Below are 144179 nucleotides of genomic sequence, written 5' to 3' on the forward strand. Positions count from 1 at the left end.
TAATAAAATAAATAAAAGTTTTATATGCATTAAATGTACAAAAAAAATATCTATTTTTTATAAAGAAAATAAAATGCATAACTAGAATGAGTATAAAAATAATAATGAAAAAATAAATATATTATATAGATAAAATAGCTTTGGTTTGTTATAAGTGGACACACCTCAATACCATAAACATTCCATTACCACATCATACTATTACTTATCATACTACACTTTTATCTTTTTCTCTTCCTAGATGTCAAATATCATAATGATATTCATACATAATTTTTTAATAATTTTTATACAAATTTAAAGAGGTTCAAAAACTTATGTTTATAGTATTTTAAATAAACTTAAAATGACGATGGGCCCTCCATTATTTTGAAACTAAAAGAATTTATATGGATTTAAATTAGTAAAAATATATATAAAAAAAGAAAGTGTTAAAGAAACGTGTTACTCACAAAGTATAAAATATATATATATATATATATATATATATATATATATATATATATATATCATATTTTTAAATAGTAATGTTAATTTTGACTCCAGAAACAGAGTTATGATCAACTCCATTCAGAGAATGTTCGAGTGTTGCTTCATTCATTTGAGTACAAAATAACAAAAACATGGGAAATATTCTTGGCCTGCTTAAGTGGTTGGGTTTATGTCATTCTCCGACACATTTATGATTCATTGAGAATATGAGATGTTATATAATATGGAAATTGGACCACACTCACACGGTCACCACAGGGACTCACCTACCTAGCTACTAAATTACAAATAATTAGGGCAGAATACATGAAAAGTCTATATATATATGAAGTACTAGTGCTAGTACTTCACTGCCCCTATATAAACCTAATTAAAAGACTAAAAGTTCCTTATTGGAAAATAAAAATTGGCTTGATTCAATGTTCTGAAGCAACTTGAAACTAGCTAGGAAATTAACATGTGTATGTGTATATATATAAGGAAGGGTCCGTTTATTCTAAGAGTAAGTTTACCTGGACTTACTTCATTCAATGACTTGTGTTCTACATCAAATTTCAACGATCTAACCGTTGAATTTAAAGTTCTTAATGCATAGATCAAGTCTGTAAATTTTTAGAAAATTTAAAAATTATTTGATACTTCATTTCATTAATTTAAGTTGACAGATAATAACAAAATCATTTTATACATTGATTTGAATTAATAAAATGAAGTATCAAATGATTTTCAAATTTTTTAAAAATTTACGGGTTTGATCTATGCATTAAGAACTTTAAATTCAACGGTTGGATCGTTAAAATTTGATGTAGAACATAAGTTATTCAACAGAGTAAGATTAGGTAAACTTACTCCTAGAATAAACGGATCCCTCCTCTAAATATATAAGAAAAGATTATGTACTAGCAATAAAAAAAGATAAGTATTTAAATAACTAAATTTACTAATAAATCTAGTTTAGTTAGGTGAATAAAATATGTGAGTTGTAGTAAATTTCTTAGTATCGAGTTTGATTATGATAAATGCGTAGTTATTTTATAGTATTTAATTTTGATTTAAGAATGTAAGAATTGATTGAAAAGTTTTATAACTGCAAATTTTGCTTATTTGGATAACTTATTTAGAAAAAAAAATATTAAATTGATTTGATATATTTAAATTTCATAGATGAGTATAATTAAATAGAATAACAATATAATAGTAATATATACTTTTTACGGTATATCTGTGATTTTATGAGTACTAACAAATTTAATTAAACTATAGAAAAATGTGTTGGAAAATGTTAGTACTCCTTTGTTAAATGAGCAAGATACTTGACTACACAAGAAAGGAAGTATGCATAGAGATTATCTGAGTTTTTTTTTACAACTAACATATTTACATATTTGATGTGTGGAGTTAGGAATGACAAAAATATCTAAACCAATGGATATTCATGAATAAAATCTGTCATACATAATAAATGGATAGCGTAAATGGATATTTAATGAGTAAGGATACTTTTTTATCCATTTATAAACACGGAGCAAGCGGATATGGTAGTATCCATACCTGTAGATACATGCTAAATAATATTATTTAAATATTCATATTTTTATCTTATATTTTTATATTATTTTAATATTTCAAAAAAATTATCAATTATAAGTTCAAAAATTAATATCAATTGTTTATCTTTAATATTTTAATATACTTAATATTAAATATAAGCTTAAAGTCATTTATAATATATTTTTTAATTTTTAAAATAATTCACAAATATCTATAGATACTCGCAAGTATTTATAAAATTCACGGATACCCATCAAATGGATACCTGTACAGGTATGAGATGGGTACGAGATGAATTTTTATCTGATAGAACAAGTACGGATATCCTATTACGCACTCCCATGGAACCTCATTATCATTCTATGTGGAGTATTTGATTTAAAATACATTTTTTATATTAAGAGAATTAATAAAAAAATTAATTTTGTTAATTTTATGTTTTGAAGTGTATTTTATTTACATTTTGAAATTATTGTTATGTTTATTTAATAATAGTGAAAAAAGTTAATTATATAATATTTACAAATTAATGTATACAATAATGAGTTTAGTATATTTAACTTTATTATAATTAATGTATATAATATTAATTGAAATAATTATTGAATAATGTTAATAATAATGTTGTGTTTACACCGAACATTTAATAATGAGTATTCTATTAGGAGAATAAAAAAAAAATTGGTTAATTCAAATACATCTTCTCTTAATATATGTTAATTCATACATTGCAGCATTAATGTGGATGTTTTATTCTTTAATACTCTATCATGTGATAATGGAAATACCATTTTGAGGTTATACAAAATTGATGAATTGTATCATTTAAAACATTAAACCAAAAAAAATTATATATTTTTATGATTAATACACCATCTAACTCGTCCCAGGATTTATAAGAGGCTGTGTATACACCGGAAGAAGAAAACAATAATTCTCATAAATCTAATTTATTAGAGCAAAAGAACTTGTTCTCATGCTATTCTAAGAAATTTTATAAATTAATTATTCTGAGTGATATATGATGTAAACAAAATAAAGTACGATGCAAATTCTGTTTAAAAATAAAGAGATATTATGATGCAAATTCTCCAATTTAAAAATATTTAAAATTCAAATTCGAGAAAAATAATTAAATTAAAATAATTTCATTAGTTGATCCAGACATTTGGTGGTTAAAAACTAGTAAATTAAAATTATTTATAGACATTAAATACTTATAATCATATGTGTTTGCATTTTAAAAAATATTACAGATGTAACTTGTTAATAAATAATTCTAAAAAAGAAATAGGTATATATTAACAAATTTTACAAGTATTTGTTAACTTACATGGCTTGTTTCTTAGAAAGAATAAGTTAACAAGTTACATTTTGATGTATTTTAAATAAAATTGTAGTTATAGTCTTCTAAATTCTTTTGAAAAATAAGTGAGTGTAATTTAACAATTTATACATATATCCAATAAGAGTTTGTCTTAATATGTGAAATGAGATGAGTGAATTATAACCTTCAAATTAAATATAAATATAATTAATGATTAAATTAAAACTTAATTATAAACTCTTTCATTCAAAAATATTATTATTATCGCTTTCACAATTATCATTACCACCACCACAGTTGTTATCATTATTATTATCATTATCATCATCGTTGCTTTCATGTGATAGGAAAATAGTAACAATATTGACAACATCACCTTCACTGTCATAATTTTTGTTATCACATGATCATTATCATCGTTGTCGTCACGTGGTAATGACAATGATGATGATAACAACAATGATGATAACAATAGTAACATTATTGTTACCACCATTATCACCATTGTTGTTATTATCTATCACCACAAGTGACGGGAATAATGGTAACAACAATAACAATAATAATAACTACAGTAATAATGATGATGATAATTGTGATAGTGGATGATGGTAATAATTGTGGAAGGGATAATAGTAATATATTTTAACAAAGCCAGATGCCTTTAAAATCATTTTAAGTAATAACTTCATTAGATAGCAAGATGAAAGTGGGAATGTTTACAAAATTAAGTTGCGGACAAGTTACAACCGAATGACACAGACTGGCCTATATTACCCAAGGATAAGGGTGTTCATGACCCGACATATAACCCAAAGAAATTTTTTGGCGAATTTGATTTTAACAAATTGAATCTTATGTATTTTAAGGACAGGTTTGGGAAGGGTCGTCTCAACGGTCCAACATCATATATTATATATTTAATAATTCTCAAATAACTATGTATTAATTATATAACTACCTACCAAAGGATATGTCTAAAACTACCTAGGTTGCGAAAGAGGCTAAAATATTCTCAAATTCTGACAGAATTAGTGTCATTTAGAGTTTGTGCTGGGCCCTGAACCTTGTTATTCTGATCCATTCTGGGAGTGCAGGAACCATGGATTAAATGAACAGACCAACCAAAATTGCATATCCCGAGAACTTCTTAAGTTCAAAAATATGATTTAGAAATTTAACTTGAAAAAATATCATTGTATCATCTGAAATACATTCTACTAATAATATTAGTATTACAATACAATATTGTGGGAGACACTATAAAAAACAACACTTGTTTGGCATATTCTCAGTTCCATTTGTGTTTTGAATGATTGAAATGGGCATAGTAGAAATTGATAATACTTGATACTTTAAAAAATAGTACCTTTTAGGGTGTCGCATACAAAATCGAAGCTATTAGGCGTGCAACGCAAATTTATTTAAAAGAACATTCATCCTGTGCTCCATTCTCAAATTTATATGCTAGAAACAATATACCCTTTTGTTTATACTTTTTAAGAGTAAAAGCACTTTCATTTAATAAAATAAAGTTTTTTTTATTCATTTGAATAAACTTATCTTAAAATACAATTTCAACAATCTGCCTTAAAAAAGAGTTTAAAAAAAAAACTTTTTGCAGTCACTTTTTGCAAACTAGCCCAATACTAAAACACTTGTCACACGATAAACTATATCTAAAATAAAAACAAAAATAAAATAAAAATAAAATAAAAGTTCACGTATTTAGAAATATGAACAAATTTATGTAACCAAAGGTGTATGGGCCATGAAATCATCAAGAGTTATAGAAGCGTACTGCATTCAGAGTTTGCACTCAGAATAGCATACATGCTAGAGTTCACGACGAGAACTCATTGAATCTCTATTGATGCCAAACTCATCATCGGTCTAAAACTGCCACACTAATAACAACTAATATATTCCTCCAATGAAATAAATTTAATTTGAGAATATATTTTGAAGGATTACCCCAAAAAAGCTAAGAACTAATAGTACAGGAAGCATGCAACTGAGATCTACAAACATTATTGCACACCTTGTACCAAAAAAGCATTTAACTTTCATATACTAAACATTACAGCAAAAATATAAACTTTGAAATCTGCCAAGTACTGTAAACTAAATAAAATTACCGGACAAAACCTAAAGGTAAATTATCACGCAGTTATAACTGCATTATGCAAACAAAAGATAACCATGCAGAAATTATAGAACCTCTACCATAACCTGCACTACTGTTGAGCACATTGAACTCGAGGACCAGATGGCTCATCATCCTCTTCATCATATGCCTCACGATACTGTTGCTGCTGCTTTCGTTTCATCTCCTCCTTAATGTTAACATCATGCAAAGTGGTCTCCTCACAATCATCCAGCTCCATATCTGACATTTGCTTGCTGACCTTCTGAGGTAATACCTTTTCCAATAACTGGCATTGCTCGGGGGAAAGGGACCCCGAGTCAGGGAAATCAACATTGAACTGGATGTAAAGGCGACCCTTCATGAATGGCCTGTTGTGTTGGGGCATTCCTTCATCATTTATAGCTTTGTATTGACCTACATACAAAAATTAAATCATGAATCAGTAAATGGAATATGATGGTGGAATAAAATTCCAGTTGGAAGTAGAATCACGATACAATTTGTGTATAGAAAGCCTATTTCCCGAATCATGAATTGAATGGTAAATCATAAGATTCATAATCAATAAAAACATAGTATATATATATAAAAGACATATAAAAGCAGTTTAGATATATTTTAATATTAAAAAAACATGAAAATGAAATTCATACACGGATGTATAGTAGCATATAAGCTTCAGTACAAATAATAACAGCCACAAGGCCAAAAGAAGTAGCTGTCTCCAAAGATCAGCAACAGTGCCTCCCAGAAAAACCAGTGTTGTTCATTCAATTCCTTTTCATTTAACAATTTAAACTTATACGACTTTTCAATTTTTCATGAGAATTAATAAAAACTAAGGTAAAAATTAAATAAATCTTATGATTCTTATATCGGTGGTACGAAATTGTATAAATTCATTTGCGTAAATTGTACAAATTCATTTATGTATCGCTAGATACAAAAACATTTTAGATTCAACCTAGGATTTGTATCGGTATGTTGCCAAATTGTATCAAATATGGAATTGTAAGATTATGATAACTATGTGTACTCCCAAAAGTTGTATACATTACCTGGCTTGATGACTTCTCCAGGGTTTGATTTGATCAATAGCTGCCTACCATCAAGATGTGTGACAGCAAACTGGAAGCCACAGAGTGCCTCAGTTAAGTTGAGAGTGTGATCAATAAAGAGGTCATCATGCTCCCTCCTGAACTTTGGGTGATCTTTAACTTGTAACACAAAAACAATGTCTCCTGTAATTGTGTCAGGCTGCAACAAGTATACACATGCATTAAATTTAAGAAACCATCATTGGCCAAAATTATCAACTTTAAAAGGTATCAAGACCATTAGAGCATACAAACTAGAAACCACTTACAGCTTCATCAGCTTGTCCTTCAAAAACAATTTTCTGACCCTGCTGCATCCCCTTATCAACATGCACCTCCAGAACCTTCCTTTCCTGGCTAACCTTGTTTCCTTTGCACTGAGGACATCTATCCCTCTCGCTAATGACCTCACCTGCATCAATGAAAGATGAGCTAGAGGAAACAAGTTCATAAAGAAACCTAACAAATATGGAATATGAAGTTTGCATTACCAGTTCCTCTGCAGTCAGGACAGACATGTTGCATTTGTTGAATCATGCCTAGTCCAATCTGCCTTCTTGTAACCTTCATACCAGTCCCTTGGCACCCAAAACACCTTCCAGCTGTTCCACTTTTTGAACCTTTCCTGATTTATCAAAATTTGCATGTAAACCATGGCTATAGCTGATTAATTGTGAAATTTTGACAATAAATAATCTTAAAGAAGCATCTGTCATATTCAAATAATAAATAAATTCTACAAACACAAACTAATATATTTGAACAAGACTGACATGATTTAACATGCCTCAGCACAAGACAATGGTATTATGCAAATTGTATTTCACAAACTTCTGATATTCCAAAAGTATTAATTCTATGATGAATTGATGACTCAATATTAAAGTTTATCTTAATGTAAGATGCAGCTACATTGAAACTTGGGGCTCAAACAAAACTGACTAGGATTAGACAAACAATTGGAAGCTGTCATCTGAGCTGCATATATTATGACAGGAAACCCTTTGAAAAGAGACATATATTCAGAAAATAAGGTAGAGCCACTTTTCTGTAAAAAAACATAACTGAGTAAAAATTCCTATAGTTTTAGCCTCTGCATATTTCAACAGTATATTCATGCACTATATTTATCAATCCCAAATAATGGAAGACAGGCAACCACAAAAGCACTATAGCAGGTAGTGAGATGGCTTCTATTGTTAAATTGAGATGAAAATTGAACAATTCATATTATAAACAAAAATGTTTTAGCTTCTTTGACATAAGCCCTATTTTCTGTTGGAATTCAAAATCCTAAAAATACAATCTTGAATGTTAATCATCAAACAAACTGGGTTAAAGTGATGGCCATGATTTTATGAGATAGTAGTCACAGTTTGCACTGAAAGACAACTACTCCACAACAGGACACACAAGTAACCAGACAGCAAAGTATGATGCCACAATAGCAACAAAATCATGCGCTATTGACAACTAAGATATGCACAAGTACAATTTTTTTTTGACAGTCACATGTACACTTAATACATGTGAATGTCCACATTCCCTTTTTTTTAGTGAAATCACATCCTTAAAATCACTTATGGGACACAAATATTGAATATTGTGAATTCTATAAAAATAGCACCAACCCAATACAACATTTTTTAAAAGATATAAACAATTAAACATAAATGAGTCCATACCCTTTACATTTTGAGCATAACACGTTTCTAGAAAGAGATAGTTTCTTCATTGTGCCATTATAGACATCCTCCAAAGAAACCTTTAAAGAATGCACCACATCTTCACCATGCTTCTGTCTTCTACCTCGAGAACTACTACCACCTAAACGTTGACAGTAATAGTGAGTTGGTCAATATTGCAAGATGATTCACAAATGAAAATGAAATAAAAAGTTTCAAAAGTGAACATCTCACCACCAAAGCTAGGTCCTCCAAAAAATGATTCAAATATATCAAATGGATTATGAAATGAGCTTCCTCCTCCACCCATCCCTTCTTTAAGGGCATCTTCACCATATTGGTCATACAGTTCTTTCTTCTCAGGATCACTTAAAACTTCATAAGCTTGACCTAACTCCTTAAACTGATATATGAATCGGATAATATTTAGTAATCAAACAGAAGAAACAAGGACAGCATGCTAACTTAGCAGCTTTTCAAGAATAAAAGGTTGCCAAGTAAACAACATATTTCATATAAATGAAAAGCTTTAACACAAAAATACAGCATACAATAATTTGTAACACTAAATAGAAAAAGATAGAGAAATTTGAAATGTAATAAAAAAAATAAGGTAGAGAGCCATAAAAAATGATATTGTACAAGTTGTTGTGTTTATCACATCTCTTATTTTTTAAGATATTATTTTTATATTTTAACCCACTACGCTCAGTCTAGTAGCAGAAGATTTAAATAATTTGTATGAGTTCTTAAATTAAAACATTTTAGAGTCATTGTAGAAAGAAAAAAAAATAATACATTCACTATTACCGAGTGGATTTCTTATGAACTTTTAAAATATGATTAACAAGCCTAGTTAAATAGGAATTAATGTTCACATCATCCTTTACTAAAATTTAAATGAATGCATGCAAGATTGATATCAAATATCTTTACAGTTTACAATATATATATATATTCACTCTATTAAGAGATAACTACAGAATTACTAATATAAAAACTTTATAATTAAATTATATGGTCAACTCACAAACACCGACCCTAATAGAAGGGCAAGGCATTTGCCTAGGATAATTAAAATACAATGCATGGGGCTTACTTTTTCAGGATCTCCACCCTTATCTGGATGATTCTTCATAGCTGCCTTCCTGTAAGCCTTCTTGATTTCATCTTCACTGGCATTTTTTGAAACCCCAAGAATATCATAATATTTGGAGTTATCACTCCTCCTCGGTCCACCACGCCCAAACATGACTGCAGCACCTAAAAAACCACTACACAAAAAATAAAAAGAATTATAAAGTATAAAAAAACAAGTGAAAATATTTATATTGCATAATAGAAGACAGAACACTTCGAACTCATTCACTTCACATAATTTAACCTTTACATCCATCACAACCAGTAAACATATCCCACCACCTCAAATAACAACACTAATACACTGAAAGCACTACCACCCCACAATCCAAAACCATAAATTCGTCACCTTTAAATTAAAAAAAAAAAAAAAAACCAATCGCAGGTTCTTACCCAGAAACTTTTTTTTTAAAAAAAAAAACAAAAATCTCAAAGTCGCCTTCCCTATAAAGGAACAACAGAAATTTCATTTTCAAAATAATTATTTATTTTCAATTTTTCGTACCCAATAACAAAACCTCAAAATTAAATCATACATGAACAAAAAAGAAAAAGAAATATATATATATATACAATAAAAATATAAAAAATAAAAATAAAAGATCATGCAACACAAACTGAAAAGTGCGTCATAAACACAATCAAAGCCACGAGAAAAATATAGAAAGAAAACAACACAGTTAAAAATGGACGATCAAATTTCCGATCTAATAAACTGAGGAATCAAAAACCCTAACGCAATTGAAACAACGGATGGAACAGATCTGAACCCTAGAAATCAAAGCGAGAAAGAAAGGGCATACCAAACGGTGTCGTTGATGTAGTCGCTCTTCCTTTTCTTCAAGGGGAGAAGAGAAACCCTCGAAGAGAAAGAAAGAGAGTAAGAGAGAGAAAACAAAAGTGCCGCTTAGTTTTTAATTTATCCTACTTTGGGTTCGTTCAAGAAATAGGAAGAGGCAAAATTAAAAAAGAATAGGAAAAGGTTTTGATATTCCCACAACAAAATGGAATACCAAGAATCTGCAGCCAAACACAAGAATTATTATGTATGCAGGTTACGTGCATGGTTTTTATTTGCTTAGTAGCGAAGTACCTTGTTTGGGTTTAAAATTCTCTGTTTGGAGACTAGGTTTGATTAGAAACTCACTCGTTTGGTAGACGCACAGCTTTGTCACTGTATCTGGCTAAGCTTAGTCTCGCTTGACGGCGCCTCTTACTCACATATTATTTTAAATATAATTTTTTAAATAATTATATAAATAATCATATTCAATATATAATTAGATATTAATGAAAATATATATTATCAATGGATTTTAATTAAAAACTATATAAAAAGATAGCTGTTAAGAATTTAGAATAAAATGTCAATTTCATTATATATATATAATCCTTTTAGGGTTGTCATCACATGTAAATACAATTAGATTCAACTAATGTACCTTGAATATTAATCTTAAATTTAAATTAATAATATATATTTTAAATATAATATTTATGATTTTAATAATTATAAATATATATATATATAATAAATCAAGTTAACCTTTTTTTTTGCCACAAATATTTTGTGCCTATTAAAATAGATACTAATTTTATTTGAAACCCTAATTATTACTAATTTAAAAGGTTTTTACATTGAAATCAAATACAGAATTTTTCACTAATCAATAAAATAAAAAAAATTGACTGAGCCGAGCTGCACAAAAATAAGTTTAGGCTTAAATTCATGATTTCTATCAACAATAAATGCTTAACGTTACATTGGACCTCTTTTTAATTTTGTAATTAATATTTTCAAAAAATTGAATTCGAGTTAATCAATTCATTAAATTTTTTTTACAACTTATGGTTACTTTAGACTAGTTGGTGCTTTTTTAATTTGAAATTAATATTTTTAAAAATTTTAATTTAAATTAATGAATCACACAACTTCAAGTTTATGATCCTATATTTCTCATTCATAATTTATAGGTTAATTGTGTTTTTGATCTCTCAAGTATTGTAATTGTGCAATTTTGATTCTTAAAATTTTAATTAGGTAATTTTAGTCCTTAAAGGATTACAATTGTACAATTTTGGTCCTTCAATTTTTAATTGAACAATTTTAGTGCCTCAAATATCATAATTGTGCAATTTTAATCTCTCACATTAAAAATTTAATAATTTTAATATATATATACAATATTTTAAAATTACACAATTATTTATCTATTAAAGTTACGCATATTATAATTTTCTTCGATGTATCAAATGATATATATATATATATATATATATATATATATTTATTTATTTATTTTTAATAAATAAATAAAATTTATATATTATTACTTTTATAATATTACTGATAAATTAATATCAATAATATTATTAGTATATTTATAGATAAACTAATAATTTGATAAATATAATTTATTATATATTAATATACTTTTACAAAAATATAAGTATATTAATTAGAAATATACATATCTTTTCTTATATATTTATATTTTTGTAAAAATATATTAATATATACTAAGTCATATTTACCAAATTATTAGTTTATCTATAAATATACTAAAAATATTATTGTTATTAATTTATCAATAATATTAAAATACTAATAATATATAAATTTTATTTATTTAGTAATAATAAATATATATCATTTGATATATTAACAAAAATTATAATATACGTTAACTTAAATAAGTAAACAATTGTATAATTTTAAAACATTATATATATATATATATATATATATATATATATATTCTAAAATTACTAAATTTTTAATAGAAAAGACTAAAATCGCACAATTATAATAGTTGAGGGATTAAAACTATTCAATTAAAAATTAAGGGACTAAAATCACACAATTACAATCTTTTAAAGACTAAAATTACTAAATTGAAACCTTGAGGATCAAAATTTCACAATTACGATACTTGAGGGATCAAAAACACAATTAAGCCTAATTTATATTAGTCAGTCCATTTTTCTTTATAACAAAATCACAACTCTTAAAGAAAACTAATAATTATAAATAAATGAATAAAATATTTTTATTATTAATATTTATTAAAATTATACATGCACACACATACACAAAATATATATATATATATATATATATATATATATAAGGAGGGTTATAATAACACTGATGTAATTTTTACTAAATATTACACTACTCATAATTTTATATTAAATATGAATTTTGTAAATCCAACTTTTAGATTGAAAGTTCATATTACTTTATATGTTTATATTAAATTTTGTTAAACTTGAACAACAACTTGAAGGTGATCAAAGTGTTTATATTTTAGTATATTTTAAAATGTATATATTAGGTCAATTTTGTTTTATAAGAATGAAGTATCTAACCATCCTAGATTAATATAAAATTTTGTTTATATAACCTAAGAGTAAATAACTTTTAATCTAACGGTTAGATTTACAAAATTCACAATTAATATAAAGCTATTGAGGGATGTAATACTAAGCAAAAGTTACTCTGCTATTATTATAACTCTCCTCTCTCTCTCTATATATATATATATATATAAATGTAAGTATATTATAAAGATAATATTATTTAAAATAAATATTAATATAAATTAAAATAATAAAATTTAAATATTTAAAATTATTATATAGTATTTTTAAAATAAAAAAGATATATTCAAATATAATTTTTATTTATATATGATTTACTATATATTTTAGTTATACTTAATAATTATTTAGCATGTATAATTTACAAGCTAAAATTATATAAAATTTATAAATCTATAATATATAATTAGATAACAATGCAATATATATATATATATATATATATATATATATATATATATATATATATATAAATAACGTTTGAAAGGGAAAAACACTTTTTATATTTGAAAATTATAATTCTTAAGAATTACAAGTCCTAAAAATTATAATTCTTGAAAATAGTTAAAATTAGTTTAGTTATTTGTAAAAAATTTATGTGAATATTAATATAGATTTCTTGAAAAATAAAAATTATCACATTTGATTATTATATTGTTTTTTTGCTAAATAAAATTTTTTATAAAAATATTCTTTACAAAAAAAAATTGAGTTTCTTCTTATTTTCCTTACAGGGTGTACCTATGTTATAATCTAATATATATAAAAAATATATCATATTTAGCTTAAAATAAAAAAATCAACAATTTACATATAATTAAATTATACACAAAATAACATTAGGTGTTAAATATAATTTTTATGATTTATCATAAAAAGAAGGTTAAATTAACAAGCAAAATAAAATATAAGTAAATTAGAAAGAACATAAGTTATTAAGTTAAATAAATTTATTAAAACTTATTCTTTAAGTAAATGAATCCCTTCTCATATATATGAGGAGAGATCAAATTATACCAATGTAATTTTAACAACTATTACATAATTTAATAATTTTTAATTTGATGATGTTTTCTCAAAACTTATTATTGAATTGAAATTTTGTATTACCTTAAACAAGTATGCAAAATTTTCACTACAAGAATTTTCGAAATTACAAACGATCAAAATTCGTGGATAATCGAAAATCTTCATGAGTAACACTTTATTTTCGACGGATTACAGACGTCCGTGGGTAACTTTCCGACAGAATTACCCATGGATAAAATCCGTGGGTATTGTTGATAATATTTTTAAAAAATCATTTCAAAATTATATTAAACAACACTCTTATTTAGTGTAACCATCCCTCATATATGACCTTTCAGCAACTACACTCCACGACACTTCATACAACTCCTCGTTGGTCAGAACACTTCATGGGTTACCCTTTTTGAGATATTTGTTCATTTTTAAGATCAAAAATTGACCACACAAACCCCACAAATCAACACAAGACTTTTCAAGGTGCCTTATCGTCACTCTCACACTTTTCTAGAATACTTCCCAGAAGGTCATCCATTCTTGAATTACTCTATGTTAAGCACGCATAACAATAAAGTTTTTAAGGAATAAGCTACCAAAGAGTAGATGCATCTCATTAGTATATATAGTACAAATTAATTCTTTTAAGTCATCCTTAATTATAGAATCTCATACTTGTACAATCTTTGGATCCCTCTCATTCCAATATATTTCACAAATTACAATATAATATAATATTATAATTTTTATGTAAATTAAAAAATACTAATATTTTAGTCTATGTATTACACAAGTTACATTTTTATTATATATAATTAAAATTTATAATAAATTATATAAAAAAAATATTATAGTTAAATCAATTAATCATATTTAAAATTTGTATAAATATATATTAAATTAAAATTAGTAACTAATCAAACAATAACTCACTTTTATATATAAAACACAAATGTCTTTTTTGTGTCATAACGTTTTTAGAGACTTTTCTTTAACTAGAAAAATTTTATATATTTAAAAAAAAATATCTAATTTAATTTTTATTTATCATAATTACTTATGAATTAATTTTATTATTTTTAAAATAAATTATTAATAAAAAATAATTATCCATGGATACATTCATCAGTAATAACGTTGGTAATTTCGTGGGTATTGTTAATAATATTTTTAAAAAATCATTTTAAAATTGTATTAAATAACAATCTTGTTTTATTAAAAACAATGTAGTTCAAAATTGGTAAAATTATTATAAATGTTAAGAAATCATCTTTTAATTTTAGACTATCTTGCATTAATATTATTTCACTAATTATATATTTCTCAATTTAAATAAAATAACTATATAATAGTGAAATATATTGATAGTAAATTATTATTTTATACTATCATTTAATTATAAATTTATATATATATATATATAATAGTTGGTATGATAAATTAATTAGCATGAGAAAATTAGTTAAGCATTTAAGAATTTAATTTGTTAATATTTTATCATTAATTTTTTTAAAGTTATTGAAGAACTTTTTTGCATTTTCTACGAACAACATTTTAGATAGATAATTCGTGGGAAATATCTGTCTGAAACATCATAATTTTCCCACGAAAAAAATCCGTGGGTATCATCCATCTGAAATTTCAGACGGAAAAAATTTGTGGGTTATATCCGTCAGAATCGTTTATGTTTCAGACGGACATATATCCGTTGGTAATGTCATTTTTCAAACGGATATTTATCCTAGGGAAAAAGTCTGTCGGTAATGAGTATTTTTTTTAGTGTTCCTTAAAATTGAACAACAATAAAAAAAAGGTAATCAAATTATTCATATGTTAATATATTTTCAAAAGCATGTATCACATCATTGAATTGAAAGTTATTGAAGAGCGTTGTTCCTGTGTTAGGATACACACTTCAATTATCTTAGTCGTAACGGGTCGGGTCTTGGGTCTCGGTCTGCTCGTTCTTGTCCAGGTAGTCCGAAGCGAGGTGGGGGGTGCTTGCAAAGACACTCCGACGCTCAAGTTAGTTCTCGACGTAATAAATGCGGTAGCTGAAAGTTAGTTACATACCTCGTTGGGGCTCTATTTATAGGTGTTCGTATTGGGTCGTGATTAAGGATTGGGCCCCGAAAAATTAGGGGGCTAATCTGATGTGTTACACTAATTAAACTATCCGTAATCAGCCTGGCAGAGGCGCTGAGATTGGCCGACCACACCGACACGTTTCACTCGTTTATACGTGGTCGGTGGGCTTGGGTGATCGGCCTCAGCATCGACGGGCTCGGGTATTCGGCCTGATTATTCGCGGGTTCGGGCGTTCGGCCTAGTCGGCCACCATACGGTATAAGCGTGATAGTTGTTGAAGTTATATTGGAATAATTTGATCCACTCACTTAAAGAGTAAATCTTGATAGACGTAATATATTCAACAACTCGTGTTTTACATCAAATTTCAACGATTAAACTATTAAATTTAAAGTTTTTAATATATAGATTAAGTTTGTGAATTTTTTAAAAAATTTGAAAATCATACGATACTTTTTGTTAATATAGATTCAAATCAATGCATAAAATATTTTTATGATTATCCGCTAATTTAAATTAATCAAATGAAGTATCAAATAATTTTCAATAGTTTTCAATTTGCATAATTTTTTTTAAAAAAATCAAATATATGCATAAAGATCTTTTAATTTAACAATTGGTGTGACACCCTTACTACCCCAACACATATATTGTAATAATGAAAACTTACAAATAAATTTTTCAATTTCAGTAAAAGGGTTCACATGAGAATCTTCAAAATTATTCTTCACTAACCACAATAATAAAAATGAAACGCAAGAGTTTACAAATTATTTTCAAGAATAATATTTACAATTCCAAATCCATATAAAAATCTATGTCCTAAAAATCCTCTGCCCCGATGTCACAATATCATAGCATACTCACAATTCAACTGTTGGCATTTTAGGTGCCACTCAAAGTCGAATCTTCCTCACCTAAAACATCCACAAATCGTACGGTGGGAAAAGAAAACATCTATATATATAGCACATAAGAAAACGCAACATATTATCTCATTATAACTTAATATTCATAAATATTTCAACATATCGTATTTCAATCATTCATGCATCGTCATCACGTCATAATTCTCAATCACACCAATCATCACAAATCTTGCACTTCACACTATGCCAAGGTTACGCTACCCATTTAACAATCCAAGGTGGTGCTCACCCCTGATATAACATCGTGCCAAGGTCACGATTCCCCTGTAGCATATCTAGCCTAGGGTCGTGCTCACCCCCGACATGTTATTCAAGGTCACGATACCCACGTAACAATCCAAGGTCGTGCTCACCCCTGATATAACACTGTGCCAAGGTCACGTTATTCCTAACCCAGGGCCGTGCTCACCCCTGACATGTTAACCAAGGTCACGATACATGTGTATTAATCTCGGGCCGTGCTCACCCCTGGTCATAGGTGTGAAGAACCACAATCACATCTCATTCACATTCGACACAACATCTCATAGTTCAATTCCATACATACATCAGATAAGTCCAAAATAATGGGTTTCATACACCTCAAGCAATTCACATCTAAATCATCAATTTTTATCAAGTAATGTAACAATAACATTCATAAATTAATATAATAATCAATAGAATTATCAAATTTAATACAATTTTAACATAAACAGTAAAATCCCAATTGTTCCAAAACCTAACTCACTCGAGTATTGGCATGGCGCCTTTTGAGGCTTTGTATGGCGGAGGTGTAGGACTCCATTATGTTGGTATCAGGAAGGTGAGTCAGTAGTGGTTGGTCCAGAGTTAGTTCTTTAGACTACTGAGATGGTGAGATAGATTCAGGAAAGGTTGAAGGCTACCCAGAGTTGATGAAAGTCCTATGCTGATAAGAGGAGGAGACCTCTAGAATTTGAAGAGGGAGAGCATGTGTTTCACGTTTCACAGTTGAGGAACTACATCAGAGACCCGAGTCATGTGGTAGAGTTGGATGATGTTCAAGTTAGAGAAAACTTGACCTATGAGAAGAGACCGGTAGTTGTGGTTGATCACAAGTTGAAGAAGCTTTGTGGCAAGTCCATCAGCTTGGTGAGGATTGTTTGGGATGCAACTACTGGTGAGGTTACCTGGGAGGTGGAGAGTCAGTTCAAGAAACAGTATTCATTCCTCTTTTCAGGTAGACCTATTTTCGGGGACGAAAATTCCTGTTTGTTGGGGAGTATTGTAACGTAGAAAAAAAATGAAAAAAATGATCCAGTAGCTAGAACGGGCCGTTCCAAACTACTGATTTGGCCTTACAAAAATGAAGGAGAACGGGCCGTTCCGGAAAGGAGAACGGGCCGTTCCAGAAGGAGAACAGGCCGTTCCAGAGGGAGAACGGGCCGTTCTGGATGAGTCCCGGAACGGGCCGTTCTGATTTCAGAACGGGCCGTTCTGGGCGTGGATTTTGTGCGTGATTTGGGAGTGGTACGGGCCATTCTGGGGCAATCCGAAAGTCTATAAATAGGGGTTGGGGGCCTTCAGGAAAATGTGAGTTTTTAGAGAGAAGTTTTAGAGAGAAGGTCTCTGGGTTAGTGAGCTTCTTTCTCTCCCAAATTTCTTTGTTTGACTCCTTTTCTCCTCTAGATCACTAACTCCTTCTGACTTTTCTTGAAATTCAGATTAGAAAGCTTGCTTTGGGAGGTTTAAAGTTCCGGGTTGAGCTTTGGAAAAGAATTCTATTTCGTCACAGTTGTTGGCTATTCTGAGCCAACCTTCAGGTAAGGGAAGCTAGAATGTTTGTTATTTAAGTTGCATGTGAGTTAGAAACTCAATTGATGCATGAAAGATGAGGATCCATGGCTGGATCGGAGAATTCGCTCATTTTTTGGGGTTTTGGAAAAAATGGGGTTTTTGGGTGGAATTGATGCATCAGATGGGTGCATGTAGATTTGGAGTTTGTTTTTGTGTTGTATAGAGCCTATGCATTGTGTTTTTGTGTTTGCATGTGGCTGGATTTGTTGGGTTGGATGAGAGTTTCTGAACTCTCTGACTGGGATTAGGCTAGGCGCAAGTTGAGCGCGCCAGGCGTGGAAGAGCTTAGGGCTCTCGGGTTGGATGTTGGGCCAGACGTGATTTGGTTGCATCAGGCGTGGATACTTTTAGGAGTCTCTGTTTCAAGGACACCGAGCGTGAGTTGAACGCGCCGGGTGTGGACGAGTTTTAGGACTCTCAGGTTGGGATTAGGCTGGGCGAGCTCAGGCTGCGCCGAGCTCGAATATGTTTATAAATAATTGATGCTTATGCATGTTTAAAGTTAAAGATTTGGATCATGTATGTATGATATATGATGTATGGTGAGGTGTGATTCATATGTATGCATAGTGATGATATATATGAATGTTTGAATATGATATGACATGTGTATATGTTCATATGGTATGTTTATCGATCATAATGGTGGTAGACCATGTATGATGTATGATGCATTATTGCATGTGATGTCTTATGACATGTGTATGATTGTTGATCATTATGGTCGGCAGACCATATATGATGTATGATGCATGATTGCATGTGATGCTTTATGGCATGAGTCTAGCCTAGGACTTGAGGAGAGGAAAAATATTTTCGAACTGGAAGAGCTCACATAGAGTCTCTTGAGAGTGGTGCTTGGATAGGCCACTGATATATGAGAGTGGTGCTCTGGGAGGCCACTGGATTTGGGAGAGTGGTGCTCAGATAGGCCACTGGGTTGGGTAAGTCTCCTCTAAGTCCTTAGCTAGTGTTGGAGCGGGGTATGAGGTCGAGGGTTATTCCCTTAACCAAGTACTCGGGAAGGTGCGTGGATCCTTGCGGATAGTCGGTGGGCGAACTCCACAATTGACTTGGTTAATGCATGCCAAGGTCGTGGTAAGCCCGTACCCAGCTGTGCTATACCTGACGGTGGATCTGGACTTCCAAGTGTGTAAGTGACATCATCCGAGTAAACCCGAGTGAGGATTATATATCCTGTTTAGCTGTGACCGAGCGGGCGCATTGGGCGTGAAAACGGTTGGGGTGGTTTCGGTAGGATGTAATGTCACTTATACAGCTCTATTGTTGTGGAGATCTCCTAGGTGTATGTGTGACGACACATTAGATGATTGATATGCATTGATATCTGTCATGAGATGCATTTATTGCATGATTATTAATATGATAAAGTGTGGTGTTTAACTTCATGAATAGTGAATTGTATTTTATGCATGAGTAGTATTGGATAAAGTGAATGGTGTGACTCTATGAATATGATTGATGGTTGGATGATTGTGTAGTATAGATTATTGTTTTATACTTGTATGGCTGATTTGTGAATTCTAGCTTACCCTTCTGTTTCCATGTGGTAGAATTGCGATGATCATACTTGGTATGGGAGCAGGTCAAGGCTAGCTTGGAGTTGAGGTGACCGCTATGAGACGGGCAGTTTGATCCTCGTGTTAGGGTTACCATTTTAGGTAACGGTTTTGTCCGTGCTTGACCGGCACTAGGAAATATTATTTTTGGGATGACTGTACATATATGACGTTTTATTTTGTATTTAAGAAATTTAGTTATTTTTATTCTTATCTATATCTGTATGTATGAGTTATCCAACTTAATATTTTCTTAGTTCACTAATAATAGTGCAATTCCACTAAGTGTAGAGACCATGGCGGGTCGTTACAAGAACGGCCCGTTCTGGGCTACTAACTCACATAAATTTTGGTAGTTTGGAACGGCCCGTTCCAATTCCGGAACAGCCCGTTCCAAGCTACTAAATCACCCCTAAACATTTATAAAAATTACCAAAATACCCTCAATAAAATAAAATAAAAATGAAATAAAAACTGGGGTGTTACAATTCTCCCCCCCTTTTAAAAATTTCGTCCTCGAAATTACCTGAAGCAAATAAAAATGGATATGACGCTTTCATCTTCTCTTCTAGCTCCCAAGTAGCACTTTCAGGTGTAGCTCCTCCCCAAATAACTTTCACTAAAGGAATTTCTTTACCCCTAAGTTGCTTCACCATTCAATCCTCAACTCTCACTAGGGTAGCTTCCACAGTTAGGTTCTCCTTAACCTCAAGATGATCCGACTCAATCACATGCGAAGGATCATGGATGTATTTTTGAAGTTGGGAAATGTGGAAAACATCATGGAGATTTGACAGATTAGGAGGCAAAGCAATTTGGTAGGCAACACTACGACTCTTTTTAGAATTTGGAAAGGACCAATAAATCTAGGAGTAGGTTTTCTGGATTTCAGTGCCCTGCCAACCCCAGTCCACGGAGTGACTTTCAAGAACACATGGTCACCTTCTTGAAATTCCAAGTCCTTTCTCCTCATGTCAGCATAACTTTTCTGTCTACTTTGAGCTGTCCTCATCCTCTCTTGTATCAATCTAACCTTATCATTGGTTTGTTGCACAATCTCAAGTCCTAAGATAACATTATCACCAGGCTCGCACCAACACAAAGGGGTCCTACATCTCCTACCATACAAAGCTTCATAAGGTGCCATACCTATACTAGAGTGGTTATTATTATAGGTAAACTCTACCAAAGGTAAAAGACTATCCCAACTACCCCCTTGGTCCAACACACAGGCTCTAAGCAAATCCTCTGAATATTGAATAGTCCTCTCAGTCTGACCATCAGTTTGAGGGTGGTAAGCTGAATTAAGTCTAAGTTGGGTCCCCAAAGCTCGTTGTAGGCTCTCCCAAAACCTAGAGGTGAATCTAGGGTCTCTGTCTGACACTATGCTAGATGGTATCCCATGCAATATCACAATCTCATCAATATATAGTCTAGCCAATCTCTCAAGAGAATACCTAATGTTAATAGGTAATAAATGTGCACTCTTAGTCAACCTATCAACTATAACCCAAATGGAATCATGCCCTCTCCTAGTCCTAGGCAAAGCAACTACAAAATCTATAGAAATGCTATCCCACTTCCACTCGGGTATACTTAAAGGCTGAAGTAGTCCTGAAGGTTTCTGATGTTTTATATTAGCCTTCTGACACACTAAACAGACACTCACAAATTTAGCTATATCTTTCTTCATCCTAGGCCACCAAAATATCTTCCTAAGGTGTTGATACATCTTAGTTGCTCCTGGGTGAAAACTAAGCTTGCTCCTATGACCTTCCTCTAGGATCAAACATCTAAGTGTAGGGTCAATAGGCACGCACACTCGGTCTTTAAATCTTAACACTCCATCTACACCCAAGGTAAATTCTCCTCCAATACCTTGTCCTATAGCATCACGTCTAGCCACTAGAAATGAATCCACTAAGTGTGTTTCTCCAATTTCCCTCAATAACTCACTAGTCACCCGAGTCATACCTACTCTCACACTACTAGGGGTCACCTCACAAGTCAAACTTAAGTCTCTAAATTGAGCCAAAAGGTCCATCTCCCTAATCATAAGAGAAGACAAATGCAAAGATTTCCTACTTAAAGCATCAGCCACCACATTGGCTTTGCTCGGATGATAACTAAGATCAAAATCATAGTCCTTAAGGAATTCTAACCATCTCCTTTGCCTCATATTTAATTCCTTTTGGTCAAATAAATACCTAAGACTCTTATGATCACTAAACACCTCAAATTTTGAACCATACAAATAATGTCTCCAAATCTTAAGTGTGAATACCACAGCTGCTAATTCAAGATCATGGGTGGGGTAATTCTTCTCATGTATTTTCAATTGCCTAGATGCATAAGATACGACCTTTTCTTCTTGCATTAACACTCCACCCAAACCCATCTTAGAAGCGTCACAATAAACCACAAAAGTCTTACTAAGGTCAGGAAACACTAAAACAGATGCACTAGTCAACTTCTCCTTAAGGGCTCGGAAACTATTCTCACATTTACTATCCCATACAAACACAACTCCTTTCCTAGTTAAACTTGTCAAGGGTAATGCTAACTTAGAGAATCCCTCTATGAATCTTCTATAGTATCCAACCAATCCAAGGAAGCTCCTAATCTCACTAACTGACTTAGGTGTCTCCCACTTAAGCACCGCCTCAACTTTAGATGGATCTACTGCTATACCCTCACTTGAAATCACATGTCCTAAGAAGTTCACCTCCTCTAGCCAAAAGTCACACTTAGACAACTTGGCATAAAGTTGTCTCTCCCTGAGGGTTTGAAGTACTACCTTTATGTGTTCCTTATGCTCCTCTTTAGTCTTGGAATAAACTAGTATGTCATCTATGAAGACAACTACAAATTTATCCAAATACGGATGAAAAATTCAGTTCATGTAATCCATAAAAATTGCAGGAGCATTCGTCACACCAAAAGGCATTACTAGATACTCATAGTGTCCATAACGAGTCCTAAATTCCATCTTAGGTACATCCTCACCCTTAACTCTAATCTGATGGTACCCCGATCTAAGATCAATTTTACTAAATACACAAGAACCCACCAACTCGTCCAGAAGATCATCTATCCTAGGCAATGGATATTTATTCTTAATGGTCACCTTGTTCAATTGGCGATAATCTACACACAATCTCATGCTACCATCCTTCTTCTTAACTAATAGTACGGGTGCTCCCCAAGGTGATACACTAGGCCTCACAAACCCCTTCTCCAACAAGTCTTCTATTTGTTTCTTAAGCTCCACTAACTCTATGGGTGACATCCTGTAAGGTGCAATAGAAATAGGTCTTGTTCCTAGTACTAAGTCTATGGAAAATTCTACTTTTCTTCTAGGTGGTAAACTAGACATATCATCAGAGAAGACATCCGAAAAGTCACACACAACAAGCAATTCACTCACCAAAACATTACTCTCAGAATTCAAAGAAGCTAACAACATGTACACTTGGGCATCCTTTTGCAAAGATACCTTAACTTGGTTGGTAGTCAAATAATCTTTACTCACTTTTTCGACAGGCTCACCAAAAATAATAGATTTATCAGCACAATTCAAAAGGACATGATCGGAAGATAACCAGTCCATTCCCAGAATAATATCTAGCTGACTTAGAGGCAAACAAATTAAGTCAACCATGAAATCTCTACCATCAATAATCAAAGGACACTTTAAACAGACATCAGAAGTAGACATTGAACCACTAGTTGGTGTCTCTACTATTAATTCAAAAGACAAGGAAGAAACAGGTAATTTTAATTTGGACACACACGCATGTGATATGAAAGAGTGAGTCGCACCAGAATCATACAAAACAATTAGAGGAGTTCCATTGATGAAACACATACCCTGGATTAAGTCTTCAGATTGCGTAGCTTCAGCACCACTCAAGGCAAACACCCTGCCTGTCGCTCTAGATTTGCTAGCACTCCCTCCAACCTCTGTTGTCTTGTTCTTGGGGCAATCACGAGCTCTTGTCCCTTCTCTTGATAGTTGAAGCATGTTATTACTCTGGGCAACGGACACTCATATGCCCTATGACCTGGCTTCCCACAATTGTAGCAGTTGTTGTGTGGAACAGAACCCACACTTCCTCCTCTAGAAGTTTGGCTAGCCATTGGAGCTTGGCTCCTTTGTTGCACAGAACCTTGATTATTCACCTTAGAACTTGAGTCCCCAGTAGACATGGTGTAAGGTTTACTCTTACTAGATGAACCAAAATTATTATTCCTCATGGGTCCTCCACTTTTATAATGAGTTACCCTAGCATGGTTGTCCTCATCATATACTCGACACTTGTTTACCAATTCATGATAGTGAGTGATCCCTTGATAATTGAAAACTTGTTTAATCTCAAGGCGAAGACCACTCACAAACTTTACACATTTGTCCTCCTCATTGCCCACACCATCATACATAAGATAGAATCTAACCAAGTCTTCAAACTTAGTCACATACTCAGCCACAAAATTTTCTCCTTGCTTCAACTTAAGGAATTCCACCTGTTTCTTATGTCTCACATCTCGGGGAAAGTATTTCTCCAAGAATAACTGCTTGAAATTCTCCCAGTTCACTTGGGTACCTGCAGCTATCATTCTTTGCAAAGCACCTTGCCACCAGATGTCAGCCTCTCTAGAAAGCATGAAGGTAGCCAAAGTCACCTTCTGTATCAAAGGACATCCCATAGCTTGGAATATCTTTTCAACTTCAAAAATCCAGTCAGCAGCTCCATCAGGATTATAACCCCCACGAAAACTTGGTGGATTATTTCGCTGGAATCTCTCCAGCCAATCTACCTCTGGTCGTTGGTTCATATTACCAAGAGCTTGAGCCATCGCTTGTAGAGCATCAGCCATTGCACGATCATTCCTACCTCCTGCCATTACTTTTCTGATCTCCAGAAAAGTTAACAATTATACTCTAATTAAAATTAAACAACAAACTTAATCAATCATCATACTAGCATATCAATAAGTACAACAATCAATTCACTACATCATTCATCTACCAAACAAGCATAGTAGGCTCATAACCCACGACCGATTGGATCGACCTGCTCTGATACCACTAAATGTGACATCCTTACTACCCCAACACATATATTGTAATAATGAAAACTTACAAATAAAATTTTCAATTTCGGTAAAAGGGTTCACATGAGAATCTTCAAAATTATTCTTCAATAACCACAATAATAAAAATGAAACGCAAGAGTTTACAAATTATTTTCAAAAATATTATTTACAATTCCAAATCCATATAAAAATCTATGTCCTAAAAATCCTCTGCCCCGATGTCACAATATCAGAGCATACCCACAATTCAACTGTTGGCATTGTAGGTGCCAGTCAAAGTCGGATCTTCCTCACCTAAAACATCCACAAATCGTACGGTGAGAAAAGAAAACATCTATATATATATAGCACATAAGAAAACGCAACATATTATCTCATTATAACTTAATATTCATAAATATTTCAACATATCGTATTTCAATCATTCATGTAGCGTCATCACGTCATAATTCTCAATCACACCAATCATCACAAATCTTGCACTTCACACTATGCCAAGGTCACGCTACCCATTTAACAATCCAAGGTCGTGCTCACCCCTGATATAACATTGTGCCAAGGTCACGATTCCCCTGTAGCATATCTAGCCCAGGGTCGTGCTCACCCTCGACATGTTATTCAAAGTCACGATACCCACGTAACAATCCAAGGCTGTGCTCACCCCTGATATAACACTGTGCCAAGGTCACATTACCCCTAACCCAGGGTCGTGCTCACCCCTGACATGTTAACCAAGGTCATGATACCCGTGTATTAATCTCGGGTTGTGCTTACCCCTGGTCATAGGTGTGAAGAACTACAATCACATCTCATTCACATTCCACACAACATCTCATAGTTCAATTCCACACACACATCAGATAAGTCCAAAATAATGGGTTTCATACACCTCAAGCAATTCACATCTAAATCATCAATTTTTATCAAGTAATGTAACAATAACATTCATATATTAATATAATAATCAATAGAATTATCAATTTAATACAATTTTAACATAAACGGTAAAACTCCCAATTGTTCCAAAACCTAACTCACAGGCACTTTTCTACAATTTCGTTCTCTCTCCCAGATCATCATTCTTACAAATTAAATATATGTTCTTAATCCTCAAAACATACAGAATCTAATGGGATCATTAATTCTTCAAACAGAAATAATCTAATTTTTCCAAACCCTAACTTACAGGCCCTTTTCTATAATTTCGTTCTCTCTCCCAAAGCATCATTTTTACAAATTAATCATATATTCATAGTCCTAAATACATACCGAATTATATAAGATTAATAATTCTCCAAACAAAAATAATTATAAAATTACTCATAATTGTAGACACCCAATTTCGTCCAGGGGGCACACAAACAAAGAAATGGACTTCCGTTATGAAGGGAATGAGCTTTCGAAGAAGGCAAACAACAAGACAGGACATCAGAAGGCCTAAAGGCAAAAAAAAGGTGGTTTTAGTAGCCCGAAACGGGCCGTTCCAAAATCGGAATGGGTCGTTCCCAAGTCCGGAACGGGCCGTTCTGGATTTGGAACAGGCCGTTCCGAGACTCATAAAAAGGCATAAAATTGTAGGTTGGAACGGCCGTTCCAGACAAGAATGGACCGTTCCAAACCCCATCAAAGGCCAAAATTTTGTACCCCAAAACGGCCGTTCTGAAATCAGAACGGCCCGTTCTGGTCCCCCAGAACGGGCCGTTCCGTTTTCAGAACGGGCCGTTCCAGGGTACGAAATTTGCCCATAATGATTGGGCCAGAACGAGCCGTTTCGAATCTAGAACGGGCCTTTCTGGCCCCTTTTGGTTCCTATAAATTGAAGCTTCGGGCACAGTTCTCAGGGCGGCAAAAGAAATTTCGAATAAGACTCCTTTGAGCACGAAAATTCTCTATTTCTCTCCCTTCTATTATATTTTTTGATATTTGTGTCGCATCTCTATATTCTCTCTCCCCCTATTGTATTTCTTGAGATTTGTGAGACATACTGTAGTGTGAAAGGTCGCCACAAAGCACCTTTTTCATATTTGAAGATTCAATAAAGCTTGTTCAAGAGGTATTTCAGCTAATCTTCTTCTCTTCCTTTTATTTCTTATCTTTATCTCTTTTTTGTTATAATAAACGTCATAATGTAGATATTTTAGGGTTAATCGCTTAATTTATATTTTAAGCATGATTTGTATTTTAAGCATGTAAATAAAATATTAATAAAGGGGATTCAATATTTAATTTATTAATTCTTATAATGTTAACTTCATCATAGGGTACCAATTGAGGGCGCTGTAGGGGTGCTTAATACCTTCCCTACACGTAACCAACCCCCGAACCCAATTCTGGTTATCAAGGCCATAGTTGGATCTTTAAAAAACCTTTTCTTTTTCCAATGTTTTGAGTAAAATATTGGTGGCGACTCCATGAACCTATTTTCAAAAACCATTAATTAAGGATTAGTCTGGTGTCCGGACATCCCTTAATTAATGAGACTTTTAAAAGGATGTCTAAACCATACGTCGCGAGATCGGAAATTTTCGGGTTGCGACAATAATCCTAAGGGTTCTTCCTCTACCCAATTCCCTCATGTAACTCTACATATAAATAATCCCCTTTTCTCCCGTACCTAGATATGTAGAAGCTGAACCTACACAAGATCTGGTTGATCTCCCTCGCTGGGTTCCCCTAGGTCTGAAGCAGAAAGTAGAGGGAAAGAAGAGAGCGTAGAAGAAAAGAAATCAGAAAATGAGAGGTGTGCTTTTTGGGAGTGGCAGAGAGCTCAATTTATAGGCATCAGGCTTCACCGGAACGGCCCGTTCCAAATTCGGAACAGCCCGTTCTGGACCCTTAAATCATGGGTAAAAATCACTTCCAGAACGGCCCGTTCTCAAACCAGAATCGCCCGTTCTGGTGTGCATTTATTACTCACAATGACCATATTTTGGAAATGGCCCGTTCCAAGCCCGTTCCCATTTAGGATCATAGGCAGTTTTTAATAGTCCGGAATGACCCGTTCCAACTTGAGAACGACCCATTATGGGCTACTAACTCACATACATTTTGGTAGTTTGGAACGGCCCGTTCCAATTGTGGAACAGCCCGTTCCAAGCTACTAAATCACCCTTATACATTTATAAAAATTACCAAAATACCCTCAATAAAATAAAATAAAAATGAAATAAAAACTGGGGTGTTACAATTGGATCATTAAAATTTGGTGTAAAACATGAGTTATCGAGTGAAATAAATCTTGGAATGAGTGGGTCTCTCTTATAGAGGATAGATCCACTTACTCCAAGAGTAAATCTAAGTCTACCAAGATTTACTCTAGTATTTATAGAGAGATCCATTTACTCTAATAGTAAGTCTTGGTAGACTTACTTCACTTAATAACTTATGGTCTACATCGAATTTCAACAATATAACCATTAAATAAAAAATTTTTAATGCATTGATCAATTCTACAAATTTTTTAAAAAATTAAAAACTATTTGATACTTCACTTCATTAATTCAAATTGACAAATATTTCATTTGTTAATTTGAATTTATATAATGAAGTTGTTGGAGAGAAAAATACACACTAGAAGGGGATGTTGAATAATGTATATCAAAAACTCGCGTTTTTGCAATAAGACAGTGAGAAATGCAAACAGATGAAGTGCTGAAAAATAATCAAATGAAGTAGTAGAAATAGATGAAATGACACAAGTGCTTTTATACTGGTTCATCTCCAACCGAGAGATTATGTCCAGTTCTCAATCCAACCAGATTGAGTTCCACTATCTTCAACAAGACACAAGTATTCTTTAACGAGTCGCTTCTGGCTCAAACCAATATTTTTTTACCAAGCCTCTCCATGCTCAAACCTAAGTATTCTTTCACTAAGCTTCTCCAAGCTTAAACACAAGTATTCTTTCACCAAGCCTCTCTAGGCTCAAACTCAAGTATTCTTTAAACAAGCATTTCCAGGCTCAACAACACAAACCTCTCCAGGCTCAACCCTTATAAATAAATTTGATAAGAGTTATAGAAATAGCTTCGTTTCTTCTATACGTGGTGCTATACAAATTTGGCACAAGTAGTTATGAAGAACTCTATACAAAATTTGCTATGAGGATCTTCTTCGTAAAGTTTTAGCTTTGTATTTCTCATTGTGTGAGTTTTGCTCTTTTATGATGCTTCTTATTTTCAACGCTTTCTTTTTGTTTTGCACACTCTTTTTACTTCATATTATGCTCATCCTTATTCACATTATGCATTCATATTTTTTTGTTGTTTGAGGGGTTGACCCTTAAATAGTAGCTTCAAAGAAGATGATTGTTGTAGCAACGTTCAAAATTTAAACGTTCAAATTTCCTTGAGTTACTTTGCCTATCTTCCTAGTTGTTCTTTAGAGGGTACTGTAGATGCATTTAATGCGAGCATTAAATGCTTATCAGAGATGCATGTATCCCCTATCTAATCTAGGCAACTACTTATCATCTTTTTCTTCTGTTTTGAGTGTGTGGTAGAATGGTGTCAACGTAGAGCAATTTGAGGTTGGTGTAGAGTAGTCCTTTTCAGTGTCTTGTCCGAGATATTCAAGATTTTCTCTTTCTATCCTGACAGAATGATTTGATGTTTCCTTTTTGAAGGCTTTTGTTATCTACGAAGAAGCTTTCCCATTCGATCTACTAAGAAATAAAGTATTAATGCTTCTTCAAAGAATAGTTTGACAATTTAATGAGAAATAAATATCACATTGATTTCAGATCATATGCTTCGTCTAGTGTGCTTCATCTTATAGATGAAATATGTCACTGCTTCATCTTAAAATCTTTCTTTTGAAAAGCTTTTGGCTTCTTGTTTTTTGTTTATAGAAAGCATTTTATGTAATCCTAATTTGTTTAGAAAAATATTTGTTATCATAAAAACTTATAACACTTCAAGGGATTCCAAATGATACTCTAAGCTTCTTTTTGATCTTATAGAGTAACATATTGTTGGAGAGAAGGATACACACTTGAAAGAGGTTGAATAATGTATATCAAAAACTCGCATTTTTTGCAGTGAGGGAGTGAAGAATACAAACAGACGAAGTACTAGAGAGTAATCAAGCGAAGTAATAAAGCAGATGAAATGGCACGAGTATTTTTATACTGGTTCGTCTCCAACCTAGAGACTACGTCCAGTTCTCAATCCAATTATATTGAGTTTCATTATCTTATGCAAGATACAAGTATTCTTTACAAGTCACTTCTGCCTAAAACCCAAGTATTCTTTCAACAAGCTTCTCCAAGCATAAACCTAAGTATTCTTTAGCACAAGTCTTTTCAAGCTCAACAACTAAGTATTCTTTTGAACAAGTCTCTCCAAGCTCAACCCTTATAAATAAGTGTGATAAGAGTTACAAGTATAACTTCGTCTCTTCTAGACATGATACTATAAAAAAAATACAACACAAAAGACTACAAAGATCTAGATACAAAATTTACAAACGTGATCTTCTTCGCAATGCTTCAACTTGATATTTCAATGACTTTTTCATAATTAACTGCTCAAGAAATATTGATACATTATTCGATAACACTTTTTCTTTGTGAATGTATATATAGTATGTGTTCTTTTATTGCTCAAAAAAATTATATCCTCTTATAGTTCAAAGGCTTGATCTTTATATATAGTAGCTTTGGAAAAGATGACGTTGCAACAATATTCAAATTTAAATGTTCAAATTTCTTTACCAGTTGCTTTGACTGTTTTCCTAGCTGATTGTAGAGAGTATTGTTGATGCATTTAATTTGAGCATTAAATGCTTATCAGGATGTGTGTACATCTTATTTGATCTAGACAACTACTTATCATCATTTCCTTCTACTTTTGAGTGCAGCAGAGAGTGTCAACGTAGAGTAGTTGGGGTTGGTGCAAAATAGTCCTTTTTAGTCTTTTTTTGGGGACATCGGGATTATGCTTTTGGCTTCTCACGGAGATTGTCTTTTTCCTCATTAATTCTCTTTGAGACTTTCAAAGTTCCTTTTTGTTTGATCTGTTGTGGACTAATACATTAAAGCAAATGCAATTATTAATCTTATTCATTTAATGTAAGTTAGATGGATTGTATGCTTTGTATGATTTCTTTTATCTTACAGATTATATGTATTATCTTTACGTTTCGTTTGATCTATTATATTTTTAAAGGATGTTGACTTTTGCTTTAAAGAAAATTTTATGTTTGTCAACATTGAAACTTAAGGGATCGTTTATTGCCTTGAAGATAAATTTTTTTATCTAACACATGATTTTCAAACTTTGCAAAAATTTGTAGATTTCATCTATGAATTAAAAACTTTTAGTTTAATGGTTATATTCTTTAAATTTAATGTAGAACATGAGTTATGGAGTAAAGTAAGTCTACGAAAACTTATTTTCAAAGTAAGTGGATCTTTCCTTACATATATTAACTCCTATTTTGTCTCCCTAATATTAGTAATTATTATTATGAAAGATATGTACTAGATATTATAGCCTGATGTATAGTTATTCAATTTATACATGTCACCCAGACTCTTTCATATTATGAATTCATATATATATATATATATATATATATATATATATATATATATATATATAAATATGCTTAACGATTTGTCATTCAATGATTTGTCATACTCAAAATAATTATTAATCATACATACCTGTTACCATATACACAATTTGTCAGCATCATTCCATTTGCAGGATTTGTTTATTATAACATCACAATTTCGTATTCACTAATCATACTCAATCATATCCATCAATTAGCACAAAGATCATTATGAAACCATATAACCACATATGAAAAACTTAGCCACAATCACTAAGAGAGCATCATCAAATTAAACATTTACATTAATAACTTAACTAGTTTAACAATGTTATTAATATCATAAATTAATTCCTTACACATCACTATCATCAAACACCTTAGTCATTAACAATTAACTCATATTTTTAATTTATTCACTCTTTTCTCTTTCATGATTTATGTTTCTTAGACATTAATATAGTCATCTCAAACCATTCATAAGATCAAACACTTAAAAGGCAAAGTTATTTGTCATCGCCATTCACAACTACATTTCCATAACTTAATCTTCTAAGCTATCATGTGGACCAGACACCATATCTAGAGTTATATATATGCTATCAAGTTTATATTAATTTTTTTAGAAAGTTAAGACAATTACCTACAATTTCTATGTTGACATTAAGAGTTAATTCTCTCATCTACTATTTTTAAAAATTATAAATCTATAACATTTCAACCTACACTTGATAACTTGACCTTTGCTCACTAATCTGATCATAACTTGAGTTCTAGATCTCCTTTTTGGGTGATTCTTGTGTCATTGGAAATATAACATCTAAGCCTACAACTCTTGTGAATAAGATGAAACCTAATTCGTCCATATAAGGGCTCTCGCAATGCTTATAAGTGTGAGCTGTTATATCTTGTATATAAAATATGAGACTTATCTTGTGATTAACATAACTCACCCATTTCTCATCATTTTTATGTAATTCTTGTGTCTAAACTACATTCCCAAATTTATACTTTCAAACCCAACAATGAGAACTCAATTTCATTAATCACATATAGAAAATAACATAAATATCAAAGTATATTCATATTAGAATTTTCAAAATCAAGCACAACTGGTAAAAATATAGATCAAAGCCTAATATTAGTCTATTATACAATCAATTACACAAATTCAATCTCAATTTCACATAATTGCATACTCATAATATCTTCTCATACAATGCATTTCCTTAAGGTTCTCATAGGAGTCCACGAGCAACTTAAATCATATAAAAAAATATTGATACATGAAATTAACCATAGATAATTATAATTACAATAATTATAAGGGTAAAAGAATCATAAGGAAGACTACAATTCAACAATAGAAAATATTTAGAAAAACCCCATCCATACCACACATACATTAAACAAACGTCAATATACGAAATTAACCATGAATATATACAATTAATGACAATACAAGATTAGAAGAATCATATAGGAGACAACAAATTGTAAACAAACACGAATTGGAATTCCCCTCATACAACTCATACAACAAACAAGAAGTTGGCAGCCAACCTCACTACCTAACAATTATCTCACGTTTTAGAACGAGATTACTCACTATCTCCTTACCTCTATCAACAAAAAGCGAAGAACGTGGGTCTCCGAAATGATCTCCCCTATCTCCTCTTTTCCTATTCTTTAGAGTGTAAAAGAAAAGATAAGGCATGAGTTGTGCCTCTCTTTTTAAATTTAAACCTAACTCATTCTCCAATTAACATATTCTCAGTTACTTATCCATAACTGATTATCTATTCATTCCTCTTACTTTACAATAATAATAATAATAATAATAATAACAACAATAAAAATAATAAAACATTATAATAAAATATAATTCTCATATAATTTAATCAAAACAAATATATAAAATATAATTTTATCTTTAAAATGTTCTCGAACATCAATCCTTTAAATTTTATAAAAATAAAAATAAAAATTATTGATCTAATTGTAAAAATGTAGAGCACTTTCAGTGCCTTCTTTCTTGTGTATGTGGACGATCTCTTACTCGTTGACAATCATACAAGCTTTCTCAACACATTTCAACAAGCACTTGAAGCGAAGTTTTCTCTCAAGGATCTTGGCATACCGCATCATTTTCTTGGTGTAGAGATCCTTCCCACTTCTAAGGGTATTTTCTTAACCCAACATCACTATATTCATAAAATTCTTGATAAAGCCAACATGTCCAAGCTTTGGAACTTGTTTTATCACTACAAGAAAATTGTCGTATAGTGACACGCATCATACAGTAACATAAAAATTGTCACTAAAAAATATTTTTACCTACACAATAAATACAATATATGATAGTATATTGTTAAAAAGTATGTGTCTAGGTTATAGTGACACACAAAATATATTGTTAAATCTCATTCAAAGTCAATACTAAAAATGTGTATAATTATATGAAGCAATATTTTTATAGTATAATGTTTTATAAGACAGCAACTGAATATTCTGGAATTGAAACGATTATATTCAGAATGAAACAACGAAATAGTCTTAACAACACAGATTTTAAGAAATGAAACAGCAACTATTGAATAATAGAACATTCATCAGCAACCACGACAATGCAGAACCTGATCAAAATGGTGAGAAGAAAGGTCAAAAATAGCCAGAGAATGAATAGAGAGCATTAGAGAGAATTGAGAAATTCATACCACACACATATGTCCCCTCACTGCACAAAGTCCTTCCATAAAACATTCTCTCTCCGTTGCCTCACGCTTTTCCTAAGGCCCTCAACTTGCAGATCACTTGCCATGTGGCTTTTCTGCATAACAACCTTTCCCTCCTTGTCTCTCTCTTCAACATTTCCTGTGCACGTTACAATACTCCCTCCATCGAAAGCAACCTTGTCCTCAAGGTTGAGCTGCAAAAATGACTCACGAATTTCTTTAACATCCTCCTAGGTTGCAGCACAAGGCCCCAAAGAATCCCATTGAATTGACACCTGTGGAATTGATTTGGAATGACGCAAGATGCGGGAATCCAAAACTAAAAAAGGTTGCACTAAAGGACCAAACTCAGTTGTAGAAAGTGGCAAGGGTAAATACTGTTGAGAAGGACTTCCAACAAATTTCTTAAGTAAAGAAATATGGAACACCGGGTGGATACGAGCTGAATCCGATAATTTAAGTTTATAAGCTACCTCTCCCACCTTGGCAATCACCTCAAAAGGTCCAAAGTAACGCATACTTAATTTTTGAACTTTTCTCAAAACCACCGAATGTTTTTTATATGGCTGCAATTTCACAAGTACCCAATCTCTAATCTCAAAATGCAAATCTCTACGTCTGTTATCAGCTTAGGATTTCATGTACTGTTGAGCCTTAAACAAATTCAATTTCAATTGTTGCAACAAAACATCACGTTCATGCAACAGCTCTTGAACTAAAACATGATCTATGACATTGGTTTCATATCGCAAAACTGATGGAGGATCTTTACCATACAAAGCCTTGAAGGGTGACATTCGAATACTCTGATGCAACGAAGAATTATACCAGAATTGTGCCCATGGCAGCATTGAGCACAACCCTTTTGGATTATCAAAGACAAAGCACCAAAGATACATCTCAAGAGTCTTTTTCAAATTTTCTGTTTGGCCGTCTGATTGTGGATGATATGAAGAACTCATGGCTAAGGTAGTTCCCTGAGCCTTGAACAAATGCTTCCAAAAAGAACTGATAAAAATCCAATCACGATCTGAGATAATTGATTTGGGAACCCCATACAACTTAATAATATGATTGATAAAAGTATTAGCAACGACTTTATTGGTATAAGCAACTTTTAATGGAATAAAATGCCCAAACTTAAAGAGTCGATCCACCACCACCATAATAGTAGAAAATCCATTGGAAATTGGAAGATTTGTGATGAAATCTAATGAGATGTCATCCCATACATGTTGCAAAATGGGTAACGACTGTAACAACCCCGCCAGTAATGCCTGCTCCACTTTCGCTTGTTGACATACTTGGCATTCTCGAATGAATTTCTTGACTTGTTGTCTCATGCTTGATCAGAAAAATTGAGAAGCAATGCGAGCCATTGTCTTAGATACTCCAGCATGACCACCAATTTTGGAAGCATGAAATTCACATAGGATTTGATTAATCAATTCAGTATTAGCTGGTAACACCACTCTGCCTTTCCAAAATAATACGCCATCTTTAATTGCATACTCTTGTAGGGGAAGTTTAGCTGCTACACATTGGTCATACAACTTCTTTAACTGAGCATCCTTTTAAGTTAATTCGGCAACCTTGTGTAACCATTGATTACATGGAATGGACAATGCCATTATAAAGCTACGAGACAGAGCATCAACAGGGATATTCTCTTTCCCTAGTTTGTATTGGATTTTAAAATCAAAGCCCAAAAATTTAGGTAACCATTGTTGTTGCTCTGGAGTTTGAAGCCTCTGTTCTAAAAGCTCTTTGAGACTTTGCTAACCAGTTTTAATGAGAAATTTGTGGCCAATTAGGTAGTGACGAAACTTTTCCAAAGCCTTCGTTATAGCATAAAACTCGCGTGTATACGCCGAATTCTTCTGCATGCGCATAGATAACTTCTTTGAGAAGTATGCAGTCGGATGATTTCCTTGACTTAAAACTACTCCAATTCCAATTCCTAAAGCATCAATTTCTAAAATAAATGGCTCTGCAAAGTTAGGAATAGCCAAAACGGGAGTTGTCATAATAACCTACTTCAAATTAGAAAAAGCTTCAGTAGCTGCTTCTGTCCAACAAAAAGCATCCTTTTTCAACAAATCTGTCAAGGGTGCAGCCAACTAAGCATATCCTTTCATGAAACGACGATAATACCCCGATAAACCAAGAAAGCCACGCAACTGCTTCAAATTCATTGGTTGAGGCCAAGCTCGAATGGAATCGATCTTAGATGTATCCATGGCTACCCCACGACTAGAAAGAGTATGGCCTAAGTACTCAATTTCTTTGACCCTGAATGAAAACTTCGAAAAACGCACATACAACTGATGTTGTTGTAAAAGGCACAGTACCACTTCCAAATGATAGAGGTGATCATTCCATGAAGAACTATATATGAGGATGTCATCAAAGAAAATAAGAACAAACTTCCTCAATATATCTTTGAAAATAAAATTTATAAGAGCTTGAAACGTGGCTGGAGCATTCATATAGACGAAGGTCATGACTAACCACTCGAAATGTCCATGATGCGTATGAAAAGTAGTTTTATGTTTGTCTTCAGGTTTTAATAGAACCTGATGGTAACCTGAACATAGATCTAGCTTCGTAAAGAAGGAAGCACCGAATAATTCATCAATTAATTCGTCCACCATGGGTATGGGAAAACTATCTTTGATAGTTATAGCATTAAGAGCACAATAGTTGATACATACACGTCAAGAACCATCGTTCTTTTTAACAAGGATGATTGGAGAAGAAAAAGGACTCTTGCTGGGTTGAATAATTCTTGCTTTGAGCATATCATCGACTAACTTCTCTATTTCTTCTTTTTGGCTGTGAGGATAACGATACGATTTCACCTTGATTGGTCCAGTACCATCCATTAAGGGAATTAAATGATCTTGTGCCCGAGAAGGAGGTAAAGAAGTCAGTGTATCAAAAACACAGTAACATAATTACGCAAGAGCAAGGCCAATTTGATCTCCATATCAATAGGCAACTCTGGTAAAGGCATGTTTGGTGGAGTGGAATCCACCATCTGCATTGTATACACTTCAACTATTGAATGAGTATTAACCATATGACAAATATGATGCAAATGAGCCTGCACAGGAACATGGTCTACTTCACCTTGTAAAGTAACAATTTTAGCATTATATAAAAACTTCAGATTCAACGCAGCATAATCATCCACATGAGGCCCCAAAGTCTTCAACCAATTAGCACCCAATATAAGATCTGCACCTGAAATAGGAAGAAGATAGATGGGTAACTGAAACATATTACCTTGAGCCTGAATAGTCAAGTTCTGAACCAAGCCTTCAGCTGCCATATAATTACCATTGCCCACCATCACCCTGAATGCCGGAGCTGGCTTAACTAGAAGTTTTAAGAACTTTGCAATACGAGGTTGCAAAAAATTGTCCGAACTACCACCATCAATCAACACTGAAATAGGTAATGTATCAACATAAGCTAAGAATCTGATGGTGCCCACACCAGTGCCCCTTTTAGAGCATTAAGTGTCAAATGGTGATTATCAACAATGGTTTCCTCAAATATGATTGACTGACCAGTGTCAAGAGAAGAAGGTTCTTCCTCATTGCTTGTTTCATCTAATTGCAAAAACATGAACTGCCTGTTCGGACATTTATGGTTGAACGTAAACTTGTCATCACAAAAGTAACATAATCCCTTCTCCCTACGAATTTGCATCTTTGCTGCACTTATTTTTTTAACAGTTGAATCTTTTAATGGTGGTGTGTTAGGAGTTGGTAGTAATGGTGGAAGTGAAGATTTGAGTACGGATTTAGGGTTGGGCTGAGAAACATTACTGGAAATGGAAGAAACAAGAGATCCATCAACTTCTTGATATTCGCCGCTTGACCACGAATTTCAGTTTGCAATTCTTTCAAACGAGTGTTCTCAGCCATGGAGTCAATGAAAGCACCAATGAAACAGTAGTTTTATAGTATAATGTTTTATAAGATAGCAACTGAATATTCTGGAATTGAAACGAGTATATTCAGAATGAAACAACGAAATAGTCTCAACAACACATATTTTAAGAAATGAAACATCAACTATTGAATAACAGAACGTTCGTCAGCAGCCACGACAATGTAGAACCTAATCAGAATGGTGAGAAGAAAGATCAGAAATAGTTAGAGAATGAACAGAGAGCATCAGAGAGAATTGAGAAATTCATACTACACACATACGTCCCCTCACTGCACAAAGTCCTTCCATAAAACATTCAAATAGATATATACCTACATATATTACTTATAGTGACACTTTTTGTATGTAATTATATGTAACATTTCTTATAGTGTATTCTATCTCAAAAGAGCGATAGATCATGGACTTCATCTGGATTGTGATGCTGATTAAAGAGTTGACACTTCTAGTTAGAAGTCCAGTATTGCTTACATAGTATACCTTGGTGCTAATGCCATCTCTTAGTCCTGTAAGCAATAATCAATTGTAGCTCGTTCTTCCATTGAAGTGCTACACCTCCAACAATTTTGTCTTATAATATTGGTGCTACATTTGTTTGTGCAAATCGAGTATTTCACTCTAAATGAAGCATGTTGCCATTGATATTCACTTTATTCATGATCTAGTTGCTGGAAAAACACTCCATGTATCACACCTTTCTTTTGGCATGCATCAACTCTCACTAAGCTTCTTTTTGGTAGCAAATTTTTAGTATCGTTTAGGCCTCACTATCTTCCAGGGACGTGTTAGAGTATTAAGTCATGATTTGCTTCCTTAATATTAGGAGTTATTATTGTGAAAGATATATCCAAATATTATAGCCTGTTTATAGTTATTCAATTTATATGTATTTATTTTTTGTATTTTAGATGATTTTAAACTCCTCTATAAGTTTATATATATATATATATATATATATATATAATATTATATATATGTATGTATAAAAATAATTTTTTTTCCATTTCTTTATAGTTTGTTGAATTTTTTGTGATTGATTGATTAATATAACTTATATATGTAGTCAAGTTGTAGTTTTTTTTTATTTACTATTAATAGCAAATAATCGAGAAGTCAATCGAAATAAAAAAAAATCTATTGTGAAAGAAAAAAAAAATAGCATCACATGATACCTGATAAAAAGCATAACCCAGTGTTTGTGACACTACTAGAATTTCTCTTATTACATGTGACTTTTCTTGCAAATTTTTCATAAAAATTCGCAGGAAACGTTGTTCATGCAAATTTTCCTGCGAAATTTTATCTGCAGGTAATACCTTCGTGGATAATATTTTTTTGCGAATTTTAAAATTCGCAGGAAATTTTCCTGTGAAATTTCTTGCGAAAAAAATTCGCAGGAAAGTTTCCTGCGAATTTTTTTGCAAGAAATTTTGCAGGAATATTTTTTATGAAAAAATTAAAGAAATTACTATAAATTCTATCAATAATTTTTCACCTTTCAAATGCTCACAATGAATTCATCCGAAGCATTTGTTTCCATGCCTCCAACATGTGATACATAATCTTTTAAATTCTAAGATTGTAGATTATAAGCCTAACACTCAATCATATAAATCAACTTCTAAGGTAAGTGTTGCCCCAACTTATATACTCTTTAATTGCTTTATTTTCAATCGATGTGGGACTTGAAATTTTTTTAAAATATTAAACTTATAAATTTAAATATATTTTTTTAATTTTTCCTACGGATTAAAATTTGTAGGAAAATCTGCAGGAAAAGTTACCTGCAAAATTTTTCTACCATTTAGTAAACATTACTTGCGAATTTATTTTTGCAAGAAAAATCTTCAAGAAACAAAATAAAATTCTTACAATATTTTCTGCAAATTTTTACCATGGAAAAAAATTTCTATGATTATTAAAATTGTAGCAAAAATTGTAAGAAATATCTGTAAATTATTTTTCGCAAATAAATTCGCAAAAAATTTCTGCGAATATTTTTTTGCAGGAAAATTCGCAAAAAATTTCTACGAATATTTTTTTGCAAGAAAATTCGCAAAAAATTTCTACGAATATTTTTTTGCAAGAAAATGACACTTTTCTCGTAGTGTGATCACATTTATTTTGATATTATTATTGTTATTATAAAAAATTCCAATTTCAACTTACATATCCTTAAAATAGTTGTATATACGTAGATCTTTATCTTTCATTAAAACCTAAATTACTAAAATAAGTTAAATGAACATAGTTATACTTTATTTTTTTTCATACATTTAAGAAAAAAATTCTAATTAACATATTTAAGAGGCCCAAGATACTTAACTGAAGAATTATTTATTTTACATCTTGAAGAATTATGATTTTCAAAAATCATGTTATACATAAATTTCTTTAAAATATTTCTATGTTACTTTACTTGAGAATCAAATAATTTCACTTCACTAAATTAGTAAGTAAAGATATTGTGATATTTTTACTGTAATAATTTTTACTTTATGATTCAAAAAGAGTTATTCTTAGAATAGTGGATTAAACCTAACTCAAACCTACAAAATCGGCTTGTAAGATGAGGGTTACTTTCTACTTATATACTATTTAATTACCTAATCTCTAGTCGATGTAGGACTCGGGTTTTCCCCAATACACCCCCCTCACGTCCAGCACTATTGGGCTTGGTATGTGGATAAATGGTAGGTGGCCCTTTTTTAATGATCTAGAATTGGCGGGACTTGAATACACCCTTTCATGCCCATGGTGCATGTATCAATGAATGGTGAGTGACCCATTTTCAAGAATATCTAGGATAGCTCTGATACCATCTTAGAATAGTGGATTTAAGCCTAACTCAACCTTACAAAACCAGCTTAGAAGGTGAGGGTTGCTTTCCACTTATATACTATTCAATTGCCTAATCTCTAGTCGATGTGAGATTTGGGTTTTTCCCAATACACCCCCTCACATCCAGTATTATTGGGCTTGGTACGTGGATAAATGGTGGGTGACCCTTTTTTAATGATCTAGGATTGGCGAGACTTGAGTTTTTCTCATTACACCCCCTCATGCTTATGGTGCATGTATCAATGGTGGGCGGCCCATTTTTTTAAGAATCTAGGATAGCTCTGATACCATCTTAGAATAGTGGATTAAGCCTAACTCAACCCTACAAAACCAGCTTGTAAGGTGAGGGTTGCTTTCCACTTATATACTATTTAATTGCCTAATCTCTAGTCGATGTGGGACTTGGGTTTTCCCAATACACCCCCCTTACGTCCAGCACTATTGGGCTTGGTACGTGGATAAATGGTAGGTGCCCCTTTTTTAATGATCTAGGATTGACGAGACTTGAATATACCCCCTCATGCCCATGGTGCATGTATCAATGAATGGTAGGTGGTCCTTTTTTAATGGCGGGACTTGAATACGTCCCCTCATGCCCATGGTGCATGTATCAATGAATGGTGGGTGACCCATTTTTAAGAATCTAGGATAGCTATGATAGTTATATTTCCACTTCTCAATAGAAACAACTTTATGTATAACATGATTTTTCTAAAAATATAATATTTATTGATAATATTATTTTTTAAACACTAAATCAAATATTGAAAATTATCATTCCTAACTTTTAAATTCTTTTTACAATTCCTATGCTTAATTTATTAATGTATCCAGGTCAATGTCTTAAAGTTTTTGGTCAATATTGTCTCAATGTAAGCACATGATATCTTAATGAGAAACCGCGTACAGCTACAATGTTATATAGCTTTTGGTCATTAATTCTTTAATCCAAGTCTTTTGGTCATTCTTAATTTACTTTTTTTTGGGCCATATAATTAATTTACTTAATCATTGTTTGCCTCTGTAGTTAATATATTTTAATCAAATGTCAAACAAAGAAAAAATCCAAATGTATCTATATATAATATGGCTTGTCAACCTCTTCCTAATTGCTCAACTTTCACACTTCACTGAGAAAATGGTGTTGTCTGATTTGGAGATCTGCAAGCCAACTTCAAGTTCTCACCATGAAGTTGGTATGCATTTCTTGATCAATACTTGGTTACCCCAACTTTCCTTTATTATATCGTATATTATTATTGATACAGTTAAAGCAATAAATTGACAGTTTACGTAAAATAGTTTTACATGATCAATTCATCATATTTATTTAATCTTTTAGATAATTATTTTAAAAATCAACAAATTTATCATTTATAATAATTTATGATTAGATGATCATGTAAAATTATTTTACACTATCTATGTATCAATATTAAATCATTAATACAACTATATATACACATTAATGATATATTTTCTCTGTCCTCTATTATAAACAAAAAAATATTTATTTATAAATATAAGTAATTTAATTATTTTTGCATCATTTAATTAATGACATTTTCTCTAAAATATCTCTTGTATAATACATGACCTTTCAGTTGTATTATTTCTTTTGACATTTATAATAAAGGTAGTTTAAGAAAAATCTTATAAAAAAATTAATGCTAATAATTTTTTTAAAATATCCATAAAATTAATTATTTTTAATAATAGATAACAGAAAGATTATATGTTAAGTTCACGAAAATATATCAAAAGATTAATTGGTATTTACATATATGCAGGTGTTTCTAGATCTGAGAGAGACCTGCCACCAGCTCATTACTTGTTCAAAATTGAATCATATTCCGAATTAATGAACACAGAAGTGGAGAAGTATGAAACTAATGTTTTCGAAGCTGGGGGATACAAATGGTTTGTTTTCGTATGCTTCTATCTTTTCTGATCCAGTTGAGAAATTAATTCTTCATGTTTTTTAATAAAATTTTTACACCCTTTATATGTTGATTGTTTGTTAAGATGGGTTTTAGAATTATCTTAAATTCGAACAAAAATTGCACGTTTCAAGATCTTAAATTTCATTTCCGACATTCAGAAATTAATTAGTATGGAAGAAATGTTGCTGCATTTTTTCTCATATCTATAACATATAAAGATGATAGTTTGATTGGTATACACTTTTTTTTATAGACAATTTCATCTTTTAAATTTTTAAATAATAAAAAACAATATTAAAAATTAATCATTCTTATAAATATAAGACTTAAACTCAAGATTTAAGATATGAAGATCAAACATAATACTAATTGATATAACAAATATTAATAATTTTTAAACATTTTTATTAAATAAAATAAAAAGACACAAAATACCTTGATCCTACTAATATAGAAGAGTTAAGATATTGACCACAATAAAGTTTGAACTAAATATTATATATATATTACTACAACTTCTCTATTATTAGGATGATCCTTCATGTTGTTACATCTTTTAAAATTAAGCAAAATTAACTATTTATTTTATATGATCCTTCTTTTGTAGCCCAATTCTTTGATATATTTTATTTTATTTCTCGTATTTTTTATTTAGTTTAGTTTCAATTTTTGACTTGTGAAATGTTATTTTGAAAATAAGTTTTTATGTCTTATTGTAATGGACTTCTTTTTTAATGATATTATAATGGATATGCATTATTAAATTTTTATTCATAAAAATTACAATGTGAATAACAATGCTCGAACTCAATAATGTGGATAATTCTCCAATTTTTACCATTAGACCGACTCTCTAAATTATCAGTTGACATTGTAAAAATTGCGCTCTCTTTTTTATTTTAACTTTTATACTTCTGGCACTACACAGTTGTTGGAATTGATAGTTTGATGACAAAATGAGTTGATCTAATCGAATCTGAATTTTAAATTTTAAGTTTTTGGTCTTTTTAACTTAATCTAATGAGTTAAGTATGCAAAAACTTATCAAAATTAAATCCCAGCCCAATAGCCAAATTGGGCCGAATTACCTTTTGCCACTTCTATAATTTAATCAAAATTTGATGGTTCATGATATATACACTTCCTTTTTTTTTAAAACTCCTTTTTTAAAAAAAAAATTAAATATTTAATTTTTTTTTAATTTTTTAATTTTATACCCACAATATTTAATTAAGTACTTTTTCTTCACACATCTTTCCTCCTTTTTTCAATTTTCACATGCACTTCCTTACCTTTCTTTCACTCTACCTATTTTGGTAGGTAGTTTTGATTATTTTAGTTTTACATTACTCTTTTCCCCTCTCTTCTTTCAATTTTCTTACTATTATCTCCTCTTTTACCGCTTTTAGTTTTCACACATGCAAAACGTAAAACTAATTTTCAACAATATTATAGGTGTGTGACTTTCTCGACAATTTTGATTGTGTTTTTTTACATATTATTCCGGAAAGTACTTTTCGGAAGTATTTATAAAAAACAATAGAAAGACCTTTCTAGAACACTAATTTCATTATCCCGCACAGTACTTTTAGAATAATGAAAGTTTCTTTTTTTATAACATTAAGCTTAATATTAAGGTTTTTGGAGGGGTGAAAGGAGAGGAAGTGTTGAAAAAAAAATTATGTGTCTAGTTCGATAAAAACTGTCAAGGAAGTCGAACATATGTGAGACCCCTTCTCTCATCTCTCCCTTTCAACTCTCACTTATTCCCTTCACTATCTCATTTCTCAACTCTCACTCTTTCTCTCTCAAATTCCCACTTGTTGATCCTTCTTGGTGATCTTAGGTGTTGATTCTTAGTGTTGGGTCTAGCTGAGCCGTGCGGAGTTCTCTTCAAGCTTTTTCTTCTTCTTCCCAGAGCTCAGAATTCTTCACCAAGGTAAGGGAAGCTAGGTTTTGCTGATTTTTGGTTGTAAATGAGTTCTAAAAGCTCATTAGAGGCTTGATGATGGATGATTCTTGGCTGAGATTGAAGAAAATTCGTTTTCGGGTTTTCGGGTGAAATTTGGGATTTTCATTGTTTATGGTTTCATGTGGGTAAAGTTGGGCTTTTTGGGTGATTTGATGAAAATGTGATGTTTTGGGCCAATTGCATGTGGATTTTCTGGCTGTTCATGCAGGTTTTTGAAGAAATTTTTGAACTTGGTGGGTTTTTGCTGAGTATCACGCCGGGCCCAGTTCTTGGTGCTGGGCGCGTGACCACCAGAGGGCTCCATTTGGGCAAGCCCGCCGGGCGCAAAGATGTGTGCACCGGGCGAGCTTGCGAATGTGAGCCTCTGGATGGCCCACGCCGGGCGTGGTGGGACCGCGCTGGGCGCGATATCAGTGTGTGACATGTTTGTGGGATTTTTGGTGTGGCGCCGGGCGTGATAAATTCTCGTCGGGCGTGGAGACTCCTGGGGAGTCTTTGCCAGAGGTGGCTCCGGGCGCAATTGATATTGCACCGAGCGTGAGACCTTGGGGAAGTCTCTGCTTACCCTACGCTAAACGTGAGTTTGCACGCCCGGCGTGTGAGACCTTCTGAGGTCTTTGCCTCCTAGACCGCCGGGCGCAATGGGGATTGCGTCGGGCGCGCTTAGCTCTGATGATCTCTGGTTGTGCCACACCGGGCACGACCATGAGCACGCCGGGCGCAGAAATGATATTTGAGGTTAAGCTGATATGTGTTGAATTATGCTGAAATTTGCTGATAGGTGTTGTTATATGCTGAGCTGAGCTGAAAATGTTAAATATTGTTGTGCTGACTAATTGATAATGCTGAATTATGATGTTGAGCTGTAGTTGATGTATATTGTTGTGCTGTAAGTTGTTTAGCTGTGCTGCATGCTGATATAAACTATTGTAGGCCGAAAGGCTGAGCTGTTGTAGGCTGTAAGGCTGAGCTATTGTAGGCCGTAAGGCTGAGCTGTTGTAGGCCGTAAGGCTGAGCTGTTGTAGGCCGTAAGGCTGAGCTGTTGTAGGCCGTAAGGCTGAGCTGTTGTAGGTCGTAAGGTTGAGCTGTTGATCACTAAGACTAGAGGTGATGTTTTCGAAAATTCCTCATCCCATTGTGTGGATTGAGCGGCTATGGTGCTCTTAGAGCCCAATTTGTGGAAAACCCTCCTTGGAAAGCTGACCCTTGGAGTGGTAACTTGTTGTTCTCCTCAAAGTTCTTAGGGGTGCCGTCTGTGGGTAAGGTCGAGGCACACGTGTACAAAGCGACCACAGTATAGTCGAGCTATACCGCTTACAAGCGACCAAAAAAATTCTAGCTGATATGTGTGACGACGCATTTGTGTGTTTATTGCTATTTATGCTGTAGATGTGCTGAGTTGTATGTTGATGATGTGCTGATAGCTGTAGCTGTTTACTATTCATGTATCTTTATATATATATGTTGATTTCTTTCACTAGCTTACCCTTTGTTGTTTCCATGTGGTTTGGACTGCAATGAATCATACTATGTATGGGAGCTGTCGCCACCGGCCCAACAAACGGGCCTCGGCGGTCGCGAAGACGGTCGAGCTCGCTTTTATTTTAGTTTTGAAAATGTATTGGATTATTAGAACGACTTGTTCTCAAACTGAGACCTTGTCGATCTTATCCAATTTATTTATTAAAAGTCTCACCAATCCATATTAATCCCAAGCGGGACCCTCCATGGATTAGTGGTTTTCGCAAAAGGAGGGTTCGTGGAGTCGCCACCAATGTTTTACTCAAAACATTGGAAAAAGGGATAAGGCAATTGATTTTATAAATCAACTTTGGCCATTACAACCAGAGTTGGGTAAGGGAGTCGGTTACGCGTGGGGAAGGTGTTAGCACCCCACAGCGCCCCTTTCGGGTTCCCTATGACAGATTATTTCTAAAATAACAGTGTAAAATTACTAAATTACCCCTATTTATTCTAAGCAATTATAAATTAACTATCTACATGATGACAGTTTAAATATGCACACAGAAAGCAGTAAGAGGAAGGATTTAAGAAGAAACCTTTGAAGCGTGCTTTTATATATTTCGTAAAACTGGGAAGCTTTTTGGCGTTCCCTCGCTCTACAAGCCCGCTCGCTCCCTCCTATAAAATTTTGACTATGGAAATCCGGAGGATTTCCCTTCGACTAGGTTCGAATCTCCAAGCTAAGTGCTCGGAATTCCAGAACTTCGTCGGATCGACTCCCAGAGAGATTTCTAGGGCAGAACACTGCTCAAAAACCCCAGAATACTCAAGGAGGGAGTCAAAACTGAGTGTGAAAGTGTGAAATGACGTCCAATTGACGTCATATTTATAGGGAACAGGCCCAATACGGGCTACGGAATCAATACGGCCGTATTGAAATTTTTGAACTTCAATACGGCCGTATTGAGTTCAATACGGCCGTATTGAAATTCAGAAATTTCAATACGGCCGTATTGAGTTCACTGCGGCTGTATTGAAGATTCAATACGGCCGTATTGATTTCAGTACGGCCGTATTGAAGTTTCAGAAACTTCAATACGGCCGTATTGAGTTCACTGCGGCCGTATTGAAGCTTCAATACGGCCGTATTAAGTTCAGTACGGCCGTATTGGGCTTCATTCCCTCCACTTCCTTATTTTAAGCTATTCTAAGACCTCTAGACCTACAGAGAACCCTCCTAGGGCCTTCCAGGAGTCCTTCTGGCTGATCTTCCTTCAGTCTTCGAGAGTCTTCAAGCTTTATTTCCGACCCGGACAATTTTAGGGGTCTACAGCTGCCCCCCCTTTACTTAGTCAAACGGTCTTTTGGTGTACCGGCTGACAAGTAAAGGAGTTGACCCAATTGTCCGGGTGATGTGCCAACCTTCTGACTTGTAGCGTCTTCCGGTGGAAAATTGTTGAGTAGCCTCTCCAGGTTGAGTATTAGTCGTCGCCTCTCCAGGCTCATGCATACCTCGGTGCTCTCGACAACTGGGTAGCTGAGTACTGCCTCTCCAGGCCTGTGCATACCTCGGTGCTCTCGACAACTGGGTAGCTGAGTATTGCCTCTCCAGGCTTGTGCATACCTCGGTGCTCTCGACAACTGGGTAGCTGAGTATTGCCTCTCAGGCTTGTGCATACCTCGGTGCTCTCGACAACTGGGTAGCTGAGTATTGCCTCTCAGGCTTGTGCATACCTCGGTGCTCTCGACAACTGGGTAGCAGAGTATTGCCTCTCAGGCTTGTGTATACCTCGGTGCTCTCGACAACTGGGTAGCTGGGTATTGCCTCTCAGGCTTGTGCATACCTCGGTGCTCTCGACAACTGGGTAGCTGAGTATTGCCTCTCCAGGCTTGTGCATACATCGGTGCTCTCGACAACTGGGCAGCTGAGTATTGCCTCTCCAGGCTGGTGCATACCTCGGTGCTCTCGACAACTGGGCAGCTGAGTATTGCCTCTCCAGGCTGGTGCATACCTCGGTGCTCTCGACAACTGGGCAGCTGGGTATTGCCTTTTAGGCTTTGATATGATTTTGTCTCCACAGTCCACGATGCTGCTTCGACGGTTTTTCTGATTTTGTGCCACTGAGGGCTGGATAACGCAGGGATCCGTCTAGGGGATGTGCAGTCATTCATAGGTTCCTGTGTCCCAACTTGCATTGCATTGTTGGTACCCATGGGGAATTTCTGTTTCCTTGGGGTGTAGACACAGATGCTCTTCTTGAATTGAGCGATGCCTTATGTTTGGCTGACGTCCTTTGACGTAGGTGGAGTATCCCGGTTATCCTTATGCGGGTGACTCTTTTTGTTCTTCTGGTTTTGTCGCCTCTGTGTAGGCTGTTATCCGCTGGGGGATTTTGTCATTGATTGTGATTAGCCTCTTCTGTTAGGCAGATCATCTTGACGCTTGATGTTTGGCTAAAAGCCGGATTCCGCTTGGGGAATATTTATTGATATTTTTGATTTTTTTCCTTTTTTTGAAAGAGTGCCTCTGAGTAGGCGAATTATCTTGATGTTCAGTGTTCGGCTGAGTGCCGGATTCCTCTTGGGGAATGGTTATTGATCTTTTTGTGATTTTTCTTGAAGGGGTGCCTCTGAGTAGGCGACTGGGGATTTAGGGATCTTATGTATCCCAGAGTATTATTTAGGAAGCCTCTGCAGGCTTAGCCTCACTCAACGCTTGAGCTGGAGAGCTATCTTCACTGAGGAAGTTTAAGTCCTTTGACTTGGATATTCTGCTTGGGAGATCGTACTTCCATTGGGGATTTTGACGATCTTGCTTTGATAGCTCTCGCTGGGAAATTTGGCCCGTGAGCTTGAGTTGAGGTTTCTCTGGGGAGTATTATTTCTGCGAGCCTCTCCAGGCTCATTTATTCTGAGAGAGTATTATTTCTGCAAGCCTCTCCAGGCTTTAGTTATAATGAAAGAGTATTATTTCGGCGAGCCTCTCCAGGCTCAATTATTCTGAAGGAGTATTATTTCGGCAAGCCTCTCCAGGCTCAATTATTCTGCGGGAGTATTATTTAGGCAAGCCTCTCCAGGCTCAATTATTTTGCGGGAGTATTATTTCGGCGAGCCTCTCCAGGCTCAATTATTCTGTACGATTTGTTGGATTTTCTGTATTTTGCCCTTTTTTCGATTTTGGCTTTTTCTGTGTTTTTGCCTTTTTTGTTGATTTTGGCTTTTTCTGTGTTTTTGCCTTTTTTGTTGAGTTCGGCTTTTTCTGTATTTTTGTTGATTTCTGTATTTTTGCCTTTTTTGTTGGTTTTGGCTTTTTCTGTATAGAAATGTCTCAGTTATTCTAAGAGAGTATTATTTCGGCGAGCCTCTCCAGGCTCAGTTATTTTGAGAGAGTATTATTTCGGCGAGCCTCTCCAGGCTCAGTTATTCTGAGAGTATTCTTTCGGCAAGCCTCTCCAGGCTCAGTTATTCTGTATGACGCTGTCGATTTTCTGAATCTTTGCATTTTGTTTGCTGCTGTCATACACAAGCAATTTTCTATTTTTCTATTTTATGCGGTTGCCTCATGATAAGGTCTTTGAATGTGCAACTAATGTGTGTGTGATGCACAAATGCAATACAATTTTTTTTATTTTTGTTCATTTATTTAGAAAAGTGAGTGGCTCTCCCTATCCTCTTCTTCTTGGAGGACTTTCTGTCATTGACGCGAGGGAGTATTTTTGTGAGCCTTTATGCAGGAGATTATGGATTTTATAGGAACCCCTCCAATTTTCTTTATTTGACCGATTATTAAAAGAGTTTCGTACAATTTTTGAAACATCAATTTAGAGGCATAATCACATGGTCAAGTGTCGCCACCGGCCCGAAACGGGCTTTCGGCATTCGCGAAGGATGGTTGGACTCGTTTATTTGTTTAAAAATAGTGGATTGCTAGAATGACTTATTCTCAAACTGAGACCTCGTCAAACGAGCAATTTTATTAAAAGGCTCACTAATCCATATTAATCCCAAGCGGGACCCTCCATGGATTAGAGGTTTTCATAAAAGGAGGGTTCGTGGAGTCGCCACCAATGTTTTACTCAAAACATTGGAAAAAGGGATAAGGCAATTGATTTAAAAATCAACTTTGGCCACTACAACCAGAGTTGGGTAAGGGAGTCGGTTACGCGTGGGGAAGGTGTTAGCACCCCACAGCGCCCCTTTCGGGTTCCCTATGACAGATTATTTTCTAAAATAACAGCGTAAAATTACTAAATTACCCCTATTTATTCTAAACAATTATGAATTGACTATCTACATGATGACAGTTTAAATATGCACACAGAAAGCAGTAAAAAGAAGGATTGAAGGGAAACCTCTTGAAGCGTGCTTTTTATAAAAAATGAACTGGGAAGCGTTTTGGCGTTCCCTCGCTCTACAAGCCCGCTCCTCGCTCTCCTAGAACAAAATTTTAACTAAGGGAATCAAAGAGATTTCCCCTCGACTAGGTTCGATCCTCAAGCAAAATGGCTCGGGGCTCAAGAACTTCGTCGGATCAACTCTCCGAGTGATTTCTAGGGCAGAACACTGCTCAAAAACCCCAGAATACTCAAGGAGAGGGTTCAAACTATGTTGAAAAGTGTGGTAGGACGTCCAAATGACGTCATATTTATAGGGAATAGGCGCAATACGGCCTACAGGGCCAATACGGCCGTATTGAAATTTTTGAACTTCAATACGGTCGTATTGGGGTTCAATACGGTCGTATTGAAAGTCAGAAATTTCAATACGCCCGTATTGAGTTCGCAGCGGTCGTATTGAAGTGTCAATACGGTCGTACTGACTTCAGTATGGCCGTATTGAAGCTTCAATACGGCCGTATTGAGTTCAGTACGGCCGTATTGGGCTTTTTCCCTCCACTTCTTTATTTTAAGCTATTCTAAGACCTCTGGACCTACAGAGAACCCTCCTAGGGCCTTCGAGGAGTCCTTCTGGCTGATTATCCTTCAGTCTTCGAGAGTCTTCAAGCTTTATTTCTGACCCGGACAATTTTAGGGGTCTACAGCTGCCCCCCCTTTACTTAGTCGGACGGCCTCTTGGTGTATCGGCTGACAAGTAAAGGAGTTGACCCAATTGTCCGGGTATTGTGCCGACCTTCTGACTTGTAGCGTCTTCCGGTGGGAAAATGTTGAGTAGCCTCTCCAGGTGGGTGCATACCTCGGTGCTTCTGACATCCTCGGTAGCTGAGTTTACCTTCTCCAAGGCCAACTTCACTCGACGCCCGAGCCGGAAGTTGGACATCAACGCGCCTCTGATGACGCTGATGGTTGAGTACCGCCTCTCTAGGCTTAGCTTCACTCTTTGTTCGAGCCGGAAACCAAGCACCTTTGCGACGACGGTGAGCAGTGTGAGTTTTGCCTCTCCAGGCCTTGCTTTGCTTGTTGCCCAAGCTGGAAGCTGTGAGTACCGTCTCTCCAGGCTTAACTTCACTCTTTGTTCGAGCCGGAAGCTAAGTACCCTTGTGACAACGGTAAGCAGTGTGAGTTTTGCCTCTCCAGGCCTTGCTTTGCTTGTTGCCCAAGCTGGAAGCTGTGAGTACCGTCTCTCCAGGCTTAACTTCACTCTTTGTTCGAGCCGGAAGCTAAGTACCCTTGTGACAACGGTAAGCAGTGTGAGTTTTGCCTCTCCAGGCCTTGCTTTGCTTGTTGCCCAAGCTGGAAGCTGTGAGTACCGTCTCTCCAGGCTTAACTTCACTCTTTGTTCGAGCCGGAAGCTAAGTACCCTTGTGACAACGGTAAGCAGTGTGAGTTTTGCCTCTCCAGGCCTTGCCTTGCTTGTTGCCCAAGCTGGAAGCTGTGAGTACCGTCTCTCCAGGCTTAACTTCACTCTTTGTTCGAGCCGGAAGCTAAGTACCCTTGTGACAACGGTAAGCAGTGTGAGTTTTGCCTCTCCAGGCCTTGCTTTGCTTGTTGCCCAAGCTGGAAGCTGTAAGTACCGTCTCTCCAGGCTTAACTTCACTCTTTGTTCGAGCCGGAAGCTAAGTACCCTTGTGACAACGGTAAGCAGTGTGAGTTTTGCCTCTCCAGGCCTTGCCTTGCTTGTTGCCCAAGCTGGAAGCTGTGAGTACCGTCTCTCCAGGCTTAACTTCACTCTTTGTTCGAGCCGGAAGCTAAGTACCCTTGTGACAACGGTAAGCAGTGTGAGTTTTGCCTCTCCAGGCCTTGCTTTGCTTGTTGCCCAAGCTGGAAGCTGTAAGTACCGTCTCTCCAGGCTTAACTTCACTCTTTGTTCGAGCCGGAAGCTAAGTACCCTTATGACAACGGTAAGCGGTGAGTACCCCTTTTCCAGAGATAGCTTCGCTCATTGTCCGAGCCGGAAGCTGCATACCTCCGTGTTTGTGACGACGGGGTAGCGTGAATATCTCCTTTCCAGGGATTCGTGATGATTTTGTCTCCACAGTCCACGATGCTGCTTCGACGGTTGTTTTTTGATTTTGTGCCACTAAGGGCTGGATAACGCAGGGATCCGTCTAGGGGATGTGCAGTTACTCATAGGTTCTTGTGTCCCAACTTTCCATTGCGTAGTTGGTTCCCACTGGGGAATTTCTGATTCCTTAGGGATGCAGACACAAAAATGCTCTTTCTGATGTGAGCGGTGCCTTATGATTGGCTGACGTCCTTTCGACGTTGGTGGAGTATCCCGGTTATCCTTGTTCGGGTAACTCTTTTTGATTTTCTGATTTTTTGCTGCCTCTGTGTAGGCTGTTATCCGCTGGGGATTCTGGATGTTGATTTTGTCTCCACAGTCCACGATGCTGTTTCGACGATTATTTTTGATTTTTGTGCCACTGAGGGCTGGATAACGCAGGGATCCGTCTAGGGGATGTGCAGTCATTCACAGGTTGCTGTGCCCCAACTTGCATTGCATTGTTGGTACCCTTGGGGAATTTCTGACTCCTTGGGGTATAGACACAGATGCTCTTTCTCTCTGAGTTGAGCGATGCCTTATGTTTGGCTGACGTCCTTTGACGTTGGTGGAGTATCCCGGTTTATCCTTATTCGGGTAACTCTTTTTGATTTTCTGATTTTGCTGCCTCTGTGTAGGCTGTTATCCACTGGGGGATTTTGTCGTTGATTTTGATTAGCCTCTTCTGTTAGGCGTATCAGCTTGACGTTCAATGATTGGCTGAGAGCCAGACTCCACTTGGGGAATGATTATTGATTTTTTTTTATTTTTTCTCCTTCTGCAGGGATGCCTCTTGAGTAGGCGACTGGGGATTTGGGGATCTTATGTATCCCAGAGTATTATTTAGGAAGCCTCTACAGGCTTAGCCTCACTCGATACTTGAGTTGGAGAGCTATCTTCACTGAGGAAGTTTAAGTCCTTTGACTTGGATATACTGTTTGGATGATCGCACTTCCATTGGGGATTGCGTCAATTTTGCTTTGATAGCTCTCGCTGGGGATTTTTCCGTGAGCTTGAGCTGAGGTTCCTCTGGGGAGTATTATTTCTGCGAGCCTCTCCAGGCTCAATTATTCTTTGGTGTGGAGGATGAGGAGTATTTCGGCGAGCCTCTCCAGGCTCAGTTATTCTGAGAGTATTCTTTCGGCAAGCCTCTCCAGGCTCAGTTATTCTGAGAGTATTCTTTCGGCAAGCCTCTCCAGGCTCAGTTATTCTGTATGACGCTGTTGATTTTCTGAATCTTTGCATTTTGTTTGCTGCTGTCATACACAAGCAATTTTTCTATTTTTCTATTTTATGCAATTGCCCCATGATGAGGTCTTTGAATGTGCAATTAATGTGCGCGATGCACAAAATGCAAGTTTAATTATTTTATTTTTAGAAAAAATGAATGGCTCCCCCTATCCTCTTCTTCTTGGAGGAATTTTGTCATTGATGTGAGGGAGGATTTCTGTTGTTGCCAATACGGCCGTTATTCATTTCAGTATGCCCGTATTGAATTGAAAATTTGTTCATAACCCTAATTTTGGTACGGGCGTACTGAACATGATACGGGCGTATTGTTTTTTCTGAAGTTTATATATTTTTTGTTTTTTCAATAAACAGAGAATAAGTGATCTTCCAGTACACCTATCATCTGTATGCATGTATGCAGTATGATGCACCTAATTCTATTTGATTCTTTTTTTTTCAAAAGAATTAACCGATGCGTTTTTGTGTTTGGATTTTGCCATTCCTCCAGACGGACTGTGCTCTGCCGATTTCTGTTACCGAGGAATGATGCATATTTGATTTTGGTGTCATCAACCAAATGATTCTTCCCCTTCTTTTAGAAGATGTGTCAACCCTCCTATTGACCACTATATCTCCATGTTTCCACTAGATTATTCAAAAATCGTTGGGACAAGAGAGAAAAGAAGGAAAGGATATATATTTTCAAAAGTTTGTGTTTTAGAGGGGATTATTTTATTTTTGAAAAATGGATTTTGTAAGAATGGCTGGCCATGGTAGGCTTATGTGTTTAGGCTTGTTCGATTAAACACTTATGAGGTTAAGCACATCTTTGTTATTAATGATTGTGCTTTGACAACTTGGATAGCTTTTCTTGAGCCCTTTTGTTGAATTCAATTGATGGTACCATCATGGATTTATTCTGTTTTTTCCTTTTTTGATGGCTCTTACTTTTGCCTAAAACACCCATTTGTGGTGTCTTAGCGGGTTTTTGTTTTTATTCATTATTTTGTAACCCTAATTTTTGCCTAGGTCACCCTTTTGTGGGATTCCTAGCGGGTCTTTTGGTCTTATTTTGTAACCCTAACTTTTGCCTAGGTCACCCTTTTGTGGGATTCCTAGCGGGTCTTTTGCTCTTTAGGATTTCTTTATCCATGATGGCACTTATTGAGGCCAAGAAAAGGTGCTCCAAGTTGACACACACACTTCCACATAAAAATGATGTGGGTTTATTATTATTAAGATGATTTTAACCTCATTCATGTTTTTTCAAACAGGGTTAAAATAATGTGGTCTAGAATTTTATTGCAAGCGAGAAAAGAAGCAATAAAGAATTAATGAAGAATGATTTTATTATAATCATAATGGAAACATGTGCCCTATCGAGGCTCGGGGGTCGGGCTGTCCCCGAGGAGTGATCTCTAATAGTCACTGAGTCTATACATCCCTATCGGAAGGAGGAAAACATTTGACGACGACGACCGGCCTTGATGCTTGTGAACCGGCCTTCCTAAAGATCTGGCTTAAAGAACGTCGAGAAAGATCTTGATTCCTCTTCGTTCTTTGATCTTTGTTAGGGTTGTATCCTAACCCTTGTTTCCCCGGATTTATCCTTGATAATGGGTAGCTCCGGGATTCCTTGGGAGTCCTTGCCTAATCCTTGTCCTGGCAAGTATCCGTTCTTGGTGAGCATGGAGGCTACCTTCTTCATTTCTCGGGGAAACGTTTCGACATTGGCGATTTCCAATGCTTGGAAGGCGGTTTCTAAAGCTTCCTCTGCTGCATCCACATAAAGTATGTTGGATGGCTTGCTGATGAGTATGTCATCTTTAGCTTGTTCGGTTACCAGTTTGTCACCCATTATGAACTTGACTTTCTGGTGGAGCGTAGAAGGAACAGCTTTCGCATCATGAATCCAAGGTCGGCCGAGGAGACAGCTGTATGTGGGAGTGATGTCCATCCTTTGAAATTCGACGTTGAAGATAGTGGGTCCAATTTGGATTGGAAGATTGATCTCTCCCACCACTTCTCTTTTAGATCCATCGAAGGCTCGAACGATCATGTTGCTCGGGCACATTTGGATTCCCTTGATTGCCGATTACGTTCAAGGAAGATCCATTATCTACCAAGACTTTAGTGATGTGATACTCCTTGCACTTTATAGAGATGTGCAAGGGCTTGTTGTGGTTTGATCCCTCGGCGGGGATTTCTTCATCGATGAAGGTGAGGTGATCATTAGCCTTGATGTGACTAACAATCCCCTCAAACTCGTCTTGGGAGATAGTGTGCGACACGTATGCCTCGTTCAAGACTTTCAACAGAGCTTGCCGATGCGGTTCGTAGCATAGGATCAACGACAACAGCGTAATCTTTGCTGGCGTCCTATGAAGTTGATCCACGATGGAGTACTCGCTCTGTCGGATAAACTTTAACAGCTCGTCTGTCTCCTCCTCGGATTCTTTTTCCTCGGTTTTCTTTTCTTCTTTTTCTTTATTCTTGGGGGCTTTATCATGAAGATCTTCGTGAGTGTAGATCCTGCCACTCCTAGTCATGCCCCCAAGTTCAGCGATGTTGGAGATATCGCTGTCGGCAGAAGAGTGGATGTCGTATATCCACGGCACAACCTTATTTGATTCGTAGGGGAAAGGTCTTGGAGCGGTGATCCTTAATGGTGTCGGACCTTCCCTTTTATTCGTCTTGATTACCAACAACGGAGTTGATGTGCGCTCGCTTGGCGCGGTTGTTGGCTTACACTTGATGACGAACGGCGTGCGATCCATTTTTGAACATACGCATCGATTTAATCCTTTCTTTTTATTTATGTTTATTACTGAATTACTAGGAGGGATGTATGAAATGAATGATTCTTAGATCCCTCCATGATCTATATGCATGAGATGATGATGTTGAATATGCATGCATTGTGTTTATTGAACTAAGCATTATCATGTTTTTAGGATTTTCCTAAAATGATGCATGATATTGCTTGGTTTGGGTAAATACATATTTTTCTTTTGAATATTTTGTATCTTTTTTTGTATTTTTTGGGTGAAAAGGGAAACTACCTATATGAATGCAATGAAGGTAGATGTTAACACCATGTACTAGAAGATCCTTATTTCTATTTATTCTTATTTTAATAGAATAGGAATGTTGTTTGTTTAAAGAATGCAAATGTATGCTCATACAATGTCACATAACGAATGCACAAACAATTCACTCATCCACGAACAGTCACGAGCGAATCACGAGGTAGGGGTCTCCTGCAGAAAAGTGCATATTCAAGGAGGATCTAACTGTTCTCACTTGGTCAAAGGCCCCCAAGGTGCCCCCATTATAGGGACCCAATTCCTCTTGTCGTAGGTCGATGGAAAGCTCCAACGCACCGTCGGACTCGAGTTCATGGTTATCACCTTGAGTGATGCTTTTCGACAACGGTCTCATAGGCTCCTATAAACCCATCAACCGGCCGTACTAACATCCACTCCCTATGGATTACCACTCATGCCCCCGGGTATAGAGGGAACTGTTGTGTGCAAAGGTTTGTGTGCAATTTATTCCAAACAATTTGCGGAACTTTTAAACAAACAACAGTTATTTAAAGCCAAATAGATAAACATATTATAATACAAGCAAGGGGTAATGAAGTAATTTTAACTATTATTTGTTAAAAATAATCTGTCACTAAATGGGACTGACTCTCGAAGCTTCCCCAGTGGAGTCGCCATCTGTCGCCACCGGCCCGAAACGGGCTTTCGGCATTCGCGAAGGATGGTTGGACTCGTTTATTTGTTTAAAAATAGTGGATTGCTAGAATGACTTATTCTCAAACTGAGACCTCGTCAAACGAGCAATTTTATTAAAAGGCTCACTAATCCATATTAATCCCAAGCGGGACCCTCCATGGATTAGAGGTTTTCATAAAAGGAGGGTTCGTGGAGTCGCCACCAATGTTTTACTCAAAACATTGGAAAAAGGGATAAGGCAATTGATTTAAAAATCAACTTTGGCCACTACAACCAGAGTTGGGTAAGGGAGTCGGTTACGCGTGGGGAAGGTGTTAGCACCCCACAGCGCCCCTTTCGGGTTCCCTATGACAGATTATTTTCTAAAATAACAGCGTAAAATTACTAAATTACCCCTATTTATTCTAAACAATTATGAATTGACTATCTACATGATGACAGTTTAAATATGCACACAGAAAGCAGTAAAAGGAAGGATTGAAGGGAAACCTCTTGAAGCGTGCTTTTTATAAAAAATGAACTGGGAAGCGTTTTGGCGTTCCCTCGCTCTACAAGCCCGCTCCTCGCTCTCCTAGAACAAAATTTTAACTAAGGGAATCAAAGAGATTTCCCCTCGACTAGGTTCGATCCTCAAGCAAAATGGCTCGGGGCTCAAGAACTTCGTCGGATCAACTCTCCGAGTGATTTCTAGGGCAGAACACTGCTCAAAAACCCCAGAATACTCAAGGAGAGGGTTCAAACTATGTTGAAAAGTGTGGTAGGACGTCCAAATGACGTCATATTTATAGGGAATAGGCGCAATACGGCCTACAGGGCCAATACGGCCGTATTGAAATTTTTGAACTTCAATACGGTCGTATTGGGGTTCAATACGGTCGTATTGAAAGTCAGAAATTTCAATACGCCCGTATTGAGTTCGCAGCGGTCGTATTGAAGTGTCAATACGGTCGTACTGACTTCAGTATGGCCGTATTGAAGCTTCAATACGGCCGTATTGAGTTCAGTACGGCCGTATTGGGCTTTTTCCCTCCACTTCTTTATTTTAAGCTATTCTAAGACCTCTGGACCTACAGAGAACCCTCCTAGGGCCTTCGAGGAGTCCTTCTGGCTGATTATCCTTCAGTCTTCGAGAGTCTTCAAGCTTTATTTCTGACCCGGACAATTTTAGGGGTCTACATCAAGAGAGAAAAGAAACAAATGGATATTTTATTGATATTCACAAGTGTTTTTACAGAAAGATATACAGAAGGAAATTTCTGAAGAATGGCTGGCCAAGGTAGGCTATATACATTGGGCTTAACAATTATATCTGTAATTGTTGCTCTTTACGTTCCCTTAATTGCTTCGGCCTGAGCCAGGAGTGTAGATGCTGCAAGACGCTTGCTTCTAGAAGATAATCACTTGAACCGCCTTTCGGTTTTCGATTCAAGAGATCGTTGCTTGCTTTGCTTTTACATCTTATTCTTTTGCCCCTAACTTTTGCCTAGGACGTATCCTAGCGGGGATAATTTTGCCTTTGTTTTGCCTAGTACCCTTGTACTGGCGGGCTTTTATTTCTCCCTAATTTTTGCCTAGGACGCCCTTTTCGGGTTTTCATCCTAGCGGGCTTATGCAAGCAACGTCTTCAAGCATAATACTTCTTTACCACGTCAGTGTTGACTGGGTATCGAAGTTCTTCTCCATTCGTGTCTGTGAGGATTAATGCTCCTGCTGAGAAGACTCGTTTTATCACTTATGGTCCTCCGTGATTTGGGGCACACTTTCCGATTTTGTCCTTTTGAGTTGGTAGTAATTTCTTCATTACCAACTCTCCCTCATGGTAGACTCGAGGGTGGACTTTCTTGTCAAGAGCCTTTTTGATCTTCCTTTGATAGGCTTGACCATGGCATATGGCGTTCAGCCGTTTCTCTTGGATAAGGTTCAACTGGTCGTATCGGCTTTGAACCCTTTCTGCCTCGGAAAGTTTTGCTTCCATGATCACCCTTATATAAGGTTTTTCGACTTCGACGGGTAGAACTGCCTCCTGAAGTCCTATAACCATGAAGAGCAAAGGGTAATATCTCGTGTCAGTCTTTAAATGAGACAACCATCTTTTGCTCTATTTTCTTGATGTTCTTTTTGGTTGCCTCGACTGCCCCATTCATCTTTGGCCGATATGGGGAAGAGTTGCGGTGTTGGATCTTGAACTCTTGGCACAGTTCTTCCACCATTTTATTATTCAGATTAGATCCATTTTCAGTGATGATTTATTTCTCCATGCTTCCACTAGATTATTCTAAAATCCTTTGGGACAAGAGAGAAGAGAAAGGAAAGAGTATATTTTTCAAAAGTTTGTGTTTTAGAGGGGATTATTTTATTTTTTGAAAAATGGATTTTGTAAGAATGGATGGCCAAGGTAGGCTTATGTGTTTAGGCTTGTTCGATTAAACACTTATGAGGTTAAGCACATCTTTGTTATTAATGATTGTGCTTTGACAACTTGGATAGCTTTTCTTGAGCCCCTTGTTGAATTCAATTGATGGTACCATCATGAATTTATTTTGTTTTTTGATTGTCCTTATTTTTGCCTAAAACACCCTTTTGTGGCGTTTTAGCGGACCTTTGTTTTTGTTTATTTTTGTAACCCTAACTTTTGCCTAGGTCACCCTTTCGTGGGATTCCTAGCGGGTCTTTTGCTCTTATTTTTGTGCAGCCCCCTTTTTGGGTTTCCTGCCGAGCTTTTTGTTTTTTAAAGGATTTTTATCCTGAATGGATTTCTTTTTATCCATGACGGCACTTATTGAGGCCAAGGAAAGGTGCTCCAAGTTGTCGTGCACACTTCCACACAAAATGATGTGGGTTTATTATTATTAAGATGATTTTAACCTTATTCATGTTTATTCAAACAGGGTTAAAAATGATGCGGTTTAGAATTTTATTATAAGCAAGAAAAGAAGCAATGAAGAATGATTTTATTATAATCATAGTGGAAACATGTGTCCTTATTTCATCACCGATATGGGTCCCAATATTGACCTTTTTTATCTTTCGGCCCTGCCCCAAATTCACGGTCTCCAATTCCTCTTGACATGGTTGGAGTAGACGAGTTTCTTGATCTAGCAATCTTTGCAGATCCGGAGAGATGGTCTCCTCATCACTGTCCAACTCAACCCGTTTATCCTCAACTTTCGGATCCCGGTCAGAGCGAACAATTACAGACATAATTATTTTATTGGTTCTGTTTAGGTTTAGAATTTATTAATGTTAATGGGGAAAGAGAGAAAAGAACAAAAAAGAGAGTAATGTGAAAAAATGCCTCTTTATTGATATTTTAAAAAAACTGTAAAACCCTTATTTACATGAAAAGGTTCTCATGATCTCGGGTACTGATCATGAGTCCCTAAAAGAAAAGAAAAATATGAAGGGGCCCTATTGTGGCTTGCCATTCTCTACTCCTGCTTTGGTAGAGGATTCTTGCTCACGTCGGGCGCTGTCGAATCGAAGGTGACCCACCCAGCATCAATAAGGTCTTGGACCTTATATTTGAGAACTTTACAGTCCTCCGTTGAATGCCCCGATGCCCCCGAATGGTATAGACAATTGTCTTGTGGTTTGTACCAATCGGGGTATGGTGGATCAAATTTCCTCGGTGGAACATAAGCTAGAAGTTGCGCCTCCACTAGCTTCGGCAGGAGGTCGCTATATGTGGTCGGAAGTTTATCAAACTTCCTCACAGGCTTGTATTGCGACTTTCCCGACTTCGAAGTGGAAGAAGATGGAGAAATGGTTACAGCGTTGACTCCTCCTTCTTTCTTCTTCCCGAAGGTCTTCTTGGCTTCAAATGATTGGGAAGGCTTAGCCAGCTTCCCACTTTTAAGTCCTTGTTCCACTCTCTCCCCAATAGTGATGATGTCCGAGAAGAGTGTCGTTGTGTTCCCTATCATTTTATCGTAATAGGGACCAGTCAACGAGTTGATGAATATGGACACCGTCTCCTTATCTGACAGCGGGGGCTCTATCTGTGCCGCCAACTCCCTCCAACGTTGGGCGTACGCCTTGAAAGATTCATCATTATTCTTGCTCAAGGCTTGAAGATCTGACCTATCGGGTGTTAGGTCGATGTTGTATTTGTAGCGCTTGAGAAAGGCGTCAGCCAACTGCCTCCATGTGTGTACTAGATTTCCATCTAGCTGCATATACCAGTTGAGTGCAGTTTCAGCCAAGCTCTCTTGAAAGCAATGAATTAAGAGCTTTTCATTGGTGGCATATGCAGCCATCTTGCGACAGTACATGGTGAGATGACTCTTGGGGCAAGTCGATCCCACATATTTCGGGAAATCTGGCACTTTAAATTTAGGAGGGAATTGAATGTCCCTCACTAAGCACATATCGGCGGCATCTTTGACATCAAAATCATGCCCCTCCATAGCCCTCAACCGATCCTCTAGGGCGTGGAATTGTTCTTTTGAAACCTCGGGCTCTTTGATCATAATTCCAGCCCCAAGAGGTATGGCATGTGGAGGATCTTCTTCATGCTCCTCCTCCTCTCCCTCATGATGGGACCCATGGTCACTGTGATGAGATCCATGAATGTTATGGTGACGCATGAGTTCCAACATTTGCGCCATCTGCTCTTTGAGCTGTGAAAGCTCGGTCGTGAGCTTCTTGTTTTGTTCCTCTAGCGCTTCCATTTTCTTGATTTTCTTTGCGCGTGTGAGGACAGAGAGATGACCAGCCACTTTCTAAAATGAATTTTTTAACCTAATTAGTTTATTCATGAATACGCTCTTGACATGAGCTTGATAACCTTTCATCTTTGAGGCGCTGCCTTTTTAAAATGAAAGTTTATCACCCTCCCTAGACTATTATCTCTCCACAACGGAGAATCTCAATAGTCACGGGTCTCTTTCATTCACATCGAGAGGGTATTAGTGAACCTATAAATGATGATGAGGATGCATGAGGTTTTATTGATAATGATGCCTATGCTCCTTACTTTTATTATATTTTCACACATTGGTTTTTCCTCTCATGTCATGACATTTTCATGCATGGGGATTATTCTTAGACCTTATCACGAGGTTATTTATTAATGCACAAACAATTGCACATAAGCATTTACACAAACAATTCACTCATCCACGAACAGTCACGAGCGAATCACGAGGTAGGGGTCTCCTGCAGAAAAGTGCATATTCAAGGAGGATCTAACTGTTCTCACTTGGTCAAAGGCCCCCAAGGTGCCCCCATTATAGGGACCCAATTCCTCTCGTCGTAAGTCGATGGAAAGCTCCAACGCACTGTCGGACTCAAGTTCATGGTTATCACCTTGAGTGATGTTTTTCCGACAACGGTCTCGTAGGCTCCTATAGACCCATTCAACCGGCCGTACTAACATCCACTCCCTATGGATTACCACTCATGCCCCCGGGTATAGAGGGAACTGTTGTGTGCAAAGGTTTGTGTGCAATTTATTTCAAACAATTGCGGAAATTTAAACAAACAACAGTTATTTAAAGCCAAATATATAAAGCATGTTATCATACAAGCAAAGGGTAATGAAGTAATTTTAACTATTATTTGTTAAAAATAATCTGTCACTAAATGGGACTGACTCTCGAAGCTTCCCTAGTGGAGTCGCCATCTGTCGCCACCGGCCCAACAAACGGGCCTCGGCGGTCGCGAAGACGGTCGAGCTCGCTTTTATTTTAGTTTTGAAAATGTATTGGATTATTAGAACGACTTGTTCTCAAACTGAGACCTTGTCGATCTTATCCAATTTATTTATTAAAAGTCTCACCAATCCATATTAATCCCAAGCGGGACCCTCCATGGATTAGTGGTTTTCGCAAAAGGAGGGTTCGTGGAGTCGCCACCAATGTTTTACTCAAAACATTGGAAAAAGGGATAAGGCAATTGATTTTATAAATCAACTTTGGCCATTACAACCAGAGTTGGGTAAGGGAGTCGGTTACGCGTGGGGAAGGTGTTAGCACCCCACAGCGCCCCTTTCGGGTTCCCTATGACAGATTATTTCTAAAATAACAGTGTAAAATTACTAAATTACCCCTATTTATTCTAAGCAATTATAAATTAACTATCTACATGATGACAGTTTAAATATGCACACAGAAAGCAGTAAGAGGAAGGATTTAAGAAGAAACCTTTGAAGCGTGCTTTTATATATTTCGTAAAACTGGGAAGCTTTTTGGCGTTCCCTCGCTCTACAAGCCCGCTCGCTCCCTCCTATAAAATTTTGACTATGGAAATCCGGAGGATTTCCCTTCGACTAGGTTCGAATCTCCAAGCTAAGTGCTCGGAATTCCAGAACTTCGTCGGATCGACTCCCAGAGAGATTTCTAGGGCAGAACACTGCTCAAAAACCCCAGAATACTCAAGGAGGGAGTCAAAACTGAGTGTGAAAGTGTGAAATGACGTCCAATTGACGTCATATTTATAGGGAACAGGCCCAATACGGGCTACGGAATCAATACGGCCGTATTGAAATTTTTGAACTTCAATACGGCCGTATTGAGTTCAATACGGCCGTATTGAAATTCAGAAATTTCAATACGGCCGTATTGAGTTCACTGCGGCTGTATTGAAGATTCAATACGGCCGTATTGATTTCAGTACGGCCGTATTGAAGTTTCAGAAACTTCAATACGGCCGTATTGAGTTCACTGCGGCCGTATTAAAGCTTCAATACGGCCGTATTAAGTTCAGTACGGCCGTATTGGGCTTCATTCCCTCCACTTCCTTATTTTAAGCTATTCTAAGACCTCTAGACCTACAGAGAACCCTCCTAGGGCCTTCCAGGAGTCCTTCTGGCTGATCTTCCTTCAGTCTTCGAGAGTCTTCAAGCTTTATTTCCGACCCGGACAATTTTAGGGGTCTACAGGAGCAGAGCAGGATTAGGTTGGTGTCCGGAGGTGGGTCTGCAGCTGGCAGGTGGCGTTTGATTATTCTGTTATTTTTAGCTACTTAGTGTAGCATTGCTGGATGTATTTTGTATATTTTGATTTTTAGCCCCAGATTGGACCTTGTGTATATATTATATTTGTTTATATATATACTTGCTCTTTCTGTGTGGTGCTATGGTGTGTTGTGCTGTGTGTAGTGGCCAGTCGGGTCGTTACACTTTAGTGGTATCAGAGCAGTTCGAGTCTAGTGGGCACTCTTTGGGGGTGGTTCCTTTAGGCTTTTGTTGTGCTGAACTCTGTGCTGTGCTGATTTCTTTGTTGATTGTTGTGCTGTTGATTGTTGTTTGGTTTAGTTATTGTATACTGAAGATGCTGTTACTTTTGTAGACAATGACTAGAACCAATGAGCAGATAGCCCGTGCCATGGAGATGATGGATATGGCTATGCATCAGCAAAATGCTTATTTTGCTAGGATGGATGCTGATAGAGCTGCAGCTGGTGCAGCAAGGCCTGTGGGGTCACAGGAGAGCTGGGATCTAGTTGAGTTCTGAAATGCCATCCTCCAAGTTCAAGGGAGATGCAGACCCAGAGGTAACTGACTACTGGATCTGTGAACTGGAGAAGATCTTTACTGTGTTGGGATGTTCTCAGGAGAGGAGGCTGACATATGCTGTATACATGCTGGTTGGGGAGGTTGAGCATTGGTGGAGAGGTACCCATCACATGCTGACTGCTAGAGGAGTGGTTGTTGACTGGGAGTGCTTCAGGAGAGTGTTCTTGGAGAAGTACTTCCCGGAGAGTGTGAGACATGCCAAGGAGTCTGAGTTCATGCGGTTGCACCAGGGTGGGCTGTCTATAGCGGAGTATGCGATGAGATTCGAGCACCTGGCTCGTTTCTATTCGCAAGCTATATCTGAGGCCTGGAAATGCAAGAAATTTGCTGAGGGTTTGAGATAGGAGCTGAAGAGGGTGGTGGTGCCTATGGCCATCATTGAGTTTCCGGCCTTAGTTGAGAAAGCGAAGGTTGTTGAGCAGTTAGAAGGTGGCAACCTTGTGATGAAGACTACTAAGGGACCAGCTGGGTCCAAGAGAGGAGGAAATCAGAGGAAGCCATATGATAGGCCCCAACCACAGCAAGGGGGTCCTGTCATTAGGCAACCTACTGATGCTGCCAGAGGTGGGAGACAGGGTGGAGGTGCCACTCTTAGATGCTACAGGTGTGCTGGACCCTATTTTGTTAGGGATTGTCTGCACACGGAGAGCCAGTGTTTCAGGTGCCATCAGATGGGTCATGAGTCAATCAACTGTCCCGCCAAAAATAAACCGGAGAGGGATACTTAGAGGAGTGGTGCTCAGAGGAGTGGTGCTCAGAGGGGCGATGCTCAGAGGGGTGATAGACCCACTACTGTTGGGAGAGTGTTTGCTTTGACTGGGGCTGAGGCTTCTACTTCCTCAGATCTTGCGAAGGGGAAGGGTAAAGCTGCTGGTAAAGATGTGATGATTCTTTTTGACTCTAGGGCTTCTCACTCTTTTATTTCTTATGCTTGTGCTGCTATGCTGGGTGTGCCAGTGTGTGATTTGGGGTTGAGACTGCTAGTGTCGACGCCCGCTTCTACTTTGGTAGTTGTTTTTGAGCTGTGTGCTGGCCGTCCTATTATTGTGAATGAGAAGAGGTATAAGGTGAACTTGATCTGTTTACCTTTGGTGGATATTGACATAATCTTAGGGATGGATTGGTTGTCTGCCAATCGTATTCTTATAGATTGTGCCAATAGGCGGTTGATCTTTCCTCAGGTGGAGAAGGAGTTGTTGATTTCAGCTATTCAAGCTGAATCATTGTTGAGAGATGGGGCAGAGTGCTGTCTTCTGCTTGCTGCCATGAGTGTGGAGATCGAGAGGGTCATAGCTGAGATTGATGTGGTGCGGGATTTTGCTGAGGTGTTCCCTGATGAGGTGCCTAGGTTGCCTCCTGTTAGGGAGATGGAGTTTAGCATTGACTTGGTTCCAGGTGTGGGGCCAGTGTCGGTGACTCTCTATAGGATGGCCCTTGCTAAGCTGGTTGAGCTGAAAGGTCAGTTGGAAGACCTGTTGGAGAAGCAGTTGGTGCGGCCAAGTGTATCGCCGTGGGGTGCTCCCATGTTGTTAGTGAAGAAAAAGGATGGGGGTAGTCGACTGTGTGTTGATTACTAGCAGTTGAACAAGTTGACCATTAAGAACAAATATCCACTTCCCCGGATAGATGACTTAATGGATCAACTAAGGGGAGCATCCGTTTTCTCAAAGATTGACTTGAGGTCAGGTTATCACCAGATCAGGGTGAAGGAGGGTGACATACCAAAGACTGCTTTCAGGACTAGGTATGGTCACTATGAGTATGTTGTGATGCCGTTTGGTGTGACCAACGCCCCGGCAGTGTTCATGGATTACATGAACATGATCTTCCGACCCTTGTTGGATAAATTTGTGGTGGTGTTTATTGATGACATCCTAATTTATTCAAGGACCCCGGAGGAGCATGGAGAGCACTTGCGATTGGTGCTGGAGATTTTGAAGGCGAAGCAACTGTACGCTAAGCTTTCAAAATGCGAGTTCTGGTTAGATGAGGTGAAGTTCTTGGGACATGTGATCTCGGCTGAGGGGATTGCTATTGATCCGGCTAAGGTGGAGTTAGTATTGCAGTGGGAGCATCCAAGAACTGTCACTCATATTCAGAGTTTTGTGTGTCTAGCGGGTTACTATCGAAGGTTTATTGAAGGATTCTCCAAGATAGTAGCGCCTCTAACCCAGTTGACAAGGAAGGAGCAGTCGTTCATTTGGATTGATGCCTGTGAGCAGAGTTTTGATGAGCTGAAGCGGAGGTTGACTACTTCTCCTGTGCTGGTGTTGCCCGATTTTGGTGAACCTTTTGATGTGTATTGTGATGCTTCTCACCAGGGTCTGGGGTGTGTGCTGATGCAAAACAGGAAAGTGGTAGCATATGCTTCAAGGCAACTGAAGAACCATGAGAGGAATTATCTCACTCATGACTTGGAGTTAGCAGCAGTTGTGTTTTCCTTGAAGATATGGAGACATTATTTGTATGGTGCTCGGTTCAACGTCTTCAGTGATCACAAGAGTTTGAAGTACTTGTTTGATCAGAAGGAGCTGAACATGAGGCAGAGGCGATGGATGGAGTTTCTGAAGGATTATGACTTCCAGTTGATGTATCATCCTAGGAAGGCCAATGTTGTGGCGGATGCGCTGAGTAGGAAATCCATCCACATGTCTAGTATGATGGTAAGAGAGTTGGAGCTGGTTGAGGAGTTCAGAGATCTAAACCTCTGTGTGGAGTTAACTCAGGATCACATTAGTTGTGGGATGATTACCATAACTAGTGAGTTATTGAGGCAGGTTGGACAGAAGCAGTTGTAAGATGTTGAGCTGGTGAAATTTCTTGGTTTGTTGGGTATCGAGAAGGCTGTTGGTTTTGAGCTGGGCAGAGATGGAATCTTGAGGTTTAAGGGCAGAATTTGCCTACCTCATGATGCTGAGCTGAAGAGAGCTGTTATGGAGGAAGGTCACAAGAGCAGACTTAGCATACATCCTGGTATGACTAAGATGTACCAAGACCTTAAGAAGACTTTCTGGTGGTTTGGTATGAAGAAGGAGATAGTTGAATATGTGGCGGCCTGTCTGACCTGTCAGAAGGCGAAGGTGGAGCATCAGAAGCCGAGTGGTTTGATGCAGCAGATGGAGATTCCGGAATGGAAGTGGGATAGTATCACTATGGACTTTATTATGGGGTTGCCTAGGTCGGCTAGGAATAGTGATGCTATTTGGGTGATTATCGATCGGTTGACCAAGTGTGCACATTTCTTGCCTGTCAACATCAAGTGGTCCTTGGAGAAGCTGACGTAGTTGTATGTGAAGGAAATAGTAAGGTTGCATGGGGTGCCTTCTAGTATTATTTCAGACAGAGATCCGAGGTTCACTTCTAGATTTTGGCAGAGTCTACATCAGGCCTTAGGCACGAAGCTGAAGCTGAGTTCTGCTTATCATCCGCAGATGGATGGTCAGTCAGAGAGGACAATCCAGTCCTTAGAGGATTTGTTGAGGGCTTGTGTGTTAGACCACTTGGGAAGCTAGGAGGATATCCTACCGCTAGTTGAGTTCACTTACAATAATAGCTTTCATGCTAGTATTGGGATGGCGCCGTTTGAAGCCTTGTATGGCAGGAGATGTAGGACTCCTCTGTTCTAGTATCAAGATGGTGAGTCAGTGGTTGTGGGATCGGAGCTGATCCTACATACTACTAAGAAGGTGAAGCTGATTCAGGAGAGGATGAAGACTGCTCAGAGTAGGCAGAAATCATATCCTGACAAAAGGCGTAAGCCTTTGGAGTTTGCTGAGGGGGAGCATGTGTTTCTGAAGGTGACCCCGACCTCTGGGGTGAGTAGAGCGCTGAAGGTAAGGAAGTTGACACCTAGGTTTGTTGGTCCCTATAAAATCATACAACGTGTGGGTCCGGTTTCTTATCGGTTGGCCTTGCCACCGTCTCTTTCAAACCTACACGATGTATTTCATATATCCCAACTGAGGAAGTATGTTCATGACTCTGGTCATGTGATGGAGTTGGATGATGTACTGGTGAAGGAGAATCTGACTTTTGAGAAGTTACTGGTAGCTGTGGTAGATCACAAGCTGAAGGAGTTGAGGGGCAAGACCATTGCTCTGGTGAAGGTGTTGTGGGATGCAGCTACTGGTGAGGCTACTTGGGAGGTGGAGCAGCAGTGCAGGGAGCGGTATCCGTTCCTATTACCAAGTAAGTCTGTTTTTGGGGATGAAAATTCCTATTGTTGGGGAGGTTGTGAGACCCCTTCTCTCATCTCTCCCTTTCAACTCTCACTCATTCCCTTCACTCTCTCATTTCTCAACTCTCACTCTTTCTCTCTCAAATTCCCACTTGCTGATCCTTCTTGGTGATCTTAGGTGTTGATTCTTAGTGTTGGGTCTAGATGAGTCGTGCGGAGTTCTCTTCAAGCTTCTTCTTCTTCTTCATTGTCTTCTTCTTCTTCCCGGAGCTCGAAATTCTTCACCGAGGTAAGGGAAGCTAGGTTTCGCTGATTTTTGGTTGTAAATGAGTTCTAAAAGCTCATTAGATGCTTGATGATGGATGATTGTTGGCTGAGATTGAAGAAAATTCATTTTCGGGTTTTCGGGGTTTTGGGTGAAATTTGGGATTTTAATTGTTTATGGTTGCATGCTGGTAAAGTTGGGCTTTTTGGGTGATTTAATGAAAATGTGATGTTTTGGGCCGATTGCATGTGGATTTTCTAGTTGTTCATGCAGGTTTTTGAAGAAATTTTTGAACTTGGTGGGTTGCTGCTGAGTATCATGTCGAGCGCAGTTCTTGGCGCCGGGCGCGTGACCATTAGAGGGCTCCATTTGGGCAAGCCCGCCGGGCGCAAAGATGTGTGTGCCGGGCGAGGTTATGAATGTGAGCCTCTGGATGGCCTACGCCGGGCGTGGTGGGACCGCGCTGGGCATGATATCAGTGTGTGACATGTTTGTGGGATTTCTGGTGTGGCGCCGGGCGTGATAAAGTCTCGTCGGGCGTGGAGACTCCTGGGGAGTCTCTGCCAGAGGTGGCGCCGGGCGCAATTGATATTGCACTGGGCGTGAAACCTTGGGGAAGTCTCTGCTTACCCTACGCCAAGCGCGGGTTTGCACGCCGGGCGTGTGAGACCTTCTGAGGTCTCTACCTCCTAGCCCACCGGGCGCAATGAGGATTACGGCCGGGCGCGCTTAGCCCTGATGCTCTCTAGTTGTGACACACCGGGCGCGACCATGAGCGCGCCGGGCGTAGAGATGATATTTGAGGTTATGCTGATATGTGTTGAATTATGCTGAAATTTGCTGATAGGTGTTGTTATATGCTGAGCTGAGCTGAAAATGTTAAATATTGTTGTGCTGACTAGTTGATAATGCTGAATTATGATGTTGAGATGTAGTTGATGTATATTGTTGTGCTGTAAGTTGTTTAGCTGTGCTGCATGCTGATATAAACTGTTGTAGGCCGAAAGGCTGAGCTGTTGTAAGCCGTAAGGCTGAGCTGTTGTAGGCCGTAAGGCTGAGCTGTTGTAGGCCGTAAGGCTGAGCTGTTGATCACTAAGACTAGAGGAGATGTTTTCGAAAATTCCTCATCCCATTGTGTGGATTGAGCGGCTGTGGTGCTCTTAGAGCCCAATTTGTGGAAAACCCTCCCTGGAAAGCTGACCCTTGGAGTGGTAACTTGCTGTTCTCCTCTAAGTTCTTAGTGGTCCCATGTGTGGGCAAGGTCAAGACACACGTGTACAAAGCGACCACAGTATAGGGGTCAGGTCGAGCTATACCGCTTACAAGCGACCAAAAAAATTCTAGCTGATATGCGTTACGACGCACTTGTGTGTTTATTGCTGTTTATGCTCTAGCTGTGCTGAGTTGTATGTTGATGATGTGCTGATAGCTGTAGCTGTTTACCATTCATGTATCTTTATATATGTATGTTGATTTCTTTCACTAGCTTACCCTTTGTTGTTTCCATGTGGTTTGGACTGCAATGATCATACTATGTATGGGAGCAGAGCAGGATTAGGTTGGTGTCCAGAGGTGGGTCTACAGATGGCAGATGATGTTTGATTATTTTGTTGTTTTTAGCTACTTAGTGTAGCATTGCTGGATGTATTTTGTATATTTTGATTTTTAGCCCCAGATTGGACCTTGTGTATATATTATATTTGTTTATATATATACTTGCTCTTTCTATGTGGTGCTGTGGTGTGTTGTGCTGTGTGTAGTGGCCAGTCGAGTCGTTACAACATACTTACAATGTTGTCGCCTACCAGTTCTACGGTCCGGGTACATATAAAAAAGTGAAAGAGGTGAATGAAGAATAAAATAATATAAAAATCGAGAAAGTTAAAACTACCTACTAAAATAGGTGAGAAATTAAAGAAAGACGAGATGGTGCATATGAAAACTGAAAGAGAAAGAAAAAAAATGTGTGAAAAAAGAAAGAAAGTAACAAATTGAAAGTTGAAGGTATAAAATTAAAAAAATTAAAAAAAACTATAAATATTTTATAATTTTTTTATTTAAAAAAAGGTGTATATATCATGAGACGGATTAGTAAAATTGTCCGATCAATTTTTAAATTGATCTTTTAAAGAAGCAATTAATATAGAATAAATTAAACCAATTTAGAACCAATAAATGATCAATCCTAACTAATTTCACCTATTTTAAACCAATGACTTGTTCAACATAAAAATAAATAAATATGATCTAGTTTAAGGGCTTAATTTAATTTATTTTATAAGTTGATATATATATATATATATATATATATATATATATATATATATATATATATATATTATGATAATTGATAAGCATAATGACTTTTTTGTTGTTTTGTTTGGTCCAGGAAGTTGATACTTTATCCAAATGGTAATATCAAAAGCAATGGCAGTGGTTACGTCTCCTTATACTTGGCAATAGCAGATACCCAAAAGTTTTCTAATGGCTGGGAGGTTAACGTAAACTTCAAGTTGTTCGTCTTTGATATGAAAAATGACAATTATTTAACTATCCAAGGTATATCAAGTTCCTTATACTTTGTTATAAGAAAAATAACAATATATTGAGATTCACGTAGTCATATATAGTTTTGACTATTATAACTTGTAATTCTCACAAGTATTTTACTAACCGGTGTAACTTTTACTAAGTATTACACCACTCAATAACTTTATATTAAATGTGAATTTTTTAAATTCAACCGTTAGATTGAAAATTCATATCTCTTAAATCATATATACAAATTTTTATATTAATTCAAGATGATTTGATACTTCATTTTTGTAAAATAAAATTGACGTAATATATTCATTTCAAAATATACTAAAATAGATGAGGGTTCAAACGACACCGGTGTAACTTTTACTAAGTCTTACACCGCTCAATAACTTTATATTAAATGTGAATTTTGTAAATCCAACCGTTAGATGGAAAGTTCATATCTCTTAGATCATATATGTCAAATTTTGTTAAAATTGAACAACAACTTGAAGGTAATCAAAGTGTTCATATTTTAGTATATTTTGAAATGTATATATTACGTCAATTTTGTTTTATGAGAATGAAGTATCAAATCATCTTAGATTAATATAAAATTTGATATATATGATCTAAGAGATATGAACTTTCAATCTAACGGTTGGATTTACAAAATTCACATTTAATATAAAGTTATTGAGTGGTGTAACACTTAGTTAAAGTTACATCGGTGTCGTTTGAACCCTCCTCCTAAAATATGAACACATGGATTACCTTCAAGTTGTTGTTCAATTTTAACAAAATTTGATATATACGTATAAAGTGCTATGAACTTTCAATCTAACGGTTGGATTTACAAAATTCACATTTAATATAAAGTTATTGAGCGGTGTAATACTTAGTAAAAGTTACACCGGTGTAATTATAACCCCCTCATATATGTATGTATATATATATATGAGGGGGCTTATAATTACACCGGTGTAACTTTTACTAAGTATTACACCGCTCAATAACTTTATATTAAATGTAAATTTTGTAAATCCAATCGTTAGATTGAAAATTTTTACTCTTACATCATATATACAAAATTTTGTTAAAATTGAATAACAACATGAAGGTAATCAAAGTGTTCATATTTTAGTATATTTTGAAATGTATATATTACATTTTTTTTATAAGAATGAAGTATTAAATTATGCAATTTTGTTTTTGTTTTTGTTTTTGTAAAGAATAAAAACAGAGAGAAGGAAGAGGCGACAACAAACAAAACAAAACTTGTGTAATTGACCATTTTTATATCTAAAATATGAATAAAAGTTGTAAATCTAATATTTTTCATTGAACGTTTCAAGTTTTGATTTTAAATTGATTCTTGGAAAGGACTTCTGGTCTCATGATATTTACTATTTTTCATATCTATAATATTCCAAGAAGAGTGTACACTACAAGAAAACACTAAAATAATTGCGGAATAGCGTCGACTAATAGTTAACGCAAATACTGTTGAAAAAGTGACACTATTTTAAGATGTAACGTTAGTTTTTTCGACACTAAATTTAAATTGAGTTTAATGTTAGAAAAATTGACGCTATTCTTTAAATATAACATCAGCTTTTCTGACACTAACTTAATTTAAATTAGTGTCGAAAAAATTGTCACTCTGTCTAAATAAATAGTGATGGCTTTTCCGACACTAAACTTAAAATAAGTTAAAATAGCGTTGACTTTTCTGACAGTATACATGTTTTGAGAGAGATAAATATAATTTTTTCAATCTTATATACGCATAATATGTTGTGGTTCACTTGGTTATCAAGTTCACTTAAGATGTCAAGGTTCCAAGATCGAGTCTCGAGAATATTAAAAACACGAATGAATAAATGATAAGCTAGAAAAAGAATATGAAAAAATAAATAAATTTTGTGTTGACATAAGGTCGGCTTAACCGACAATAAAAAATTAAAATAAATAAAATTGTTACTGTTGGTTTAGTCGACACAAAAAAAATTGTGTTGACTTATTTAGCGTCAGCTAAAAATCGACAAACGACTGACAATATTATGTCGGTTTTTATTATTTAGAGTCGGCTTTTGGCCGACTCTAAAGTGAAACAATTTTGTAGTGGTATTTAGAGCAACTCCAATGGGAGTTTTTTGTCTCCTTTCTTGTTTCAAGGGACAGTTTCTTCTCATTGGAGCACTCCTACGTGGCAATATGAGTTGTTTGAAGAAGAGGGAGAGTTGCTTCTGCAAGCAACTATTGCTTAACAATTAAAAAATAAATTTCTCTCCCCCTCCATGCCTAACCAAATACCAGATTTTTGTGGGGGAAGAGATCAGAACAATGAAAAATTACAAAAAATAAGAAATCAGAAGATCCACAACAAAATAATAGATCTAGAACAAGAATAATAGATCCACAACAATAATAACAGATCTAGAACAATAGCAAAATTAAACTGAAAAACGAAAAAAAAATAATAAAAGACAGAACGAAAAAGGGGAAGGTACAAGGAGCGTGAGGGTGAGGCAGAGGTTTGATGGCGGTGGGGCTTGACGGCGAAGGCGGAGGGTTTGACGGTGACATGGCTTGATGGCGACAGGGCTGGGCTGGCAATGTGGGGGTTGGCTGGCGCGGTGAAGCTGGGTTGGCGCAGCAGGGCTAGGTTTGGGCGATGGGACTGTGTTAGCGCGACAGGTATGGGCTGATGTGGGTACGACAAAGACAGGATAGCATGGAAGGGGACGGCTGGGAGATGGAGGAGAACGACGGGGAGATGGAGAGTGAGGGGAGAAAAACAAAAAAAATGAGAGAATGAGCAAGTGATGGAGAAAAATAGAGAGTGAGAGGAAGAAAGTGATGGGCGTCCATTTGAGGAAATATTTTAAAAAAGAAAAAACTAAATCAAAGAGTCGTTGGGCTTAAATTATAAAAAAAATAGCCGTTTGGAATAGTCATTGGGCTAAAATTTTTTTTAAAAAAGAAATTTATCACTATAAATATTCATCAACTCAATTCAAAAATTTGCACCTCTTTAACTCTCTTCTACTTTTTTTATTCTCGTTCTTGATTTTATCTTGCTTGTTTTGCTCTCAAAGATGGATCCTAACCAATACAATTATAAAAAAAAAATTAATTCTTTCCAAAACCAACCACCACCGACGAGTACAAATTCTCAAATTTCTCTGTAATATGTTATGTATCCACCATCTTATTTTACTGAAAATAATATCCTAACCACCACCTTATTGGTCAGCACCATAATATTATATGTATTCAACATATCCACCTAGTGGTGATAGTTCTCAAGGACCACAATTTTTTAGTCAACCACCACCTCTCACCAACCCAAATGCATATTATAGGCTTTCTCCTCTACACAATATTGACACTTCCAATAGTGAACCTAAATCACCAATTGGTCTTGATGGAATTTAACTAGATGGAAGTGCGAATAATTCATCAACAAAAAAAGTTGTGTTCCTTTCACAGTTCAAGAAGATATTATTCTCGTGAGATCATGGGTCAATATGTCAAAGAATCCAATCATACAAGTTGATCAAACGTTACCACAATATTGGTTTGGCACGTTTTTGAGATGCCGCGGTAATGAAAAATATAATTTATGCATGTATCATATTGCATAACATGATTGTCAAGGACGAGCGAGACACCTATCAAAATTATATTGATTATAATGGTGTAGATGATGACATGTCAAGATCTGAAATATCTGTATGTGCTCATCCCAATTTTAGATCAACATATCTTCAAAGGAGAGCAGACGTTCATGACAAACGAACACACCGCCAACTTCAAGTAGATCTTATTGAACATATTTGGGAACGTTTTGGAAATAATAATGGTGAAAATTAATTTCGTATAATGTTATGTATTTACTATTGTTTTCTTTTATTTTTCAATATCTACTTATTATATTTTTTTTCTCGTAATATATTTTCTTTCATTGTAGCGCAATTGTCTTTTTTAATAAAAATTTAAATTTAGTTCATAAATGATTAGAAAAAAAATTATAAAAGCTGAGTTTCTTAAATTTTCTTATCATTGGAGTAAATTTGTGTTTGAGTTGTTTAATGCTGACGTGGAACATTGGGGATCACTTTTTACACTTTTTAATGTATGAAGCAACCCAAATGAGTTGCTTCCATTGAAGATACCCTTGGGTTCTCTTCTTCTATAATGACATGAAACTTCACCTTGACGTACTTAATTGTTTCATGTTGAAAAGAATTTTCTGCAATAGAAATAGTAAATTTGTTGTCCATCCATATATTACAGTAACTTTTTCTTGAATCTATCCCACACCTAATAAAATCTTTCTTAGTCAAATAACTTTGTGGTAGTTGCAGTTGAAATATACTTCTTATTTCATTTTAATAGCTTTAAATTCTCTTCTCATATTAAACATCTTTATCCTCTTTGTTCTTTCACTATTTGGAGCTCCTCCTTGACTTTGTTCCAAACCTCTTTTGCAAACTCAAGATTCAAAATCTTGATAAAAACATTTTCATGAACTCTTGTTTGTATGATGACAAGTGTTTTGCCTACTTTAGTCACTTTTTTTTATCCTTTCAAATTTTGTAAACATTACTTTTTGTCTTGTAAAATGAACAAATATTGATTTGGTCCTTATAAAATATATATTTTTTTCATCCCTCTAAAATTTAAATCCATAATTTTTTGTCCCTAATAACCATTTTAAGCTATAAAATTTAAATCCATATATATATATATATATATATGGATTTTAAAAGAAAAAAATGTCACATGCAAATAAGGTACTCCCTCTATTTTTTTCCATAAACGTTTTGACATTATTTTTTTTTGTTTAATTTTCATTGTCACTTTTCTAAAATCAATGACTTATTATTTGTTTTTCATTTTTACCCTTGATAATTAATGTGTGTTTACTGAACAATGTATTTATTCATTTCCAATATACTTATTTCTTCTCCAACCACGTATGTGAAGTTACTGTTACATTTATGAGTGCAACATATTTCCAATGTATAGGAGCACCTATTTGTTCTCTTCTTTTTTACTTTCATTGTCAGCTACTATTCTTCTTGTCTTCTTCTTATTTTAAGATTGAAATATAAAAAAAAGATAGCTATTTACACACTCTGAAGATAGTAGAAAGTCTTGATGGATTCTGAAAGAATAAAAGACTCTATGGAACGAGCTCAAGACTCTTTAACTTTAGAAAGGGTAGAAGACTCCATGGATGAGACTAAAGAATCTGTGAATTTAGAACTGGTAGAAGACTCCATGAAAAGGGTTCAAGACTCTCCATATTTGGAAAAGGTAGAAGACTCACTCGATTCTGTGTTAATTAATGATGATGAGGAATCCATAAATTCTACACTTTTATGGAAAAAGAACTCCCTTAGATATAGACTTAAATGTTTTAGTTGATCGTGGGTTTGATTTAAACATTTTTGTTGATGGAGGATTTAATCATGGATGTGCCTTCGTACTTAAAACACGCCAATTTATGTATATAATTAGTAGTGCAAATGCTCATGGATATGACATGTTTAATAACGTTACTAAAGATTAAAAGTTTACGTTTCATACCAATATACAAATGAGTTCCTTCATCCATGCTAACATTAAATGGCAAATCATTTAAATCAAACAAAAGTTGAGTTGGATAGGACACACTATTGGAGAATCTAAAACATTGTTGTGATCAGGAATCAAGCTTTTCGCAACATCAATATTTAAATTTGTGATCTTCTTCGCAATGCTTCAGCTTGATATTTCAATGACTTTTTCATAATTAATTTGATCCATTATTTGATAACACTTTTTCTTCGTGTATGTATATACAATGTGTTCTTCCCTTACTCAAAAAAATTATATCCTTTTGTAGTTCAAAGGCTTGATCTTTATACAATAGTTTTGGAGAAGATGACCGTTGTAGCAACGTTCAAATTTCTTTACCAGTTGCTCGTCTATTTTCCTAGCTAAGTATAGAGAGTACTATTGATGCATTTAATGTGAGCATTAAATGCTTATCAAGACGTGTGTACCTCTTATATGATCTAGGTAGTTACTTATCATTATTTCCTTCTATTTTTAACTGCAGTAGAGAGTGTTAGCATAGATCAGTTGAGGCTGATGCAGAATAGTCCTTTTTAGTCTTTTTTTTCGTGATATCGAGATTGTGCTTTTGGCTTCTCATGTAGATTTTGTCTTTTTCCTCATTAATGCTCTTTGAGAATTTTGAAGTTCCTTTTTGTTTGATCTGTCGAGGAGTAATACATTAAAGCAAATGCAATTGTCAATCTTATTCATTTAATGTAAGTCAGATAGACTGTATGCTTCATCTGATTTCTTTCATCTTATAGATGATATGTATTATCTTCACGTTTCGTCTAATTTGTTATATTTTTAAAGAATGTTGACTTTTGCTTTAAAGAAAATCTTATGTTTGTCAACATTAAAACTTAAGGGATCATTTATTACCTTGAAGATAAGATTTTTGATCTAATTAACACATGATTTTCAAACTTTGCAAAAATTTGTAGACTTGATCTATGAATTAAGAACTTTTAATTTAATGGTTATATTCTTAAAATTTGATGTAGAACATGAGTTATTGATAGAAAACTTGTTGAAGAACCGAATTGGTGTTGGTATCTTCTCCAAGCTCCTCCCTAGATCTTCGACTCTTTGATTCTCCTTAAGTTTTGTTGAAACTTCCAATGGAGGTAGAAGCTCCAAGGTTCACCTTAAAAGCTGAAGAACACTCTCAAGTGGCCCCACTCCTTGGAAGAAGATTAGCCACTTCAAAACTCATCAAACTCTTGTATAAAGAGGATAAAAGAATTGGATTGAAATCAAAGAGATTTGAGACTTTTGGAAGAGAGAACTTATGAACAATTTTGAAAATATCTCAAATATATTATCAAAAGTGTTTACAAAATGAAAGAAAAAGCTTATGTAAAGAGAATGTGGCTTATGGTGTAAGCTAGTCTAACCATAGTTCAAGGAGAACTATGGTTAGCCTTCTTACACTTAAGCTAACCTTCCTAGTTACTTGGAAGCTTGTGGAACAAGCTAAGCTTCAAAGCTTGTGGAGCAAGCCAAGCTATAAGCTTGTAGCACAAGCTAACCAAGTGTGTGGGATAAGCTAGAAGAGCTAGGCGGCCAAACTTATTTTCCTTCACTTAATTCAATCCAAAAATGTTGGAAATGGTTTAGTTAGGTTCACCTAATGAGGGTGAGACCTAGCTAAATCAATTCCTTGGATTAAATGGAGCAAAACAAACCCAATATGTAAAAATTAACCTACAATCACTACAGGCCCAATTGCTAGCTTCACCTACACATTTTACTATTTGTCACCCCACTTCTACTGCTAAAAATATGAAAATCAATGACCCTTAATACAAGGTCAAATGGAGCAAAAGTCTCCAAACAACATACCCTAAAATCATAAAGGGATGACCTACAAGAAAAGGAAAGGTGTCATGCAAATACAAAGTTAAAAATACACCTATACAAGTATATACTATATACAAAGTAGAAGAACTCAAACTATACAAGGTATGTACAATAGAGACTATGAGACTAAAACAAGGAATCATACCCAATGCTCATATTGAGCATAGGTCTAAGAAACACCTCATCTGTAGAAGTCTCCTCTAGCCTCCTAACCATGGACCTAGTTAAAGGTCCAATGGTCTTCAAGTGTGAGCTCACCTATGGATCAACCTTCACCCTTCTTGTTCTTATCTCTTCCAAAGGGATTCTTGGGGATTAGATTTCCATCAGTTATTGTGTAAAGTAAGTTTATGGAAACTTATTTTCAGAGTAAGTGGATCTTTCCTTACCTATATTAACTCTTAATTTGTCTCCCTAATATATTAGGAATTATTATTATGAAAGATATGTACTAGATATTATAGCCTGATGTATAGTTATTCAATTTATACATGTCACACAGACTCTTTCATATTGTGAATTCAATATATATATATATATATATATATATATATATATATATATATATATATATATATATATATATATATATGCTTAACGATTTGTCATTCAACATTTTGTCACACATATGATTTGTCATACTCAAAATAATTATTAATCATACATACTTATTACCATATACACAATTTGTCAACATCATTCCATTTGCAGGATTCATTTACTATAACATCACAATTTCATATTCACTAATCCTACTTAATCATATTCATCAATTAGCACAAAGATCATTATGAAATCATCTAACCACATATGAAAACCTTAGCCACAATCACTAAGAGATCATCGTCAAATTAAGCATTTACATTAATAACTTAACTAGTCTAACAATGTTATTAATATCATAAATTAATTCCTTAGGCATCACTATCATCAAACACCTTAACCATTAATAATTAACTCATATTTTAACTTATTCACAATTTTTTTCTTTCATGATTTATGTTTCTTAGACATTAATATAGATACCTCAAACCATTCATAAGATCAAACATTTAAAGGGTAAAGTTATTCGTCATCATCATTCACAACTACATCTCCATAACTTAATCTTCTAAGACATCATATGGACTAGACACCTTATCTAGAGCTATATATTGCTATCAAGATGATATTAATTTTGTTAGAAATTTAAGACAATTATCTACAACTTCTATGTTGAAATTAAGAGTTAATTCTACCATCTACTATTTTTAAAAATTATAAATCCGCAACATTTTAACCTACACCTCACAGGTTGACCTTTGCTAACTAATTTGATCATAACTTGAGTTCTAAACCTCCTTTTTGGGTGATTCTAGTGTCATTGGAAATATAACATCTAAGCCTACAACTCTTATGGATAACACCAAACCTAATTCAACAATATAAGGGCTCTTGAAATGCTTATATGTGTTGGATGTTATATCTCACACAAAATATGAGACTCATCTTGTGACTAACATAACTCACCCATTTCTTATCATTTTTATGTAATTCTTATGTCTAAATTGTAGCCCCAAATGTATACTTTCAAACCCAACAATAAGAACTCAATTTTATTAATCACATACAGAGAAATCACATAAATATCAAAGTATATTCATATCATAATTTTCAAACTCAAGCACAACTCACCTTCAAACTTTCTTCTCCAAATCCAATTGGTAGAAACATAGATTAAATCCTAATATTAGTCTATTATACCATCAATTACACAAATTCAATCTCAATTTTACATAATTGCATACTCATAATATCTTTTCATACAATTACCTAAATGCATTTCCTTAAGATTCCCATAGGTCATCTAAAAAAAAAGACTCCCATAAGAGCCCACGAGCAACTCAAATCATATAAAAAAACATCGATACATGAAATTAAACATAGATAATTATAATTACAATAATTATAAGGGTAAAAAAATCATTAGGAAGACTAGAATTCAACAATAGAAAATATTTAGGAAAACCCCCTCCATACCACACATACATCAAACAAACGTCAATATATGAAATTAACCATGAATATATACAATTAATGACAATACAAGAATAGAAGAATCATATAGGAGATAACAAATCATAAACAAATACGAATTGGAATTCCCTTCGTACAACTCATACAACAAACAAGAACTTGGGAGTCAACCTCACTATCTAACACTTATCTCATGTTCTAAAACAAGACTACTCACTCACCTTTACCTCTATCAATAAACAATGAAGAACGTGGGTCTCTGAGATGATCTCCCCCTATCTCCTATTTTTTTTAGAGTGTAAAAGCACCTCTCTTTTTAAATTTAAACCTAACTCATCCTCCAACTAACCTATCCTCAGTTACTTATCCATAACTTTGATTATTTATTCATTCCCCTCACTTTATAATAATAATGATAATATAATAATAATAATAACAACAAAAATAATAAAATATTATAATAAAATATAATTCTCATATAATTTAATCAAAATAAATATATAAAATATAATTTTATCTTTAAAATATTCTCTAACATCAACCCTTTAAATTTTATAAAAAATATATATATTATTAATCTAATTGTGAAAACGTAGAGCACTTTAACAGTCTTCTTTCTTGTGTATGTAGACGATCTCTTACTCATTGACAATCATACAAGCTTTCTCAACATATTTCAACAAGCACTTGCAACGAAGTTTTCTCTCAAGGATCTTGACATACCTCATCATTTTCTTGGTATAGAGATCCTTCCCACTTCCAAGGGTATTTTCTTAACCCAACATCACTATATTCATGAAATTCTTGCTAAAGCCAACATGTCCAAGCTTTGGACTTGTTCTATGCTATCTCAAAAAAGCGATAGATCATGGACTTCATTTGGATTTGTGAAGCTGATTGAGGAGGTGACACTTCTAACCAGAAGTCCACTGTTGCTTACACAGTATACTTGGTGTGCTAATGCCATCTCTTGGTCCTGTAAGTAACAATCAATTGTAGCTCGTTCTACCATTGAAGTGCTACACCTCCAACAATTTTGTCTTATAATATTGGTGTTACATATATATGTTTGTGCAAATCCAATATTTCACTCTAAATAAGCATGTTGCCATTGATATTCACTTTGTTAATGATCTAGTTGCTGGAAAAACACTCCATATCTCACCTTTCTTCTGGCATCAACTTGTAGACCTCCTCACTAAGCCTTTTTTTTGGTAGCAAATTTTCAGTTTTGTGAAACAAGATTAGTATCGTGTTGGCCTAAGGGACGTACGTGTTGGAGTATTAAGTCATGATTTGCTTCCTTAATATATTAGGAGTTATTATTGTGAAAAATATATCCAAATATTATAGCCTGTTTATAGATATTCAATTTATATGTATTTATTTCTTGTATTTCAAATGATTTTAAACTCCTCTATAAATATATATATATATATATATATATATATATATATATATAATATTTCTCATTTATTTATAGTTTGTTGACTTTTTTTTGTGATTGATTGATTAATATAACTTATATATGTAGTCAAGTTGTAGTTTTATTTAATTTACTATTAATAGCAATTAATCGAGAGGTCAATCGAAATAAATACAAAACAAATCTATTGTGAAAGAAAAAAACAATTATCATCACATGATACGTGATAAAAAGTATAACCCAGTGTTTGTGATCACATTTATTTTTATATTATTATTGTTATTATAAAAAATTCCAATTCAACTTGCATATCCTTAAAATAGTTGTATATACGTAGATCTTTATCTTCCATTAAAACGTAAATTGCTGAAATAAGTTAAATGGACATATTTATACTTTATATTTTTTTCATACATTTAAGAAAAAAATTTTCTAATTAACATATTTAAGACACCCAACATACTTAGGGTGTCTGGAGAATTTTTTTTTTTTTTTTTTTACATCTTGAAGAATTATGATTTTCAAAAATCATAAATATTGAGAATTATAAATTTTTTGATGAAGAAGTAATTTTTAGTTATAAATAAATTTCTTAAAAATATTTATATGTTACTTGAGAATTATAACACTCTGTTTTTCAAAAATAATAATATTAGTATATTAATATATTTTTAGGGTTAGACATATTATTATTATTATTATTGTTGAAGGAAAAAGTATTTTATTATGTATTTTATTTATTTATTTATTTATTTTTGGGGAAAAAGATAAGCGAGTCAAGATGTGAAGTGGGTTGGATTGACCCAACCTAAGGGAATGTTAAGGAAAGAGTCAGTAAAATTAACCTTCATCTATCTCATTTTTGACATTCTGAAGAAATAAAAGAAGAGGAGAGGAGAGATAGAGAGCTCTCAAGAGTGCTCAGGAACAATTTTAACTTGCATAAGAATTATTTGGATTAACGCAACAAGGTACAAGGAAAAAGAAGACTTTTATATGCATAGTTAAAGGAGGGAATGGGTAGAGGGAGAGGTCAGAATTCTTAGGAATTTTATATTCGTTTCTGTTTGCATGTTTGATGATTCTAATGAATTTTATGTGGATTTGTGATTGTATTTATGGTATTAGATGTTAAAATTGATGTTCTAGGAGAGAGATTGAATTATTTGAAATGTGCCTATGAGTTAGAGTTCATGAGGGATTGAGGATTTTGTAATTGATGCATGTGTACATGAAATTGATGTATTATAATGTGTTTTCGAGTAATTGTGATGAATTTTGACCGATTGGAATATGAAAATAGTTTGTTTGATGATTGACGAATTTTGGAAAGCCCTGTTCGCATTCTAGGTTGTTAGAATTTGCGTTCACATCAGGCTTGGTTCTTCGTGCCGGCCTCACATTCATAGTGATGAATGTGAAGCCTAGAAGGTTTGCGCCGGGTGTGGGTTATTTCACGTCAGGCGTGATTCCTTTGAGGTTGCATGAGGATAATTGATGTGTAATGCATTGACATGGATGAGGTGAAATGGTATAATCATCGATAGACGCATATGCATTACCTTAACCTATGTGGTGTATAACAGGGAATGTATAATATATGTATATAATGAATTTATATTGGTTGGAATTTCTTATTGTCACTTATATATGAATGTTTTCTTTTCTCACCATACAGTTTGTGGTTGTTTTAGGTGAAGAAGGACTTGATATGAGTGACACTCAAGGTGCTGAGATTTGAAATATGGGTTACTCTAAGTCATTTTTTTTAACATTAATGTATCCGGGTCAATGTCTTAAGTCAATTTTTTTTAATCAACCATCATTAAAATTTTTGGTCAATATTGTCTCAATGTAAACACATGATATCTTACTGAGAAACCGCGTACAGCTACAATGTTATAGCTTGTGGTCATTCTTTAATTCAAGTCTTTGGTCATTCTTAATTTACTTTTTTTGGGCCATATATTCTAAATTTACTTAATCATTGTTTGCTTCAGTAGTTAATATATTTTAATCAAATGTCAAACAAAAAAAAATCCAAATGTATCTATATAATATGGCTTGTCAACCTCTTCCTAATTGCATGCTCAACTTTCACACTTCACTGAGAAAATGGTGTTGTCTGATTTGGAGATCTGCAAGCCAACCTCAACTTCTCACCATGAAGTTGGTATGCATTTCTTCATCAATACTTGGTTACCCCAACTTTCCTTTATTATATCGTATTATTGTTGATACAGTTAACAGCAATAAATTGACAGTTTACGTAAAATAGTTTTACATGATCAATTCATCATATTTATTTAATCTTTTAGATAATTATTTTAAAAATCAACAAATTTATCATTTATAATAATTTATGATTAGATGATTATGTAAAATTATTTTACACTATCTATGTATCAATATTAAATCATTAATACAACTATATATACACATTAATGATATATTTTCTTTGTCCTCTATTATAAACAAAAAAATATTTATTTATAAATATAAGTAATTTAATTATTTTTACATCATTTAATTAATGACATTTTCTCTAAAATATCTCTTGTATAATACATGACCTTTCAGTTGTATTATTTCTTTTGACATTTATAATAAAGGTAGTTTAAGAAAAATCTTATAAAAAAATTAATGCTAATAATTTTTTTTAAATATCCATAAAATTAATTATTTTTAATAATAGATAACAGAAAAATTATATGTTAAGTTCACGAAAATATATCAAAAGATTAATTGGTATTTACATATATGCAGGTGTTTCTAGATCTGAGAGAGACCTGCCACCAGCTCATTACTTGTTCAAAATTGAATCATATTTCGAATTAATGAACACAGAAGTGGAGAAGTATGAAACTAATGTTTTCGAAGCTGGGGGATACAAATGGTTTGTTTTCGTATGCTTCTTTCTTTTCTGATCCAGTTGAGAAATTAATTCTTCATTTCTTTTTAATATTTTTTACACCCTTTATTTGTTGATTGTTTGTTAAGATGGTTTTTAGAATTATCTTAAATTCGAACAAAAATTGCACGTTTAAAGATCTTAAAATTCATTTCCAACATTCATAAATTAGTATGGAAGAAATGTCGCTGCATTTTTTCTTATATCTATAACATATAAAAGATGATGTACACATTTTTTAGGCAATTTTATCCTTACATTTTTAAATAATAAAAAATAATATTAAATTAATTATTTTTACAAACATAAGACTTAAATTCAAGACTTGAGATTTGAAGATCAAATATAACATTAATTTATATAACAAATATTAATAATTTTTTAAATATTTTTATTAAATAAAATAAAAAGACACAAATTACCTTGATCTTATTACTACTATAGAACAATTAAGATGTAAACCATAATAAAATTTGAGCTTAAAATTTTATGTTTATATTACTACAACTCCTCTATTATTAGGATGACCCTAACGTTGAGTTATTATATTTATTATAGATTAGACTGGATTGAGTTAGAATATCATTAACTATATGCAACCTATTATAATTGAATTAGCAAAAATAAGTCTAACTCAACATGATGAACTAACTTAACTCACTAAAATGTAGTTAAATTAGGTTTAGTTGATTGAGTTTGTGAGTTGATCTCAACCTGCTTGTGATTTATCAATAATAATTGTTACAATAAGCTTTGATATCATCTCACACTAAAAACTAACCTAAGAGGTGACCGAGCATTGTCTTCAATGATATATATTATTTTGATCATATATGATGCTTAGGGGCGTGGAGCTAAACCTTTGTATTGAAGAGGGTCAAGATTTTTTATTAACAATTATATGTAAATATTTTAATATTATAAATAGTTCATTATCATTATACTTTTTATCTTTCTTTTTATCACATTATATATCAATCCTATATATAGTAATAGATTTAGAAACTTTAGATAATTGGGACAATATTTATTCATATATTTGTAGTATTAAAAAATTTACATATCATTTTTAAAAGTATAAATATATATTATAATTATTTTCTACAAGCTTTTATATCTATGATTACAACTAAAACTAGGTTAGACTAGATTATTTATAATTTATTAGGTCTAAATTTAACCTTTACTGAAAATACATGTCCTAAGTATGATTTATTCATCTGTCGTAGACATTTTTTTAATATTTGATTAGAACTACAACCCCAAAAACCTATTTTATAGTAATTTAACACTAATAAAAACATAAAAATAAATATGTTAAATTTTATAAAAATTAAATTAAATTAATTTATGATATAAACATGTTTTTAATATCTAATATATTATTTTAAATGATAATTTATTTAAAAATATATTTTATAATAAAAATTATAAATTGAACATAAATCTTACAAATTTTACTATTTTTATTTTTTAATCAATGTGTACAATAAATAAAAAGCACCAAAGGTAAATAAGTATGCTACAAATTTTATTTTATCAAAAATTAATTTTTTAATATATTATATTATATATGTGAGCATTAATATATATATATATATATATATATATATATATATATTAATTAAACTTTTAAAAAAAATTAGTTCGTTATTAAGGAATATTATTCATCATATATAAAAATTAATTTTCTTCAAAAATTTAAAAAATATCAAATAAATAGACATCTTCTCCAAACTTAAATTATATATATATATATATATATATATATATGATAATTTAAACATATATAATTTTATTTTATTAGAATATAACTTTTTTTTAAATGTATATTATTTTTTTGAATAAAAAAGTATGTATATTATATAAAATTGTAAAATGGTAGTGCAGGCAAGTGCTCCCACAATGTTGCACCTAAATCCATTTCTGCCTACATATATTTTCTCTTTTTTCTTTTCGTAAACTAACATGATAATTGTTATCTATTGATGTATAATATTTCTTTATATAAATTTTAGGTAGACAAAAAAAATATATTTAAAATAATTTTGATATATTTTAATAAAATGGAGAAGACCATAACCCCACCAGCTCCCCTCTTACATCCGTCCCTAAGGATGTCTAGTTAATTTAAAATTTTCAACATGAAACTCATCATAAAAATAAATAAAATAGTGAATTTTCATCCTTATCAACTTGATCTTGTTACAATGGAGTAACAAATATACATAGTATCCAAAGATGTGTGAATTGCTTAATATAATTCATATTTTGTAACAATAAATATATTCCTCCATAAATAATAAATTAATTATATGCATCTATAATTCAAATTTGTTATAAAAGAAAGTGTCTTCCTTACATATCATAAAAATTAAGAAAAGAGTATACTTTGAGAAGAAAGAATATTATTTTCTAATTAACATGGTAAGAATTTGTGCTAAAAAAGTGTTTCCATGCGAGGAATATACTTCTGGCACTACACAGTTGTTGGAATTGATAGTTTGATGACAAAATGAGTTGATCTAATCGAATCTAAATTTTAAATTTTGAGTTTTTGGTCATTTTAACTTAATCTAATCATAATCTAATGAGTTTAAGTCTGCAAAAACTTATCAAAATTAAATCGCAGCCCAATAGCCAACATTGGGCCGAATTACCTTTTGCCACTTCTATAACTTAATCAAAATTGGATTAGTAGAATGGTTCGATCAATTTTTTAATTGATCTTTTAAAGAACCAATTAATATAGAATAAATTAAACCAATTTAGAACCAATAATGATCAATCATAACTAATTTCACCTATTTAAAACCAATGACTTGTTCTACATAAAAAATAAATAAATAGGATCTAGTTTAAGGCCTTAATTTAATTTATATTATAATATGATGTTTATATGATGATTGATAAGCATAATGACTTTTTTGTTGTTTTGTTTGTTCCAGGAAATTGATACTTTATCCAAATGGTAATATCAAAAGCAATGGCAGTGGTTACGTCTCCTTATACTTGGCAATAGCAGATACCCAAAAGTTTTCTAATGGCTGGGAGGTTAACGTAAACTTCAAGTTGTTCGTCTTTGATAAGAAAAATGACAATTATTTAACTATCCAAGGTATATCAAATTCCTTATACTTTGTTATAAGAAAAATAACAATATATTGAGATTCACGTAGTCATATATAGTTTTGACTATTATAACTTGTAATTCTCACAAGTATTTTAGCAAAAATTTATCCAACACATGCCTCTTGAAGATGTGTCTTAGCAACATGTTATTTAATTTTGGCAGATGCTGATGGCACTGTAAGAAAGTTTCATGAAAAGAAAACAGTGTGGGGTTTTGACCAATTAATTTCGTTGGAGACCCTCCTTGATTCATCTAAAGGATACCTTGTTGAAGATTCATGTTTTTTTGGAGCTGAGGTATTTGTGATTAGCCAATCTGGCAAATGGGAAAGTCTTTCTATGGTCAAAGAACCTGCTCATGGCACCTTCACTTGGAAAATTGAGAATTTCTCAACATTGAATGAGACTTCTCACCTCTCCAAATCCTTTACTGTGGGTGCTAGAGACTGGTAATCAATTAAAATTTAACATTCTCTTCTCATTAATTTTTATCTATAAAAATTACAAATACGAAAACATAATTTTTAACTTAAAATCTTGTATATATTATTTTAATTTTCTACTATGTCAACTCCTAATTAATAATTCTGTTCTTCCCCTTTATGTTTGCCCAATCCTTCATAATCATTTCACCAATTTGTTTTCTATTTTTTTTTTAATTTAAATTCCTCCCATTTTAGTTATTCTTTTTTGTAGTTAATCATTAACTTATATTCAAAAATTTTTAAAATAATAATGTTGTGACACTCTATTGCATTTCTATGTCAACACATTCTTGCTCACATGTTACTATCACGTCAACATGTTAAACATTTGACGCTTGATTAACGTATTAATCAAAATTTCATAATCAAAATAGCGGTGAATCAAATTTAATTATAAAAAAATAAACATAAGTAAATAAATAGACCAAATTTACAAAATAATAATAACATAATTAGGAATAAAAGTAAAATTAAAAATTAATCTTTTCTTCCATTTATTTAGGAAATTGAGGGTTTATCCCAAAGGAGACTCACAGGAGAGAGGCAAATATCTATCTGTTTTCCTAAAGCTCACAGATTGTGAAAAGTTCCCACCAAACAGAACAGTGTATGCAAAATTCAAGTTTGGAATTTTAGACCAGCTCAGGAATAAATATCTTGAAAAAAACAGGTACTACCAATGCTGTGTATTAATTATTTTGGCACACAAAATTTATATAAATACCACTTAAAATTTCCTGATGAATTGTGTATTTTCTTGTGCCGCAGCACACCACTGGTTTAATAGTAATGAATGGGGAGATCACAGGTTCATAACTCTGAGTGAACTCTATAAAGCAGCAAGAGGATATATTAGAGATGACAATATAATTATAGAGGCTCAAATCCTTCTGATATCAATAGTTAAGAATTCTTCCTAGAAAAAATTATTTTCATATTAGTGTTTAACATAAAAATAAATTAAGAATCGCTTGTGATTTTGGAGAACAATTATGGTATGGAAGTTGTGGGTGTGATTCGTGTCATGCACGAGATGTTTGAGTTGTCAATATAAATAAAAGTATAATGATATTTATGAGATGTAATTTATATATATATATATATATATTAAAATTGTGCATTTTCTTTTGTTTTTGTAAAGAATAAAAACAGGAAGCAGGAAGAGGCGACAGCAAACAAAAAAAACAACTTGTGTAATATGGGGGATGCAAGAGTGTATCCACGTTTTCTGCATATTTCAGCATTTTTATAATGACCTTGTTTTTTAAAATACAATGTTACAAGTAAAAAAGTAATGTCATGACTTAGTTTAAACATTTTTCAAAATTATGATTATCACTCACTTTTACATACTTTTACCTACTACTATAGATTGATTAAAACATATTCCATATTAGAAATTATAAAGTGACATATTTGACCATTTTTATATCTAAAATATGAAGAAAAGTTGTAAATCTAATATTTTTCTTTGAACGTTTCAAGTTTTGATTTTAAATTGATTCTTGGAAAGGATTTCTGGTCTCATGATATTTACTATTTTTCATATTTATAATATTTCAAGAAGAGTGTACATTACAAGAAAATATTGAAATAGCTGCGAAAAATAAGTGTTGACTAATAGATGATGCAAATATTTCGAAAAAGTTAACATTACTTTAAGATGTAACATTGGTTTTTTTGACACTAAATTTATATTGAGTTTAACGTCAGAAAATCGACACTATTCTTTAAATATAACATCGACTTTTTCGACACTAAATTTAAATTAAATTAGTGTCGGAAAAGGAGACACTATATTTAAAGAATAGTGTCAGTTTTTCCGACACTAAACTCAATTTAAATTTAGTGTCGAAAAAACTGACTCTACATCTTAAAATAGCGTCAGCTTTTTCGAAAGTATAAGTGTTTTGAGAGAGATAAATATAGTTTTTTCAATCTTATCAAGTTCACTTAAGATGTCAAGGTTCCAAGATTGAGTCTCGAGAATGTTAAAAATACAAATGAATAAATGATAAGCTGGAAAATGAAAATGAAGAAAAAAATAAAATAAATTTTGTGTCGAAGTAATGTCGTCTTAACTCACAATAAAAAAAATTAAAATAAATAAAATTGTTATCGTAAGCGACACAAAAAAAATTGTCGACTTATTTAGCGTCAGCTAAAAATCGATGAACGACCGACAATATTATGTCGGTTTTTATTATTTAGAGTCGACTTTTGGTCGACTCTAAAGTGAAACATTTTTGTAGTTGTATTTAGAGCAACTCCCATTGTAGTTGTTTGTCCTGTTTCTTGTTTCAAGGGACAACTTCTTCTCATTGGAGCACTCCTACGTGGCAATATGAGTTGCTTGAAGAAAAGGGAGAGTTGCTTCTACAAACAACTATTGCTTAATAATTAAAAAAATAAATTTCTCTTCCCCTCCATGCCTAACCGAATACTAAATTTTGGTGGGGGAAGAGATCAAAACAATGAAAAACCATAGAAAACAAGAAATCAGAAGATCCACAATAAAACAATAGATCTAGAACAAGAATAATAGATCCACAACAACAATAACATATCCAGAATAATAGCAAATTAATTAAACTGAAAAATGAAAAAAATTAAAAATAAAAAAGACATAATGAATAAGGGGAAGGTACAGGGAGGGTGAGGGTGAGGCAGGGGTTTGACGGTGCGGGGCTTGACGGCGAAGGCGCGGGGTTTGATGTTGGCGGGGCTTGATGGTAGCAAGGCTTGGGCGCGGCGGGGATGGGCTGGCTATTGGAGTCATTAAGTCATAATATTCCCTTTCCTAAAATTGCTCCTCAATTTCAAATTCAAAATATTCATTTATTTGTCATTTACTATTGTTGTAACAATCCCTATAATTTAGCTTTATGGTGTAGGTTATAAATGCATACCATGTACACATGTTCTGTAAGTTTGGAAATTATTCAATCAAATCCTTTATTCACATGGTATCAGTTTAAGCCTTAAGCCTCACAGCAAATACGATCCTATCATGGCTACCTCTTCCAAACCCATCATTGAACTCACCTCAGCCTATACCCTTCCCATCAAGCTTAACTCTAGCAACCATCACACATGGTACAACCAAATTCTTCATCTTCTCAAGGCCAATGACTTGTTTGGTTATGTGACTGGTGATGTCCCCTGTCCCTCACCCAACATTGAATCCAATTCCACTCTCATTGACAACCCCGATTATGCTCATTGGAAACGCCAAGACCACTATGTCTATCTCGCTCTATTGGCATCATGCAGCAGTGATGCTCAAATTGTTATGACTTCTGCTGAAACATCTGCGGCAGCCTGGACTCGCCTAAACAAACAATATGCTAATCGCTCTCGCACACGCGTTATGTCCCTCAAAGAGCGACTCACATCAATCTCCAAAGGCACTTCCTCTGTCAGTGACTATCTCCGCTCCATTCGAGTAATTGGTGATGAACTTGCTCTAATTGGTCACCCCATTGATGACATTGACCTTGTCATTGCTGCTCTTAATGGCCTTGGGCCCTCCTTTCGCGAATTTACTGCCTCCATTCGCACTAGAGACTCTCCACTTTTGTTTGATGATCTCGTTGACAAGCTTGTTGACTTTGAAATTTTTCTCAACCGTGACGATCAACGGACCCACTCTCTCCCCGTCATGGCCAATTACTCTCATCGGACCCGTGGCTCCTCCCGTGGTGGTTACCGGTCCCGCCAACCAATCTCTCACTCTCCCCCTCGTGGTGCTACAGATTCCAATATGGAAAGCTCTAATTCACGTCGTGCTCCACCTGTGTGCACATACTGTCATCGTCGTGGTCACACGGAAGCCGTTTGCTACCGGAAGCATGGTTTTCCAAAACATTATTTTAAACGCCAAGCAAATTTAGTCCATCTTCCTAATGACGATAATGATGGCTCTTCTTGGCTCCTTGATTCTGGTGCTTCTCACCATGTCACTCATGACCTTGGTCAACTTTCCATCTCATCGGACTATCATGGTAATGACAAACTAGTGGTGGCAAATGGTAAGGCCCTTCCCATTCGTCATTTTGGTACCACTTCTATTCCTACCTCATCCATACCTTTAAAATTAACTCAAGTTTTACATGTCCCTACGGTTTCCAAAAATCTTATTTCTGTTTCTCAATTATGTAAAACTAATCATGTGTCTGTTGAATTCTTTCCATGTCATTTTGAGGTAAAGAGCCTGACCACGGGGGCGGTCCTTCTGCGCGGACGGAATGAAGATCAATTGTACAAGGTCCAACCATCCTTTGCCCAAGCCAACCATGTTCATACCCAACATTCCCTCTCCCTCTGGCATCGCCGTCTTGGTCACCCACATTCACCAATTCTCAAGCATATTCTACATCACAAGTCCTCAATTTCCTCATTAAAATGTTTTGATTGTTTAGAAAATAAGGCCCACAAGTTGCCATTTTCTGATTCTAGTTTGACTAGCACTAAACCTTTAGACATTATCTTTTCTGATGTATGGGGTCCCACGTCCATTACCTCAATAAATGGTTTTTCCTATTATGTTCTATTCATTAAACTCCGTTCCTTTTTCCAAACACATGGTATTACTCATCTCACAACTCCACCTCACACTCCAGAACATAATGGTCTTTCGGAACGAAAACATAGACACCTTATAGAAACCACTCGCTGCTTACTCACTCAAGCCTCATTACCCTTAAATTTTTGGTCATATGCTCTTCAAACGGCTGCATATTTAATTAATTGTATGCCCACTACGGTATTAAATATGGCAACTCCCTTTGAAAAATTGTTTCACTCTCCACCTAATTACTCTAAATTAAGAGTCTTTGGTTGTCTATGTTTTCCTTGGCTTGGTCCTTACACCACAAATAAATTACAAGCCAAATCTAAACCATGTATATTTTTGGGATACAGTCCCACTCAAAGTGCTTATTTGTGTTATAATTTGGAATCTAAAAATTTATACACATCCAGACATGTAACATTTATTGAGGATACTTTTCCTCATGCCTCGCTGATATCTCCACCGAAAAATCCTTCTATCCCTTTAATCCCTCCAATTACAAATAAATCCATTTCCCAGCCTTTTCTACCAACTCTCTCTAATCAGGACCCCATGCACCATTCTCTTTCCAATCCCATAATTCCATCCATCCCACCAACTCACTCTTCTTCCAATCCCCACGTGCCTCATTCTTCCACTCTCACCAATTTGCCAACTCACTTACCCTCCATCCCATCCATGCAACCTACTACTCCCTTGGTCAACTCCCCCTCTCTCTCCAATCAATCCCCCCAAACCGTACCAATTTCAAACGGCCCTCAATCTTTAATTCAATGCCTTATCACTCCATCAAATACCAACATAACTCCACAAAATCCTCACTCCATTACTTCAGCCCACAATCCTAATATCACGCCACTCACCCCTAATTCTCTTCCAAATCCATCAACTTTAATTCCTCCTATTTCCCACGTGAACCAAATCACGTCCACTACCCAAACTAATCCAATTCCAAATCCATCACATGCAACCTCAACCCAACTAATTTCCAATCCACTACCTCTCTCCTCATCTAATCACAATCCTTATTCATCTTCTCATCCCATATCCAATATTTCATCAGATACACCTCTTCCATCACCTATCTCAAATCAAAAACCTTCCACCATATCCTTACCACCACCAAACGCCCAATCCTTACCTGCCCCTTTACACATTTCTCCACCGGGACAGTACACTTCGGTCTCTAACTCCACCAGTGCAGAAGCATCTCCCCCGCAGCAACAGGTACATCCCATGATTACAAGAGCCAAAAATGGCATATTCAAACCCAAACAAATACACTTAGCCACAAAATTTCCTCTACCTCCACCAATAGAACCAACTTGTCTCACTCAGGCTATCAAACACCCCGAATGGAAGGCTGCTATGTCTGATGAATTCAATGCCCTTTTAGCCAATGGCACTTGGACACTTGTACTGAAGCAATCTCACTTCAACATTATTGGCAACAAATGGGTTTATTGACTCAAACGTAACACTGATGGCACCATTGCACGATACAAAGCTCGTTTGGTTGCAAAAGGCTTTCACCAACGTCCAGGCATCGATTTTCATGACACCTTCAGTCCGGTTGTCAAACCTCAGACCATTAAATTGGTCCTATGCGTTGCCTTGTCAAAACAATGGTCGTTAACCCATATGGATGTCAATAATGCTTTCCTCCATGGCACTATTACTGAGGATATTTACATGGCTCAACCTCCAGGCTTCATTCATCCTACTTTGCCTCATCATGTCTGCAAATTAAGAAAATCTCTCTATGGTTTAAAACAAGCCCCTCGTGCTTGGTTTCATGAATTGAAAAGTTTCTTAATCCGATTTGGTTTCACCAACTCTAAATCGGATACATCACTCTTTATATATCACAATGGACATGTCTTGGCCTATTTCCTAGTTTATGTGGATGATATTCTTCTTACAGGCAATGACTCCAAATTCCTCACCACTTTCAAATCTGCACTCGCCAACACCTTCTCTCTCAAGGATTTGGGGTTCCCTAGCCATTTTCTTGGCATCGAATTCATTCCATCCTCTGCTGGTATATTTTTAACACAACATCATTACATTAGAAATTTGCTACAGAGTACTAATATGCACGATGCCAAGCCTGTCTCAACACCCTTGTCAACTTCGGTGAGTTTGGCTGTAACCGGTGACACCTCTACCTGTGATCCTCATGAGTATCGGAAAATTGTTGGGTCTTTACAGTACATCTCCCTTACTCGTCCTGATATGGCATTCACTATCAATAGGCTATCTCAATATATGCAAGCTCCTACACTTATCCACTTACAGGCTGCCAAGCGTGCTCTACGCTACTTAAAAGGCACTCTAGATTATGGACTCCAGCTCCGTCCTGCACATGACCTTCAACTTCGTGCCTTTTGTGACTCTGATTGGGCAGGCGATTCTTCTGATATGAAGTCCACTGGGGCATTCCTGATTTACTGCGGTCCAATTGTCATTTCCTGGCAATGCAAGAAGCAGCAAACCATTGCTAAGTCTTCCACTGAGGCAGAATATCGAACTATTGGGTCCACCGCCGATGAGCTTCTTTGGTTTAGAGAACTCTTCCGCGAACTTCGCCTTCCCTTTGCATTGCCACCCACCGTTTACTCTGACAACATCGGTGCCACCTACCTCTGTGCCAATCCTGTTTTTCACTCACGCATGAAGCATCTTGCTATCCACTATCATTTTGTTCGTGATTTGGTCACTAACAAAGAAATTCAGGTTCATCACATACCATCAAGTCATCAACTGGCTGATCTCCTCACCAAATCTCTTTCCCCGACTTGGCACTCAACACTCATGACCAAGATTGGTGTTCTTTCCTCTACCACCATCTTGCGGGGGCGTATTGGAGTCATTAAGTCATAATATTCCCTTTCCTAAAATTGCTCCTCAATTTCAAATTCAAAATATTCATTTATTTGTCATTTACTATTGTTGTAACAATCCCTATAATTTAGCTTTATGGTGTAGGTTATAAATGCATACCATGTACACATGTTCTGTAAGTTTGGAAATTATTCAATCAAATCCTTTATTCACACTGGCAAGGTAGGGGCTATGCTGGCGCGGCGGGTCTAGGCTAACATGGGCACAGTAGAGAGAGGACAGCGTGACAGGGGATGGCGGGGATAGAGGAGAAAGGAAGAGAGCGATGAAGAGATGAAGAGTGAGGGGAGATAAATGAAAAATGAGAGAATGAGTGAGTGATGGAGAAAAATAGAGAGTGAGAGGAAGAGAGTGATGTGCGTCTCATTGAGGAAAAAAAATAATAAAAAAAACTAAATCAAAGAGCCATTGGGCTTAAATTAAAAAAAAAGGCGTTTGGAATAGTCATTGGGCTTAATTTTGCTTTTTAAAAAGAAAATTATCACTATAAATATTCATCAACTAAATTCAAAAATTTGCACCTCTTTAACTCTCTTCTACTTCTTTTATTCTCCTTCTTGATTTTATCTTGCTTGCTCTCAAAGATGGATCCTAACCAATACAATTATCAAAAGAAAATTTAATTCTTTACAAACACAACCACCACCGACGAGTGCAAATTCTCAAATTCCTCCGTAATATGTTATGTATCCACCATCTTATTTTACTGAAAATTCTCAAAATCTACCACCTTATTGGTCAGCACCACAATATTATATGTATCCAACACGTCCACCTAGTGGTGATAGTTCTCAAGGATCATAATTTTTTAGTCAACCACCATCTCTCACCATCCCAAATGCATGTTATAAGCCTTCTCCTCTACACAATATTGACACTTCCAATAGTGAACCTAAATCACCAATTGTTCTCGACGGAATTCAACTAGATGGAAGTGCAGAAAATTCGTCAACAAAAGGAATTTGTGTTCCACTCATAGTCCAAGAAGATATTATTCTCATGAGGTCATGGGTCAATACGTCGAAGGATCCAATCATAGGAGTTGATTAAACGTTACGACAATATTGGTCTGATGCATTTTTGGGATGTCGCGGTAATGAAAAATATAATTTATGCATGTATCATATTGCATAACATGATTGTCGAGGACGAGCGAGACACCTATCAAAATTATATTGATCATGAAGGTGTAGATGATGACATGTCAAGATCTAAAATATCTATAGGTACTCATCCTAATTTTAGATCAACATACCTTGAACGGGGAGCAGACATTCATGACAAACAAACACACCGACAACATATTTGGGAACATTTCGGAAATAATAATGATGAAAATTAATTTCATACAATGTTATGTATTTACTATTGCTTTCTTTTATTTTTCAATATTTACTTATTATGTATTTTTTCTCGTAATTTATTTTCTTTCATTGTAGTGCAATTGTCCTTTTTAATAAAAATTTAAATTTGGTTCATAAATGATTATAATTTTTTTATATAAATTATGAGTTTATTAAATCTTCTTACCATTGGAAGAAATTTGTATTTGAGTTGTTTAATGCAAATGTGAGACATTGGGGACCACTTTTTACACTTTTCAATGTATGAAACAACCCAAATAAGTTGTTTCCATTAGAGATGCCCTTAGATTCTCTTATTCTATAATGACATGAAACTTCATCTTGATGTACTCAATTGTTTCATGTTGAAAAGAATCTTCTACAATAGAAATAGTAAATTTGTTGTCCATCCATATATTATAGTAACTTTTCTTGAATCTATCCCACACCTAATAAAATCTTTCTTAGTCAAATAACTTTGCGGTAGTTGCGGTTGAAATATACTTCTTCTTTCATTTTAATAGCTTTAAATTCTCTTCTCCAATTAAACATCTTTATCCTCTTTGTTCTTTCACTATTTGGAGTTCCTCCTTGACTTTGTTCCAAACCTCTTTTGCAAACTGAAGATTCAAAATCTTGATAAAAACATTCTCATGAACTCTTGTTTGTATGATGACAAGTGGTTTGCCTTCTTTAGTCACTTTTTTTCATCCGTCTAAAATTTAAATCCATAATTTTTTGTCCCTAATAACCATTTTAAGCTATATATATATATATATATATATATATATATATATATATATATATTATATGTGGATTTTAAAAGAAAAAAGTGCCGCATGCAAATAAAGTACTCCCTCTATTTTTTTTCATAGACGTTTGAACATTATTATTTTTGTTTAATTTTCATTGTCACTTTTCTAAAATCAATGACTAATTATTTTTTTTTCATTTTTACCCTTGATAATTAATGTGTGTTTACTGAACAATGTGTTTATTCATTTCCAATATACTTATTTCTTCTTCAACCACCTATGTGAAGTTACTATTGCATTTATGAGTGTAACGTATTTCCAATGTATAGGAATACCTATTTTTTCTCTTCTCTTTTACTTTCATGCTCAACTACTATTCTTCTTGTCTTCTTCATTTTTTAAGATTGAAATATATATATAAAAAAAAGATAGTTATTTACACAATCTGAAGATAGTAGAAAGTCTTGATGGATTCTGAAAGAATAAAAGACTTTATGGAACGAGCTCAAGACTCTTTAACTTTAGAAAGGGTAGAAGACTCCATAGATGAGACTGAAAAATCTGTAAATTTAGAATTGGTAGAAGACTCCACAAAAGGGGTTCAAGACTCGCCATATTTGGAAAGGGTAGAAGACTCACTCAATTTTGTGTTAATTAAAGATGATGATGAATCCATAAATTCTACACTTTTATGGAAAAAGAACACCCTTAGATATAGATTTAAATGTTTCGGTTGATCGTGGGTTTGATTTAAACATTTCTGCTCATGGAGGATTTAATCATGGTTGTGCCTTGGTATTTAAAACATACCAATTTTATGTATATAATTAGCAATGGAAATGCTCATGGATATGCCATGTTTAATAACGTTACTAAAGATTAAAAGTTTACATTTCATACCAATATACAAATGAGTTCCTTCATCCATGCTAACATCAGATGACAAATCATTTAAATCAAACAAAAGTTGAGCTGGATAGGACATTATTGGAGAATTTGAAACATTGTTGAGATCTGGAATCAAACTGTTTGCAACATCAATATTTAAATGTGGGAGCTGAGGATGAATTTCTTTTGCACAATTTTGTTAACTACCTTCACTATCCATTTTCAAGTGTGTGAATTCAACATTCAAATTTAGAATTTTATTTGAACCCATGTTAGTAGAGATGTAATTTTATTGAGCTTAAAATGATATATATATATATATATATATATATATATATATATAGCGAAGGTATTACAAATATTTTGGGGGGAACACAAGTATTTGAATAGTAATCTTTTGGTGGTAGGAAAATTTTAGATTAATCTTGATAGAGGCAATATCATTCATCCATGATTTTTTTTTCTTTCCACGATATTCATTCATGAATTAGAATACTCAAAAGACACAATTTATTTATAGGTGTGATTAAATGCAGTAGGTTACAGTTCACATATGTATTCCAACAATCAATGCATTAATTCATGATCTTCTCAAAAAGCCCATAACAATAATAAGTGTACACACATCAACAATCTCAAGGCTTGAATGAAAATAAAATAAAAAAAGTAAAGGGTATTATAGGAAAGTAAGTAATAAATATTTTTAAAAACTAAAATATCAATCATTTTTTTAATTCTCGTGAAACCTTAAACGTAAAAAAAACGGATAGAGTACCACATACAATTGCAGATGTCACATAAAATGATTACATAACCTTCTAATGAACATATTGAGTTAAAAAGATTATATAATAGTAAGGACTCAAACCATAATTTCAAGTTTTGAGATAAAAAATAATGATTTTTTTTTCACACAATAAAAAAAAAGTTAATTTTACAATGACTAAAAATATTTTTAAGTAAAATAAAAATATTTATTAATTATATAATAGTAAGGACTCAAACCATAATTTAAAGTTTTGAGATAAAAAACAATGTTTTTTTTTCACACAATAAAAGAAAAATAATTTTGCAATGACTAAAAATATATTTAAGTAAAATAAAAATATTTATTAATATTAACTATCATAAGCCTCTCTCTCTCTCTCTCACACACACACACACACACACAAAACTTGGATATGTTCTAAAATAGTATAATAAAAATATTTACAACAGAAGTTACTAATCAAGCAACTAAAAACACACAAAACTTGGATATGTTCTAAAATAGTATAATAAAAATATTTACAACAGAAGTTACTAATATGTTCTAAAATAGTATAATAAAAATATTTACAATAGAAGTTACTAATCAAGCAACTAAAAACATCCAACTATAAAAGAAAAATATGCTACTATAAGGTAGCCTAGCTACAAAAGGAATCAAGCAACTAAAAACATCCAACTATAAAAGCAAAATATGCTACTATAAGGTAGCCTAACTAGAAAAGGAACATCCACTCCAGGCATCTCTTGTGGCCTCTAGCAGCTATCTCCTAGCCTATCCATGCCCTGCTCCTATTCATCGTATGATCATCCCAGTCCAAATCACATGAAAACATGCAAGGGTAAGCTAGAGAAAATAAATAAGTCAAAATAATTAAATATGCAACACAACAACTATACAACTCATCATAATAGTCACCATATTCAACACAACAACAGACAACACATGTATTACACACCTCTCAACAACACATATATTTAAAAGTAACTTACAACATAGGTAATCTAGCAACACTATCATCATCATCATCATCAACATCATCAACTTGTTCAACATACAATGTGCAACACATAAACAAACACATGTCAACAACACCTTCACAACACATCAACACATACAACTCATATTATCAAAATATCAACTCATCAACACATATGCATCGTCACACATTTCAACTCAAAGATATCCTAAAAACATGAGTAGTCTAAGTGATTTCCACCCTACTGAACCAACCCAATTGTTTTCACGCCCGAAAGCGCCAGCTTGATCACAACAAAATGGGATACCAATCCCTTTTCTAGTTTCTCAGGTCTCATCACTTACACTAGGAAAGTTCAGTTCTACCATCAAGAGTAGTACAACTGAGTATAGGCTTACCACGACCTTGACATGCATTACCAAGTCACATATGAAATTCGCCTACTGATTATCTTCAAGGAACCACGCAACCTTTCCTGGTATTGAGTTAAGGGTTGTAGCGCTCGACCTCCTACCTTACTCAACCACTAACTAAGGATTTGGAGGAGACTCAACATACTTCAAAACCTACTCCAAGAGACACACCTACTCAAGGAGGTTTTTCCAAACAGTGGCCTACCCGAGCACCACTCCAAGATACCCTATGTGGGATCTTTAGTTTTCAAAATAATTTTCTCTCCTCAAATCCTAAGTTAGCCATCATGCTACAATGCCACACCACATTCTCAGTATCCACACCTCACCATACATCTACTATATACATTACATCCAGTCAATACATATAGAGATCAATAACATCAATCATGTACAACATACCAATGCTTAACATCTCAACCAAGAACAACATACCGATGCTTAACAATTCATACAATAATAGCATATCAATGCTCCAAAATTAATCCAAACATAGCATATCAATCACATAAAGCATACCAATGCTCATCACCATCTCAAGTACACAAAGATAACATTCCAATGCTTATTATCATTTCAAGTACACAAAGATAGCATATCAATGGTCATTATCATTATCCTAACATGCAATAGACACAAACATTCTATTCATGTTCACCAATTTCATCCATCATACAACATATATCAGATGCAATTTATCAAAATCACTTATTCCTACACTGACAACCTTCACATAAAACAACCCATAGGGAGTTCTACTACTCCAATCACTCTCATCCTTATCTCATATATGAAAGACAAGAAGATTTTCTAAGACTTTCATGAAGAACTCGGGTTCTAATTCCCTCATATGCCATGTTAAAAATTGTAAAAACCGCAACCATTTTCCTAAATGCTAATAGCTTGACCTTTGCTCACTAAAAGGTCATAACTAGAGCTCTAGACCATCTTTTTAGGTGATTCCGATGCCATTGGAAAGCTAACATCCAAGGCTATAACTTTCATGAAGACCCTAAGACCAAATTCGATTATCTAACCCTGACATTATAGCGCTCAATTCAGCACTCCAGCTCAGACTTTCTGTCAGTTTTGTTTTCTCCCAAGCTGCAACGCACAACTTGGAGTTGCAACTCCAAGTCTCTACCAAATCCATTTCTCCCATGGCTGCAATGCCCACCCTGGAGCTGCAGTGCCAGATTTCGGCCTCCCTATTTTCTCACATAGCTACAACGTTGGTTTAGAGCTCTAGTGCTGAGTGCAGAGCTTACAACATTTTCATGACTTCCCACCTTTGTTTTCCCTATAATCCATCAAAAACCTGCAATCCAAGGACCCCCAACACACGCAACTACACAAATACATCACTACTAATCACATGCAACACAACAACTCCAAGAAACACAACATACATGCATCAAGATTTCAAGAGATCATCAAGAACAACAAGGTTTCAACTTTTTCATGTAACCAACTACATATCTACCCCCAAAGCTTAAATTTTTAGAAATCCAACAAATTGTAAGCTTCAATTCAATCAACAACCCAATATTCTAGCTTCCCTTATCTTAGAAGGAAAAGAATTCCGGTTCCGAGCTCACGGGGAAGAGAAGAAAAAGAAGAAGAGAAATGGCACGGGAGTCTTCCTTTATATATAGCCTAAGCTCCACACCTACTTCAACAACCTTCAAGAATCACAATGAAGTGAATGAGTCTAATACATTTGGGGTTCAAAAGTAAGAGTGAACGAGAAAGAAAGGAAAATGAGAGGAAAAATGAGCAACAATGGGAGAAAGTTGTGCGGGTCTTACAAACTACAAATAAGAAATGATATCTATATTGTACATCATATAATAATTTTTAAAATTTGAAATCTAAAATAGAACTAAAAAAATAAATTTAACCCTATTAAATATAATAAAATATAATGTCATTTTATACTATTTTTTTAGCAAAATTAAAGTTACTAAATTAACCCTAATTTAAACATATTTTGAGAGAAAAAAATTCTTCAAATATTAACAGCTTTATATCATAAAATTAAGATATTATTTAAATGATATTATTAATAAAAATATTTATTACACTTAATAAATATTAAAATATTTTTATTCTCTATAATTAACTTATTTTATATTTTAATTCTTATATTTTGAAATATACATTTCTAGTTCATATATTTGTCTTTTTCTATCCATTTTAATACTTATGATTTACTATGGTTTTTTAGTATTTATATATATTTTTTAATGTTTTAATTCCTATTATTAATTTTTTTAATATTATTTATTTTTTGTAGATGTGATAGAACCCCAATTTTTTTAGGATAATTAAAAAGTTTCCATAATAAGCATTACTGGTGAAAGTAAAAAATATATATAAAGTATCAAGAGATTTAATTTAGAGTAATTTTAGTAAAATAAATTCAACATCAAACACATAATTGAATTAATATTGTTATCATATTAATATGAAAGAGGCAACATTACAAAAAAAAATTGATGACAGACTAAAAAAACTAAAAAGAAACTATAAATATAAGACTTAAAAGGATTTATCTTAAATTATAAAAACTAAAATAATATTAAAAGAATAAATATAAAAATTAACATATTTATTTTAAACTACATAAACTAAAAAATTATTAAAAAAATAAATATAAAATCAACGTTAATACATTGATATAATTTTTTTTATGCCCATATTACACTCCACCTTGGGTAACATGTCAAACTGCCCACGCTAGCATCCATCTAGAACTTAACCTTTATAAAGAGAAGAATTACTTAATGAACTTTGAAAGGAAAAACAAGAACCTGTCTTCTTCTTTGACCTATGCAAAACAGATAGTATAAGAGCTTCCAAAAATTAAAGAAAAAAAAATGCAATACAAAAAATAAAGCAATGGAAGAGAAAGGTCCTAAAACGGTGGTTCGCGGTACCTGAGGTGGCAATTTTATAAATAAAAAAAAAACACAAAAAAGATATTTTTTTATAATAAAAAAAAAAAAGCACAAATGGTGGTCCGCAGTATGGAGCAATGCAAGCGGTGACGATCAAAGAATTTTTTACAGAAATATAATATTTTTTAAAAAAATTACCCAATTCAATTCCTACTTAAAATTTAGTAATAGGGGTTGATTCACGTTTAAGTAAGGTTAGAAGTTTGAATCCTGCTTTATGTATGTAACTACGTTAAATCTTGAAGTCAACTATCCCACCTTTTGAGATACCAGCTCCAACATAACATGGAAATTAATACTGCTATTAGATACTCTAGGAACGAGAAAAAAAAATCCCTACTCAAAATTCGATTTCTCGAAATTCCAATAAAATTTTAACGCCGGTCAAACTAGCATATAGGTCAGAATTCGAGTCTATGATAATCGAATTCTGATAAATAGGTCTATTTAGATAAGTGCATTCCTATAAAATTTCGAATCAGCGTCTGAACAAATAAAATATTAATATTTTTAAATAAATTTATTATAAAATAATTATTTAATTTAATATTTTATTATTTAAATCAATTTTTTATTTATTTAGATCAAAATTTGGAACAAATTTTCGGAGGATGAAGCATTTTTTTTATAGATAAATATTATGTGAGTCCGTTTGGATAATTATTTTTAAAATAAGATTATTTCTGTAAAAAATTCAGGAGCAATTACCCTTTAATGGTTGTATAAATATTCAATTCTCACAAAAAAAAATTCAATATTTTCTATTAAATTTTATTTTGAAAATTATCATTAAATAAAAATGTATTATTGTTAATTTATCATATTTTTAATTTTTATTAATATATTAGTATACTATTTAATATTTTTTTGGTAGATAGTTTTATTTTGAAAGTTATCATTAAATTAAAATTTATTGTCATTAATTTAACATATCTACAAAATGTTATACCTATTTAATTAAAATAAATATTTAATTTACTTAACTTTTAAATAAAAATAATTATAAAGATATATTCATAAATAATTTAGTAAAATAATATGTAATTAAGTAAAAAAACTTTTATTCTTTAAACTTAAAAAATAAAAAAATTTAATTTAATTTTTATTTTTTTTGCATAATAAAATTGGTAGAAAAATTCGTAAAAAATATCATTTATTAAAATATTGTTAAATATTAAAATAAGAAAATTCCTGGAATTTTTCCTACAAATATTTATCCAAAAAAAAAATCTATATAGCAGCATGTAGACTGATTTCTATATAAAAATTGTTAGAAACTTTGTGAATTATTTTCATAAAATTATTCGTAAAAAGTTCCTGTAAATTTATTGTTGTAGGAAAATTCACAAAATATATTTGCAGATATTTTTAATTTTTTTAAATAATTTTTTTTAAGAATAATAAATTCAAATTCCTTATTCATATAACATAATAGATAACATTTTCTTCATTAAAAAAAAGAAGAAAAAAGGACAGGACAGGACAGGATAGCAGTCATTTTACCGTGGGATCACCGGGATGTGAATTATGTGAATGGTCCCCTCAGTGGTCCTACGAAGCACAGAAACTTCCCTGAAGTGTTGGACACATTTTTACCCATTCAAAAGTTTGTGGGACCACATTACACATTTATTAGGCCACGTCCAATAGGATTATTTATAACTTACTTCACTTTTAACAAATTTTTTTTATGAACGGTTACTTATATAAGTAATTTTGATAAATTTTAAATAATTTATTTACTTTTTTTTAGGCTAATGTGACAAATAGAATTGTTTCTAAACAATTCCATTAAAAATATTCTAAATTAAGTTTTTAATAATTTTTTTTTTAATGAACCTGAACACTGAACTGACATCTCTATGATCTTATACAAATCAGAGACTTGACAACCCACACCTTTATATTAAAATATAAATACACATTAATATTAAAAATTCAAATTTTAAAAATCATCTTATATTATAAATACAATTTCTCTCATATTTTTTGACTTATTATGATAAAAGAAAAAAAAAACCTTGCAAAATCATCATAAAACGAGTTATTTTTTACATAACCTATAAAAACCTGTATTGGAAAATGGTACTGTTGCAGGCAATAAATGATGAATCACTGGTGCACCACGTACGTTATTTGGACTTCAAACTAAATTAATTATTAATCCAACTGTCCAATAAATGCCATAAATAATTATCAGTGATGTACATGTACAACAATCAAAATATTAAATGCAATGTCAGATTGCCTGATTAACAAAATGAAAAAAAATAATAATTGGTTTTATTTTTCAATAACTTATATTTAATAGTGATTCAATTAATATATATTTTCACATATTATTTAGATAAAATTTAAATTAAAAAATAATATTCCTTTTATATTTTTTTCATAATCATTTTGAAACTATTTTTTTTTATTTTTTTCATTATCACTTTTGACTTAATAAATTTTTTATTTTTTTAATAATTAATATATGTTCACTAAAATATATTTATTTATTTTTAATTTATCCATTTCTTCTCTAATCACTAAAAGATATAATAATAAAATAAATATAAATATTTAAAAAAATTAAAATATCAATCATTCTCAAAATCTATTATTAAAATGCAATAACAAAATTAAACATTACATTTGCCGTTGAATCCTTATTTAAAACCCTAGAAACAAGATCTCAAAATTCCAAATCAACATTTTCCATTACAACTTTGCAATTTGAGTGCAAGACTAGAGAGTGCCTTGGTGGAGGAGCCATGTTCACTCATCGCACGAGCAGCCTTAACACTAAGAGATTCAACCCTTTTGCGCATGTGCAAGCTCTCATCTCCTTCCATCACCACCTTGATCACCCTTGCAACTTCTTCCCTTTTCACCAGGCCACTTTCACCATCAACCCTAGGCCTCACAGCCACTTTGAGCACACCACATATGGTCGTGGCGTTCATCTTTTGCTCCGCAAACAAAGGCCACGCGATCATGGGCACCCCATGCACCACACCCTCCAACACCGAACTCCAACCACAATGTGTCAAAAACCCACCCGTGGATTTGTGTCCGAGCACTTCAACTTGTGGGGCCCACGAGGGAACCACCAACCCTTGTCCTTTAACCCTTTCCAAGAACCCACGTGGTAAGTAATCCAAAGGGTCGTCCTTTTGCCCCACGAAATAAGCCGAACTAGAGACTTTGTTTGGGACCCTAACCACCCATAAAAATTTGTGACCACTTAGTTCCAAGCCAAAGGCTATCTCGTTGAGTTGGTCGTGTGAGAGGGTCCCACCACTCCCGAAAGAGATAAACAAAACGGAATTTTTAGGCTGGTTTTCGAGCCATGAAATGCACTTTGACTCGTTTTGTTGACTCCTTGACTCGGTCTGAATTATTGGTCCAACGGGGTAATAGTAAACACAAGGAGTACCATTTGCTTTTGGTTTGGTATTTTCACTCTCTTCCAGGACAATATGATCGAGACTAGTTTCTCGAGTTTCTTCAGCTAGACTCAATTGTCGTTGGTGCTCTTCCATGGCTCTTATGGCATCATCTTCCAAATCGGTGAACGTGTTGAGTATGACACCATCGGCCATAGAGAGTCTTTGGCACACACGAAGGAATGCTTTGTAGGTTTCAGTTGATCTACCAAAAAGAACAACCGGGTCGGGAAGATCTTCGACATGGAAGGGAACACCACACCCGGGGAACTTCACACTTTTTGTGGTGTCCACGATGAACTCGGAGGTGGTCCTTTGGTCTAGTTGGGGCAAAGAGAGGCAAAAGGCAAGTGAGGTGGCGCCCGAGGTGGAGAAAAAGTAGGACAAGAGGTTGAATTTTTTGGCCATTGGGAGTGCATCGCTTGAGAAAAGGTCGCAAACTAGGGCAACGAGGTGGGTGCGGGAAGAGAGGGAGGTTAGGGCTTGTTGGAGGGAAGGGAGGGAGTGTTTGACGGTGAGTTTCATTTGCGTGGCGAGGTGGATGTTGGGAGGGAGGTCTTGGAGGTTGACTTGGGGGAGAATGGTGGAGTCTATGCTTGGTGGGAGTGTGTCTAGGATTTCTTTGGTGGAAGGGGTGGGAGGGCCAAGTGTGGGAATGAGGATTGTGACTTGGAAGTTGGGGTGTTCAAGGATTAGTCTTTTGGAAAATTCTACTATTGGGATCAAGTGGCTTAGGCCAGGGCAAGGAACCATGGCTATGCATGTTTTCCTCTCCATGGTGATGGGATTCATCCACAATTTCGGATTTTGTTGTGGAGATTCTTTTATAGGTGAAAAAGTCGCAGCTTGAGGAAATTGTTTAAATTTAAGGTAGAAATAGATTAAACAATTGGGTATACAATTCTCTTAATTTAAGATACTTGAAAGATCCTAATGGGTTGACATACTAGTTAAACATCCTAATGACTAGTTAAACATCGTAATGGATTGACATACTAGTTAAGCATTCATTTAAATACGAACAAAATTTCACGTCATCAAAACAATTGGTGTATAAGTGTGAATGAGTCTCAAATTGAATAAAGTTTAATAAGTACTATATAAATGAGAAAAATTCATAAATTAACTTAATGACCATTAAAATATACTGTGGAGTTAATTTGATTGATTTCTTCATCACTTGTTAATAAAGTTTAAACTCTCCTCTTGTTCCCAATACATTTTGTGTTGTAAGAATAATTTATTCAGTGAATAATCCCGTCTTTAATCACATTTCTATGAAAATCGTTGAAATTGGCAAAAGTTTTGTGTTAACTCAAATGATATTAATCTTTGACATAGTGTGGGGGAAAAGAAGTATATTTAAAGATAATCACTGAAGTTTTTTAATTGCACCAATAATTTAAGATGAAATTGTTTAATCCTATTTTTGTTGATGGTGGACAACTCCTAACTAACCATGCTACGGTGCAAAAAAATAATGAGATCTTTTAATAATTAATGCTCGTTGCCGTAGCATGAGTTTGCATAAACAGAGGAGTTGTACAAAGTAAACTCCTTAATTTCCTCTTTTTTCTCACATTACTCATCGTATCCATTAGTAAAACATAATATCTTATTCGTACTACTCCAACCGACCTTATAAATTAATATGCATTGAAGGGTCAGAACAATACACCTCTTCCTTAATCACTTTTCTATAAAAAGATGTATATTTTTCTTTCTGATGAATTAAAAATTATACATTTCAAAGTTGCCAGGTAGGTATCCAATGAAGTGCATAAATAGGAACAACCACATAGTGACACAACCCACTTGCTATTCGCGATTCACGAACACAATTCAGAGTACTCATTTTTATATTTTTTTTCTTCTTTCTTTTATCTTGTTCATTTCAGAAGTTTTCTTAGGCATAAAGTGATAAAACTAATTTTATAATTAATTTTAAAGTCACATCATTTATATTGCAATATTTTATAAAAACAAATATTAGCAAGATTTAATATATTTTTCATCAAACACAAAAATCATTAAAATATTTTAACTTGAATCGTTTTCTTAATATAAAACTAAATATATAAAATTTCAAATAAAATCATATTATTTAATGTTTCAACACGATTTTAAAATTATTATAAAAAATATTACATATAAAAAATGTTACATATAGTGACATGTAAAAATATCATTATAAGTATAACATATATATATAATATGATTATATATAATTTTAATGTTGATTTTAAATAAAATTTAACAATATATTTTGTGTCATTATAATTTATATTCATATTTTTAATAATATATTAATATATATTATATTTATTATATAAGTAAAAATAATTTTTAATAATAATTTTTATATTATTATAAGGTGTGTATTGGTGTATGATAAAAATTTTTTATAATGAATGTCGAATATAAAATCAAATACGAAATATATAATTTATTTTACAAACATGAAAGCATCCAAACATTTATAATAAGTTGAAAGTATACTTTGACTTAGCTAGCGGAAACGAAAAAAATAAAGTATATGGTAGTCGGTCAAAATAATTGATCAATAATTGTATTAGGACAATCAATATTGAATTAAAATGTCATGATCCAAAAATCAAAATAATAAAGCCGCCATTTAGCTGATGGCTTCAATGTTCAAACATCCTTTAAAAATATATATATATCCACAACAATTAATATAACATTATTATTATTATTATTGTAACGACCCATTATGATCGTTATATTGCGGAATAACACAACACAAGATACTACTGAAATATATACTAACATAGTATAATAAGAATATTTACAACACAAATTGTTAAGCAAACAGCCAAAAACATTCAATTATATACAAAAAAATATGCTACTTAGTCTACAAAAGAAACATCGACTTCAGGTACTTTCTATGGCTTCTAATAACTATCTCTTTGTAACGACCAACCGTGATCTCTACACTTAGTGGAAACGTACTATTCATAGTAAACTAAGATGGAGAATAAAATTGAATAACTCATAAATATAAAAATACGAAGAAAAAAAATATGAGAATCATTTATTATTTTAAATATATAGTACTTATACAATTATCCAAATCTAACATCTCCTAGCTAGTGCCGGTCAAACATAATAACTGTTATCCAAAATGGTAACTCTGACTCTAAAAACCAAAACAAAATTCCACTTCTAGCAGCGGACACAGCCAATAGCTCCAACCTAATCCTAATCTGCTCCCATACACAGTATTATCATGGCAGTCCATCCACATGGAAACAGAAGGGTAAGCTAGAGTTCAATAAACAATCATACAAGTATAAGATAATACTATACTACTCGTTCATCCAATCATCATCACAACGCAACCACACAGTTCAACATAAAAACTCAACTCATTCATACAACTTAGAAGCAACTTTAATACAACAACAACAACAACAACATACAACTTAAAATTTAATGCGTCGTCACACATATACAACTAGGAGATCTATAACAACTGAGGTTGAGCAGTCTAGGTGGCGTAAACCCTACCGAATCCAACGTTTGACCAATCTTAACCAGGTCAGGTATAGAACATTGTTAGGAACTCCGAAGAGAACTAGGTATAGACAACAATAGGCGATTTCTCAAGTGTGCCACTTAGACTCGGAGATCCAGTACTACTGTCAGGGCAAAAGAGTTTGGGTATGAGCCTACCATGGCCTTGGCTAGCATCACCAATCCACATATGGAGTTAGCCACCCATTGTCCTCCAAGTACCATGCACCCTCCAGTACCTAGTCAAAGACTACATCTCTAACTAGATACCTTACAAAAATTGGTCATTCAACCATGACATGGATCGACTACTTCCACAACGCCCACACAGTACTAAGGGATTTAACTTTAAAACAACTTTCAACCTATCACCTTAGTACTATGTATCTTAACATAGGACATATATCTTCACCATATGTCCCCAACTTTTCAACTTTACAATAATGCGACAATAGGCATCTTACAAGTTACAACAATAGGCAACTTATAACAATACAACAATAGACATTTTACAACAATAGGAAACTTACAACAACATAACAATAAACATCTTACAGCAATAGACAACTTACATCAATACAACAATAGGCAACTTACAGCAATACAACAATAAACATCTTATATACCAGCTTGACAACTTTCTATTCAACTATACCACTATACAACTTTAATAATTTTAACAACATGTGAACAACTTAATTCCATCAATTACGCAACATATAAGCTTCATACAGTTCAAAAATAAACTCAGATTCAACAAACAACAAATCAACTCATTAAAATCATCAAAAATCCCGTTTTTCCCAAAACCCTAAAAATGAGGAATTTCTTTAATTCAACCACTTCTCAAAATCATACATCAATGGAGTTTCCAATTTTCCTGAAATTAAACAACCTACATTCTAGCTTCCCTCACCTGAAAGTTAGCTATGAAAAGCCAAGAATTAAGAAGAATGAGAAGAAGAAGAAATATCTGAGCTCGACTCTTGAACTTAAATCCTCCAAAAGTAAGTTTTCTAGTCTGAAATTCAAGGGAAGACAGAAGAATTAGTGACCTAGAGGAGAAGAAGAATTATACAAAGAAAGTTGAGAGAGAATCAAGCTCACAAACCTAGAGTCCTTCTCTCTAGAACCTCTCTCTAAAACCTTGCCTCCTCAGCTGCACATAGGTCCTATTTATAGAAATTTAGGAGTGGCCAGAACGGCCCGTTTCAAATCCGGAACGGCCCGTTCTGAACTCAAATATCATGTGTAAAATTTACATCCAGAACGGTCCATTCTCAAACCAGAACGAGCCGTTCTGGGGTTGAATTTTTACCCATAACAGCCAATTTGGAACGGCCCATTCTCAACTAGGTTTTTAAGCCAATTTCGTAGTTTGGAACGACCCGTTCCAGTTTGGGAACGACCCGTTCTGGGCTACTAAATTACCCTTGTTTTAGTAGTTTGGAACGACCCGTTCCAATTTTGGAACGGTCCGTTCTGGGCTACTAACTACGTTACAATACCTCCCAACAAACAGGAATTTTCGTCCCCGAAAATAGGCTTACCTGCAAAGAGGAATGGATACCGTTCCTTGAATTGACTCTCCACCTCCTAGGTCGCCTCACCAGTAGCTGCATCCCTGTCGCAACCCAGATTTTTCCGATCTTGCGACTAATGGTTTAGACATCTTTTTAAAGATCTCATTAATTAAGGAATGCCCGGACACCAGACTAATCCTTAATTAATGGTTTTGAAAATAGGTTCTATGGAGTCGCCACCAATGTTTTACTCAAAACATTGGAAAAATAAAAGGTTTTTTAAAAGTTCAATAATGGCCTTGATAACCAGAATTGGGTTCGGGGGTCGGTTACGTGTAAGGAAGGTATTAAGCACCCCTACAACGCCCTCAATCGGTACCCTATGATGAAGTTAATGAGATAAGAAATAATAAATTAAATATTAGATCCCCTTTATGAATTACTATTTACATGCTTGAAATTTAAATTACACGGTAAACCCTTAAAATATCTACATAATTGCGTTTATTATAGTAATATATAAAATAAAAGAAGAGAAAGATAAAACAAGAGATTGATGAGTAATACCTCGTAACAAGCTTTATTGAATCTTCAACTATGGAGGGTTTAGGTGCTTTGTGGCAACCTTTCACACTACAATAAGCCTCATAAAATTCAAGAAGTACAATAGGAGAAAGAGAGAGAAAAAAGGGAGAAATTTCGAGCTCTATGGAGCTTTAGACGAAATTTTGGAGGCCCTCAGAAATGTGCCCAAGCTCTCTATTTATAGGCTTCAGACAGGGTCCAGAACGGCCCGTTCCAAAACTGGAACGGCCCGTTCTGGATATGGCCGTTATGTAGTATTTTCGTACCCTAGAACGGCCCGTTCTGAAATCAGAACGGCCTATTCCGGGGAACCAGAATGGCCCGTTCTGATTTCAGAACGGCCCGTTCTGGGATACACATTTTAGGCCATTTGATTGGTTTGGAACGGCCCGTTCTGGTCTAGAATGACCCGTTCCAACCTATATCTTTTTAGGCATTTTAGAAACCCAGAATGGCCCGTTCTGATCGAGAACGGCCCATTCCGGACTTGGGAACGGCCCGTTCCGATTTTGGAACGATCCGTTCCGGGCCACTAAAACAATTGGTTTGGGCCTTTAGACCCTCTGATGTCCTATCTTGCTATTTGTTTGCCCCCCGGACGAAATTGGGTGTCTACAGCTGCCCCTCTTTACTTGTCTTTTGGAATAGCTGTGTTGTTTTTCCAAAGGCAAGTAAAGACGTAGACATTTCGTCTGGGTCTTCTTCTCATCTCTGTGTTGATGGTTCTACGCTTCTGCTTGTCTCATGGTAGTGTGTCTCTTTATTTGTGGCATGTTAACGAGGGAGTATATTCTGAGCTCAGCCTCTCCAAGCTGGACTGATATTTAGGGCTTCAGCCGGCCCACAGGTGGGAGCTCGACGGCGGTCCCGATTTTGACTTTAAGGAACTCGGCGATACCCTCGTTGTCGTTCACTGATTTGAGAGGCTCGACGGCGGCTCTCGATCAAGCTTGGCTGATTTTAAGGCTTCAACCAACTTGTGGTGGGAGCTTGGCGGCATCCCGGTTTCAATTTCGAGGAACTCGGCGGTACCCTCGTTGTTGTGGTAGTATTTTCGTAGCCTCTTCAGGCCGTAGTATTTTCGTAGCCTCTTCAGGCCGCAGTATTTTCGAAGCCTCTTCAGGCCGTAGTATTTTCGAAGCCTCTCCAGGCCATAGTATTTTCGTAGCCTCTCCAGGTTGTAGTATTTTCATAGCCTCTCCAGGCCGTAGTATTTTCATAGCCTCTCCAGGCCGTAGTATTTTCATAGCCTCTCCAGGCCGTCTGCTAGTGTTGATGATGTGGTTGCCCCTTGACGAGGATTGTTGATAAGTGGTGCCCTTGTGTTGGTGGGCAAAGGAGTAGATGGTTGACAGAGATTCTGGTGTTGACCCTGCCATGTGAGTATTGTGATGCCTCTCCAGGCGCCATGTTAAGTCCTTTTGATGATCGATTGTTTGATTATTGATGGATGGTTGTGGAATAAAAGACTGCCCCTAGGTGGATGGGCAGGAGATGTTTGTTGTGCCCCTGTGTTGGTGGGCAGAGAAGTGCATGGCTGGCAGGGATTCTAGTGTTGTCCCTACCACGTGAGTATTGTGATGCCTCTCCAGGCGCCTTTATTGTGGGATGGTTGGTAAGAGTTTTGTGTTGTTCTTGTCAAGGTGAGTATTGTAATGCCTCTCCAGGCGTCTACTTGTAATAGTTTTTTTTTTTTTTTAAATTTTGTTTTCTTAGCTTCGGCTTTTTCATATTTGAAGCTTGCCTTTTTCTACTATTTTTATAGATGCTTCGGCTTTTTCAACATGTGTGAAGCTTGCCTTTTTCTCATGTTATTTTTGCTTTTTTATTGTCATCATTGGTGGAGGGATCTATTCCATGATGATGTTATTTGCTGAATCTTTATTGATGAGTATTATTTTGGAAGCCACTCCTGGCTTTGGTGAGGAAACTATGCCTAATCTTGACATTCTCTTGGATTATCCTGCATTTGGTGAAGAGTAGGGCGTGATGGCCTCTTCATGCTTATAGGCTTGCTTGTTTGGTCGTTGAGCTTTTACGAACGCTTTGACCTGATGACTTCCTTTGACCATGCCAAGTATAATGAATGGATGCATGGAGGCACATAAAAATGCAAGATAGGAATGATTTTTATTATTTGTTCAGTTTTTTTTGTAACGCCCGTCCATATGGCCCTACCTCATGCATGCGATGTAGTTTATGCTCATGTGTTTGTTCCTAAATATGCAATTCAATTTTTTTGTCAGGAAATTAACCTGTACGTGTTAAGGTCATTGTTGACGATTCCTTTTTATCCATGTCGTTTGTGATTATTGCCGGGATATGTTCTTTTGAACTCAAGGTTTCAGTGGCTCCTTGATTATCTAGTCGATGTGTAGTCAAGCGTCTCCCAACTCCGTTCAGGGACATCTTGATCTTTCCTCTGTGAGTATTCACTGTGCATTTTCCGTGTATCCTTTCGGTACCATTTTAATGCCATAAGGGTCAAGAGAAAAGAAGAAAAGGGATGTTTGCATTTTTTCAAAAGGTTGTTAGAAGGGATTTTTTTTTTCAAAAGGGGTTTTTAGAAGAATGTCTAACCAAGGTGGGCTTTAGTGTTTAAGGCTATTAAACAAAGCATATTTGCTACAAAGAAGCTATCATTGTGTTTAGCCTTTTTGGAAAGTGAGGTGATGACTCGGGGTCGTACTCTAATTGGATGATTCCTCTGAGTCGCCTTTCGGTTTTCAACTCAGGTTGCCGCTTTAACGTCCTAATTTTTGCCTAGGTCACTTGAGATGTGTTCCCTAGCGGACATTTTTCTTTTGATCTTTTATTTTTTGCCTAGGTTACCCATTTTTACTTGTGGATTGCCTAGTAGATCTTGCCCTAACTTTTGCGCAGCCCCCTTAGTGGGTTTCCTGCCAGGCCTTCATTTTTTTTTTGCAGCACTCATGAGGTATGAGATGTCTTTCTTTTATCAAACCCTAGTCATGTTTGAATTCCTGATTGTTCCTTTGTTATCCTTTCCATGCTATTATTGAGTAACATCTTTGTGGCAAATACATTTTGTTTATTAAGGGTTGATGGATGAGGCCTAGAGTGGATATTTAGAGGGAGAAGAGAAACGAAAGAGTGTTATGGCATTTAAAACAATACTTTCAATTTACACGTGCCCCTTTAACAAAGCTCGAAGGCCCGGGCATGCCCCGAGTTCGTGATTCATACACAGAGAGATAGACAAAGGTTGCCCCCTAGAAAGTCATGGATGATTTGATAATTTCAAAAAAACCATTCCACTTGCTTGGACGTCGGTGTTTCGAACTAGGATTGAAATCTTTATGAATTCTTGCTTTCGAAGGGAATACTCGAACCACCTTTCGATTTCAACTCAGATAGACATTTTTATATATCCCTAACTTTTGCATAGGACGTATATCCTATTGGGATTTTGATTCTTTTTTTCTTTACCCTAATTTTTGCCTAGGATGCCCCTTACGAGTTTTCATCCTAGCAGGTTTTTGTCGTACAATGTCTTTACTCCTCAATAGGATTTTGTCTTGTAATTCCCTAGAAGCAAGGATTCGTTCATTCTTGATCATTCCTCCTATCCCGGCAATTGTCATTTCGTCATGGGAAACTCTTGCTATTTGAATCGTCGATTTGGGCGTGTGATGCCCCCAATTATTGATAAATGTTTCCCGATTTGATGTGTCAGGTTCGCATTTGATTACAGTAATTTCCATTATTTGGCTTAACACGCACAAGTTATATTTTCCTTTTTATTCTTATTTATTATTTACAAGGAAGACGTGTTATCTATATGAAACGTAAAATAGGATGCAAAGACATATGAGAAATTCGACGAATATCATTCTCATTGATTTTTGTTTAGAGAACATTCTTTGCATACTATTATATGTGCCTTCCATTTCTAATGAATGTATGTTAATGTACTATCCTAGGAGATGCATGATATTTATTTTCTGCCTAAATTTTATCATGTTTTTTGGCTAAAGGAAATGATGCATGATTTTTGCTATATATTTATCTCTTTTTTTTTTATAAATAAACTATCCTATATGATGCTTTGAAGTTTGGGTATATAGAAGGGAGTTAAAATTTTATCATATTTTTTATTAATATTTATTTGTTTATAATTCTTATCCATTTGAAATTAATAAACACAAACAAATGCAATACACATATGCTCAAACAAATGTACATCCGCGAACAATCACGTTTAAATCCTTGGTCTGTGGTCCCTACAAGAAAAGTGCATTGTATAGGATAGTTCTAATCTCACTGGTCTTAAGGCCCCCAAGGTGCCCCCATTATAGGGACCCAGTATCTCTGTCGCCGTCACCTGGCAAACTCTAAGGTCTGTCGCAGTATTTCGGGCTAGAGTAACCGGTTATCACCTTGAGTGTGATTTCCGACAAGGCTCGCAGGCTCCAAGGCCAAACTTGGGCCGGTCGTACGTCAACCACTCCCTATGTTTATTACCCTCATGTCCCCGGGTGTAGGGGGAACTGTTGTGTGCAAAGGATTGTGTACAATTTTTATTTCAAACAAATGCTGAATTTAAACAGGAAAACAAATATTAAAGCCAAATAAATAAAGCAAACACAGTAAATGGGAAAAATATTTAAATTATTATTTTTATTTTATTAACTTCATCAATCAAATGGGCTTGACCCTCTTTAAACTTCCCCAGTGGAGTCGCCATCTGTCGCAACCCAGATTTTTCCGATCTTGCGACTAATGGTTTAGACATCTTTTTAAAGATCTCATTAATTAAGGAATGCCCGAACACCAGACTAATCCTTAATTAATGGTTTTGAAAATAGGTTCTATGGAGTCGCCACCAATGTTTTACTCAAAACATTGGAAAAATAAAAGGTTTTTTAAAAGTCCAATAATGGCCTTGATAACCAGAATTGGGTTCGGGGGTCGGTTACGTGTAGGGAAGGTATTAAGCACCCCTACAACGCCCTCAATCGGTACCCTATGATGAAGTTAATGAGATAAGAAATAATAAATTAAATATTAGATCCCCTTTATGAATTACTATTTACATGCTTGAAATTTAAATTACACGGTAAACCCTTAAAATATCTACATAATTGCGTTTATTATAGTAATATATAAAATAAAAGAAGAGAAAGATAAAACAAGAGATTGATGAGTAATACCTCGTAACAAGCTTTATTGAATCTTCAACTATGGAGGTTTTAGGTGCTTTGTGGCAACCTTTCACACTACAATAAGCCTCACAAAATTCAAAGAAGTACAATAGGAGAAAGAGAGAGAAAAAAAGGAGAAATTTCGAGCAATATGGAGCTTTGGACGAAATTTTGGAGGCCCTCAGAAATGTGCCCAAGCTCTCTATTTATAGGCTTCAGACAGGGTCTAGAACGGCCCGTTCCAAAACTGGAACGGCCTGTTCTGGATATGGCCGTTATGTAGTATTTTCGTACCCTAGAACGGCCCGTTCTGAAATCAGAACGGCCCGTTCCGAGGAACCAGAATGGCCCGTTCCGGGGAACCAGAATGGCCCGTTCTGATTTCAGAACGGCCCGTTCTGGGATACACATTTTAGGCCATTTGATTGGTTTGGAACGGCCCGTTCTGGTCTAGAACGACCCGTTCCAACCTATATCTTTTTAGGCATTTTAGAAACCTAGAACGGCCCGTTCTGATCGAGAACGGCCCGTTCCGGACTTGGGAACGGCCCGTTCCGATTTTGGAACGGTCCGTTCCGGGCCACTAAAACAATTGGTTTGGGCCTTTGGGCCCTCTGATGTCCTATCTTGCTGTTTGTTTGCCCCCCGGACGAAATTGGGTGTCTACAATCCCAAAGAATCTTCACCAAGCTGATGGACTTGCCACGAAGCTCCTTCAACTTGTGATCAACCACAGCTACCGGTCTCTTCTCATAGGTCAAGTTATCTCTAACTTGCACCTCATCCATCTCCATCACGTGACTCGGGTCTCTCATGTACTTCCTCAACCTTGAAACATGAAACACATCGTGTAGGTTAGACAGAACCGGAGGTAACGCCAGCTGATACGCCACTCGACCTACACGACAAAGGATCTGGTAAGGACCAATGAATCTCGGTGTGAGCTTCTTGGCCCTTATAGCCCTTCCCACTCCAGTAGTGGGTGTCACCCTAAGAAACACGTGTTCTCCCTCCTCAAACTCTAGAGGTCTCCTCCTCCTATCAGCATAGGACTTTTGACGACTTTGGGTAGCTCTTAACCTCTCTTGAATCTGTCTCACCATTTCAGTAGTCTGAAGAACTAGCTTTGGACCAACCACTACTGACTCACCATCCTAAAACCAACACAATGGAGTCCTACATCTCCTTCCATATAAAGCCTCAAAAGGCGCCATGCCAATACTCAAGTGAAAACTATTGTTGTATGAAAACTCCACTAATGGTAACACCTCCTCCCAGCTACCCAAATGATCCAACACACAAGTTCTCAAGAGATCCTCTAGTGACTGAATTATCCTCTCTGTCTGACCATCCGTCTGTGGATGATAAGCAGAGCTCAACCTTAACCTTGTCCCCAACGCTTGATGTAGAGTTTGCCCGAACCTGGAAGTAAACCTCGGATCTCAATCAGAGATAATACTTGAAGGCACTCCATGCAATCGTACTATCTCTCTAATATACAATTGTGCAAGCCTCTCCAAGGACCACCTCTTGTTGACAGGAAGAAAGTGGGCACACTTTGTCAACCTATCCACAATCACCCAAATAGAGTCACTATTCCTAGTTGTCCTAGGCAACCCAACCACAAAGTCCATGGTGACACTATCCTATTTCCACTCAGGAATCTCCATCAACTACATCACCCCTCCAAGCCTCTGATGCTCAATCTTCGCTTTTTGACAAGTCAAACAAGCGTCCACAAACTCTGCTATCTCCCTCTTCATACCAGGCCACCAAAAACTCTTCTTGATGTCCTGATACATCTTAGTCATACCGGGATGTATGCTAAGATGACTCATGTGTCCCTCCTCCAAAACAGCTCTCCTCAATTCTGAATCTTGAGGTAAACAAATCTGACCTCCAAATCTCAGAATCCCATCAGTACCAAGCTCAAAACCAACTGCCCTCTCGGTACCAAACAATTCCAAAATCCTCAACAACTCTGGATCTTGTAACTGCTTAGCTCACACCTGCTTCAAGAACTCATTAGTTATAGTGATCATACCACAACTAATGCGATCTTGAACAACCTCCACCTCTAGTCTCAAATCTCTAAACTGTTCAATTAGCTCTAACTCCCTAATCATCATAGCTGACATGTGAATGGATTTCCTACTCAATGCATCTGCTACTACATTCGTCTTCCCAGGATGATACATTAACTGGAAATCGAAGTCCTTTAGGAATTCCATCCACCTCCTCTGCCTCATATTCAACTCTTTCTGATCAAATAAATACTTCAAACTCTTATGATCAGTAAATACACTGAATCTCACACCATACAGATAGTGCCTCCACGACTTCAAGGCAAACACCACAGCTACAAGCTCCAAATCATGAGTGGGATAGTTCCTCTCATGGATCTTAAGTTGTCTCGAAGCATATGTAACTACTCTCCCTCCCTTCATCAACACACAACCCAACCCCTGGTGAGAAGCATCACAAAACACATCAAAAGACTCACTAGTGTCAGGTAACACCAAAACTGGAGAAGTAGACAACCGCTCCTTCAACTCTTGAAAACTTCGCTCACAAGCGTCTGTCCAAACAAAAGGTTGGTCCTTCCGAGTCAGTTGAGTCAAAGGCATTACTATTTGAGAGAAACCCTCTATGAATCTCCGATAGTAACCCTCTAACCCAACAAAACTCCTAATCTCCGTAGCAGTCTTTGGACACTCCCATTGAATCACAGCCTCCACCTTGGTTGGATCCACTACAATCCCTTCTACCGATATCACATGCCCCAAAAACCTCACCTTGGACAACCAAAACTCACACTTGGACAGCTTGGCATACAACTACCTCTCCCTCAACACCTCCTAAACCAGCCTCAAATGCTCACAATGATCTTCCAAAGATCTAGAATGCAACAATATATCATCAATGAAGACCACCATAACTCTGTCCAAGAACGGCCTGAAAATCCTGTTCATGTAATCCATGAACACTGCCAGAGCATTAGTGACACCAAAAGGCATCACTACATGCTCATAGTGGCCATACCTAGTCCTAAAAGCAGTCTTCGGTATGTCACTCTCCTTCACCCTGATTTGATGATATCTGGATCTCAAATCAATCTTCGAAAACACTAAAGCTCCCCTCAACTGATCCATCAAATCATCAATCCTCGGAAGTGGATACTTATTCTTTATCGTCAACTTATTCAGTTGTCGATAATCAACGCACAGACGGGTCCCACTATTTTTCTTCTTGACTAACAATACCGGGGCACCCCAAGGAGAAACACTAGGCCTCACCATCTATTTTTCTAACAATTCCTCAATCTGCTTCTTCAGCTCTACCAACTCAGCTAAAGCCATCCTATAAGGAGCCACTGATACTGGTCCTGCACCTGGCAACAGATCAATGCTAAACTCAACATCTCGCATAGGTGGCAATCCCGGTACATCATCTGGGAACACCTCAGGAAACTCATTGACAATCTCAATCCCAGTGATGGCCCTCTCCGTCTCAACACTCAAGGCAGCAAACAACATGAAGCATTCAGCTCCATCTCTCATCAACTGCTCAGCCTGACCCGCTGATAACAACACATCATCCTCCAACTGAGGAAATATCAACTCTCTTCGAGCACAATCTATAAGGATGTGATGGGTAGATAACCAATCCATCCCTAAGATTATGTCGATATCCACCAAAGGCAACACAATCAGGTTCACTCAGAACCTCCTACCAAACACCTCTATCGGGCATCTCACACACATCTCCGACGTCACAACAGAAACTGAAGTTAGAGTAGACACACACAAATCAACATGCAATGTAGATACTCATGCAGATATAAAAGAATGTGTGGCACCAGAATCAAAAAGGATAGAAACCTCTGTACCTGCAGCTCTGCCCTTCCCCTTCACCAAGTCTGGTGAGGTGGAAGCCTCTGCTCCTATCAAAGTAAATACTCGCCCTGCTGCCCTAGGTCACTCCACCCTCTAAGCACCTTCAGACTGACTTGCCCCATCTGGGCAATCCTTGGCCAGATGGCCAAACTTGCTACACCTAAAACACCTATACTGTGTAGAAGTGCAGTCTTTGATAATATGTGGCCCACCACATCGATAACATCTAACAGCCTGAGCTCCCCTCCTAGCTCTCTCATCAGACTTCCTTGTGGTAGAACCCCCTTGTTTTTGGGGCCTGTCATAAGGCTTCCTCTGATAACCACCACCACTATTGGACCCAACTGGCCCACCAACAGTCTTCGCTGGCTTGCCGACGCTCTCTAGCCGCTCTACAACCTTCGCCTTTTCTACCAAGGCTGGAAACTCTATGATGGCCATAGGCACCACCACTCTCCTCAAATTATACTTCAGGCCTTCAATAAACTTCCTACACTTCCAAGCCTCAGAGGTGGCCTAGGTGTAGAAGCGTGCCAAGTGCTCGAATCTCATGGCGTACTCAGTCACCGACATTCCATCCTGCTATAATCTCATAAACTCTGTCTCCCGAGCATGCCTGACACTCTCTGGAAAGTACTTCTCGAGGAATGCCCTCTTGAAGCACACCTAGTCCACAACAACTCCACGATCAATCAACATTTGACTAGTACCTCTCCACCAATACTCTGCCTCCCCTGTTAACATATACACTGCATAGGCAAGCTTCTACTCCTCTGAACAACCTAGCACTGAGAATATCTTCTCCAACTCGCAAATCCAGTGGTCATCCACCTCTGGATCTACATCACCTTTGAACTGAGGAGGACTACACTTTCTTAACTCAGCCAGATCCCTGTTCGAATGAGATCCAGTAGATCTTGCTGTACCAGCTACAATTCTCTCAGCATCCATCCTAGTAAAATATGCAGTCTACTGCTACATCACCATGGCCATCATCTCCATGGCCCTGGCTATCTGATCATACTGTTGCCTCACCATACTACAAGAATTCAAACATCCTTTTAGTAATATAATACCACCACAAATCACCAAAGACCAACACGTATCAGAGATACGACACAACAAAAACCTAGAAGAATCACTTCCCACAGAGTATCCTAAGGACTCGACCGACTCTGATACCATAAAAGTGTAACGACCCGCCGTGGTCCTTACACTTAGTGGAAGTCCACTATTCATAGTAAACTAAGATGAAGAATAATATTGGATAAATCTTAAATATAAAAATACGAAAAAGAAAATGAGAATCATTTATTATTTTAAATATATAGTACTTATACAATTATCCAAATCTAACATCTCCTAGTGCCGGTCAAACATAACAATTGTTATCCAAAATGGTAACTCTGACTCTAGAAACCAAAACAAAATTCCACTTCTAGCAGCGGACGCAACCAATAGCTCCAACCTAGCCCTAATCTTCTCCCATACACAGTATGATCATGGTAGTCCATCCACATGGAAATAGAAGGGTAAGCTAGAGTTCAATAAACAATCATACAAGTATAAGATAATACTATACTACTCGTTCATCCAATCATCATCACAACGCAACCACATAGTTCAACATAAAACTCAATTCATTCATACAACTTAGAAGAAACTTTAATACAACAACAACAACATACAACTTAAAATTTAATACGTCGTCACACATATACAACTAGGAGATCTCCAACAACTGAGGTTGAGCAGTCTAGGTGGCATAAACCTTACCGAATCCAACGTTTGACCTATCTTAACCAGGTCAGGTATAGAACATCGTTAGGAACTCTGAAGAGAACTAGGTATAGACAACAATAGGCGATTTCTCAGGTGTGCCACTTAGACTCAGAGGTCCAGTACTACTGTCAGGGTAGAAGGGTTTGGGTATGGGCCTACCACGGCCTTGGCTAGCATCACCAATCCACATATGGAGTTAGCCCACCCATTGTCCTCCAAGTACCATGCACCCTCCAGTACGTAGTCAAAGACTACATCTCTAACTAGATACCTTACTCAAATTGGTCATTCAACTATGACATGGATCGACTACTTCCACATCGCCCACACAGTACTAAGGGATTCAACTTTAAAATAACTTTCAACTTATCACCTTAGTACTATGTATCTCAACATAGGACATATATCTTCACCATATGTCCCCAACTTTTCAACTTTACAATAATGCGACAATAGGAATGTTACAAGTTACAACAATAGGCAACTTATAAAAATACAACAATAGACATCTTACAATAATAGGCAACTTACAGCAACATAACAATAGACATCTTACAGCAATAGGCAACTTACATCAATACAACAATAGGCAACTTACATTAGTACAACAATAAACATCTTATATACCAGGTTGACAACTTTCTATTCAACTATACCACTATACAACTTTAATAATTTTAACAACATGTGAACAACTTAATTCCATCAATTACGCAACATATAAGCTTCATACAGTTCAAAAATGAACTCAGATTCAACAAACAACAAATCAACTCATTAAAATCATCAAAAACCCCATTTTTCCCAAAACCCTAAAAATGAGGAATTTCTTTAATTCAACTACTTCTCAAAATCATACATCAATGGAGTTTCCAATTCTCCTGAAATTAAACAACCTACATTCTAGCTTCCCTCACCTGAAAGTTGGCTCTGAAAAGCCAAGAATTGAGAAGAAGGAGAAGAAGAAGAAATATCTGAGCTCGACTCTTGAACTTTAATCCTCCAAAAGTAAACGTTCTAGTCTGAAATTCAAGGGAAGACAGAAGAATTAGTGACCTAGAGGAGAAGAAGAATTATACAGAGAAAGTTGAGAGAGAAACAAGCTCACAGACCCAGAGTCTTTCTCTCTTGAACCTCTCTCTAAAACCTCGCCTCCTCAACTGCACATAGGTCCTATTTATAGAAATTCAGGAGTGGCCAGAACGGCCCGTTTCAAATCTGGAACGGCCCGTTCTGAACTCAAACGTCATGTGTAAAATTTACATCCAAAACGACCTGTTCTCAAACCAAAACGGCCCGTTCTGGGGTTGCATTTTTACCCATAATAGCCAATTTGGAACGACTCGTTCTCAAATAGGGTTTTTAAGCCAATTTATTAGTTTGGAAAGACCCGTTCCAGTTTGGGAACGGCCCGTTCTAGGCTACTAAATTACCCTTGTTTTAGTAGTTTGGAACGACCCGTTCCAATTTTGGAACGGCCCGTTCTGGGCTACTAACTACGTTACACTCTTAGTCTATTCCTGCCCTGCTGCCATACATTGTATGATCATCACAGTTCAAATCACATGGAAACATGCAAGGGTAAGCTAATAAAAATAAACAACACATATATAAAAAAACAAATTACAACATTGACAACTTAACATCACTATCATCATCAACTAGTTCAACATACAACACACAACTTGTAAACAACACTTATCTCAACAACACCTTCACAACACATTAACACATACAACTCATATCATCACAATATCAACCCATCAACACATATGTGTCGTCACACATTTCAACTCAGAGATCTTCTACAACATAGGATGAGTAGTCTAAGTGGCTAGGCCTTACCGAACCGACAACACAGAACCTTTTTTGGCTTGTTAGGTAAACAACAAATTTGAATAAGAATCCACAATACGATAACAGTTTCTCAGACTATGCCACTTAAATAAGGAAGTATAGTACTATGTCAAGATAAGACAATTGGGTTTAGACCTACCACGACATTAGCTAACTTAACTAAGCCACTTATGGGATTAGCCTACTGACTATCCTATAAATACTACAACCCTTCGATACTCGATTAGGAACTAAGTTCTCAACTTCATACTTTACTCGAATTGGCCACTTATAATTGGTATAGCTTAACTTAACCCCTATACCATAGTCGCTTTATACATGTGTGCCTCGACCTTGCCCACACATGAGATCAACTGAGTCCTAGAAGAGAACAACACATCATCCACTCCAAGGAACAACTTCCCAAGGAATTTTTTTTTCAACAAATTGGGCTCTTAGAGCACCACAACTATCTCAATCCCCACAATGGGACAAGCAACTTTGAAAATATCTCCTCTATTTCTAGTGATCGACAACTCATCATCACAACACAACAACACAGTTATCATCTCATCAACTCAACTATCAATTCATTTCAAGTTTAAACAACATAGGCAACTCAACAACTCAACTCACAACTTACAGCTCAACCATCATAAAGTAACATCTTTTCAACACATAATATAACATACAACTTCATAACAACATACAACTCTCATCTAACAACTTAGTAACATAGTCTACTAATAACTTTTGCATCATCTCAACACATCTACACACTTCACATCGTACTTCTCACAACTCACAACATTATCATCATGCACTTCATGTAACTAGGGATGGAAAATATACTCATACCCGAGGGTAATACTTGAACCTGTCCCGACTTTGACGGGGAATACCCGGTTTGACCGAGTACGGGTACGGGTAAAACCCGATACTTTAAATCGGGTACGGGTACGGGTATGAGTATGTACTTACCCGTCCCGTACCTGTACCCATACCCGTACCCGTTCCCATTTTTAATTTAATACCCACTTTCAATTTAATTATATTAAAAAAATTTAATATTGTTTTATGTGTGATTATTTATTATAATATAAGATAGAGAAATAACTTAATTATAATTATAATATAATAAAAAAATTTAAAATATCATATTTTTTTATAAAAATAAAAAATAAAAAAATTGACGGGTACGGGTACGAGTATACCCGATACCCGACAGGGACGAGGATATGGATGAAAATCACATACCCGACGGGTACGGGTACGGGGACGGGGATGGGTTTGACTCGCTGGGACGGGGACGGGTATCATGAAACCCGTACCCGACCTGCCCCGTTGACATCCCTACATGTAACGACCTGCTAGGTATCACACATTCTATAGCATCAGGGGAAAATATATACAAATACATTTATCTTACCATACACAATGCATAAAATAGAACATCACAATTAAATAGTTATATACACCATGAGAATAAACTACTAAATCCCATATCTACATATATACAACTGAAAATGTGACATAATATAATATACATAATATTTGGCAACCCTCACTCGAATACAACAAAATAAAACATCAGCTCTCCTACTGAGTCTCATCCAAAAGCCTGCCTACCCGCCACAACATAGTACCTAGTCCTAATCTGCTCGCATACAAAAGTATGTTCATCGTAGTTCTAACCATAAGGAAAAACATGCTAGGGTAAGCTCACAACAATAAACATCATAAAACAACATCAAAATACAATAAACAACAATAGAATTCAACTTTTTATGTTTCAACATAAAATAAAAAGAACAACATTTCCTACACATTCAACATAATATATGTAACATCCCGAATTTTCTGCTAATATAATAGTTTAATTATTATTTATTTTTATATTTATTGGGATTATTTTCTTATAATTTTTTTAATTAATTCAATGAGTTTTATAGAATATTTTAGAGGTTTTTAATAATTATAAGAGTACTTTAATTAAATAATAAATATTTATGAAAATTATTTTGTATAATATTTATTAGAGAACTATGTATTCTTATGATATTTTATAATAATAAATATTTGGAGAAAATTATGTGTTTTATTGTAATTATTTATATATTTATTTTAATTATAATTGTGTTGAAAGAAATAGATATATTTTATATATTATATATTTGTTAATTATTAAATATTGTATTTTATTATTAATAGTTATGTTTAAGTTATCTTATAAAAGGGAAAAAGTGTGTTTAATAATAATAATAATAATCATAATATTATTATTATTATTATTTTAAGAAGGGAGTTATCTGAAGTTACCTTAGGCTTCATTCTCCTAACTTCTCCTTATTTATTTTCTTTCTACGCTTTGAAGACCAATGAGAACCAAGCGAAGGAGACAAACCAGATTTTGCCTGTGCTTCATCTTCTGTTCATCTAGGTAAGGGGGGAGTGAGAAACATCACTCAGGGGTGTGGGAATAACTGTTGGGTAGCAGGATTGACCCTCAATCCCTTGCCTGATAGGAACAAGCACTTTATGAAAGTTTTCTATTTTGCTTTCTGATTATTCTATTGCGTTCCTTTTGTGATTCTAAGTGTGAATATGCGTTTAATTTCGAGAATATATAAGTTTTGATATGGATTACAGTGTTCTATGGGTTCCTACGGGAAACCCTATGAGAACAGGTAAATTTTGAATGTTTTCTGTTTTGGCTTCTCAGTTTTCTGTTGCGTTCCTTGATAATTACTGAGCATGAATGTATGTTTCATTTTGAGTTTGGATATGTTTTGATATGAATTAGAGTGCTCTATGGGTTCCTATGAGAAATCCTATGAGAAACAGACAAATTTTTAATGTTTTCTGTTTTAACTTCTGAGTTTTCTGTTGTGTTCCCTGATGATTACTGAGGATGAATTTATATTTAATTTTGAGTTTGAATATGTTTTGATAGGGAATAGAGTGTTCTATGGGTTCTTGTGAGAAACCCTATGAGAAACAGGAAAAATATGAATATTTTCTGTTTTGATGTTTGAGTTTTTTGTTATGTCCCTTGATGTTTGCTGAGTGTGAATATGTGTTTAAGTTAAAAAACAGATAAGTTTTAAGCCATGTTTAAAAGTGCTAATGGTGTGAGAACTGCCTTATTATTGTGTTAATGCAAGTGACGTGTTTCCTATGAGCATGATGAGGATGGGAATCTCTTATATGTGACCTTGTGACTATGAGTATGAGAAATATGAAATGTGAACAAGTGACATGAGATCTGATGTGATATGATAAGTAATGTGACGAGTCCATGAAGTGTGAATGTGTGTGACATGCATCATGTGCATCTATGTGACAGGTATGATATGGAGTACACCGTTAGGGAAGGCCCTCCTTGTGTGACACCCTCTACCCCAACATACATATATAGTAATTATAAAAAAATAAAATTCTTCATCATTAAAAACCAAATCTCCAACCACATAAGGGAAAAGAGTTCACATTCATAAACTTAATCCAAATAACATGTCAGTGGAATTACAAAGAAATAAAACTGAGTTTTCCATAATAATTTAATAAGAATAACATCCTAATCTAATCCTATCTATGCCCCGATGTCACATGTCCTATCAGAGCAAAGCCCAACATTGAAGCCTAAGATTCGTCACCGACATCCTCAGCCTCATGCTGATAATTACCTATATAACAATCAAGGAAAACAACATAAAGAAAAGGGAGTGAGAAACATCTCACTCTGGCTCACGGTGTAGGAATACACACCTTATAGCCAAACACAAACAGGACATGTATATGTACATAGCATAAATAGATTAACAACAATATCACATTCAACTCATCAAAGGCATAAAAATCACTTTAGCATATAACATTAAAATGCACATGTAATGGACACGGACTACATATTATCATGTATGTGGCGCCAGTAACACATATCACATGGCGTATTGTCGCTAGCAATACATGAGAGTAGTCTAGGAGTACATGCCAGGTCACACCTTCTGCGCACTCTCACTAGAAGGACATACTACCAGAGTCTCATCAGGATAGCTAAGCCACGCAAGATACATCTCATGCACACAATGGGCGAGACTGGGACTTACAAACCGAGTTATCCCCAAGGACTAATCCCCAAGCTTTTACACAAGGAGGCCTTCCCTGGCGGTGTATTCCATATAGTACCCTTAAAAACATTTATGCAAATGATGCATGTCAATCACGACTCTATGCATTCTCATATCATATTATGATGTCTCATTTTCATATCACATCGTCATGTCTCATTGTCATACCACATCGTCATATCTCATTGTCATATCACATCGTCATGTCTCATTGTCATATCACATCATCATGTAACATTATCATATATCCTCATCATATTCACATAATCTCCACAGAGCACTTTAATTCATATAAAAACTTATCTATTTGCGAAAGTAAACACATATTTGTACATCTCATTCAACAAGGAATACAACAGAACAATCAGAAGGTAAAACAGAAAATATTATAAATTTGCCTGTTTCTCATAGGGTTCCCACAGGAACCCACAGAACACTCTAATTCATACAATAAACATTTAAAATAGTATAATTTCACAACTCTCAACTAGATCATCTCATCTTATTTCACAATATATAAATAGTCAGCACAAACATATAACAACTTTAACAACTTAATTTCAACATGCTTCAACAATATCATCTTTTCAACATACAATTGATCAACATATAATACAACTCAACCAACATGTTTACAACTCATCTATCATGCCAACTTATACATATAAACAACATAAATCAACCTAAGCACCTGAAATAATTAGTTTTCAACTTAACTAAATCAATTATTATGAAATGACAATCTTCACATAAAATAGCATATATGGAGTTATACTACTCCTATCATTCTCATCTATATCTCATATGAAAGAAAAGAAGATCTAATACAACTCTCTTGAAGACATCAAGTCCTAATTCTATCATCTACCTTGTTAAAAATTGTAAAAACCGCACTACAACAAAATTTAGTATTACCGACAATTATTTAATGACAATAAATTAATTGCCTCTATTTTATTATTTAATAAAAATATTAATGACAATTATATAATGGCTACTAAAAATGTATTTACATCACATCAAAATTTACTATTAGCGACGATTATTTGTTAGAAAAAACTTAAGTCCCACATCGAATAGAAATAAAATAATTAAAGAGTATATAAGTTAATGATAACTCTCACCTTACAAGTATGTTTTATAAGGTTGAGTTAGGCCTATAACTTACTATTCTAAGTTGGTATTTAGGAGATAAGATAATTAAAAAAATTAAAGAATATATACTTAGAAGATAAGTTTCATCTTCTAAGTCCCACATCAATTAGAAATAAGGTAACTAAAAAGTATTTGTACTTATCTTACAAGTCCTACATCGACTAGAAATAAGATAATTAAAGAGTATTATAAATCTTTTCTTAAACTTTTAGCAGCAATTTTAAATGTCAGTAACAAATGACACAAAAAGTTATACACTTTTCCCGACCATTGTGAGGGTCTTTACCAGCATATAGAATAATTGCCGGTAAATGTTTTAGCGACACTGCATACAATGACTAATTTGTAAAATGCCAGTAAAAGATTTTGTAGAAATTTTTATTGCTACTAAAAGTCATATTAAATTCCACTAAAAGTCCATTTTATTGTAGTGTCGCAACAACTAGCCTAAATCTTGACAGCTTGACCTTTGCTCACTAAAAAAGTCATAATTAGAGTTCTAGACCTTCGTTTTGGGTGATTTAAGCACTATTGGAAAGCTAACATCTAAGGCTACAACTTTTATGAAGACCTCAAGACCCAATTCGGTCATCTACCCTTGGTGATGCGGTGCTCAATTCAGCATTTTAGCTCTAACTTTCTGCCAACTTCATTTTCTTCTGGAGTTGTAGCGTCCAACTTGGAGCTGTAGCACGGGATCTCTACCAGATCAATTTCTCATATGGCTATAGCATCCAAACTGGAGCTATAGCGCCAAATCTTGGCCTCCGTATTTTCTCTTACAGCTAGAACACTGGTTTTGCGCTCCAGCATTGAGTGTAGAGCTTTCTGCACTTTCATGGCTTCCCACACTCGTTTTTCCTATAATTCATCAAAAACCTGCAATCCAAGGAGACCCAACCCATGCAACTACAAGAATACAACACTACCATCAATATACATCATAGAAAACAACACATAACCCACATGCATCAAGAATCCGACTCAAACCACCACATTTTCTCACTTTCACTCAACACCTCACTTTCAACTCAAATGCTACACAAGTTAATCCTCATTCAGCCAAGCCATCAAACAACACCATTTTCATGCTACAAGCAAAAATCAATGGTAAATTTTTAACTTCCCTTACCTCGAATCGGAATGAAAATCCGAGCTACGAGTCCTCGAGGAGGAAGAAGAAGAGGAAGAATAGAGACAAGGTTCCAGCTACGGCTTCGAGTTCCCTAGTCCTTCCAAACTTCAGCAACTAGAATCCAACAATGAGGAAGATTTAAGAGAAGGAAGAATGAAAATGAAAAGAGAGGGAGGAAACAACAAAAGGGGCTGTGTGGGTTTTAAAATTATTATATATATATATATATATATATATATATATGTGTGTGTGTGTGTGTGTGTGTGTATGAGGAGGAGTTAAATGATATCGATGTAACTTTCTTAATAACTTTATATTAAATTCAAATTTTATAAATCCAACCGTTAGATTGAAAGTTCTTTACTCTTAGATCATATACACAAAATTTTATATTAATCTAAGATTATTTGATACTTCATTCTTATAAAAAAATAATGTAATATATACATTTCAAAATATAATAAAATATGAACACTTTGATTACCTTCAAGTTGTTTAATTTTAACAAAATTTGATATAAACATGTAAAGTGATATAAACCTTTAATCTAACTGTTGTACAAAATTTACATTTAATATAAAATTATTGAGCGGTATAATACTTAGTAAAAGTTACACCGGTATATATATATATATATATATATATATATATATATATATATTAATTTTTTATTTCTCTTAATTATATAAATTATTATTTACTAGCATAAAAAAAGACATTATGTACTTCTATGTATTTTTCTTTGGGTAATTGTAATTAAGCCTAGATATATTTTTTAACTATTGTAAAATGAGCTTTTTTTTTTCTTCTTTTTTTAAATTTTGGTCATTGTAAAAAATTTCTTTGTTTTTCATTTCTTTATAATATTGAAATTGTTATTTTTAGTCTCTATTATTATATGATTGTTTTAAACTATTTTTGTGTTTATCAAATGGTCAAGTAATTATCTCTAATATGACACACACAACTGTATTTGATATCATGTTAATATACGACATTTCTAAATTTTTTAAAAATATTTTAAAAATAAATATTAGTTATCGATATTAAAATGAATATTAGGGACAAAAAATGGTGAATTTAGGCTTCAGAGAGTTAAAAATTAAAGAAAAATATTTTATAAGGACTAGATTCAAAATTTGTTCATTTTTAATAGATTAAAAACAACAATTTCAAATTTTAGATAGATGAAAACAGAAAGAAAAAGTTTTATGTCTAAAATCAAAACACTCAGTTTACAAGGATTAAAATTATATTTAAGTTTTTTAATTATTAAGGTAGTTTTAAAAAATAAAAAAGAAAGAATAAAATTAAATAAAAATGATGAGAAGAGAAAGCTTAATTTGAGAGAAAATTATTAAAAAAAAAATTGTAAAAAAATGTGGATGTAAAATGCGGTAAATTCCTTATTAAAAAAAAAAGAAATTGTAAAAAAATGTGAATGGTTATTTAAATAATGAGAAGTTTGGAAACTGTTGAATGTTACAATCAAGTAAAATAAATAAATAAAAAAGAAACTGATTTAGAGATAACTATATAATATATATTTATAAATATTAATTTATTTTGAACTCATCTTTATTGATTGAAGGGCCATGGACGTGATACAAGTTTATATACCAATTACTCTAACTAACTTCGTTTGTTGTTTATTCGTAAATATAGATTATTTGACTAAATTAATGATCATTTAGAAACTATTCATCGACTGAGACTAGTTTCAAAACTATTAGGATTGGTTCAATAATAAAAGATTTAAAAAGTATATGAATTTTTTTTGGGTTAATTATATTTTTAATTATTTATTTATTTTTCAGTTTTTGTTTTTAATACTTCAAGAAATATTTGACTAGTTTTTGTCTCTCAAAAATTATAATATGTTTTTAGTTCTTCATTTTCTGTTAATTTTCGTTTTTAGAGTTGCAAAATATTTTATTGGTTTTAGTTTGTAAAAAAAAAATTCTATTTTTAGTGTAATGATTTGACATGTCCCTATATTTTATAAGTTAATAACTATAGCAATAAAAAGGAATATAATTCTAATTAACTAGGATTAACATGTAAATAAAACCTAGATATACATGCAATAATGTGTGTCTAGACAACATAATCAACATAAATAAGAAGTGTTCCTCAATGGAATTACAAACCAAGCCTTGTACATCCAAACTGAAGACATGATCCTAGTCACCGATCAAGCAAAACTACAAAAAGAATAACTGCTCTAAGGTAGCTTGAGCAACATTGTCAGCCTCTAATATGACTCATAAATGAACTCCTTCTCCAATCTATTCCTACCCTATTCTCATATCAAGTATGATCATTGTAATCTAAAATCTAATCACAAGAAAACATTCAAAAGTAAATTTACAAAAATCTAAAAGGTTGTCCAAAAGATGGTCGTCACTTATAAGGATTGGCACAAAATGTTACTTTTCGCTTTACATGGGTATAGGACATCTGTCCGTACATCGATAGGTGCCACACCTTTCTCCTTGGTATATGAGATGGAGGCAGTCGTACCTATAGAGGTGGAAATTCCTTCTTTAAAATTACTCATGGAAGCAAAGATTCCTAAGGCCGAGTGAGTTCAAACTAGATTCGATCATCTGAATCTCATAAAAGAGAAAAGGCTGGACACTATCTATCATGGACAGACTTATCAAAGAAAAATTAAGAAGGCTTTCAATAAGAAAGTTCATCCCCAACACTTCTAAGAGGGTGATTTGGTGCTCAAGAAGCTTCTACCAGTCCAAAAGGATAAGATAGGAAAGTGGACACCAAACTACAAGGATCCATATGTAGTCAAGCAGAATTTTTCTGGTGGAGCATTGATCCTTACCAACATTGATGGTGAAGAACTTGCTTATCCAGTAAACTCCAATACCGTAAAGAAATTTTACGCTTGAACGCAAATGCTTGCAAAAAAAATCCCATTAGGATACATCCTAGGCTAAAGCTTGGGATAAGCCAAAAGGCAAGCGACAAACATCTAGGTCGAAAACCAAAAGGTGATCTAGGTACCCTATCAACCCTTTGGAGAATCCGGTCAAAGGTCCAAGTATTGTTGGTCGGACAATTAGGAGGATGTTTATCTTTGTTTCTCAAAGTCATTTTTGCTTAAGCCCAAACACCGACCTACCTTAGCCATCCCTTCTTATTAAATCCCTTTTGTAATCTTTTCTTGAAGCTTTTTTTTATTTATAATAAAGATATCACTTTTATTTCATTTCTCTTGACCCATATGTTTAAATGACATGTTTTATTATTAAATGAAAATTGAATTGACCTAATAAAAAAAAAACAAAAATAGCCCCACATGAACTCCTAGCAAGTGAAAGTTAACACAAAAGGTTCTATGGCAAAAAATGGTTAAAAGAGTAATGAAATGTCGTCCAATAATGGTAAACATCTAAAAGGCTTATTGTGTGTGTATGGTATACGTAAGACATATATTCAGAAAGAATAATTTTTTTCACATCTAAGGGGAATTATCTAATATAAGCAATAAAATGTAGATATTTTTTAAAGCATTCATCCACCATCATAACAGGTGATCTAGAGAGGTCGACACAATAATACTCACCATCACAAAGTAGGCAGCCTAGAGAGGTAGGCACAACAATACTCAACATTAAAGTAAGACGTATGGAGAGGCATCATAATACTCACCTTGGCAAGAATAGCACTAGATTCCTGGCAACCACACACATCCCCAAGGAAGATGCCTGGAAAGGCATCATAATACTCACATGGTAGGAGCAACACCATAATCCCTGTCATCCATCCATTCAACAGTCCAAGGATCACCGTCGAGTATCCACCAAGGGTTCCAACATCCACCTTCACAAAGGACATTAACAATATTCATCTTGATTGAGAGACGCCGTCAAGCTCCTCAAATCAGGACACGATAAGGAGGGCACCGCCAAGTTCCTCAAGTCAAAACAAAGATCACCGTCAAGTATCCGCCAAAGGTTCCGAGGTCCACCTTCATAAAGGACGTCAATACTCATCTTGATTGAGAGATGTTGTCGAGCCTCTCAAACTAGTGAGCGACAATGAGGGCACCGTCGAGTTCCTCAAGTCAAATCAAGGATCACTACCGAGTATCCGCCAAAGGTTCCAAGGTCCACCTTCAAAAAGGATGTCAATACTCATCTTGATTGAGAGATGCCATCGAGCCTTTCAAATCAGTGAGCAACACCGAGGGCATTGCCGAGTTCCTCAAGTCAAACCAAGGATCACCCCCGAGTATCCACCAAAGGTTTTGAGGTCCACCTTCACAAAGGATGTCAATACTAATCTCGATTGAGAGACGCCGTCAAACCTCTCAAATTAGTGAGCGACAATGAGGGCACCGCTAAGTTCCTCAAGTCAAACCCAAGATCACCATTGGGTGTGCACTGAAAGGTTCCAAGGTCCACCTTCATAAAGGACTTCAATACCCATCTCAATTGAGAGACTCCGCCGAGCTCCTCAAATCAATGAGTGACAATGAGGGCACCACCAAGTTCCTCAAAGTCAAAACTGAGATCACCATCGAATTCCCCAGCATAGGTCGGCTGAAGCCTCAATATCAGTCTAGCCTAGAGAGGCTGAGCTCAGAACATACTCCCTCTTCAAGGAGCTATGAATGAGGATCACACTATCAGAAATTGGAGCAAATGGCATAGAGCATCCACTCAAAGACAAAAGATCAGGTGTACAATTTTCCACCCTTGTTACCTAGTGGAATATGCAACCCAACCAACACTCAGCCATTCCGAAAGGCAAGGGTACAGGTAAACCCAACTATTTGAAGGAATCCATATGGAAGCGCTAGCATGAAGAGATAGACAGAAGACCCGGATGAAACGTCTACATATATATTTACTTGCCTTTGGAAAAGTAACACCTAGTTATCTCAAAGGACAAGTAAAGAGGGGCATCTGTAGACACCTAATTTCATCCGGACCTACAAACAAAGAAATGGACTTCTAGTATGAAGAAAAGGAATAGCCGAAAGCCTAAGAATGACATTAGAACCAAAATGACATGACACTGAAAGGCCCAAGGCCCAATAAAGGCGAATTAGGAGTCCGGAACGAGCCGTTCCCAATCTATAAGGGGTCGTTCCAAACTCCTTAAAAGGCCTAGAAACCCTATGTCGAAATAAGCCATTCCCCAATTCTTGGAATGGGTCGTTTCGACATAAGTTGTTAAAAGTAAAGTTCAAATATGAAATGGGCCATTCTAATTCCAAAATGGGTCATTCCAGATTCAAATTTTAGCCTTAACAAACTGGTCCAGAATGGGCCGTTCCGAAACTGAAACGGGTCGTTCTAGTCAGATCTGACGTCTAGAAATAGGAAAGTCGAGCATTGCTCCCAGGATTGAAAAAATTTGCCTACTAGAATCTTGGATAACTCAAAATTTTTCTCTCTCTCCCTCTTCTTTTATTTCTTGAGATTTGTGAGGCATATTATAGTGCGTAAGGTAGCCAAAAAGCACTTAAGGATCTCCACATTTGAAGATTCAATAAAGTTCGAGCAAGAGGTATTTCAGTCAATGCTCTTCTCCTTCCCTTACTTCCTTATTCTTAATAAATATTGTTCTAGATAAAAAATAATCATGTCGACGTCTTAGGGTAAATCGTGTAATTTAAGTTTCATGTATGTAAATAACCATCAACAAAAGGGATTTAATATTTAAACTATTAATTCTTATTACATTAGCTTCGTCATAGGGTACCGATTTAAGGTGTTGTAAGGGTGCTTAATACCTTCACTACACGTAACTGACCCCCGAACCCAATTTTGGTTATTAAGGCAATTATTGAATTTTCAAAAATATTTTCTTTTTCCTATGTTTTGAGTAAAACATTGGTGACAACTCCATGAAATTATTTTTCAAAATCATTATTTGAGGATTAGTCTAGTGTTTGAGCATTCCTTAATTAATGAGATTTTTTTTAAAGTAGTAGTCTAAACCATTGGTCGTAAGATCAGAATTTTTCGAGTTACAACAAGGCTATGGAAAATAGTGAAGCACAAGATTGGATGAAGGTTGTACATGAAGAAATGGAGTCTTTATAGAAGAATTTGATTTGAAATCTTGTTAGTATGCCACCAGGGAAAAGGGTCAAGGCAAAAGCTGCAAATGGATCTTCAAGAGGAAAGATGGCATTCCAAGAGTTGAAGCACCAAGGTTCAAGGCAAGACTTGTTGCCCGAGGATTTACTTAGGTTGATGGTGTAGAATACAATGAGATTTCTCACCTATAGTGAAGCATTGTTCTATAAGGATTCTGGTTAGCATTGTAAACTAGTTTAACTTGGAGTTGGAACAAATGGATGTCAAAATTGCTTTTCTACATGGAGACCTTGAAGAAGCCATTTATATGCAACAACTAGAAGGTTTCTTTGAAGGAAAAAACAAAGTCTGCTTAATAAAATAATCCTTATATGGTTTGAAGCAAAGTCGTAGGATGTGGTACAAGAGGTTCGATGATTTTTTGATGAAATCGGGTTTCTATAGATGCAGGTATGACAGTTGTGTATATGTTCTTAAAAGAAAGAAGGAATATGTGCTATATCTACTCCTATATGTAGATGATATTCTTCTTGCAAGTCCTAGTAAGGAAGAGATAGAAAATTTCAAATCTAAGCTCAATTATGAGTTTGAAATGAAGGATCTTGGCGCTGCTAAGAGGATTTTGGGAATGGACATCATTAGAAACAGAAATAAAGGAGAATTGTTCTTATCACAAGAAAATTATTTGAAAAAAGTGGTTGAGAGGTTTAGAATGCATCAATCTAAACTTGTCAACACACCTCTTGGATCTCTATCTAAATTATCTATTTCTCAAGTTCCTAAAATCAAGGAAGAAAGGATCAAGATGGAGTCTGTTCCCTATGATAGTGGGGTTGGCAGTGTCATGTATGACATGGTGTGTTGTAGACTAGATTTGGCTTATGAAATCAATTTGGTTAGCAAGTTTATAGCGAATCTTGGTCAACTTCATTGGAATGCATTGAAGTGGTTGTTTAGATATCTCAATGGTATTTTGGGATGTAGTTTGAGATTTGAAAGAAATCATATAGAAGGAGATGCTATGATCGGATATGTTGATATTGATTTTGCAGGATGTCTTGATACAAGAAAGTCATTAACAAGTTATGTGTTCACTATGTTTGGCACTACAGTAACTTGGAAAGCTAACCTAAAATCAATGGTTTCTTTGTCAACAACTGAAGCTGAGTATATTGCTCTTACTGAATGAGCTAAGGTTCATGGTTAAAAGGATTGATTGGTAATCTAGGTATAAATCAACCTAGAGTTACCATAAATTGTGATAGCCAAAGTGCTATTCACTTAGCCAAACACCATACTTATCATGAAAGGACCAAACATATAGATCTTAGATACCATTTCATCAGAGATATGATGAAACAAAAAGGATTCAAGTTCTGAAGATTGCCATTGAAGACAACCCATCATATATGCTAACAAAGTCTCTTCCTAGAGCTAAGTTCAAGCATTGCTTGGACTTGATCAATTTTTCAAGTTGATTGAAGCATGAATGTGAAGAGTAGCTCTGAAGGTTAAAGGGTTCTTCTTTTGATTTTTTTTAAGAGCTAAGGTGGAGATTTGTTGATTTGTGTGACTCTCAAAAAAATCAGTTTCTCAACTAACTTCTTTTTTTGTTAGTTGGCTCCTAAAGTTGTTATGATTCTGGTTTGATCATGGTTCCCTTGTATTCTGCGTATATTTCTTTTCTTATTATCTTTCTCTTTTGTATGTAATATAAATACAAGTCAGATTGGTGAGTGGGTGCGTGATTAACAAGTAAGGGTGAAAGTTACAAGGAGTGTTAGAACAAAGTGAAGGTTCTTGTGTGACTTGTAACTTGCGATGCTTGAAGATCATAGTGAAATATTGCTGCTCTTCCCGTGGATGTAAGCCTCAAGGCAGAATCATGTGCAACTTGGTGTCCTTATTTTTTTTTTCTCTCATCTTTAATTTTTGCATTCTATAAACAAATTCTAGCATATATGTGTGCACCAATATTTTGTTGTTCTTGTATATTTTAATCTTCTTGTTAGGTGTTAGAAGCTTAAGGACCAACAACATATATTTAATATTTCATTATTATGTAAAATGACCATCAAAATGAAATATTGTTTTTAACTAAAACGTCAAACATTGAATGGACAAATCAATTAAAAAAAATTAATATATCTATATTTATATTCATATTATTAATAAAGTGGATTGTTTCATTTGATATAAATATTTTTTGGATAATTTTATTCTTACATATATCTACTTCTCAAACTTTTTTCTCTCTTCACAATTTTTTAAAAACTACCTTTACAATTACAATTATTCAAAAACTGTTGAAATTCTAGTTATTAACAACTTAGTTTTATTTCATTTATATTTTTATAAATTACATGGAAGCACAAAGTGTTTTTTATTTTACACTAGTAAGAGATAATCTAGATTGGTTCTTAAAAAAATTAATTTAATTTTTATATAGAGTAAAATAAATCAATGTTAAATGAATGCAACACAAGTATTTATATTATTAATAAAGATTTCATGTATGATAAAGTTGTTTAAGTCTTTTTACTCCTATTAGTTAGGATCTAGGATTGAGTTTGACTCCCCTCATATTTTATATCATTTTAGGTGGACTTATACTGGGATGTGATAGACAATTTATAATTTCACTAAAAATTTTCAAAAAAATTAATGATTGATTCTGACCTTAAATACATATTTTATTGGTCATTTTATTTTTATAATTTTCAAAACACATTTCTTTTCTGTTTGACCATTTTAACATAAGGAAATCTATTGTGATGATGTCCAAAAAGACTAAAAGAAATAGTTGACTTTATCTCATATATACATATATAAGATTAAAAAGATAAATAAAATAGTTATTAAAACCAGAAAAAATTGATAAAAAAACAAAAAATGAATTTAATTTTTATCACATTTTCTCGTTGCAATCAGTCCACGTACATAATAATAATTAATACATTAAATTTTATCGTTTTATTATCCAACATAACAAATTGACCAATTTCAACTAACATTAAATAATAATAGTTTATATATATATATATATATATATATATATATATATATATATATTAATTATGATCTATAAAATATGTCAAAGTTGATTATATATAAATGATTAATCTTTACTCGTAAAATGTGTATCGAAGCACATGTGGTATGACTAGGGATGGCAACAGGGTAGGTCGAGTATGGGTTTCATGATACCCATTCCTGTGCCCGTGAGTCAAACTCATCCTTATCCTTGTACCCATACTCGTCGAGTATATGATTTTCATTCTCATCCCCGTCCCCGCGGGTATCGGGTATACCCGTACCCGTACCTGTATCCGTCAATTTATTTATTTATTTTTATAAAAAAATATGATATTTTTAAATTATTTTTTTTATTATATTATAATTATAATTAAATTATTTATCTATCTCACATTATAATAAATAATCATACATAAAAAATATTAAAATTCTTTAATATAATTAAATTAAAAGTGAGTGTTAAACTAAAAATGGGAACAGGGACAGGTACGGGTACGAGTACGAGTATGGGGCGGTTAAGTACATACCCGTACCCATACCCGTACCCGTACCCGATTTAATATATCAGGTTTTACTCGTATCTATACTCAGTCAATCCGGGTATTTCCTGTCAAAGTCGGGACGAGTTCAGGTATTACTCGCAAGTACGAGTATATTTATCATCCCTAGTTATGACTCGTGTATCAGGATTGTAGTAAATGTGTTATGACGTTTGAAATAAAAAATTTAGTTAAATTAAATATTTTTTTATTCTTTTAAAACTGACTTATTTTAGTATTTGAGTATCATTAAAGAAAAGTTTGTTTCAACTTCTCAAAACTAGTATTCTAAAAGCATTACTGACAGAAACAATAAATTTTATTTCACAGGTTTATTAATTAATGTTATTTAAACCGAAGGACTGAAATAAATATTTCTTTTAATTGGTGTAAAAGATATTGGTGGCCGATTCAATCAATTTTAAATTTAAGGCTAAAATAGTTTTTTAAGTTCCTTATAATAATTGCTTGTTTTAATTTAGTCCCATTTTTATTTTTTGTCTCAATTTGGTATCTAATAAATTAATTAGTTTTAATGTCGGACTTTTGTCCAAATTATTTAAATGGAGTTAACTGTTGGTCACGTAAATGTCA

At 34.8% G+C, this 144179-nt stretch overlaps 4 protein-coding genes across 5 annotated transcripts; 2 read left to right on the forward strand and 2 right to left on the reverse strand.

Annotated features, from left to right (window-relative positions):
* Nucleotides 1-5412: 5412 nt before the first annotated feature.
* On the reverse strand, nucleotides 5413-10405 carry LOC109815896 (dnaJ protein homolog 1). Of its 2 annotated transcripts, none has more exons than XM_020380715.3 (8): nucleotides 10245-10405; nucleotides 9401-9575; nucleotides 8536-8704; nucleotides 8302-8443; nucleotides 7108-7241; nucleotides 6886-7028; nucleotides 6578-6776; nucleotides 5413-5933 (listed from the first exon to the last, which is right to left on the reverse strand). In XM_020380715.3, exons 2-8 carry the CDS (start codon nucleotides 9551-9553, stop codon nucleotides 5608-5610), a joined length of 1266 nt encoding a protein of 421 aa, XP_020236304.1. In that variant the 5' UTR covers nucleotides 9554-9575; nucleotides 10245-10405; the 3' UTR covers nucleotides 5413-5607. The 2 variants fall into 2 exon arrangements, with proteins under 2 accessions (XP_020236304.1, XP_020236311.1); XM_020380722.3 differs by having other exon boundaries at nucleotides 9401-9564; nucleotides 10245-10402.
* Nucleotides 10406-42420: 32015 nt separating this feature from the next.
* On the forward strand, nucleotides 42421-85387 carry LOC145956126 (uncharacterized). Its single transcript, XM_083071686.1, has 7 exons — nucleotides 42421-42653; nucleotides 43248-43377; nucleotides 72598-72767; nucleotides 82851-83198; nucleotides 85023-85077; nucleotides 85233-85237; nucleotides 85341-85387. Exons 1-7 carry the CDS (start codon nucleotides 42503-42505, stop codon nucleotides 85385-85387), a joined length of 906 nt encoding a protein of 301 aa, XP_082927812.1. The 5' UTR covers nucleotides 42421-42502.
* A 374-nt stretch (nucleotides 85388-85761) lies between these two features.
* Nucleotides 85762-92828, forward strand: LOC109795269 (uncharacterized). Its single transcript, XM_083071687.1, has 6 exons — nucleotides 85762-85819; nucleotides 86413-86542; nucleotides 89497-89675; nucleotides 89853-90138; nucleotides 90677-90844; nucleotides 90932-92828. Exons 1-6 carry the CDS (start codon nucleotides 85762-85764, stop codon nucleotides 91092-91094), a joined length of 984 nt encoding a protein of 327 aa, XP_082927813.1. The 3' UTR covers nucleotides 91095-92828.
* A 15504-nt stretch (nucleotides 92829-108332) lies between these two features.
* LOC109788985 (hydroquinone glucosyltransferase) lies at nucleotides 108333-110104 on the reverse strand. Its single transcript, XM_020347850.3, has one exon. The coding sequence runs from the start codon at nucleotides 109979-109981 to the stop codon at nucleotides 108449-108451; it is 1533 nt and encodes a 510-aa protein (XP_020203439.1). The 5' UTR covers nucleotides 109982-110104; the 3' UTR covers nucleotides 108333-108448.
* Between the last annotated feature and the right edge of the window lie 34075 nt (nucleotides 110105-144179).

Source organism: Cajanus cajan, chromosome 3 (genome assembly GCF_000230855.2).
Source record: "Cajanus cajan strain Asha chromosome 3, NIPB_CcT2T_4, whole genome shotgun sequence".
Classification (NCBI taxonomy): Eukaryota; Viridiplantae; Streptophyta; class Magnoliopsida; order Fabales; family Fabaceae; genus Cajanus; species Cajanus cajan.

Excerpts from the sequence above, each read along its gene's own strand:
- LOC109815896 (XM_020380715.3), bottom strand. The coding sequence starts at position 9,553 with ATGTTTGGGCGTGGTGGACCGAGGAGGAGTGATAACTCCAAATATTAT. Across the intron at positions 8,705-9,400 it reads AGGGTGGAGATCCTGAAAAA|TTTAAGGAGTTAGGTCAAGC; the intron begins GTAAGCCCCATG and ends TTCATATATCAG. Across the intron at positions 7,029-7,107 it reads TCCTGACTGCAGAGGAACTG|GTGAGGTCATTAGCGAGAGG; the intron begins GTAATGCAAACT and ends TCATTGATGCAG.
- LOC145956126 (XM_083071686.1), top strand. The coding sequence starts at position 42,503 with ATGTCAAACAAAGAAAAAATCCAAATGTATCTATATATAATATGGCTT. Across the intron at positions 42,654-43,247 it reads AAGTTCTCACCATGAAGTTG|GTGTTTCTAGATCTGAGAGA; the intron begins GTATGCATTTCT and ends ACATATATGCAG. Across the intron at positions 83,199-85,022 it reads TAATGCCATCTCTTGGTCCT|GCTTGGTTCTTCGTGCCGGC; the intron begins GTAAGTAACAAT and ends CGTTCACATCAG.
- LOC109795269 (XM_083071687.1), top strand. The coding sequence starts at position 85,762 with ATGGTGTTGTCTGATTTGGAGATCTGCAAGCCAACCTCAACTTCTCAC. Across the intron at positions 85,820-86,412 it reads AACTTCTCACCATGAAGTTG|GTGTTTCTAGATCTGAGAGA; the intron begins GTATGCATTTCT and ends ACATATATGCAG. Across the intron at positions 90,139-90,676 it reads ACTGTGGGTGCTAGAGACTG|GAAATTGAGGGTTTATCCCA; the intron begins GTAATCAATTAA and ends CCATTTATTTAG.
- LOC109788985 (XM_020347850.3), bottom strand. The coding sequence starts at position 109,981 with ATGAATCCCATCACCATGGAGAGGAAAACATGCATAGCCATGGTTCCT.